This window comes from Macrobrachium rosenbergii, chromosome 2 (assembly GCF_040412425.1).
Source record: "Macrobrachium rosenbergii isolate ZJJX-2024 chromosome 2, ASM4041242v1, whole genome shotgun sequence".
In the NCBI taxonomy this organism is placed as follows: domain Eukaryota; kingdom Metazoa; phylum Arthropoda; class Malacostraca; order Decapoda; family Palaemonidae; genus Macrobrachium; species Macrobrachium rosenbergii.
Window position 1 is genome coordinate 38648433 of NC_089742.1, and position 108801 is coordinate 38757233.

Here is a 108801-nt window from a genome sequence, read left to right on the forward strand (position 1 = left end):
TTTTAGCTGGTTGGTCATTTCCAACATGACAAGCTCTTTTACAAGAGGAACCTTCATCAAAGGACACATCATTCTAGAAGCTGAAGAGCCAGGTTTCAAGAATCACCAGAAGATAGGTTTATGGGAGAGTAGATTCTAGATGTTCAGTTGTTTGCCTACACAACAAATATATTTTACAAGAGGAATCTATCAAGGGATACTGGATAATGTCTTCTAGATTATTCCAGCTGAATTACTAGAAGGAGGTATCTGAAAGAATAGATCTAGATATCGGGCTATATTCCTGCATGAAAAAGATCTTGGATCTTTCCGAGATAGTGAACCTCTGGTATGTATCCACCTTTCCGGCGTGTTTGGTACAAGCCCGCTGGGGATTACCGTCAAAACATAAACAAAAGACTAAATATAAAGATAATGACAGAAATACTACTCGTAGATGATGACTTCCGAAAACCCTTGGGGGTCACCATCTAGGAAAGATCTAAGTTCTCGTATAAGGAAATCCTCATCAAGGGACAAAGCATACTAGACGAAGCCAAGCTTCTTTCTTCTGCAGAATACTTAAAGGTAGCATCTTATTATCAATAGTTCAGTTGCGTCTCTCAGGTACTGATGGTACTCTATAGTTTTTTCTAAGCTTGAGCTTTTCCATTAATTTCAGTTCATAATTCTTTAGAATATCTCAGATGCTGGTTATTCTTTTACAGAGATTTTCCATTATATCTTCTATCACATCAAATTGGAGATTTTTTTCTTTTTTTGCCACTCGGTTACTGTGCCTCCTTTTTGTGCTCTAGTTTTTTTTTTTTTCCTTTCCGGATTCCGTTTCTCCAAGGGTTATTTTTCTCGTTTCACCAGATGATACTCTCAGATCTGCTAAGTCCAAATTATCTTTGACTTTTTTCCATGTTAAAGGCCAATCTTTCCGCATAGACTTCTTTTTCTTGAGAATGTGGCGCTCGGTCCTCATTGAAGGCATTTATTTCCTTACAGAAGTTTTCTCCTTCATTTTAGAGGACTTCTGTTTACCTATAAAACAATTCTCTTATTATTAAAATGCTCCTCGCATCCTCAGTGAGATCCTCTCGTGTTTTTAGAAGTCTTTGATTAAGACTTCCCAATTTTTACTAAATTCTTCCTTATCACTATTAAAGGCATCAATTTCTTTATTAAAATTCCTCCTTTATAGAGGGCTTGGTATCCTTACGACAATCCTCTTTGCCTTTAGAAATGACTCCAGGCCCTGTTTTTCTTCGGCAACTGTTTCCTCTCTTGTTACTGAAATGTACTACATCGTTAAAGAGAACCTCTCTCTCATCTGAGGAGCCCTGTATTTGACTAAATTATCATTTCATCTAATTCGTTCGTCTTCTTTATTGAAAGCCTCTCTTTTCTTTGTAAATAATTCTGTCACTACCGAAGGCACCCTTATCTAGACTGAATTTCTCTTTTGTCCTGTAATAAGGCATCTATTTCAATTTTGAGGTTCTTCGTTGTTTTACTTTTTCTTGGCCATATACTATTATACATCATGTTATTTCTGTGATTATATATATATATATATATATATATATATATATATAAATTATATATATATATATATATATATATATATATATATATATATATATATATATATATATATATATAAAAACAAAATTCGAAGGAAAGAGAAAGAATGGAGTGCTGTAAGGTTTCTTCGACTTATAGTCCCTCTGCTTGGATTAGTAAAGGACTATAAGTTGAAAGGCCTTGCAGCACTCCATTGTTTCTCTTCCTTCGTGGATTGTGTCTTTTGTATATTCATCATGTTCCATATTTTCGTGATTCAGTTATACACACATTGACACACACACACACACACACACACACACATATATATATATATATATATATATATATATATATATATATATATATATATATATATATATATATATATATATATATATATATATATATTTATATATATATGTGTGTGTGTGTGTAAAGTGTATAACCGAGTCACAATATCACGGAAATAACGCTGAGATATATACAGTATAATATAAATAGATTACATAGCCAAGAAGAAAGTAAAACAACATTGAGCAAGATCTTTCACCTTTACTCATAGGCATTTTCAACCAGACTACATAAAATGGAACACAGTAGTACAAAGAATTGGTTTTACAAACAACAAAGATTAGAAGGGGATATAAACATTATGCATACGGCGGTCACTGGATTTGAAGTAACTCTTAAAGACTGGAAAAGATAGCAAGGACTTGTCGGAAGGGTTTTGGAAGGCAGAAATTGTAAATGAAAACCCCCTTGAATCTTCTCATTGAAAAATGCAGCCGCGCTAGACCTACCGCCAGATAACTATCGATAAACAAAGGCACAAAGCGCGGGTCAGTCCGAAAAATCATCTATCAAGGAGAGCAAGCATTAAATCTGGAAGAAAACAAATCTAGATGAAATACCTCGCTAAACCCAAACCGGTTCAATGTAAGCAAGCTTTTACCCCCATAAACATTTTTCCTGTGTTACACCTCTCTTTATTTAATGTGATGATAACTGCATCTGCCCTGGCCAGGATTCAAATGCATTTAAAGTTTTATGCAGAGGAACGGAATCTTATCCATTTGGCCATCAAGAGTGATGTGTAATGATTTCGGGTTCTGTATTCTCTCACTCGCCATCCAGGATGTATAGTGAGACACACACTTGATACTTCGCTCTGAAACCTGAAGTCAAGGATAAAATCACCGTCAATGCCGATAACCACCCCCCCCCCCAAAAAAAAAAAAACCCATATTCACTGCCAAAAAAAAAAAGGTCGATATACGGCAAACACACGGGCGATTTTTATACCCACAATTACCCCTTGATATCGAATTCACTTAGGATTCGTACCTATGCCGTTTTGGTTTGATAAAAAGAGAAGACAAGATCTTGTCCATTTGGGCTTCATGAGAGGATTAAGTTATTTTTGACTCTGGGTTAAAAACACACACACACACACACACACACACACATATATATATGTATATATATGATTGTATGTTGATATTTATATATATATATATATATATATATATATATATATATATATATATATATATATATATATATATATATATATATTGTATGTGTATGTATGTGTATATATATATATAAGAAATTTTTATCATGTAATTTATATATATATATATATATATATATATATATATATATATATATATATATATATATGTGTATATATATATGTAAATTATATTATATATATATATATGTAGGTATATATATATATATATATATATATATATATATATATATATATATATATATATATATATATATATATATATATATATTGACTGGCCACCGCCGGATGGACAATTGAGGCTCGAGAAGAGGGACTTCAGAAATAAACAAGAATGATGGAAGCAACCAAAGACTCACGCTGAATAAAACGGGGGATCCCTTGCATTTCGTTTCTGTTAGTTGACCATTAGACTAGATTAATCTAAACCAAACACCGCCAGTGCACCTGAATCAGGTGAATTCCCAATAATGAATCTTAATTATTTTGGATATTCCAAAGACTAAGAAACTGAGTTGCAAATTTTGCCAAAAACCTTGTTTGATTTTGCCCCAATTTTAAATATCTCTCAATACGGAATCTTGCTCGTGAAGCAGTCCTTAAAGTAAAATAAGAAAAAAGTGTGAAGTTATCATATACTGAAAACCTACGCTTTCAAGTTAAAATAACTCCAGGTCCAGATGACCAGTGATAAGGCCAAGCTTTTTGTTTCCAAACATTCAAGACATATATAAGTAGAATAACAGGCAACATGTTGATATCAACATTTTTTTTTATTCAGCAGCTTATAGACAGACACAAGTAGTTTTGCCTAGGACAGAAGAATGGAACAGCAAGAATAAACGCAACAAAATTGCTATAGGGCGACAGAAAAAAAAAAATAGATCATCCGTCTATAAGAAACCTATAAAAACAGGTATTCCTGAATGACATGAAACAAAAACATGGGGAGAAACTTTGGAAGAAGCAAAAAAGTGAAATAATCATCCTTCTATCATGCGAAACGTCTAAAACTACGTCCTGTACTGCAACAGATGCGTGCCCTGAAATCTTTAGTACTTTTTGGAGGCGAACGAAGAAGAACCATCGTCCAGGATTTGTTTACAACTTCTGGAGTCGTCTATCTCATGTTTATAAATAGATAATGGCATCTCAGTCTAATAATAGAGGTGGTATTAATTTATGTTTAGTTGTATAAGAATTAAAACATAAACACTGAGTAAAGCTCACAACAATTGTAGCCTAGTTGTCCTGGATTAGGTTAGCTTAGGCTAAGGTATTGGAAGTCAGACAAAGTTCGAAGTGAATTAGTTCTAGGTTAAACCAGGCTTAGGGCTAGATTGTACAGCCTAGCAGTTTGTGGGCCAGCTAGGATAGAAATTATCTTATGCAGGGTTAGTGCTGTATTTTTAGTTCAAGGCTCTGGCCTAACCATAGATAAATTGTATATTTAGGGGAGCTGAATGTTCCCATTGATGAAATTTTGCTTGTGGCCTAGAATAGGGCAACGATAGAGACAATTAGGCTATACCTATTACTTTACTATCACTGCTTCTCCCAACCTTGGCTAGGGGTAGTTTGCTGAACGACAGGAGAAGGCCCTAACACTAATTCTGAGTGGAAGCTTTATCCATGTTTCGGTGTTTAGTGTTAGGCTGCTCGGGGTGGTCTATGGGGTGAAGTCCCCCTGGCCAGGTAAGGGTACAGCACCCTAAGTTAGGTTAAGAATCTAAGGCCTGGTTAGGTCAGGACATGGCATTCTAGGAAAGGTTAGGTTTGTTTTTGTCGGCTTAACCTGTGTCTGTCATTTTTAATGTGGTATGGGTATATATAATGTTACATCATAACCTAACCTAGCCACGTTTTACATGGCTGTGCATGGAGGCACGTCCAAAGTTGCCTCCATTCACCTTGGCTAAGATGTGAGAAAGTGGTACTTGTAATGATACATCCTAACCAAACCTAAGGGCTTTTTCAAACCTGTCATTGGGGCTTTCCCTTCCTGGTCCTCCCACCTAAGCTACTACATGTGTACTGATAACCATAATTTTCATAGAAATCCTGTGTACTTGGAAACTTGTGCAACTAATTGCAGGTTTTTTTTTTTTATAAATATCAAGGTGAGTAAAGGAGGGTGATTCATCACCATTACTTGGCCATTTAAAAAAAAAATGTGTGCTGGAAAGTTATTTCATGGCAATAATTGTAAAAATAACACTGTTTTTTCACATCCAGTGAAGGTTATTAATGATAAGTGCTTGAGTTATGTTCATTTCCACAACTGACCCATCTGGAATAACAATTTAGGGAAGATGAAGTGGGAGAAGTCTGAACATATGTGGAAACCTGAGAATGAGAAAAATTAAAGGTTTTATTGGCTAAAAAGGTGATAAATTTATTGTGTAAGATGTATTTAAAAGTTTGCAGAAATTTCTGCTCCAGAAAGAGATTTGCTCATACAGTATACTGTATTTGCCCAAGGTTTCAGCAGTGCCCTTACATGTAGCTGAGAACATGCAAAATAAGAAAAATGGAAACTAATAGAATTTATTTATTTTAAAGTACTTTTGGATTAAAGTACTTCATATTTTGACATGTAAATATCTTGCTAATGAATTTCGAGGGGAAAAAGAGGCTGCAGTCATCATCATCTAACCACTGTCCCTATTGAATTTGATTTTTGACAAGTAAATTTGTTCCATTACTGTACCCTATTTTTGTGGTGTATGTGGTGTAAAGTGGTTCTCTAACATACCTTTGGCTAATTCTTGTTTTCTGTGAAAAACCAGTTTAGTTTTCTTTACGGAGATTAGCGTACATCTATTTTTATTTGTTTAGAGTAACAGATCATTATATATCATTTTTCATAGTGCTTAAAGTTAGGGGAATAGCTTAGGATACTCAGGCTCTTGCTTTGCCTGTCTCTATATAAAAGCTGTATTTTTTCTTGATATGTGTGTGCTATATTGACTATATTTATTGGCTTAAGCTATCAAATTCAAGCTAGAAAAATAGTTAGGGTAGTAGTGTTTGTGAAGGTAATAAGAAAAGAAGACATATGCTTGATGACTAACACAAAAATAATATATTCCATACCACTAATATTGTACAATTCTAGAATCCAGTAGCTTTGACCTAGGCATTGTATCCATGTACCTAATAATGATTATGCCCTTAGCTGATTTACATACTGAATATCTAACCTACTGCAATGTGTGTCAGAATACTTTGAAGTATTCAATTTATGCCTCAACAGTTTTGAGGGCTTGTTGGTGACCTTTGCCTGCTTATACTGTAGCAGTTAATATCCCTACTTTTCATGCTGAGTTTATTTCCTGGTTTTGAAAGGTCTTTTAGTTTTACAAATTTAATGTTGGACCAGGTTTTTGTATTGGATTAAAATTTTTTTACTTTTTTAAAGTGTAGTTTAAATTGTATATGTGTAATCCTTATATCACATTGATATATACTTTACAGATAACAACCCACAGAGAAAAATATTAGAAGAATTACAGTTAAAAAAACAATTGATTTTGAAACAAGGAGCATCTCAACCTCTGAATACTCCGGCAACATCAGCTCAGCCTACGGTAAGAGATGCACTCACACACAAACAGAGTGTAAATCTTGACTGTGTAATAGGTAACATACAGTAATGCCAAAATATCAATTCATTTTATAGATAAATTAGCCATTTATGATTTTGTGTCATTTTTACTGTTGGCATAAGAAAATAATTTTCTCTTGAAAGGGTTAATCACTTTGCAAGAGAAAATATGTCTAGTATATAATTTTTTATGTCATTTGAACCATTGCAAATAGTTTCTTTCTTTTTAACATAGGGGTGGTCCTCTGGAACTGACGGACATATTGCAGGAAACAGCCAGAGGTCTAGCCTCATTCAGGCAACGTCTTCCAGCTTTGGTTACTTTATTCATCAAGATTCATCATTTGGAAATTTCATTTTGCCTGTATTGCCACGGCTAGAGCCAAAGTGATCTTGTTTGCATAAGCAGCTTTTTCTTGAACAGGTTTTTTGTCACTTTTATACTGGATTTTTTTCTATAAGCCAAAATGATCAAACTCAAGGAGTTAGAGGGATGGTTACAGGAAGTAGAAGGATTTGAACAACCTAAGGTTCAGTTGGAACAGTATGAAACTCCAGCTCATATTGCCGCAAGAATGATACATACTATTGAAGCTTCATTTGGAGATCTGGAAGGGAAAGTTGTTGCAGACCTGGGTTGTGGCTGTGGAATGTTGACAGTCGGTGCTGCTATGGTGGGAGCTGGCTTAACATTTGGGTAGGTTTCATTAATTGAATTTTCCATGTGATTTGGCTTAAGTGTTTTTATCCAGTTTTGGAAAGCTTTTTAAAAACCATCATGGTCCCTTTGTTTATGTTCCTACACAAATACGAACCTTTTATATTTCACTGGCGAAGCAAAGCATACAAAATTAGCATGAATTACTAGCAGTAATTGTTCAGTATGGCTAAGCTGTTATCATTCTGAGTTCACACTTTAATCCCAATTAAAGCAGGTCAGTTAGGACTCAGGTCAATTAGCCCAGAAGCCCTCTCTTTGCCTGAAACATTTTATTAAGTAATATTTTTGGATCCTAACAATGTTTCATGGTACATTATTTGTCTTCGTGTCATGTTTACAAACTATCATTGGTTGGTCTTTATCACATAGTCTGTGAGCCTGGAAATGCTGTTCAATGGTCTTGTTAAAGTACTGTACAGTAATGATGATAATAATAATGATAATCCATAGGAATGTATCGTGATGTGAAATAATGATCACATTATTACAGTAATAATGAGGACAGACAGATTTTATTACATAGAACTGTAGTAAACCCTACTCTTTTGAGGGATTCAGTTGTATAATGTTTTTGATTGCTGAAGGGTGTATACATAATTTTTTTGTGAATACTGTACTACCAATCTGTTTGAAGCTGCACTTAATGCATAGTCGAAGGAGTTCTTAGTTATTGTGACCTCTAAGTACTAGAGTAATATGTTCAAATAAGGCAGTGGTTTGTTTCTACAAGGCATGAAATTTACTGTAAAATTTTGATTTTGCATATTGTACTAGGTACTGTTGATACATCTGAAACATGTATTCTTTCATTCATTTCAGTTTTGATATTGATGAAGATGCTATTGAGATCTGCCAGGGTAATGTTGAGAGAATCCTGTCTGACACAGCAGTGGAGTTACTACAGGTTGATGTAAAAGCAATAGGAACTTCTGAATGTCGGTTTCACAAGTTTTTTGACACGGTCATCCTTAATCCCCCATTTGGCACAAAACGCAACCAAGGGACTGACATGGAATTTTTAAAGGTTGCTCTTTCTCTCTCCAGAAAATCTGTATATAGTCTTCATAAATCCGTTACTCGTGCACACATTGCTAAGAAAGCTGAAGACTGGGGTGTTAAAATGCAGGTTATAGCTCAGCTCCGATATAACTTGGATAGTTCTTATAAATTTCACAAGAAAAGATCGGTTGACATAGAGGTAGATTTTATTAGGTTTTATCATAAATAGCCTTTTGAAAAAGAGCTGTACTTTTATATCAAATACTTAATAGTGACTCAGAAAATTTGGAGACTTTTAAGTAATTATTGGAAGGGAATAATTACAAAGAAAATGTTGGTAATTGTGGAAATGCATATTGAAATATTTTTAGCTCTTTGTACTGTTGTAATCATTCCACTGTGAGCTGCTGTGTTCCATAGCCAAATTTCGAGGCCTTGTGAGGAAGGTTTTATTATTTGATAAAGATCAGATAACCATTTTGCCTTTGTTAAGGAAAATAAGCATTTTCATTCCACACAGCAATATGTTATGTGGATTCTGGAAACCAAATACATTGTGGAAGTCAAAAGATTAAAGTACTGTATTTTGTTATTACTCTCATTTTTCTCCATAAAACTGAATAATTTTTGGCCAAAAAGAGATGGAAAAAATGGTATGTTCATGGATACAGCATCTTTATATTGCAGACCAAAGTTTTTGGCTTTTATATGACTTGAAATGGGAAACAATTTTATGAGAACAATCTGTTATAGTTTCATCAGATTATAGCTGGGCAGGGTCAAAGTACAAACAAAGTAAGTCCTCTCTTTCTGTCATAATGCTATTTCTAACAGAGAATACTGTTATTGTTTTCAGTATACTGTACTTTACAGAAAAAAGTTTTGAAACTTAGTTGTTTTGTATATGAAAATTATGATTAAAGGAAATATTCTGGTAAATTCTAGACTTACATTTCACCAGAGACATTACTAATTTGAACATCTTTCCATGTTTTGAAGCACGAATATCATTAATCAATTTACTGTGAACAGTATTAATGTCAGTATACTGTAATATGAATAATGGTGACTGGATTTACTATAAAGTGTGGAATTAAATTTTTTGTTGTTGGGAGTTCAGTTTTATACTAATAAATGCAAGGATTAGAAACAAGTTTGATGGTAAGTATATATTTCTTTGACCAAGTAAATTTACATAAAGTTATATGGAAAATTGTTTTCCAGAAAGGTAAGTCCAATGATTTATAAGCTGCTGCTTTATAAATGTATGTTTCAGAATTCATTTAACACTTTTTTTTATTTTGTTTTTAAGTAATGGGGTGAAGCAAGGTGGTATTATCACTCCAAGTATGTTTTGTTTTTTATAGATGATTTGCTTCTAGTTGTAAAACTTTGTTGGTAATATTTTTACAGGAACTTGCACATATGCTGATAACATCACTCTGCTTGCACCAATTGTTACTGCTTTAAAAGCATACCTGAAATATATAAAAGCTAGGTATAAGAAAATGATATTCAGTTTAATTCCTAGAAAAGTCAGCTGATTATATTTACATATTGTAGGAGTCCAGTACCTGACCGTAGAACTAGGTCACTGATGAAGTTGTACAAGTTTAATAATGTACTTCATTTAGGGCTTATAATAAATGAAAATATTTATAAATGTGACATCAGCAGAGTTACTGGCAATTTCAGTGAATAGCTTAAGCTTTTTTAACTTGACAGTAAGTTTGTTAGTGCATACTACACTACAGTACTTATGATTTTTGTATGTAATGCGTTGCCTTTTATAGTTGGCATCTTTTACCTTTGTATGAATTGAGTTGTGATGATCTTATTAGAGTTCAGGGAATGGCAGTTCATCAGGTGTGGTGTGTCCCCCGAAGACCCCGGTGCTCTCTTTTATTGCACTTAGCTGGTGCCATGAGCCTGGAATTATGGTTTGGTAAACGGGCACAGACCCTTGTAAAAATGAGATAAAAAATAGTGATGAAAATATAAAAGTAGTTTTATGAATGGGAGCGTGGTTTTTATTCCATGTTTAGTTTGAATGTTAAATGTCTAAAATATAAGAACTATTGTCTGTGTGTTAGCAGTATTACAGACTGAAAGACCCCTGTTTTATTGTAAGACAGAGATGAATGTACAGATGTGGATACCGTGATTGTTTCTTATGTTTATTGATCTCACTCTGCTTCTGTTTTAAATCTTGTATAATGCTTTATCAGAGGCTGATAAAGAATGTAGGTTAAATTAAATAAGGTCTTAAAGATGGGCATTTAATATTACTAACAGAAAACTGAAAAAAGTTATTTTGCAATGAATCCACCAATTTCGCTTAATTTCTCCTTGTTCTTAATTGAAAAATGATCATTTAAATGCATCATAACACTTTTTATTCAGTTTGGTAATATGTGTTCAGTTACTCAGTGCAATGGTGGACAATAGTTTCAGTTAAATGCATTTGAAAGTTCAGCCCACAGTTGCATGGTATTGTAGTGTACTGGATAATTTGCTTTAATTGCCAAGCAAAGTAAGATACCAATTTCAACTATGCCGTCCAGATACCATGCTATTTTGCAGTTGCCAGCTTAAGTTCTATTGTCACATGTTTACAGAGGTAACAATCTGAACGAGGAAGTAGGAGAAATTGATTGTAAGGTTACAGTGTTTATATACTTTTACGAGAAGAAGCATTCCAAACTCAATAACGGCAAACCGTAGGAATCTTTCATAGGCATTACTTGAGGTTTTTTGCAGCGTCACTTCAGCCCCTAGCTGTAACCCCTTTCATTCCTTGTACTGTACCTCCATTCTCAATCTCTTTCTTCCATCTTGCTTTCCACCCTCTCCTAACAATTGATTCATAGTGCAACTGCGAGGTTTTCCTTCTGTTACACCTTTCAGACCTTTTTACTGTCATTTTCCGTTTCAGTGCTGAATAACCTCATAGGTCCCAGCATCTTGGCCTTTGGCCAAAGTTTTACATTCTGTGCTTTATATTCCATAAGATTACAGGACCATAAAATACTACATATGAAAAGGTCAGACTTATTGGTTGTAAATTCACAACTAAAGGTTTGCTGATGCTTTAAAATATACAGAACCCTTGTGGAGATGAACAGCAAAACACTACGTATAGGATCATAAGAAATAAGTAATTTGCTAAAAGCAGTTGGAGAACAAGTCACAACTGAATTAAAAGGATTAAATGAAAACATGAGATTGGATCAGAATTGGTATAGAGTATTACAGGAAAAGTATGCAATCAAAGTGGTGCACAAGCTCGTGAAAAAGTTGTAGAGCATACTTTGCACGGGAAAAAGGTTCTGAATTAAAGGATGAAAAAATGTTCAGAACTTAGGATTGTTGCTTTTGTTTCATGCCAGAAACAACAGGCATAGGTAATAACATGGGGAAAAACGAGTGGCTGAAGGTAAAGCTGATTATCATTTGGTTGAACTAAAAGTTGAGAGAAATTAAGTTAGACATAAGTATCAAGTATCAGCTGGAGAGGAAGGGGTGGAAATGAGTGGTGTATGCAATTAAACGAATTTGATGAAGTGAGAAGAGGATATAAGAACAAAATTAGTAAATTACGGGCTAAAGTTAAGGCACGAGGTTGAAGGAGTAAGTGAGCAATTTATAAAATTCCGTGGTAAGGTTGAATGGAGAGTGATGTGTTTTTGGAAGTAGAGTTGTAGGAAGAGGGAATAGAAACAGTGTAGAAATGAAGAAACGGGTTTACGGAAGGAAAATAACGAGATTGCTTTAGGTGCCGTTACATGACAAAAGGAAACGGTCCAGGGTTACAGGAGGACAGATTGGGGTAATCGTAAGAAAAATGAGCAAACAGAAGAAAATCAGAATTTTAGGAAGATTATGTTCTACAGTGGAATAAACACAGAGAAATGTTAATGAACAAGCTGAGCTCAGAATAAAGATGCAAAAGAAAGTTATCTGAAGTGAATGTAGTTGTGTCGATGTAATGAGTACTCATAGAATATTCTTTACACATGAGGGAGATAGTAGAGAAGTAAGGACGAATGATGCAGGGGTGGAAAAGTTTTTTTTTTTATTATTCGTTATTTTGAGAAAACGTGTTAAAATGACTTTGAAAGGAACAAGGATATAAATTTAAAGAGGCTGAATGGAAATATGAGTAGTTCATGAGATTACAAGACAGTGCGTGCAAGTTGCTGCCTAGGATTTATAAGGTATGACTTCCACCGTATAAAGGTAAAGTTAATTTTAATAGAAAAAGTAAAACGCCTAACCTGAGATTGATAGAGGAAGGTCAACAGGGGTTAAGAAAGGAATGTAAGGTTGAAAAATGAATACGGTTAGTGGATTAAATGTCAGTTGCGGAACAGTTGCATGAGAAGTTTTAATGCAAGCTGAAACTAGCATGTGGCGTACATGAACGTAGACACATGATAGAATTAACAGTGGCACTGTGAAGGGTGTTAAGAATGTGTGATATAGATGATGACCTACTTAGTGATTGAAAATTTTATATGACAAGCGAAGTGTGTGCTACACTACATACAGTAGATGGGTCTGAGACAGCAGTCTCATATCTATAGCTGTTCAGTATTTTTATTGTTACTAGTCATGCCACAAGTTAGGGGGGGAGGTTGTGAAGTTGAAGGTATAATAAAGTTTTGGGATAAGAAAATTAATGGGTGATGTTTGCAGTTGATACGACATTCTTTGAGCATACTGATGAAAAAGTGCAGAAATTAGTAAAGGAATTTGAAATTATGTGCAAGAGGAGAAAGTTAGAGTACGTGTGAGAAAGGGTAAGTTTATGAGAGTGATTGGAAACCCGGAAGATGGAGCAACGGGGTTAAGATTAATAGTGGAAGAATGGAAGTCAGTGATTTGTAAAAGTATTTGAGAGTCAATATAACCGTTGATGGTAGGACATGAGAAAAGGTCAGGCACAGAATATAACTAGGGTTTACGAGGGAAGCCAAGGTGGGGATGCACAAGGGATTACTGAAGTAGTTCTTTAGAATTTTCAGTCAGTCAGTCTACATTAAGTTGGCCATATGCCAGCACGGATTTATGCTCCTGGCTTCATTGTTAGCACTGCATAAACACTGTAGTTGCTCAACCTCCAAGAATCCGGAAGTGTACTGCATAATTAACAGTTCCTTCAAAGCATTCTCTTTAACTCAGCCCAGTGTTCCACTGTTAGCAAGTCATGTTAGAACCATTTGTCTTATTGAGATTTTACAGCTATATTTAAACTTTGAAATGTCACATTTCGTATCCTCCGGAAGAAAGCATTCTGTATTTTGACGCTGTTTAATTATATTGATATCTTTAGTCTTTTTGTTGCACAACAGGTTTTGGAAATCGACTTTTAACAATATTCTTCAAAATATTCACATTTCCCCTCGTGGCTCATTTGAATGTCGTAAATAAGCATCTTTTGTAATAGTGTTATGTTCTGCCTTGGATAGCATTAAGCAAAGCTTATAAAGAACAACAATTTACGTTGCACACTGTAAAAGAATTGCTGCAAATTTTACTGTAATTATAAGAAAATTACCACATTTTTGGGTACAAAAGGCTTTGTATTGTAATTAATGCTTGTTCTGTTGTTTTATATTGATGGTGGGCGTCTGCAAGAAAAGTGAAATTCGTGGACGCTATTTTGATTATTATTTTGCATATTTACCGTTGATATTTAGTTGCTGCAGCGGAGAAGGATATTATATATCAAGGTATGTGTACCTGGTTACCTAAATATTTCAGAAAAAATTGTTTTCAAGTAGAATATATTATAGTGTCACCGGGGGCAAATTTCCAGGAACTGCTAACACAGGTATTGACAGACAATCTTTGGAGCGAGACTGATCGCCACTTTCGCCGATAACATTGATATTAATCCTCGTTTCCCATTGGTTGGTGATTACCGTTGAATGTTAATAGGCTTCTATATATCCCGTGCAATTAGATAGAGACGTAACCTCAGTATTAAGGGGTTAGGATTAGTGAAAGCTTGGGTTCGCTGAATCACTGAAGCCTAGCCCAGGTTAACGTGAGATTTCAGGCTCGAATACTTAGAGCCAAAGCTACGTTTTTCAGCTTTGGTTAACTATCATGGCCCTTTATTCCAGTTCAGAATGTATCACAAAGAATAGTCTGTGCATGGATAGCCTAATTAGGGTCTAGCCTAACTTAGGGCAAGGTGTAAAACCACGACCAGCACTAGCATTACCTAAGTAGACTATCCTACTAAAAGTGGAACCAGTTTTAACATGGGTAGGTCGATGTCCATACCAGTAAGTCTCATGGTTGAATTTATGGTAAAATGGCACACTACTAGCCTGCTGTGGCCCTCTAGCTCGCCAACCACCAGGTAATGTGTGAAGTGGGCACTATGTTTAATACCATCCCCTTGGAGCTGAATGTGAAACTATAAAAATTAAGATGGTGAATATCTTGAATAAAAACAAAATATATAACTTAAAGAAAACAAACAAAAGATGGGCAACTGGCAGGAAACAGGCTGCAGCAATAGTTTGCAGTTCAATTATAGAGTAGTTGCACAGGCAGCATTTTGTAATGCACAACGTCACATTGGAGAGGTTGAAGGGAGACGAACCTCCTTTGCTTAGGTTAGGCATGGCATCCAAGGATAGGTTAGGTTAGGATGCAGTTCAGTTGTACTGTGTCTTTGATCTGCTTTTAATCAGGTTGAACCCCAGTGGAAATTACACATAAATCTTCATCACTTTTACTGAAATTAACCATTCGGTAGTTATCATATTGTTTAAAAAACTCCAGTAATATGGATTAATTTCTTGCCAAAAGTGTGAGCCATATTTTTCCGACAGTGAAGCCTATTTTATAATTTATGCATTTTTTACTATTAGGCTTATAGCTAGTGCAAACCCCCTGTATTTCTGTTTCCCCATAGGCTTACTTCAAACATTTGCCAAACAGTTTAGAAGGCCACAATGGGAAATCAGGGTATTGGGATGGGAAATTGTGGAAAATGATTTTGAGTAAATTTCACCTGAGGGAATGGTAAGATATGTAAAAAACCATATGTATCCCAAACTAACACAACCTAACTTAGGATACTGGTTCCTATCCAACTGGGGTGCTTTTCTCCACACTCTGTCCCTTCCTAACCTTAGTCAGATAGTGTGGCAATGGTGTTTAAAGGCTTGCATTGTAAGCTGACCTGCCCTGGGTTGCATAGTTCTACTTGAATTTGGGTTTGAAGTTCTACCCTCTGTGGACCATGGACCCCCCGCCCTTTGGCGAAAGTGTATGCTGTGGTATTTATGGCATTGCCTTCCAACATACAGTAATCTGACCTAGGAAGGTTAGGATGCCCTGGGAGAAAGAGGGCCAACTGGTTTGATCCTCCCTCCTCAGTGTTGTGTACACTTAGTGTATTGCTTAAGGATAATGCTGCTGCAAATTTCTATACTGTGTTTTAGTTTTTAGGAATTAAAAGAAAAATATACGTACTTTAATGTGCTTGATGGGTGATGCCAACATGCTCCATGAACCAAAGGAGGAAGAGGAGGAGACTATTTTGATGTTGATGAGTGAATTTTTTCTCGTTTAGGATTTTTAGGTTGCTGGAAGAACTGGTTGACAAACCAATGAACTCTGTTGCTCTTCCTTTCATCCAAAAGCATCCTGTAAGCAACTACTGAGTTGTGCATTGCCCCCCACAATCTTGGCAAAATTTTCAGTAGAGTATTGGAATTCATCTCCTTGAAAAGCACTGGGCCTTTCTCATTGTACACAAAGACCGGCTGAATTTTGTTGATAGTGAGGGGCTATGGTTCTGTTTATGATTTCTGCTTCTCTGTGTGGCATTGCTGCTTGTGAAGCATCATTTGTCACTGACTGCATGTCTGCCTGAAATAATGAGATGAAAACCTTCTTCACATTCACTTCCAGCACATTGCTCAATGTCATTCTTGTTGAAATCCTTGGAATTGTGAACTAATTTATGGCACAGCTTTCTCAAAACGCCATACATGCTCGTGGTAGAAATCTCATTACAAATGACAATTTATATTCAGGACTCTTTTGTAGATTTTGTATTCCTTCCATAATTCACAGATTACGAGTTCGTTATTCAGATCCATTCCCCATACAGCCTAATCTGAGCATTTGCCTAAGGTAATAGTTCTTGAAGATGGCAGTGATCCCATAGATCCTTGGTTTCAAGAATGATCTGTTACGAGGGAGGTGAACAGTAGTGACGTTAGAATGAATATTGAAGAAGTTCTGTGGGTGGTTAGGAGCATTGGCAAAAATAAGAAGAATTTTGAAGGGAATGCCCTTATCCTTAAAATACTTCACTGCTGGGGTGAATTGGTTAAAGAACCAATTCTCAAAAATAAGTAACCAAAACCTTGGGATTTTACACATGAAGTGTCACTGTTTGAACTACATAAATCATCATGACTGTCCCTTAAATTCCGTCTTTCATATTGGGTAACTTTATGAGGTTTTCAGACAAAGACAGTGCTTCCTCCTTAATCAATAGCTGGCTTGTTCTGTCAGTCAGATCAGAGAGAAAGATGGTTCACTTATTATAGATCTTGCATTTTGTCTTGTTGGTGACAGTGTTCCTTGTCCCTGTAGCATTGTCTTTGATGTCAGCTAAAATCCAGGCTTATCATGGTGTTTTATTGTGGCCACCTTATTTTTCAACAGTATAGCTTAACTGATAGTAGCTCTGGTACTAGGAAATTTCTTCATGCCCTGAGGGACAGAAATTAAAGGCACAGTTGTACGTGGAGAGACTGCAACAACATGATATGCAAATAATATTACTGAATATAAACCAAGAACCAAGGCTGCCTAGCCTAGCTAGAACTATTACATGTGAATGTCAGGTATAAAACTAGATTTTTAAGCTTTTAAATTATTTTATACATACATACATCATATCATTGCATATTACAATATTTTATACTCTACATTACATTACTGTGCATTTTACACTTTGTTACATCACTGTATATATTTTAACTTTTGTTTTATGTGTTTTTACACATTTTTATTGATTTTTATAGTTTAATGGCCAAGTGCTGCATTGAATTACATGCTGTACAGCCAAACGTCATGTGTAAGGCAATATTTTTGTAATATTTTAAAGTTTTAAGTGATTTTATGTTGTACATTATTTTTTATATTTTAACATTTTTTTTTTTGCTTTGATTTTCCACATTTTAATCCTTTTTTGTTATTTTGTCAGATTTAGCATTTGTTTTGCTTTGATTTTCAACTTTTTACTTCATTTTTTGTAGTTTTCTAGCTTTTAACATTTATTGCTGATCAATAAGTTGCATAAACCAATGTTTGTGGATTTTTGTTTTCTCCTACAGCAAGGCAGCTCAGGTAAGCAAGTGTGGTCTATGGTCCTCTTGTTATGATTTTAAGCAGCCTTTAGTATTTTAGATGATTTTTTTGAAAACAAGGAAATTTTATGAGATGTAAAGGTTGTAGACCTTGACGTATAATAATGGCATGGTGTTGTCCATCTCATAAAGGCTGTTTTAAATAAATTTTGAGTTATCAGTACACGTAGTTTAGTGGTGTTGATGAAGCAGTTAAAGGGGAATGAGAGACATAATGCTCTTGCACCTTCTGTGGAATGGTTTCTCTCATCATCTAAGCAGAGTTGTTGTCATTTCTTCTCTGGATAGACTGTAGGGTTGACACTTCAAACTGAATGTAAGGCTAATGTAGTGGATTGATGGTTATGAAGACATAAAAGGCATTTTGTAAGTTCTTGGCTTTTTACAATACAAAGTGTACTCATTATGATGTAACATAGGCATATGGATGAATGTGTTTACCTGTATATATCTTTACTTAGAGGCAGCTCCCAGTTAAAAAATGGAGGATCTGAGAAGTGAATGGGATTCTGCTACAAGCTTTGCTCCTGGTGCTGTGAGCGATCGTTGGTGGGCTGCCATTAGTCGACAGTACACAGAGGAAGGACGTGTATATCATGGCCACGCTTATCTTTCGCAGTTATTCAGCCTTTATCATCAGTATCAGGAAAAACTTAATGATCCCCAAGCTGTAGCATTAGCCATATTCTTCCATAAGTAAGTAGATTTTGAACATAACAGTGCTAACCATGATTGAATTATATTGTAAAAGATTCTTTGTTCCATTTTAAAAGGAATATTTTATATAGTTGACTTACCAAGCAATTACATAGCCTATAGTTTCCTTGCACGGCAGCTTAAATGAAAAAATTTGTGGGTAACACCTCAAAGTATAGTGCATGAGACTGGTCTTGCCCCTAACAGGAATACCAGGAACTACTAGCAGACAACCTCATTCTGTTTCTGCCAGTGCTCGAGTCAACACTGAGTGTTGATGTCAGCTTTGTTCTTAAATTTGTCAGTCGGAGACAGGATTTCAGTGATGTATTATTGCTGATTTTGAGTAACCTTCAAGCCTACATAGGCTTTCAGGATCAGTATTTTATTGTAAGTTTTTAAGATCTGATTCAAATTTATCATTTTCGCTACAGTAGTGAATTTGCACTCAAATTGGTTAACTACCAGCAGTGTAGCACGCAACCACCTTTACCGGTTAATGTAATAAAACATAAACGTGTTCGTTGCCAAACCAATATTTATGTTAATGAAATGCTTATCTGCAAGTGTCAGTTGATGTTTGTTAGGGTATGATGATACTTTGTGTACTTCAACTATTGTCGGTAAAGGTTAACTTTCTTTTTCCCAAATAGTGCAGTAACATAGATATTGTGTTCACTACTGGGCCAACATTTTTTGGTAGTGTACAGGTAGACATATCAGAAAGTCCCAAATAATGTTTGATAGGATTTGAGATATGTCTGTATGATGGTACTCAGTGTACTTCAAACTATGTCGGTAAAGGTTAACTTTCGTATTCCAAGTAGCGTAAAAACTTAAATATCGCGTTCGCTACCTCGTTTACCAATTAGCGTAATAAAACGTAAATATTGCGTTCTCTACCGAACCAATTTTTTTGGTATTGAAATGCATATCGACAAGTCTCTCATAAAGTTTGATAATTGAGATATGTCTGTAACTTTGGTTAGTAAAGGTTAACTTTCTTTTTCCGATTAGCATAATAAGACGTAATCATTGTGTTTCTCTACCAAACCGATTTTGGCAATGAAATGCATATCTGCAAGCCCCAAATAATGTTTGTTAGGAGTCTAGATATGTCTGTGTGATAGTGCTCTGTGTACTTCAAGCATTTGTCGGTAAAGAATTAATTGAATATATAATTACTACACTTTCCTTTGCAGAACTGAAAAAGTGTAAGGGCAGAACATAGTAATGAGAGATTTTGTGCTTATTATGGTGGCATTGGGCTTTGGAGTATTGACAGCGAGGAATCGGCTCCGGTGCCCAATGGCGCTCTGGCTTCAGTCTTGGCTCAGGCTGCTACCTCGCCCTGGCGCCCGGCTACCCTGGGTACCAGCTACACCATCCTAGGAGCACCCAGTGCCCGGCCTTGATTCCCCAATCGTCTGAGTACCAGCTTTCTTCTGCCTTCGGCTCTCTTATTTTGTATCCACTTGCTCCTGGCTCCTACGCCTTCCCCGTACGTTGCCATTCTTGTGTCCGAGTTAACAAGTTAACACCTTAATAGTGAAATGTTGTGCAGTGGAGGAGGTGTCTACTCATCCCCCGATGCTCCTAGACAAAGGTCCCTGTCCCGCTTCCCTGCACCAGGGAGAAGACATACCGGAGGTCCAAGAGAGGTCGGGGGGATTACTCATGGGTAGTCTCCCCCTCAGTGGAGCCCGTTGTCCAGCCCCAGGTATCGACAGACAGCCAATGGAAAGGCATCTTACTGGATATGTGATGTTGGAGGTGGCTATCCGACCCCTTGGATCTCTTTAACCCAGTCCCTGTTCCACTCCCCTGCACCGGGGAGAAGACATACTGAAGTCCATGGGAGTCCGAAGAGGTTTGCCCCTGGGTAGTTGCCTCCTTGGTCGAGCCTGTTGTCCACAGGTGTCGACGGACAGCCATTGGAAAGGCATCCATAAAGATGTGCTTTCTTTGTAGAAGCACTGATGGCGTGTTTTGTGTGATTCTTGGCCACTGAAAGGACTCGTTTTGGCTGCTGATTGTCTGAGCATTCAGTGGGATGTAAGCTCCCAGTGTCTAGGCGTCCAGTGTCCGAGTTTCCACCTGTGCCAGCACATCCACCTGCAATTTGGCACCAGCTGTCAGGCATCCGGTGCCACCTCTTCAGTACTAGACTGTACAACTTACTCACAAGCGTTTTGTCTCTCTTCAGTCTCTTTTCCACCTTTGCCTGATAGCTCAAGACAAGCTGACACTACTTCCTTTTTGGGTCAATTAGTGGCTCAGTGTCCCGTCTTTTGTGGACAGGGACTGTTGTGTCCAGAAGTTTTGAGCTTGTTGTAGGAAGCTCCCTTCTCTGGTGTTTTTCTTCATTCTCCTATGAGTCTCAGGGAGTTGGAGGTTTGTTTTTCTATGTTGAGGGAGCAAGTAGTGCCTTTTGTCTTTCCTCCCTCTGTTACTTTGACAAACTAAAGCCTGCTCGTCGAAGATCACACCAAGATTTCGAAGTAAGGTCTTTCATGTCTGACAACAGGAGCGCTGGCTAGAAGATAAAGGACTCTCTAGTGTTTTCTCGAGAGGTATAGCCTCGGAGTGTCTCTTAGTTCTGTCTGATTTGGACAATGACAGTCGAGATAGCTTTTAATGTTTTCCGCTATCGTATTTGGGTCTGTAGAAGAGAGAACTTTAGTGCATAGTCATACCCAGCAAACCTTAAGAGTCTCCGTCACGGAGTCAGCTTTTGGGATGTCAGTCTCAATCTTGGAACATTAGTGGATGAGTCTACAGGGATTCTGTCTTCCTCTTAGTTGTTTTTTCAAATTTGTCAGACTTCATAGGAGGGTTTTGCTTTTCTATCCTTTGGATCAGCGCTTCCTATCAGCACCCGTTCCCAAATGCCTGGAATCAACTTCCAAGCTCCAGACACCATCTTTCTACAAGAATCCTTCCACTATTCTTTTCTTCTCGAATAACCTCTCTTCAAGAGACACCACCAAGGGTGGTACACTTTCATGCGGACAGGTTTTTGGCTGCCCGGGTTCTGGTCAGGGAGGAGGGGATTTTTCAGAGGTACTACTAGAAACATTTGAAAGATGTAGACGTCATCTTCTAGCTTAGTCTACCACCAAAGTGAACGATGTTCCAAATCGGGTGTCTCAGACTTTTAAGTTTCATCTTCTGAGACACTCACGACTCTAGGATCTCTCATATTCCTCCTTTTTAGGAGTATCGAGCTATGTCTGTCTCAGTAACGCAGTTTGCTAGTTTACCTTGGAATTTTTTAACCGAGAATGAGTATCATTCCATGATCTGGAACTGCTATTTCTCCCAAGAGCTTTATGGAAGAGAAGAAGATCATAACAGCCAGGGACAGTGCTCAGGGCTCCCAGGAACACCCACCAGCCCGAACCTTTCCCTTGCTTGACTTCCAGCTTGCCTGGCACCAGCGCTGCCCCGAGCTCCTAGGAGTGCCCACCAGCTCTCGACCAAAATAATTATCTGGCGACCAGTTCAGTTGGCACCACCAACAGCTTGGCGCCAGCTCAGTACACCCAGCCTGGCGCCAGCTGCTGATTGTCTGGCGCTCAATCTCCCCACATCCTTGGCTCTGGGGAGGAATAGAAAGCTCTCTATTCTGTTGGAGTTTTCAGGTGTTACCTGAGCAGGATTGGAAACAGGCATTTCATAACCTTTTTTTGTTCTGCCAAGGATGCTTTATCGCCCTCGGTCTAAGAATGCATTGTTCTTCGTCATGTATTGACTTGATCTTGGAGACCATTCTTAGTTCAGGGAAGCATTGTGCCTGCTTTTTAGTGAAGGCTAAAGATGCCAGAACAACTTCTTCCTCTTTAGCCTTTGTGCATGTACAATGAACCCCCCGTATTCGTGGGCGATGCGTCCCACACACCCCCGCGAATAGGTCAAATCCGCAAATGCTTAAAACCCATCTAAAAACACTTAGAACTGCCCATTTTGATATCTTAAACCAAGAAAAACCCTGTAAAAATGCTTATACCTGAGTATGTTAATAGTTTTATCACAAAAAGCGCATGTATTCATAAAAGTTATTTGAAAATACAGTAATTAGTGAATATTTCTCAGTGAAAAATACCGCGAATGGGCGAATTTTCCGCGAATGATGTTCCACAGAGAAACCCGCGAATGCGTGAGTCCGCGAACCATGAGAACGCGAATACGGGGGGTTTACTGTACGCCCGTTAAGTACATCCTACAATCGACCTACTGGAAGTGTAATCGATTTTCGCTTCTCACTTCTTCAGAAAGTTTAAAACCTTTTATTGCAGTACCTTGCATTTATTAGTAACTGGCTCGGCATCGTGGAAGGAAGCAGAGGACTTTCTCCTCCTCTCTCTTCGCCTTGTAGTAAGGTAATGGGTGTTGTGAGAACCGGGGGTTACAATGTACCTGGAGCACCCACCACTTTCAGTGGAAGGGTCGTGGTCTTTTTTCCAGTGCAGGTGACAATGTTACCTGGTTGTTTTACATTGTGGTACTGTGCCCAGGGCAAGGGCACCTTTGAAGTTTATCAGGCACTTTCGAAGTGTTGCTAATCTTCGGTTAGCTCTTTCACTGCAAAAATCCAATTATGCTTTGCTAGCCAGCAGTGAACTTCACTGGCTACAAAGTTCCCACTAAAGTTATACTGCCACGCCCACTACAGGTTAAGGTGAGCACCGACCAGAGGCAATTTCTATTGCAGGCTCTCTTAACTAATAAGGAACTACTGTAAAAGCATTGTATTCTAATTCAAATTCATTATGTGACTTAATGTTTTGGAGTAGAATATGTCCATTTATCCCTCCTCCTTTCAATGTGGAGTCAGCTATGTAATTACTTGGTAGGTCACTTATATAAAAATGACATTTTTTTGATAAAATAAAGTTTTATATATGCTTACCAAGTAATTACATGATTGGAGCCCTCCTTCCTCCCCTCCGATGGATGTAAGGTATCAACAGAATGAGGTTGTCTGCTAGTAGATCCTGGTATTCCCATTGGTGGGTGGGACCAGTCACCTGCACTACTTTGAGGCGTTACCCGCAACGTTTTGAAATTAATCTGCCTTGCAAGGAAACTAAAGGCTATGTAATCACACCATCTAAGCAGGTTCATTATCATTTCTTCTGTGATGGAATGTACAGTTGATGCTTTAAACTGAATGTAAGGCAACATAGTGGGTTGTTTGGTAGGAATATATTAAAGTTATTTTAAAAGTTCTTGACTTTTAAATACACAGGATACTCAGTATGATGTAACTATAGGCAGATGGATAAATGTGTTGCTTTTGATATTATGCAATGGGATTTCTTTCAGGCTAGAGTATAACCCTCGTTCTGGTGATGCTGATACCAAAAATTTAGAGAAATTTGAAGAGTTCATATCTGAGGCAGGAGAGGGTCATCAGGTAATGTCTAGTTTATTTTTTGTTCTGGATGTCATCCTAGTGTGATATAATTTACCAACTTTTGGATTTGAGGTGGACCATATATATATTTCCAAAGATACAAGCTTCTCACATGTATTTCACCGTGATTTTGAATTGGCTAGTTTGTGTAACAGTAATATGGTTTAAATTTCAATGAAAATGCTATGAAACAGCTTATTGTAGGCAAGTTGTTTTATTATGAACCATTAAATTTTTTCTTGAAATTCACACACACACACACACACACACACTCACACACTCTATTGGTATAACAGGGATTTGTTTTTTCTTTTTCAAAGGATTCTCCCTTAGTGTCTGCTGTGCGATCCCTGCTGGAAGCTGCAGTTAGTAACTTGACTGATGCTCATATGACTGAAGGAGGATCAGGAGCTGAAGATGTTCATTATTTCTTGGACTTTACAATGGCTGTATTAGGAGGCCCTCCTGCTGAATATGAGCAGTATACCACTAAAATCCAAGCAGAATATATACATCTTCCTACAACAGCTTACAATCAGCTTAGACTCAAAGTTAGTACAATACTGTACTGTATTTGTTTAATTACCGTTTGTTTTGTCACAACTCTATCGGTCATATATACATATGCCTATATTTACAGCCTCAGGTGTCCTCAGGCTCACAGTTATTGTTTGATAGACAGAATGGAATGGTAGTCTTAATGATGCATGTGCCACATATACCCACAGATACCGGTAGGTATCAGTTAGTTACCTTAAACTTTGTATGTCTAATGCTCTCAACAGCTCTGTCATCTGCTCTTTTTCTGTTAGTAGGGATGCCGTTTTCCACATCATGCCAATACTCTTCTATTACTTATTCACTAATTTATTTCCCTGTTTCATTTCATCACCTTTGTTCTGTTTCTAAGTGTTAAGAGTAATTAAAACATCTTAGTGTTTACGTATTAATTGCTCACATACGTGTTTGGTTTGCTAGTTTTACAAGGTAGCTATCAGTGTGAATAGTTAAGTTACATATTTTTTATTTATTCTGCTGTCATTATTGCCATTCCAGTAATTTTTCCAAAGTTTATCAGGGACTTGTAACTATTTTTCTTATCTTCTTAAAATTTGTCATTGGTTTGTTAGTAACAGTACATGCTGTTAAATAGCTATTGAGTGATAACACTAACTAATGAATGGTTAGCTTTCAAAAATAGGATTTTGTTTGTACTAACTTCACATGCTTGTTGCTATACTGTTAAGTTAAAAGCAAGGTATTGTTCTTGTTTCTTGTCAGTATTTTTGAGTTATTTTTGGTTCTGGTAATTTTTGCATTGGGCAGTCCTTGATTGTGTTAATACAATCTTTTTCTTTATTACTCAGCATATTACTGTCTTGTAAACTATTTTAATTTTTCCTGTTAGTGTATCATATATGCAGTTTGCTACCTGTATTTGTTGCCAGATATATTGTATTTTCAACTGCTATTTCTTTTATATATTATCACTTGGTTGTTCTATATACTTGTATTAGTGCATGTTACATGCACTGTGTAAGTTGTGTATGCCGATGTCTTGCTCTTTGTATTATTTGTGTTTATGCACGGTGCTCTGCTTTTTTGTGTAGTGCTTTGTGTAATTGCTGTGCTTTCTTTGCTATACCGTAATGAATGTGCAAGGCCTGCTAGATAGGGCTTATCAAGCCTTATGTTGACCTTTGACAGTGGTTGCCATCACAGTTAAGTGTGTTTGCACAACCTTAACAGTGGTACTTGCTGTGAGTTGTCTCCTAAGCAGTTGTTGCACATTGCTAAGAAGAGGATTTACTATGGTAGACATTCAAGCTGGGCTGTAGTAGTTGTGTCCATGTCATCTGCTTCCAAGTCCTCTACCTCCAGCTCAGCTGTGGAGTTTGTGTCTTTGGTAGCAGTCAAGGATCACCAGTCTTCGGATTATGTGCCATCTGTGCTTGGTACCACTCTCCATCGTAGTTACTTTGCCTACTTTGCCTGCTCCCATGCAGTTTGCTGTTCTGCATGTCCCCTCCTCACCTGTTCTCTCTGCTCCCATACAACCTGCTGCTTGCTATGACCACTCCACGCCAGACTGCCCACATGTCTCTGCCTGCTGCCAATCTGGCCTCACTTCACCTGCCTTGCCTTCCAACCAGCCTGCTCACTCAGCTCCTTCTTTGTCTGTCTGGTATGGTAGTGCATGGGGATCATGCTTACCTGTCCTGACTGAAGGAGAATTTGAACTCTTCCTTAACAAACTTGATGGCAGCAGCAGTTCAGGCAGTTGAGGAATGGGAATCTTTGTTAAAGTGTTTAAAAATTGTAATTTGTTAGGGAGAATATAGTTACTGTATTGGAATCACTTTTGAGAGTTTAAATTTATTAATTGAAATGGTATACTGTATTGTAAACAGATCATAAAAATGTTTTCCCTCTCTTCTCTATTCATGGCTCTTTCTCTGTGAACTCCCAACAAATCTAGGTCTTTTTCTAGCCCCTCTCTCCATTCTTTCCTGGGTTTTATAAGTCTTCATTCTACTATTCCCTTATCAACTGCTTTCCTGAGCTGCTATTCCTTGTTGCTTCTTTTTATTTCTTCCAGTTTCTTGATACAGCATGTATCCTACAGTTCCTCATTTCTCATTTGTTATATGATTTTCCCCACTTACGCAGGCCATGAATCTTAATGTTCTATGGTCACATCTTTTGAAAATCCCCATTTTCCTTGTCAGTACTTATGTCTGCTTCATAAAGTTGTTGACCATATGTCCCCTTATAAGTCTTTGCCCACTCTAGTAATGTAAATAGTTGACTTTGATAAATTGCTGAATTTTTCTAGGAAGTCTTTGGGAGTTTTCTAACAGTTTGAGATTTTAGCTATCATTCCTTGCACCTTGAATTTGATACATGGATTAGGCATAATTTTTCTGTCGTTATATGTTTGGTTGTTATATGTTGTGGTTTCTGGCTCCATCCTATATGTAGATCTGTTCAAAGTGTACTTGTTTATAACATTATGGTTAATGTAAATTATTCTATATAATCACACAAATGCATATGATTTTGAGGTGATAAATTTAGAGTATGTTGTTTTTCTGTATTTTTGCAGATTCTGAAGAGCCTTCTGTTGATGCCAAATATTTATGCAACAAGGGAGTTTCAAGCTGATAGAGAAAAAACTGCTCGAGAAAATATACAGAAAGAGGTGGAAAATCTCACAGCTCAGGTCTAGAATGTTGTATTGCAGTAATAGGATTATTTTTTTGACAATTCTTAAATTAGTTTATTTCCAGATTTATGTATGCATACATTTGTTAACAGTATTTAGGATTTGTTCACAAATTTTTAATAGAAAGAATTATGATTACTCAAGTTAGTATTCAATATATAAAGTGCTACAGTAAGGCCTTAAATATTTAACTCGATACAAGACGCAATGCCAAAGCTTATTATTCCCATTTTTTGAAATACAGTACTTTAAAAGTTTGTTTTAAGGAAATGAAGGTAGCTCCAGTGGTTGTACTTCAGAGGGAAAAGAAAATTTTCTGGTTTACATTCCTTGATAATACTCCTTCTCATGTGTGTCTACAGAAAAGCCTTATGGAAAAGGCTGTCTTCTTCAAAATGTTGTACATGTCTATTTTAATGGTAAGGCAAAAGTATTTTTGAAGATGTCAAGTGGATTTTTTTGCTAGGGATAAATGTATACTTAATGGATATTTTGATATAAAGGAAGTTGTTCTTTGATCATTCTGAGTAGAGGCATGTAAGTGTACTTGAAGAGATTTTACAATGCACACTATTTTTGCCATTGTTTAGTTATTTATTTAATTGGAATAAAAAAAAACAATTGCCCAAGCTCTTGATAGGAAAATATTGCAAGTTTTACAAAATGAGGAGGGGTTATATTCTTTATTTATATATGTACTAATATATTTGTTTATATATTTATATATCTTTTCTACTTAAGAAGTTGTATCTTGCTGCACTTTAAGTTTAGATGATAAGTTGTGGGTGGATGGATGTCTTACCATTCACCAATATTATAAGTAACTTATAAATACTTTTTTAAATAACTTTTTAATGCCAAAGTTTGCACCAAAGAAATTGAAATGAGTGATTGTGTATTGGGTGTGTTAAGATGTTCACAAGTTCTATTTTGAGAATGCAGTACTATATAGTATGATATTTTAACCACCAGTCCAAGAACTGTGATAAAAGATTTCACCCATATTTACATCTGATAAGAAACGTGTTGTATGTGCTTGGTCGTTTTATTTTATGTTGCCATGAATTGCTGAATGTAAGCTTGTTCTGTCATTGTATTTTTGTGAAATATTGTGTATTCTGGCTTTATGTTCAGTTGAAGGGATATTCAGGAACTCCATTATGGCTCATGTTTTTATTAATTTAAAATTCTTAAGATCCTTCTGGCTTTATTATATCGTGAATAGCTAGATTATCATAACTAATGTATACAAATTCAGATAACTTTTGTAATTTTGTGCTGGGTATGTTTCAGCTCTTGATACAAAAGCAAATTGCAGTAGATTTGGAACTTTCTTCTTATTGATTCTCTTGCATTGCTTTTAATGCCCAAGGTAACCAGAGTTGATATTAGGTTTTCATAATGTATCTTATACCAGTGAATTGTACGTGAAGTCATTTGATAAGTAGATATTTTGTAAATTGAAACAGGGTGAAATATCCTGCACCAACCCTTGGATATTTAATGGTTACCCCTCAAAATCCAACTCCTGAATGTAGTGAATGCAGTATGATATTAGCTGTAAAATGTATTTAACTGTTCTAAATTCTGATTAAAAAATTTTTGAACAGGTCTGTTAATGAAGTTTTGTGAGAATCTGCAAAATTTTTATTTTATCCACTTCTTACAAAAGACTTTTCCTCATTTGAAAACAGTGTTAAGAGTTTGGCCCATTGGTCTTGTTCAAGTGGTGGACAATAAAAAGGAGAATCAAGAGCATCTATGATTTTGCAATTTGCATGATGTTCTTCAAATGTCAAGTTGATCCTACAATAAGCAGACATTTATTGAAAATGATTATTTGTGGCATTGAATATGAATATGCCAGTGAAAATTTTTTATGCTATTTTCATCTTGCAGTATGCAGTGGGACCAATTCTTCATCTGCTAAAGGAATTGTTGCTATACTTCTAATGAAAAAATCAGTTTGCTTTAGTTAATAGAATTGTCTGCAATATGGACAGTAATTAAAATTTTTAAAATGCCACTAATGAAATTGGTAATCTTCAGTGACTAAAAGTGCTTTAGAAGCACATAAAAAAGTTATTTAGTTCTAAAATCTTTGTGTGCAACAAAGTATGTTTTCATTCTACATATTATATAAAACCAGTTTAAATGTTAGAATATATTTGACCCTTGCTGCACATGTAGGAATTAAAGGAAATGAGAAGCTGATAAAGCAGACAAAACTAAATGAAATGTGCCTGTTCTTGTACATAATTTTCTGCTAAAACTAAAACCAATCATATTAGGTAGTTCTCAGGCATTCTGAACAAAGAATTGGGTAATCACAAATTAAAACATGAAACCAGTTAGATTAAAATTCTTCTATCCAGAAAGAATGCCACCCTGAAGTAATATCCCATTTTTGGATAGGTCACACTCATTTGACATATTAATATTTTATGAATCGACCACATACCCCAGTCCTGCAATGCAAAACAGTCACATATTGTCATTTGTTTGTTATTTTCAACTCGCAATGTTTGTCAAGTAACGTAAACACACTTGAAAGATGTTCTTTCTGAATCTTCAACGTTGACGTATTCATTAAATTTTTAAGAAGTTACATTCTATGAAATATCTTTTGTGAAATATATATTAAGAAAAAATCCTTTGGCCCAGTCCTGTGAGAATTAAGAATGTTAACTCTGTGGGATGGTTAAATCATTTATTGATAAACGGGTGAAAAAGAAAGAAAGATCAGAATGTGGTTATTACCCCAAACCTTTTTTCTATGGTGTATTTCAAGTTTTTTCTTACATGAGCAGTTTTTGAGCCTTGAGAATTCTGGCTTTTGGGCTACCATGTAATAATATTACTGATAGAAGTAGGTTGCTGTCAAAGTGTTTGTGACAAAGAATCTTAGTATTTGAATCAAAGTATTTGAAAATGTTGTAAAATAGATCACTTAGAGTTTAGTAAGCTTACCATAAATATATCTTGTTTTAAAATATATCACAGAGTTAATTACTGGAGAGGAATGAGTTAGCATTATTGAGTATACCCTGTCTATGGAAATAAGGTATTACGATGTGATTAACAGGGTACTTAAAGGTATATGAGGAATTTGTGATGCTTTTATTTATTTTATGAAAAATGTTAAATATTTGTTATTTTTCATAGGGCATTTATCGTACATGATACAGAAGTGGTTGAGAATGCAGTACTGATACAGATGAAAGTAACAAACAAATGGAAAAAGTATTGATATGTATATCCAAAAATAAACGCATTTGAGGAATAAGTAAACAAAAAAAGAAAGGAACGAGTCGCTTTGAAGCAACTAGCTTCTTAAAAGTATTATCACCTATAACTGTCGGGGGGATAGTTCAGCAGCTTTAGAGATAAGAGAATTTAAGATCTCTGGTGGTGTTTGTTACGTTGATAGCATCTCGACTGAATGTGGAGGTTCATGATCTGCAAACCTAATGGGCTGTTGGCAGGTACAGTGCCTTACATGGCACACTGCACTTCGCACTCTGGGTTCTTTGCAGCACCCTTATGGCCTGGACTGCAGTGGCTTCTATCTTTTACTCTTCATTAGTACCCTTTAGACTATCCAAATTTTATAAATTTACCTTGTTCTTGCATTTAAGAATAATTCCTTTGGGGAAGACCTCCAATCCTAGAAATGGGGTGCCATGGTCTCAATGAACTAACTTTAAGTAACTAACTAATATGCTATGCTAAACAATAGCACAAACTGTAATTATCAAAACATCAAAGAATAAAGCGCTGAATATAAAGAACCCGGGTTGCAGCAGTTCAAATTTCTGGTCAGAACAGTACTTTAACAATTAAAACTACAATATTTTCATCTTTATAGAAACAGAAAGCTTTTCTTTTGAAAAATAAAGGAAAAACAAAAAGAAAATGTTTAAACATTTTTGCTATTAATTACAAAAGAGGTTTTTACGTTATAGACTTGTAATTGAATTGAACAGATTATAATAACAAGGAACAAAGAATGAAGTAATAATGTGAATTGTTTTGAATTAAACTTTCAGAGAATTATGAACATAAACTTGTCAAGGAGTTACGGTGTGTTAGATAAGATATCATTTATTAAGTATACAGTAATCCCTTACTACTAACGTGAAAAAGTGGCATGGTTAAACTACGGTTCAAGATTAATTTCCTACATTCCATGCAAACATTTCATCCTTCGCATGATTTAAGGATATACTTGAGAGTACACTCATCTGGTGTGGTATTTTGTTATAATCCTTAACTACAGAACAACTCATGCGATTAACCTAACTTAATCAACAGCATATGTCATATTCTGACAGAAAATTGTGTAAAAACTAATGTTTGCAGTTTGTATTCTAAGATTTTCAGGGCTTGGAAAGATTTAAGTTTCATGTTACGTGATTTAATTAAAAATCTTGCAGCATGAAATTAACACCGGTTGTGTGCTCTTGTGAATTACATAATGATAATGTATTATTTAATACCATACCTTATATATACAATAGTTTCTCATGACTGAATACCTTTCAAATTAACTTGAGATAACGATGACGTCAAATGTCATGCAAATTCCTTTAAATAAGATTTTGATGACGTCATCTATATTTTTTTTATTAATCTTTGATACTGTATTTTGATTACAGGTAGCATCGGAAGATTGTCTGGAGAGTGTTGGGGAAAGGTTTAACTCCTTCTCCTCCACACATATAGGGACAGTTCAAAGGGAGCCCAATAGTTTTTTGTCAAGTTTTCCATATATTTTATATGCAGCAACAGATGTAAGTATCAAATTTATAAATATCCTTGGCAAGAAAGTTTTGTAATGTTTATTGTGAAGTTATCACAATCCATCACAATCATTCAGCTTCAAAATGAGACCAGAATCAACGTCATGAAAAATTTTGGCAGTGTAATAAAAAAATAGATTAGCTCTAAAATGTGGTCTCCCCTCGTCTGGGCTTCCGATTGAACGCCCTTTAGGTGTAGTTTCATCTGTTCTACTCTTTCCTCGATTTCATTTTTCTGTATTCATATCTACTACTTTTCTGACCATCTCATCTCATCTCTAAAATATGTCTTTAGAACTCTGTTTATAATTCAGATTCTGGACACCACCCGTGTTTCTCCTGCAAAAAGCTGAACAGACCTGTATCAGTTGTGAGTCCTGTCTTTCTCTCTCTGTTAATGGGATATTTTATTTGCCTGTAGTCTAGCAGTCTCCATTTTATCTGTGTTGCATCTGCTCTTTTTCTTACTGCCTTCTCAACTCTTGCTTCAAAGTTCATTGCGTTCCCATCCTGACTGAAATACCCTGCCCATCTATCATAACACTTTTTCACTCTTCCACGGGTTCCTTGGAAAACGCTCCATTAGGTTAGATAAATAATAAAAAACTTTATTCCCAAGTCATGGGCACAGCAGAAAATACTGTCTACAGTGGAGATGGGTACAGTTACGCCGTTTATAAGTAATTTACGAAGAATCCAGTCGTGGAAACAATGTGCCTCGTGTATAACACTTGTCACTCCCAAATCTTTTTCAGAAATCGACACAATAATTGTAGTTTCTCGGATGATTAGGCTGGAAACGTTCCTCATCCTCCTAGATCACACGTTTACCTGAGTCAAGCATTCGGAATTCTTCATTTTCACGCGTTTCATATCTATATAACCATGTTTTATTTTCAACCAACCATGGTCATCACTTTTCTGACCCTGTCTCCTCCAATGTCGTATGTCATTCATTCACTGCACACTCGCATCAAGCATATGCAATTTCACGTAATTCATTCATTTTTTTATCAATAGATTTACAATCCCCTGTTCTGCGTTTCACTGTATTTTGTGGCAGCGTGGATCATCATCTCTTTCATTACCAGGGCATTTCTGTTCTACTGTATATGACCACACCTGTGGCAATAAAATCCCTCTTATTTCATGTCTACCACTCTGTTTTTTTTTTTTTATCTTACCATGATTGTTATGAATTAAATCACAACTGGGTCATATTTCAATATGAAATGCTTAGTGTTCCGAGCAGCTGACCTATCAGAAACACTTAGAATGTTGCCCTTTCACATTTTCTTAATGGATTACGAATCTTACGCCCAGAATCTCTCTCTCTCTCTCTCTCTCTCTCTCTCTCTCTCTCTCTCTCTCTCTTTCAAAATTCATAAGTATTTTTCTTCTACGAAAATCTGATGCTAGCAACCTGAATTAAAATTCCAATAACGAGATTACGTCTTCCATTTTCTTTGTTGCTATAACTGCTCGTTATATTCTGAGATTCTTTTTCGCATTTCCCTGTTTCCTAACCGAGTCAGCATACCAAAGAAACAGGTTTTAACTTTTAAAATAAACATCCTGATAATAGTTCTTTTTCTAATTACAGCTTTGAATTTGTCCTAATTATGGACCTAGAGACAAAGAGAAACAATATTATTAATTTGAATATCCATTAAACAAGCGTTGCGATGTTCTGGGCATGAAGCAAAAGATGAAGTACCATAATTTTTAAGTAGAGTGTTGCAACGGCAATGATCATCAGAATATAGAATATAAGGTCCAAAGAACCTTCATTGGGGGTTGGATAGTTCTACATATGGTGAAATTTAGGGGCTCACATGATAGTACAGAAGAATAAAACAATCATCTGGAAACAATGGACATGCTGAATAAGATCTGAAAATTAAATAGACTGCAACTGCATAGGAAATCACTTTATAATTAGTTTAGCACGCTCCATATTATACGTACGCGAACCATAGCGTGACAATGGCATTATGTGCAGGCGATAAGATGTTATCGAGTTAAGAATAAAGGATTAAGAAGGATGGTAAGAAAAAGTAAGAAGTTATGCCATTAAGGAGATTACGGAAATTTCTTAGGTAGGGAAGATACGGTAAATGGAATAATGATGAAGTGGAGATGGCTTTCACACCACCTTCCTAACCCCTGGGAGAACAATACTTGATGGACATTATTGACAGTGTTGGCTGGGTTCCTTCGGTCGCCTGAATAGTTGGAAGACCTAGGCCTTTTTAGACGATAGCTGTGAAACGGGAAAGCAGAAATGAATGGAAAATAAAGAACACGAAAAGAATGAATACTGGAATTTCATAGAGGCCCTTTTTACTTGCAACGGGTATTGGGTCGATGGTGAAGGTAGCAGCTAGGCCTATTCGGGGAATCTGGGTTATCAGAGTATGAGTACGCTGGACACTTTTTGATCTCGAGATGCATTTTTATTTTACTTTTAACAAACGAGAAGTCTGAGAACTGTTCTTTTGTTCAAAGAACTACTGTTAAATTATAAAATAACTTAAATAATCCCTTTGTACATTTTTACGTCAAAGAAACATAAAGACGCCGTTTTAATCGATTGACACTTGGCAGTTTATGAATGGCCAAGAGTTTATTTGAGTATTTATTTGTAAAGTTTTCATTTCTTATCTAATTGCACCATTACCAGTGTTCTCGTCTTTTCTTGGCAAGCCACTTGAGAATGCTACCGTATGGTGTACTTTGTAGCGTAACTTGAACGAATTCTACCGGAAGAGCAACGAGAGATTATAGGGTACAGTGAGTGTATGGTTATTCTTCTAGGTTGTAACGCCACCAAATGTCTCTTTGCTTTTCACATACATTGCAGCCTAAGACAACACAGTATTCTTAAATGAAGCTAAAAGCATGAATGATTTGAGAGAATATGAGGAAATTATAAATATAAACAATGAACTTGATGGTGTTTACTACCGTACATTACTCACATTTGTTCGAACATTCAGGGAACAAACTGAATTTGTTTTTACTTTAATCAAGGTAAAGAACACATATTTCTTAATAAATATAATAAAAAACTAGATTCAGTACTCTTTATTATGGAAAATTTTGCTTGGAAATAACAAATCTTTCGCAAAATGTAATTGAGTAAAGGTTAAGCCATTGCAGTACATTCGGATATATAGCTAGACACAATAACGGATAAGTTTTGAAAACTTGTTAGGTGAAGGGGAAAAATAGTATACTTACGAATTACGAAGGTAATAACACAAAATAAAAACTCATTAGATAAGTTATTATTCATTTTTAGACTTCCAATCCTTCAAATACTTTAAATAAGCTATTTTGTTCTTCCGTTTTCCTTCATTCATACAACTTCAAACTGTGACGATAAACATGGCGCAGATTTGTTCTACCGATTTGCAGTGAATGGTTAAATTGATTGTTATTTGCCGTTGCAGTGATATTTTAAGAGCAGTGTTTGAGGTTCTATCGGTGAGTGACAATTTTGGAAGGAAAGGTTTCAGCAGTTAAGGGATATGTGGTGTCGTATAGGTCAACTCAAGTGTCGACATTTGTTTGGCGGGTAAACAACGGTTGCATCGTCGTGTTATTCCCAGATTCGGGTCGCGGAAACTGATCAGCCATATATTATTGCAGAAATGACGGCATTAAAATGATTACCGATGTTGATGTGCAACCGTCCCGGAGCTTGAATTAGCTTTGTCAACTGTGTAGGCGTCACCCAATACATTACCGTATCCCGCAGTCCGAATGTTGCATCATAGGCCTAGGCTGATCTAACGCTCCTCAAGAAATACCCGGACTACGTAGGCCTAGATTTATTCCTGTGTTTAGTGTCAGCAGGCTAATTTGGGTTTACATGAGTGTTCCGTCGATGACCTATTGTCCTTCAAGGGTCTTGGCTTATCCCAGAGTGTATGGTAAGGTGTCACTAGGTTAAGTAGGCCCATCGTAGTTCCAGGTAGCCTAGGCTCTTTAGTGAATAACAACCAAACCATTTTTTTTTTTTGTCACATCACCGTATGACATCTGCGACATCATCTCGATAATGTCCTGTGCAAGTGTACGTGGTAGGCTGTAGCCTAAGACTGATATGGAGCATTAGGCTGTGCCGTTCATCCCCAAGGGACTGGTACTAAACACGTCGGCGTCCATTTTGCATGTAAACTTGAAGTTGCTGAATCTTGAAGTGTGTGTAGGCCATGATAGGCTAGTAGTTTCAAGTTTTACTCTTAAGTTGTAAGTGTGTATAGGTGTTATGTATTTTGTAAGGTAAAAGTGAAGACTAGGCCTAATACTGAAAAACAGAAACACAATTCTGTAAATATCATAAACAAACAAGGCATAACCGTGATCAAAGGCACAAATAAAAGGGGGTAAATATTCAGACTGGCGAGTGGTGGGAACCAGGCTGTGGTAGTAGTCTTCAGTTTTAACTTTTTTTGTTCTTATTTATATAAGGTTAGTCATTGTGACATTACTATTTACTCTAGTGAAGGACAAGGTATCCCCCCCCCCAGCATGATGCAGGAACTTAGATTAAGTTACTGAGGGTAATGTTAAAATGTGTTTAGCTAGTTCATAGACGTTTCTTCAATTTGCTTCAGTTGGCATTTAAATGCAAGCCTTTTTTAAATTGAGTCCTTAGAGTCGTTGGGTGGTTTATGAGTCTGTTTTCAATCTTGGATTGCTTTATTACAACAGAAATTATGTGATTTACATTTGTTTTATAACAAGATTTTTGCTCTTGGTGAGCTCAAGTTTAATAACAAACTGAACAGCGAGAAGACTGGAAATCATTTCTTCTTTTTATTTACATCAATGTTTCAGGAATCCTTTCCCATCTTCAGGGCTATAAATAGAATTAATTTTTACAGTATTAAAAAGTATGCTAAAATAAGCTAACAAGTATAAGAAATCTAGTTTTGTAATATAACATTCGTTAAGCTAAAGGTAAAAAAAAAAATACAAAGCGACTTTAAGCCAAAGGTAAATTAAAACTATACATAATTCACTGAAATAACAGATAAAAATGCAAAAAAAAAAATAAAAAGGAAAGGGTTTTGTCGGACTTACTGTTAAGAGGTTTGGTTGTTAACTGATGGAGAGCAGAATAGTCAAAGACAATGTCAGAAAAAATAAAAGAGGGAGAGGGAGAGAGATGTGAGTAATAGGCAGTTAGGCAGTATGTAATGGTGTGGAAGTCGTTTGGTGGTTTAAAGAAGGCGACAGTTTCTTGATGTAAAGACATTCTAAAAGAAAGAGTGAAAGACAATTGGTAGTTTGACAGAGTATTTTGAAATTATTGTACGTAATGTCAGTTTTACGTGAGTTTGAAATGGTTCCTTATGGCCGAAAATTCTTTTGATTTTAAAATGCAGCCAGTGCGATAACTGACACCTTTGTGGGAATCGATGCAGACTTTCAGTAAGTGTTGGGTAGATCCGACGTAATTTCCAAAATTACATTTTGGACAAGTATATTCATAAACAACAAAAGAACGCATCAACTCTGGAAGGGCGTCTTTGAATTTAAAAAGTCTGCCTATTGTTAACGGGTTATTAAACACAAAAACTTGAAATTAACACGTGGGTACATTTGTTTTATAATCAGTTGGAAACATTAATTTGATGAAAGTACTATTGAATTGTCATTCTGTAATTATGAAAAGGTAGATATGCATGACATTCTATTCAATCAAAATGAATGTTAGCATGGATGGTTTAATGTAACAAGGTGTTTTTATTGCCTGGCCATAATGTTGATTTGCTTTTTTTTTTTTTATCAGCAGTTGTGGTGAGTGCATGCCTTTCCTGCTGTTGCCAAAATGCCACGAGGCCCACAGTCGTCCCCCACCCAGGACCTTGAAGCACGGTTCTCCGTCTTTCTCAATCCAATTCGTGACCTGACCAAAAACTGGGAAGTGGACATAGCCAAAGTAAGTCTTTGTTTCATTCTGTGTTGGGTACTTTAGTGCTATTGAGTACCTTAATGCTATTTATTAAATTAAATTAATAGTCTCATTATCCACGATGAACTTAGTTTAGCTGCAATATTTATAAAAAGTACAGTTTTTTCACACGGAGATGGTTTCAAGGTGTATAATCATGACCAAAATTTCCAACTCTTAATCTAATTAGGAAAGAGGTACAGTAGTTTTATTTGAAGTACCTCAGTTCTTCCACACATCTGTTCATACTTTGCTTGCATGTAAAATTAATAATGTATTTACTGATGTGCATCTATTGTCAGGTGTTCATAGTTAAGAACCTACTATGCTGTTTGTTTCTTATTTTTATATATATATATATATATATATATATATATATTATATATATATTATATTATATATTTTTTTTTTTATTTTTTTTTTTGCTTCCTTGGATAGTTCTAAGACCTCGGTTTGATGGGAGTTTAGGTAGACAGTGCCCAGGACAGAGGGGAAAAATTAACATAAAAATTGTTTAAGATAATGGTGATGCATAGATGGTTAGCATTAATAGTAAAAATGATTTAATGTTCATTTATTATTCTTACAGTATCTTGAAGAATACTTGGAAGAGTTAGCAGAGGTTCAAATTACCTTTGATGGAGGGGAAACCATGATGAATTTTGCTGAAGCAGCCATGCTTATTCAGGGCTCAGCCACAGTGTATAGTAAAAAGGTATGTCATGAAGGTGAATGTTTTTAAATAGCACTCTAGTCTTCACTCTTATGTACAGAAAATATGTTTTTATATACCATAAGTGACTTACCAAGCAATTACATAGCTAACAGCTTCCCTACCATGACAGACCAAAGATTCAAATTTTGCGGCGGCGCTACCATCGCTAGTGTAGGTGGCTTCATTTTCTGCCGGCTCCCGATCAACATGGGTGGTTTTTGGGCAGTACCTTCCCAAGGCCCTGTCTTGTTATAATCCTCAAATGAATTGAAGCAGATGCCTTTACAGAGTCCATTATCTGTGTCTTGTCCATATTGATGCTTGGGTACCATTGACTGTGACAGATGCTTGTCATGTGTGGTGGCCGTGACTGCCTTTCCTGTGGCATGCTGGTTGATAATTTTCATTTTGTGCCGTGAAATGATGGAATTCCTCTTCGTCACACCACCAGTAGGAGACTCACTTGGGTGTTTGGAAGACATGCTGATCTTACATAAATTTGTTTTAAACATTAAATGGAGAAAAATCACATACAGGTACTGTATTCCTACTTATGATGGGGTTAGGTTCCAAAAAACCCATCATTTGTTGGAAAAATCATATTCCTAAGATAGTCTAGCCTACACTAGGGTAATCTGTACCATCTATACATATATGGTAGTCTAGCCTACATTACACAGTATGCTCTGTATAGTAATTATTAATATCAGCTAATTCTGCAGGTTCAATGTAGATTGACTTATGATAATTCAGTACAAAGAGAAATTGAATAACACTAGCAAGGAGAGCCTAGCGTACACTATGGTATATCGTATACATGAACGGTAGCCTAGCTTACAGTATACTCTATACTTACATATACGGTATAGGAGTAATCATTAATATTAGCTAATTCTGCGGGCTCAGTGCAGATTGACTTATTATAATTCAGTACAAAAAGAAATTGAACAACAAGAACAAGAATCAGACTGTACTGTAAGGGGTACTCACCAAGATTCGGTCTGTTGTTGACACACGTGAATGGTGTCGGGCTGTTTTCTGCTAGGTATAACTGAAAATCGGAAGAGGAGGAGGATGACAAAGCTGCAGGACCATCATCTCGCTCCTCTTCAGATAGTATTTCTTCTTCTGTTTGTTCAGGTGTTTCAAGGAAATAGTTGTTATGAGATGTAGAGGATCGAGGCTTAAATGTGGGGGAAGGGGTGGCGGATGGTGATGGCACTGGACTGCGATAGATGGTTGTCACGTGCGATGGCTGTGACTGCCTTTCCCGTGGCATGCTGTTTGATAATTTTCATTTTCTGCTGTAAAATGATGGAATTCCTCTTCTTCATCACACCAACAGCAGGAGACTCATGTGGGTGTTTGGTGGACATGCTGACCTTACACAAATTTGCATTTTAAACAGTTTAAAATGGACAAAAATCAGATACAGGTATTGCCCTACTTATGATGGGGTTAGCTTCCAAAAAACCCATCGTGTGTTGGAAAAATCGTATCCCGAATATAGCCTAGCCTACACTAAGGTAATCTGTACCATCTATATATATGGTAGTCTAGCCTACATTACACAGTATACTCTATACATATATGTGTATTAATTATTAATACAGCTAATTCTGCAGGTTCAATGTAGGTTGACTTATGATAATTCTGTACAAAGAGAAATTGAATAACACTAACAAGAGTTAGCTTAGCGTACATTATGGTACGGTATATTGTGTACATAAACGGTAGCCTATCCTACAGTATACTCTATATGTACATATACGATATTATAATAGTAATTATTAATGTCAGCTAATTATGTAGGTTCCATTGTAGATTGACTTATGATAATTCAGTACAAAAAGAAATTGAATAACAAGAACAAGAATCAGACTGTAATGTAAGGGGTAATCACCAAGATTTGGTCCTTTGGCATACGTGAACAGTGTCAGGCTGTTCATGGCTACGTATAACTAAAAATCGGAAGAGGAGGAGGATGACAAAGCCACAGGAACATTAACTCACTCCTCTTCAGATAGTATTTCTTCTTCTGTTTGTTCAGGTGTTTCAAGGAAACAGTTGTTATGAGATGGAGAGGATCGAGGCCTAAAGTTGGGGAAGGGTTGGCGGAAGGCGATGGCACTGGAGTCGTCCTCTTGAAGTACTCCATTGTCGGTTGCATAGTGCGTTTTTTTAATTCATAAATGACTTTGTAACATGCAACAGCGTCTTGATGTGCACTCTCAACTTTAGTAAACCGTTCCAGGTTCCCATCCATTTTACTTGAAAGTTTCAGTCCATGTTCAAATGAGGCAAATACCTCTGCCAATGCTTTTTCATAAACTTTTGCTCTGGCTCTTCTTCAGTTTCTTCTTCCTCCTTTGCTCTTTTTCTCTCTTCAGCAAGTGTAATTAAATCATCTGCCGTTAGCTCTACATCTTGCACATCTATAAGTTCTTGGATATCTTCCTCGTCCAAGTGTCAAGATATTTTTATTAATTTCCACAACTTCTTCATCCTTGTCAAAACCTTTAAAAGACTTCACATGCACTTGTAGCAGAATTTTCCAAATCCCATTCGTACATTCTTTCTTTACCTCCTTCCACACCTTTTCAATATTCATAATGGAGTTCGGAACATTGAATTTCTTCCAGAAAGTTGTGAGGTCTTTCTCCTCATTATCCGTAGCCTGAACAGCCTGAGCAAACGTGTTCCGAAGATAATAGGCCTTAAACATAGCCAGAAAGACAACTTTAATCATCTCATTAATATTTGAAGTTCTGAGGATGGCCGGGAGCATTGTCTAGAATCAGCAGAATTTTGAAGGGGATGTTGTTTTCCCTACAATAATCTTTCACTTCTGGAATAAAGCAGCGAACAAACCAAGTCTTCGAACAGCATTGCAGTCATCCATGCTTTCTTATTATGACGGTAATGCATAGGAAGTGTATGCTTGTCAATTCTCTGTAGTGCCTCGGATTTTCGGAGTGGTAAATCATGAGTGGCTTAAGTTTATACCCAGCCACATTTCCCCCAAGCAGAAGAGTCAGTTGATCTTTGTATGCCTTCAGCCCAGGCATTGTTGTTGCTTCTTTATGGATGTAGGACTGTTGAGACATTGAGACATATGCTTCCAGTACAGTCCTGTTTCGTCAGCATCAAAGATTTGCTCCAGCAAGTACCCTTCATCATTGACAATATTGTGTAAAGCATCCTTAAATTTAGTGGCTCCTTCGGCATCAGTGCTAGCTGCTTCATTGCTAATTTTCACACTGAAAATTATGGAGGTTTTTGAAACAATAAAACCATCCAGCACTTGCTACAAGGCTTTTGTTGTGGTTATCATCATAGTTTTTCTTTAGTTCATCTAAAAGCATGCGAACCTTTGTTTGAATGGTTAAGAGGGTGAGTGGCATACGCTTCTGTATTTGGCCATCCATCCACGTGACCGGTAACTGCTCCATTTCTTTCAAAGGCCCTATCTCTTTTTTGATATAACCGTCAAATGAACTGAAGCAGATGCCTTTATAGCATCCATTATCTGTTTCTCGTTTTTAAGGATGGTGGATACCGTTGACTGCGATTGATGCTTGTCACGTGCAATTACCATGACTGGCTTTCCAGCGGCACACTTGTTGATAATTTTCATTTTCTGATCCAAAGTGATGGACTGCCTCTTCTTTTTTGCACTGCCAGCTGGAGACACTTGGGTGTTTGGCAGACATATTGATACAAATTAAAGTTCTAGAGTTTACTTACAAATGCGCAAAAATCGCAAACAAACACTGACCTAATTTTACTTCCTATACAGCGAGAGCAAGTGAGGTTGGCTCATTGAATGAATGTACCTACAGTATTCCAGCCTCTCGGGCCAATGTATCATACACCTTACGTTGCTTGATTGTACGCTGTTGCCTGTACCAGTCGGTGCGAAATTTAAAGATACTTATTTTGAAAATAGTGTCATATTGATATTAATTGCTAACCCCATCAAAATTGAATTATCGTCAGATGGATTATCGTAACTTGAACACTACTTGTACTAAGTACACCGACACATCTTTACTCTGAAGACAGCGAGCACAAGTGAGGGATCAGTCAGGGTGAGTGATTCACACGTCCCAACCTCTCTTGTCAACATATTGTACCGTACGCTGTTGCCTGAGCCCATCATGCGAGATTTGCAGTATTTGTTCTATCGGTATCACCTTTGTAACTATGGTAACTTGTATTGCCATTGTAACTTCAAAATATTGCAACTCGAAACATCGTAACTCAAGGACTACCTGTGTAAACAAGATGTTTTATATGTGCATGAACAATAGTGCTGTATTTCAGAAAAGTAAAGGCCTTTGTATATAGTACCTCATTTCATTGAAATAGAAAGAGGCATTATCAGCATATTTGAACTGGCATGAAAACTTTTGTTTGTTATGTCTTTTTTGAATAAGTTTAAGAGGTAATGGTATAACTTGGGTAATTAATCGTAACAATGCTAAAAAAAGTTTGCATGTCCAAATGTATCACGTTGGCCCCCCAGTACAGTACACAGTACAGAGAAGCACTTCATTGTCAAACTATTTTTTATAGTTAAAATGCTTTCATACAGTATATTAAAATTTTTTACTGTACTTATATGAGATTAATGAGGTTACTATATTTGACTTTACTATGTTTTTGTGACAGGTGGAATTCTTGTGGCAAATGGTTCTCCAAATGCTGGATCTCTTATCCAGTAGACGCTCTGTAGAGGCATCGGAAGGTGCTCCTGGGGCAAAGGAAGGTGGTGGAGGAAGGGCAAACTTGGATTGCTACGCGGGATTTTACTTCTGTTGATGAAATTACTGAAGGAAGAAATATTGATATGAAAGATGACGATGACGAGGAGGAAGAGGATGGTCGAAAAAAAGGTTTTAAGTAAGTGTACACTTTAACACATTACATGAATTCGTTAAAAGCACTTGAAAAGTAGTGGTTTCATATCTCTAGAATGGTTCAAAATTCACTGGTTTCTTTTGGAGGTTGATATGTAACTTTGATCTCCCATAACTGTATAATTTGTATGTTATTTTCTTGCCTTTTACCGTGATATGTAACTTTGATCTCTTATAATTGTATAATTTGTATGTTATTTTCTTGCCCTTTACAGGTTTTTACCAGCTACACCTCTCCATCTGGTAGAAAAAGAAGGAGAGAAGTCCCAACATCGTATAAATCTTTTTATGAAGAACAATGAAATGTTTGGTGCCAAAGATGACTTTAGAATTAATCGCTCATATATGACTTTAAAGGGAATGTTGTGCTTAGAACTTCCATCAGAACTCTTACAGGACAACGCTAATCTGCTAGCAAATATTTTAGAGGTAAGATATATAAGTAATTATGGTATATAATTCATTTAATTGAAGGTAGATTAGAGGTAAAAATGTAAGTTAAGCTTTAAACCCACCACTTGGTTTAATGTCCAGGTCAGCCTCCATTCATTATTTCTTTTACTATTTTACATATTTTGTGCACTGCAGGATGTATGTAAGGTATTTTGATAAATAGTAATTGTTTTTTCTTTCTTTCTGTTTCTATTTTAACATATTAATCAATGCCAGTTTGAGAAAGGTTTCCTGAATATTTTTTATTTAGCTCACCTAAGCAGAAAGTGTGTTTTTTTTTTTATTTAGGGTTTGTTAGGTATTTGTATGTATGTTTGGCATAAACATTTTGCAATTTTTACTTCTCCGGAACCAGTGGCTCATGGTTATCTTTTATAAAAGGATTCTTGTTTGTTCAAAATATGAGCCTCTCCCTTTCCAAGGGGAAATAATAATAAAACAGTGAATGGATTTGGGTTATTGAAATATCTTGCCTCAAACTATTGGGCCAGAAATAGCAACACTTACATGAAAGCTATCTTTTGTAGTGTATATTGAAGTTCGCTCAAACATGGAGCCTGGGGGCCAGTGTTGGGCAGCAGTAGAGGGGACCAAAGTTTTGCGTAAGATGATGTCAGAACAAATCTTTAAAAAGCCTTTTCAAGAACAGCATGGCTGAAGTTTGTCAAATTAATTGCAATCATCCTCATGTAGTGTAGATTCAATTTTGTCCAAATCAGGTTCCAGGGGCTGGATCGCCAAAGTGGGCACACTCCTTCACTCAACAGAGCCTCTACGCACTTGTGTAGGATATAGTTGCTATATACTGCATGTAGATATTCTTCTTTGATAGCTAAATTGAAATTACTACCGATATACTGAAGTTATCATTACATTATACGAAAAATGTAATTTTCTCAGTGATAGTAGGGTTATGGATTTGGCTTATAACTCCAAAACTGTGGCAAATTTTTTAATAAAATTATCTGAGAATACAGTCAAGACGTGTAAGAGTCCGTATGTGAAATATCAGGAAAAATTTGGATTCTTTGAATTTTTTGTCAAACGCTCCCCTAACCTGACAGAGGAGTGCTTCTCAGCACTGGATGGTGAGAGACTTGAACAGGAAAATGTTTTAAAAGGGAAACATACCTATGCCATTTCTTTGGGGTTTAGGCAGGTGTGGGTGACTTGAATCCCAAGATATCATAGAAGGCACTACTGCTTGCACTGAGTGGTTGGTAAGATAAGGGTGACTTGAATGAGCTTGCAGGTCCTGCTACCCTGCTAAAGGAGAATGCTGAGGCATGATTAAGAGAGCATTCTTCCCTGAAGGTCTTCACAAGGAGGAGTGATACACAACAGTAACAATGAAAAATGCTCATTCACATAGTAAAATATATAAATATAAAGTTGGAAGTGGAGAATAAGGTAACTGTATTGTGAACCAAGCGGAAACATTGTTTATTCTTAATTATTGAAGATGAAAAATTCACTGTGAACTTGAACACAAAAAATATATATATTTTTTTCTTTTTATTTCCCTTTACCTCCTCCTACTTCTTCCTAATGGACACCATATTCATTGGAAACTTGAGTATTAAGTCAATGGCCCTTGTGGGGTTGTTTCATATGAATAGGTTTCATCTTCTGAATGATAATAACAATGGAGAAGCAAATCCACAGTTATGTACAATATATATATATTTAAAGATAAATCTGTACAGATAGCTTTTGGGAATCTGTTCGGTTCCCCTTTTCAATAATAATAATAATAGTGCTTTGAATTTGGTAACATGAACTAGTGATGGGTGCTTTTAAGTCTTTAACCTTTAAAATGGAATATACCAAACACTACTGAAATTAGTGGGGAAGTAATAAAAATCTCCAAAAGATGATTTAACAGGGGCAAAAATTGCTTGACAACATACAGCCACACCAAAAGAAGCAATCTAAGCAAGGTTACAAAATCAATTAATCAAGAAAACTTATGGAAACCAAAGAAAAAGCAAATACTCACAGTAATATGTCAGCAACAAGAAGGACATTGGATTGTGAGCTGGGCATTTGCAGTAGAACTTTCTTTTTTTTTTTAGCTTTTCAAGCTGGTGTGAATGGGTCCATTTTTAAATAAGGTTACTTATGAGTAATGAGTTTTTTATTTATAAGAAATTGTATTGCAGTATACTGTTTACTTGATCTTTTCAGGAGGAATCTGAGGATGATGGTGATTTACCTGACGCTCCTGTAGATGATGCACCACCATCACCAATGGAATGTGCAGAACCTGAGATTGCACCTCAAGAAGGTAATGCTATTTTTCATTTAATACCTGTGTGATCTTCAGAACTTTTTGGGGTTTGTTGATTTTCATAACATGATATTCGAGAGTGACTAGATTCATTTTTGATTTAGACTTCCTATTGAGAACAATGTGATATATTCAAAATGCTATGTTCCACAATTTGTAATGGTATTCTAAGTTTTATGTCTTTGACATGAATTGATACAAATATTTCTTACTACAATGTTTTGATAGAGAGCCCTGATGCAGCTAATGAAAATGAAGAGGCAGATAAATCGCCAGATATGTGTGAGCCCCAGAATGAGAACCCACAACCAATGGAATTAGGTGGTGAAGAAAAGGGTAACAAGGATAATGAAGAGAAAGAAAACAATAATATTGATGTAATTGATCTTCCAAATGGACGGTAAGTACAGCATTCACAGTTGCTCGCCATGAAAGTCTCTCTAGACAAGTTTCAGAAATTCAATGTACCTAAAGTGTTTTTAACATATTGCACTGTAGTTTTGGTGTATTCAGGTCAGTATGATATTTTTGATAAGGTATAATGTAGGATACACATGTTTACATTGTTAATGTTTTTAATTTAACAAGCTTTGGAATTGGGCTGGCAAGACATTTGTTTTTGAATGAGGGCCACAGTGGAGCAAGACTAAATTAAGAAGTTGGACAGGAAAGCATTATAAGACCAAAGGTAACTGATGAAGGTTTAACACAAAAGGCAGCTATGGTCAAAAGAACCAACTTATTAGGAGACACTAGGATTGTCTTTTAGATAATTTTACTTGAAATTTCATGCTGTTGCTATTTGCTGCCAGCCAGGATGATCATGGTATACTAGAGCTCTCCTCAGTCAGCCTGAATGGTGCTCGGAATATTTGTTAAACCCACATAAAAAAAAGGGATTCTTCCTTTAAGGGAAAAGTGTTAATTGTGAAAGCAATTCAGAATTGTTTATAATTTTATATATATATGTGTATGTGTGTGTGTGTATGTATATTGTCACGAAGTGTACCAAGTACCTGTTTACTACACAACTAGTCACCAAAATCTAAGAATTTACCTCACTTCAGCTAGATACCTGAACCCTCATAAAAATGAAATTACGACTGAACACTAAAGGTAACAGTGATCCTTTTAAAACTTACTTATCACTTGAAAAATCAAACTAAGTTTATCAAGTTATGGATGAGGTACTAAAATATACTAGATAAAAAAGGGCATCACTCCATCAAACAACTATAATTGTTTCCCTGCTCTTTATTCACTTCAATTAATTAGAGGAGAACAAAACATGTCTATCACTTTGCCTTATGCACACACAAATAACCCTATTCACTGGTGGTCAAAAAATGAAACTGTTTTTAAGTATGTAACTTACCCAGTAGTTACATTGCTATTGTTTCGAACCGAACTGCAGCTAGAATTCAAAATTTACGCCAGCAAAACAAAAAACAATATGGCGGCTAGGAGATAGATACCCCCTCTGCCCACTGATGGAGGAGTGAGGAACTACTTTAACACAAAACTTCAGTCGTTTCTGCTGGCTTATGCTGTTCACACTTGTTTGCAGCAGCTGCTAGAATTCAGGATTATTCTGTTATTGGAATCTGGTGATGCACTTAGTGTTTTGTCTTCAAGAATTAGGTAGGACAAGCAGTTACATCTTTTCCAGCTTGTGTTATTTTAGCTCCCATCTTTTCTTTGCAGTATGTCAGACTCGAGCTCAGGTAAGAACAGGGCAATTAGAGTTTGCAGCAAAGGGTGCAAAAGTAGGTTAGCTAAGTAAATTTATGATGCACATACCGTTTGCATGCTACTTGTAGGGGTCAGGACTGTAACCCAGATTTAACGTGATAAATGTAGAGATTGGGATGAAGGGAAGTGGAAGATGTATTCTACTAGGATGAAAAAATTAGATTCTGATAGGAAGCGGACAGCTGCAGTTAGAGCTTCCTCTAAGGAAGTAGATAATCAGGATCATGAACTTTCCGTTTCTCCGATTAACACCCCTCCTGCTAATCAACCTGTTCCTTCACCTGATTTCCTTTCACCCAAAACTGATCCCATAACCAGCCTCGAAGCCCGTATGAACTTGAAATTCTCGTTAATGCTTTAAGCTGTTGAGAAGTTGGGAACCTCTGTAAAATCCTTGGAGGATAAAGTGACGAATGTTAGTGTTTGTGAAGTGGAGGAGGTGGCTACTCGGCCCGCTCGTGCTCCTAGGCAAAGGTCCCTGCTAAACTCCCCATCTCCCAGGAGGAAGCATACTGGAGGCCCAAGGGAGGCGAGCGGGGTCTGCTTCTGGGTAGTCGCCCTCTCAGGCGGATCTGATGTTGAATCCCAGACTGCAAAGGAGCGCCATTGCTATAGACGCCCCCTGGCTCCCTCGTCATGTCTAGGAAAGGCGTCTCCAGGGAGGAATTTGCGAACCTTTCAAGTTCGGGAGAGTCTTCGCCCAGGTGCCAATGGTCTCCTTCGGGTAAGTCTCACCCGCTTAAAAGGTCTCGCGGTGGCTCGCCTGAGGCAGTACCTAAGAAATGAACGCTTGTTCATGCTTCTCTTTCCCCTGGTTGTAGTTGGTGGGAGGCTTCGGAGGTTTTTTCGCCTTCCTGAGACGGTGAAGGAGCACCTGAGTTGGCCCCAAGGCGCCGATTAACATCTGCTAAGAAGAATAAGAGGATTTCGCTTGATGTGGAGACGCAAAAGCAGTTGTTTCGACTGGATGATGAAGAGGAGGTAGCGCGTGAGCGCCAGTAGCAGGAGTAGCGCATTCTTGCGCCTGAAACTTTGACTTGTTCGTTGGCACCAACTCGCCTCTCGTCAGCCAGACACTAGGGTTCTCCAACATGTATTTCGAGCAGGAAGTTCAGGACCTTTTGGCGATTTCAATTCAAGATTTTGGGTTTTGTGCAACCCACTCAGAACAACTCATTCTCTGGTAGTCTTTTCCTCTACACATTTGGATGGGGAAGCAGATGAAGAAGGTGATGAGGAAATAGAACAGGAGAGGCACAATTCCACCGCTTACAAGAAGCTTTTGAAATCTTCTTTCTTGAGGGATTGGATGAAGAGTGCTTCGCACTTACGAAGATTGTTTTGTCTATTTCGGCACTGAAAGCACAAAAACGGATCGATGCTTGGCTCCTTAAGAAGAGGGAGCAGGGCAAGACTATCATCTATTTTCCTTCTTCCAGATTGACGTCTCGGAGACAACTCTGCTACGAGACCGGAGAAGCCTTCTCTTTGGGAGTTTCTGCTTCCTCCCAGAGAGACTTCTCGGGGCTTATCGACACTTCGAGACATTCAGCTCTTAATTTGGCAAAGGTTATGTTTTCTACGCTCGAACTGGACACCTGTTGAAGCACATCTTTCCTATTTTTGAGGTGGTCAGGTTTTTTGGACTGGTCCATTGGAGCTTTGGGCCGCAAGATTTCTGCATGTTCTTCTTTGAATGAGGAGTCGTTTACGGGTGTATCGGAAGTCCTTAACGTTTTAGATCAAGGAGTTATCGACGCTGCTTCGGGACTGACTGCTATGTTTTCTTTAGGCGTCCTTAAAAAGAGAGAATTATGGTGTTCTTTCCTTACGAAGAGAGTGTCAAGAATTCAGAGGTCAGCCTTGTTGTTTGCACCTCGTAATAAGAAGAACCTGTTTCCAGAGAAACTGTTAGTGCAGATTTCTTGGGCTCTTCAGAAGAAATCTACGCAGGATTTTCTGTCTCAATCCTCCAAGAGACCAAGAGAGACTTCGGTTGCTTCGCCAGTTGTACGTCCGACTTCGTCGTCTTCTTCTTCTATCTTTAGCGCAAGTGGCCGATCTTTTCTTTTACTTGAAAATGAAGCTATTATCTACAGTCAACCCTTGTTAAGATGGACTAATAGGGGGGCTAGGGTGTCCGCCTTAGCCGATAGTCCAGGTTAACCGGTGATTATATATACTATATTTCATTATTCTTTATAAAGAGTATGCATAATAAACCAATGTAGAAATGTTTGAATTAAAACTCATGGTAAAAGATAAAAAATGAAGAATAAAACATGATAAAAATGATAGAATGCAGCCGAATATGTAGATGCCTAGGCCGAGACAAACGCATAATTGTTAATTTTTTTTTTTTATTCATTCATTATAGTTTATTATTATCTATATTAGTATGCTGTGAAATAAATGTGAGATGACAAATATTATCAGTAATAAAATAGTGGGACAGTTAAGACCATAAGTTCACTAATATTTTGTTTTCAAAAACATTCGTAAAATGCTAAAATATTCATGATCACAATGATTGTAATTCAACTTGTGAATTTTAACGGTAACTAAGACTATAAAATACATTTCATTATTTCTCTTGGAGAGGGTTGTTTTTTTATTGTTACCAACCAATGTTGTCATCAGTTTGCAGTCGTAAATCTGAGGACGCTCTGGAATAGGATTCGCAAGTGGTGACGCAACACTACAACAGGCTGTTGTGGGATTTTTCATACCACTATATTAACGTTAAAATTATTGTTGAATTCATGTTTTCATGAAATAAGTATATAAGGCAAATTATTAAGTAATTTTTTGCCATCAGCAGTCAAATAATCCAGATCATGGCATTGTTCAAAATTAGTGCTGCCACAACATATTTCTATAAATAGAACACGTAGAGGGCTGTCATTGGCTAGCAGATCTCCATGGCAACCAGCCAGCCAATCTGGTTGTAGCTGTAGTCTGTCTGAGAAAGAACTTTTGCTCAGAGAAGCTGATGACATAGGTGCGTATGTTTTGAATATAAAACGTAGTTTTTAATAGTGTATTTTACTGGTTGCATGAAGAATAGAATGAATTCCTTCTTATTCTTCTTTTAACGTGCTCCCCGATTTTGTATGGGGTGTAAACGATGCCTTCTTTTGAAGGACTTTGATTTGCTTGATTAGAGATCTTCAGCACCAAAACATATTTTCTTTTTTGGCTTCAGAAGATATTTTACAAAGCTGCATTGACATAGCTTTAAAAACAAAATTCTTCTCTTAATCTCCCAAAGATAGAACTACGCTGGTTAGAGGGAACTGGCAATTCTCTCTCTCTCTCTCTCTCTCTCTCTCTCTCCCTCTCTCTCTCTCTCTCTCTCTCTCTCTCTCTCTCTCTCTCTCTCTCTCTCTCTCTCTCTCTCTCTCTCGTCATTTACACGTAAACACAGATAGAATTACTCTCTCTCTCTCTCTCTCTCTCTCTCTCTCTCTCTCTCTCTCTCTCTCTCTCTCTCTCTCTCTCTCTCTCTCTCTCAAGTATTGTTCAGTAACTCAGATTTTGTCTTCGTAAAGTTTGTCTTTTGTCAAGGTCTTTCTTTTCCTAAAAAAACAAACAAACCATCGTACTGTAGCTACTGTACTAGTCGGACAGTAGATAGGTAAAACTATTAACGCTCAGTGATTGGCTACGATACTTCAAATGACGATACGCACCATACGAGAGTTAAATCTGTTACAACTTAAAACATTTCAATTCAGTACAGTATAAATACAGAACAGTATGTATAAAATAAAATATAATGAAAAGTTTTTTATTTACCTTTGGTAAATAAAAAGGAAAATGGTACGTGACGAGCAGAGGAACAGTATCTAAAATTGTGGTTGAACATTATGTATTTTAAATTGGCTGACCCTCCTTGATGTCAGTCTTATCCGATTAGCCGGGTTAATGAGGTCTGGCTCATTGATGGTCTACTGTACCTCTACCGTTAAGGTTGACTCTCCAAGCGGCCAATGAAGAATTAGAGGAATTTATTTCTGGTGATAGAAATTAATTTCTCATCATAATATGGTTCGGATTCCACAATTAGCTGTAGGTCCCGTTGCTAGGTAACCAGTTAGTTCTTAGCCACGTAAAATAAATCTAATCCTTCCGGCCAGCCCTAGGAGAGCTGTTAACCAGCTCAGTGGTCTGTTAAACTAAAAATATACTTAATTTCTACCATTAAGGGTACAGGGATGTTAAAACAAGTGTTTTGATACCATGGTCTAGATTGGTCTGGTGACAAAGACTTGTCAGATTTAATTAAGTCCTTGATAAGGAGAGAACGGAAGGACCAAGATTAATAGGTTGGAACTTGGACGTGGTTCTGAAGTGGCTTAGGAATGATAGATTCGATCCTGTCAGTACAGCATCTTTGAGAGAGGTGACGAGAAAGACAATATTTTTAGTAGCGAAAAGGAAAAGTGAAGTGCATGCCTTAATTGAAAAAAAGTAGGTTTTGCAAATGGAAACGCTATCTGTTCCTTTAATATGGGTTTTATGGCCAAGGATGAAACCCCATCCAGGCCTTGGCCACGGTCGTTCGAGATTCATAATCTGATAGATCTAGTTGACAGAGAAGAGGAGAGACTCGGCGCTGAGTAATCCCGATGGGTTCCGCCGTTTGGTTTTCCAGACCTAAATTTCGTAATCAAATCAAATAAAATCAAAATGAGAGATACTTGTGCCCCGTTAGAGCTCTCAGGTTCTATATTCAAGCGACCAAGTCTATTAGAGGTAACTCGGGCCATCTCTGGTGCTCTGTTAAGAATCCTTCTCGACCCATCTCAGAAAACGTTGGCTTTCTTTATTCGGAAATGTAATAGTGTGAGGCTCATGACAATTTGGATGATCGGAGTGCAGTGTTTTGAAAGTTAAAACGCATGAAGTATGAGAGGTTGCACCTCTCTGGCCTTCAGACACAATTTGTCTCTTTCTTCATTGTACTGGCGACCTTTGGAGGAGTAGGTCAGTGTTCATTTTTCGCATTATCTACTGAGATATGGAGACAACATATGATATTGCAGTACCCAGGTCCTTTCGTAGTGGCTGTACGGTATTGGGTGAAGGTGATATGAAGTACATCCTTCCTTAGTGTCCCCCTCTCCTTGATGCAGGTTGATCGATTCTGCTGGGGGCAATGGTGCTGACGTTTAGAGTACCTCTCAGTCACTAGTTCTTTTTTTAAGGGGGTTTAATTTTTGGTGTAGGCTAGTGGTGATACCCATCGATTGGTTTATATTTTTGGTTGGTATTGCACCTTGAGCAGGGGCATTTGTTTGGTCATCCTTTGTGTCCTATGAACCCTTCTAGGTCACAAGGATAATTCACTTGCTATAGACGTCCCATGGCTCCCTCGCCACGTCTAGCAGTTAAAAAGAGCTCCATATTTAAGAGGCAGAATCAGTATGGATTGCTCACTTAACAGGTGAACTTACAACACTTCTTTTACCCACAAATTTAATATAGTTCTGTCAATTCATGGCCCCACCTCCTTTAGTGTGGGAATCAGCAGTGTAACTACTGGGTAAGTTACATACTCAAAAATGACATTTTCATAATAAAATAAAGTTTTAAGTATACATGATCAAAGCCCTCCCGCCTCCCCTGTCATGAATGTAGGGCATAAATGACTGAGGTTTTGTGTTAAAGTAGTTCCTCACTCCTCCACCAGTGGGCAGAGGGGTTATCTCCTAGCCGCCACATTGTTTTTTGTTTTGCTGGCGCAAATTTTGAATTCTAGCTGCCGTTTGGTTTGAAACAATAACAATGTAACTACTGGGTAAGTATACTTAAAACTTTATTTTATTATGAAAATGTCATGTTTTTAAAACTTTAAATACAAAAATTTATTTATAACTTCAAAAGTTATAATTAGAATTCACAATCTTAAAAATTTACTACTTGAAAACAACACAAGATTTAATTAATTCTTAAACAAGGTTAATTCACAAAACTTTAATTTATCAAGAAATTATGTTAACTAAGCAAAATTTAAACTATTAAGAATTACTCAAGATTTGAAAAAGAAATCTTAACAAATGAAAATCAAATCAAGTATGCAGTGTTAAAGTATAAAAAAATGTGTAAAATGCTAAGTACAGGCAGTCCCCGGTTATCGGCAGCCTCGGTTACTGGCGATCTGGTTTTACGGCGCTTGTCTAGCGACGACAATAACCAGATTTTCGTCGCTGATAACTGGTTATCGGCGCTGATCACCTCTTATCGGGCGGTGCTGATCACTGGTTATTGGCGCTGCTAACCGTTATCGGCGCCGCTCAACCAGGATCAGTGCTATTATCCCGATTTTCGTTAGCGGTGATTTTCGGTTGTCGTCACGCCGTTGAGGAACGGAACGCCGATAACCGACTGCCTGTAATAATGTTAAATCACCAACACAAAGTGTGGTAAAACTATGAAATTGCAAACACAAGAATTAGAAATGCAAGAACAAGAACATACAAAAAATGCACTAAAGGTTTATCAACAATAATTCACTAAGGCAAAATCTCTTTAAGCTTCTATTTTTTTACCATGGTAAAATAAGTAAAACCACTTTATCTTATACAAGTTTCTGAACACTTTTACAAAACTCTTGCTGCAACAGAAACACACTTTTATGTACGGTGCCGTTACACTTCTATTACACTTTCTTGTACTAAGACCTCAGAAAGATATACACTTTACTACTGACCACACAAATCTATTATATTATAAATTTTATTCTCTTCTGAAGGAAGAGAGGGATAAGAGAGAGAGAGAGAGACAGACAGACAGACAGACAGACAGACAGACAAAACCTAACCAAACTCTACAGAGTCTCTGTCTGGACTGACAGTCTCCCAAACCTCTACTATGAAAATAAACCTATGTTGCCAGTTAGGCATTTTTTTTGGAAATGGGTCACTCTGGGAACCTTCCCTGGAAAAAAAGGAATAAACTGTATTTTTTCCCCTGGAGGAGGGAAAATAAACAATGGAATTTTTCTCTGGCCCAGAAGAGCTATCTAGGCCTGTCAACATACATTCTTTTAAATTGAGAGGGGATTTCCTGTATGCACACTTGTTCAAACACAAAAAGGCTTCTGGACCAACCAGCTTATATAAACCTGTCATCCCATATCTATTTTTAATGACAGCTTAAGTAGATACAGAAACAAATCTTCGCTTACCTTCGCCCTGTTCAACAAATATTATCTCAACCTGTCATCGTATCTCTATTTTAAAGGATAACTTAAGTGGTTTGGGGGCTTTTATCACATAAAGGGACAAATACCGTGGTCACACACCTGACACCTGAATAAACATTCAGCTGTGCAACACAAGTCACTTACCAACTGGGTAAACATTAACCTCACAAAGAGCTGTATTTTATCACACAGCCAACTAACCCTTGTAAGATCTGAGACCTGATATCTCAACACACAACACACGACAAATACAAGAGAGAATATATCAAAATTACAGAAAACATTAATTTTATAGAAAACATACATATTATAAGACATTATCTATATATATATATATATATATATATATATATATATATATATATATATATATATATATATATATATATATATATATATATATATATATCTTCTTCTTCTTCTTTTTTAACGTGCTTTTCCCATTTTTGTATGGGGTAAGCACGATGCCTTCTTTTGAAGGATTTTTTGATTTGGCTTTAGGGTAGACCCTGTGGTCTCACGGCTGCCCTGCCTGACATCGCTAGACCCGGTAGCGTATGTTTCATGTATCATACCCGAATTATATATATATATATATATATATATATATATATATATATATATATATATATATATACATATATATATTTTTTAAAATATATTTCAAAGCAGTATACTCCTCATCCATGTAGATCTCATCCATGTAGATAGACAATATTAAAAGAAAATTGATGATGAAAATTTTATAGTAAAAAGAGAATAAGAATATTATAAAACAGGCCTCATCAGCTCTAGAGATTCTTTGCTAACAGTTGCAAACTAACTCAGCAGGTTGGTTAAACTATCTTGGTAGTAATGTTGCAAGTTGAAAATGCTAGAATAACTAAGGAAAGGAAGACAGATGTCAATCTTAAAGAGAAAAATAAAAGAAATTTGTACCTTGATATTTTCATTGTAAAATACTTCTTTGTTGCCATAGTTTATGGGTAAATTTTGATTTTTTTGCTTCTCTTATAGTTATAGGTTAAGAAAAAGAGGAGAGAAAGAGGCTGTAGTTACATTGAAATTGAGTGAGCCCTGGAAACCAATAGATCCGCATGCTGAGGCTCCAGCTAAACGCCCCATAAGAGCAGGACGTCTCCGCAAACCTTTACCATGTAATTGTCACCAGAGGGAGCAAAAAGTAAGTTTTATCTCTGTGCTGTAAATCTCTTTCTTTCTCTTGAGTGTTTTTACATCATATTTTTCCATGATTGGTTTAGACCTTAAGTGAGTTTGCTACTCTTTTCTCAAGTAGGTTTTAAATACATTTGAGTACCCTTGAAGATATGCAAATGCACATGGTGTAACAAAAAGAATTATACAAATTTTTCTGTACTGTCCACAGAAGTTGAAAGTGACTATTTACAATCCTTTTGTGGGCCTCTTTTACAAGACACTTGTAAAAGTATGCTAATTTTAGAAAGTTATACTGTACATGTTTTTTCTAATAATTTAATTTATTTTGTAAAATTATAATTTACAGCTCGCACATCATAACATAAGTACTAAAATCAGTAACAAATTTTGAGTAAATTTATTCTAAAATATTTACAAGATTTACTGAGATGGGGAGATGAAGTGCCTTTTTGTGAGGTGTACATGTTTTTTCTAATATTTCTTTGGACTTGACTTTGAAAATTACAACAATTGTATCTGAACTACTATCATAAAAGATAAAAACTAAAACCAACAGCAATCCCTCGGTAAATTTATAAGCAAATAAAAAAAGGATGTCCTAGAGTTATGGAGAGGCAGTACATGCCCCCATGAAATCTTAAGGCTGACTGATCTACCTCTCTCCGTACTGAGGTAATACAGTTGCCATAAGTCATTTATGACCCATTGAAGTGCTATGAAAATTTTTCCCACTAATTTCATCCAAACTGTATGGCAGGCAATATTAATCCTCATAAGAGTTAGCCCGGCAGTCACTCAAAACCTGTTATAATTCTTCATATGATCATGCCTGTCCAGTAAGGGTTAATACATGTTGTATTGAAGCAGTTCCTATATAATTGTAAACTTTAATTTTAGTCATATTAAGAGAACCTCTTGAATCACCACACAAGTGATTGTTAGTAGTGCTTTTTAGTCTTTGAAAGTTTTTTTTATTTTTATGTACTTGTACAGGATGTAGGGGCATTTTCTTGCACACAATTGTTGCAGGATGATGGGAAAAATTTAGAGGTTAACGAAAACTCATATCCACCTAACCTAATTTATTAACCTTAATACTACAACAACCATCAAAAGAACCTTAACCTAGTTTATTCCACACCTATCAAAAGAACCTTAACCTAGTTTATCAATCTTAATACCATAACAACCTTCAAAAAGAACCTTGACCTGATTCATTAATCTTAATCTACAATGACCATCAAAGAGAACCTTGACCTAATTCATTAATCTTAATCTACAACGACCACCAAAAAAGAACCTAATTCATAACTCTTAATACTACAGTGACCTGTGTTGGTTTTCAAAGAATCAATTAATCCCTGCTGTCAATAAATCAGGAAAGCCAATGTTATATTCCTTACTGTCTTAGTTTTTCACTGTCAGCATCAACTTCTTCAGTAACCTTTTCACTTCCTTGATTCACCTCAAACTTCTCTGTCTTACTCTTTTTATCTTCCTCTTTGAAGTGATTTCTCCTTTTCCACAAACTATACTTGAGGCTTCCAACTGAGCCTAGAGCCCATCTGTTTATAACCAACTCAGCAGTGGCCGGACAAGCGTTTTTGTTTCTGCAGTCTGGCAGTTTTGCGTTCTGTCCCTATGTCCTCACTCTCTGCCTTATCCCTTCCTCTATTTGCAACTGCTCTTCTAATTGTCTCTTTGTTTGAAGTAATTTTACGATTTTTTAGATTTCTTGCTCTCTGTATCAGGTGAAGGAGAATCCAGTTACTCTACCCTGACACACTCAAGCAAACTGCAAGTAAAAAAGAAAAATACAATATATTTACATCAGACATTTACAACAAAAACACATAAAATAAACGTAAGAGAAAAACATCACAACGGAAAAAACAAAAATTCAGTCACACAAACCTACTTTTCAAACGCCATCACAAGGATACATTTCTTTGTCAGAAGGATATAGGGAGGCACAAACTGCTTTCTCTTAAGTGCATTTTCTATTGCCAAATTGAAATTTTTGTTTTATCAGCAGTAACTATAAGTTTAGCAAGAAGTGAGTCGACACATAATGGGAAAAAAACATACACTGCATGTTTTTGGTTTATGCTGACTTCCTTTGACCAGTGTTGTTACCTTAAATTTTATTTTTGTCATATTTTTACATATTTGGGATGGATCTTACCTGCTGCTAAAGATAGCTTACATCTGTGCTGATAGGCATGGAGATATAAGCTATCTTTAACAATAAGTATCCTAATGATAAAATTTATATTTTATATAATTAACTTACCCAGCAAGTGCTTAGCTAAGAGTTTCTAACTTGATGGCAGCTTCAGTTTTGAAATTTGCGGTAGCGATAGTCTTGTTTTTTTAGGTGACTAACCCCGCCCAGTTTTGGGAGAGAGAGGAATAACTTAGCCAAGAGCTTCACTTTTTTTTTTTTTCTGCCGGCTTAACAGCAACAGTGTTAAGAAAGCAGCTCAGTTTTGGTTTTCAGCTTGAGATTCTTACCTTTTGGTGATGTATTTTTGCCTGGTAGCCTTCGGATTTGTATTGCTTAACTGACAGTATATTTTTTTTGCTGATTTTGACTTATCGTTCTCTTAGGAGATTTACTTATTTTAGCTCTGTTAGCTAGTAACTATGTCAGACTCCAGGGCATCAAGTATTAGGTATCGCAGTAGAGGCTGCAAGAGGACATATTTGTTCAATTGACGTGACTTGTGAGGAATTCTGTGAATGGGACACAAGAAAATGAAAGACTAGCTTCTGACCTATCCAAGTTAGAAAGGAACCGTAAGAGAAAAGCAGCTGCTAGAGCTGAGATTAAATTAACAACTCAAGACATGACTCAGGATTCTAATGAGGTTATTATTCTTTCTCTCCCTTCTCCTGCTAAAGTGATTCCTCCTATTTCCAGCCCTCATCCTGTACCATTGATCTGCTCCTCGTTCCCTCGCTCCTGACCCAGATAGCTACGCCAGTTTCAAATCAAAATTTGATAAGAAGTTTGATGCTCTTGCTAATACAGTGGCTCAATCAGGTGATTCGATGTGTGTCCTCGTGGACAAATTCAGTGCAAAGTGTTCAGATGGTGTGTTTGTGGAGAAGGTGGCTACCCGTCCCACCAACGCTCCTAGGTAAAGGTCACTACCATACTCCCCCAGCCCCGGGAGGAAGCATACTGGAGGCCCAATGGAGGTCGGTGGGGTCTTCCCATGGGTAGTCGTCCCCTCAGTCGCACCTGTGACATCCCAGGTGTCGACAAAAGGCAGCTGCTGGAAAGGCGTGCCTAGTGTGCATCAACTCTCGTCCAGTTCGGAGAATTTTAGCCCTTGTCATGGGTGCCAGTGGAGATTCTGGGACGAGTCTCATCTGTTGAAAAGGTGCGCACCTCTCAGGAACCAGTCTCTTCAGTCATACAGCAAGAGGTTCAGGGAACAGTCTGGTAGTCCACAGCCGTCGTGCAGCAAATGGGACAGTTCTGAACGTTTTTCTCAACCAGTAGCTTCTAGACCATCATCGGTGTCCAGCAAATTATCTAGTTCCTCGGCCAGTTAGGAACCTTCTTGTGATCGTTCATGCTCCTCTTTCAAGTGCCTATTAGGGATTGAGGAGTGCCCATTGGCAGGCGAGCACCCATTGACAGCCAAGCGCCCAGTAGCGACTGAGAGTTCACTAGTAGCTGAGCAATCAGAAGAGAAGAAGTGTCCAGTAGCGCTCACACCGCTTGGTGCCCGAGAACCCTTTGGCGCCAACTCACTCCCCCACGGTTGAGCGCCTGGGTTGTTTGGCGCCTGCTCCTTTATTGATGACTTCTTCATTGAAGCGCCCGTTTTCTTCACATCCTCATTCGACTTTTGCATTGCAACTCCCAGGTCGGACCCTTCCTTGGCACTGCTGCAGAAGCATTTAGATATTATTTTAAGTATTCTTAAGAAATCGATTTCTTTCACAGTAGTGTCTGAAGATCCCTCACTGCCCCGGTTTCATCAGAAGAGGAAGATTAAGGACAGGACTCTACCCTGTCAGCATATGCTGCCTTTCTGAATTATTTTACTGATAAATTTCAGATTCTCTTGCCCAGCTTCTTCTTTTCCGGCTCCTCACGATGATGAGTAACCCACCTGGGATTTGTCTAGACTTCCTAAAGTGGTTTTATCTTCTTTGTCTAAGAAGGCTATGGGAGAAGTGGCTAACTGGCTTTCAGAGAAAAGATGCCAGGGCAAGGCATGCTTTAGAATTCCGCCTTCCAGTCTTTCGGCCAGGAGATATAGGTCATATGCTACTGGAGAGACTCTCTCCTTGGGAGTGGCTGCCTCCTCCAAGGGGAACTTCTCTGGTCTCGTTGATTCAACCCATAGGTTGGCTTTTGCTTCGGCAAAGAGTGTGTTCTCTGTATTGGAGATTGACCATTTACTCAAGAACATGTTCAAAATGTATGAAGTTTTTAGTTTCCCAGATTGGTCCATAGGGGCTTTGGCAAAGAAGATCAGAGATTCGGATCTTTCTCAGGAGTGTTCTCTCCTATGCCAATAAAGCGGCCAGAGATGGTTTTTTGGAGACATCTTCCCTTTATGCCATGGGGATTCTAAAAAAGAGGGAACTCTGGATTTTGTTTGTATCTAAGGGCATTACTGCTTTGCATAAATCAGTTCTTCTCTTCTCGTCCTTGGATAGTACGCATCTTTTCCTGCAAGCAACAGTAGAAGAAGTGGCTTCTCACCTTCATAAGAAGTTAACCCAGGACCTTCCTCTCAATCTATGAGGCACCTGAGAGAGTGGAACGCTGCCCCTACCAAGTCTTCATCTCTTCAGCCGCAGCCCTTTCGAGGCACTAGGCAGAGATTGCAGTCAATACCTTGAGCATCTGTACGCTTCGCCCTGCGTGCGGTCAAGAGACCCTCCACCAAACCTACAGCCTGCAAGTGAGATTTCAGTCCTTCATGTGCCCATGGGGGCCAGACTCTAGCTTTTTTTGGGAAAGTTGGAGAATGAAAAGGGCAGATCAGTGGGTGGAGAATGAAAAGGGCAGATCAGTGGGTGATCAAAGTATAAGGGAAGGGTATTCCATCCCCTTCAAGGGGAAGCCTCCCTTATCCAGCTCTCACATCAAATTTGTGGCTTATTCTGTAGGATCAACGAAGTATTTAGCTCTCTTGAAAGAAGTATCGTCTCTCCTCGAGAAAAAGGTGATAGAAGCGGTGGAAAATATCGAGTCCAAGGTCTTTTACAACAGGCTTTTTGTAGTACCAAAAGCCATGGGAGGATGGAGACCAGTACTTGAAGTGAGTGCGCTGAACTTTTATGTAATGAAAACTAAATTTCATATGGAAACAGTTCAGTCTATCTTATCATTCATTCATCGAGAGGACTGGATGATATCTCTCGATATGAGAGATGCCTACTTCCACACTCCCAGTCTAATCCTTCGGGCCAGCCCTAGGAGAGCTGTTAATCAGCTCAGTGGTCTGGTAAAACTAAGGTATACTTTTTTTTTTAATTCAGCAAGACTCAAGAAAGTATCTGAGATTCATTTTTGGGAATCAAGTATTCCAGTTTTGAGTGTTATGTTTCGGCCTGTCAACATCACCACAGGTGTTCACACAAGTTCTTGCCCCATTAGCCAACTGGCTTCATCTGCTGGGAGTGAATATTTCTCTATACCTGGATGATTGGTTGATTCTTTCGCCCACGAGAGAGGCATGAGAACCTTCGAAGGACTTTGCTATTGACACAGGATCTAGGGTTTGCTGTTGAACCCTTCAAAATCCCAACTGACTCTCAACACATCTTTTTTATGGATGAAGATCGACTCTGTGGAATTTTCGGGCTTCTCCATCCCTGCAAAAGAATAGAAGACTGTCTGAAAGAAAGTAAACCTCCCTTCTCCCTGCCACAAGTCTTCAGCACTCAATGGACGAGTCTCCTGACACCTGTGTTGTCAGTCGAACAGTTTGTGAGGTTGGGAAGGTTGCATATGAGGCCTCTGCAATTCTTTTTAAGAGTCAGTTGGGATCAAAAGATAAATCAAGACTTGTGCATTTTCCCAATAATGCAGGAGATAAAGGAGGACCTGCGTTGGTGGAACTCCGCAAGCAGAATATTGAAGGGAAAGTCTCTTTCCATATAGAACCCCTACCTAGACTTCTTCTCCGACGCGTCGGATCTAGGTTGGGGAGCTCTCCTGGAGGGAAAAGAAGTTTCAGGAGTTTGGTCCCAACTGGAGAAAAATCTTCACATCAACATCAGGGGACTAAAGCGATCGTTTTGGGACTGCAACACTTTGCAAGAGAAGTCCCCAACAAAGTAGTTATGGTTCATGCAGACAACACAACAGCTTTAGCTTATATAAGACTCGAGGGGTGGGGAGACTCACTTATTCTCCCTTTTGCGAGACAGCCAGGAGTCCCCTACTTTGGGCAGATCAGAACCTGACCCAGCTGTTAACGTGGTTCATTCAGGGGAAGTGCAATGTCTTGGCAGATGAACTCAGTTGTTGCAAGCAAATTCTCCCAACAGAATGGACTCTGGACTGTTGGGTATGTTCCGACCTGTGGAAGTTGTGGGGAGAATCGATGGTGGATTTGTTTGCAACTCCCAGGAACCACCGTCTTTCCCTATTCTGCTCACCTTTTCCGGATCCTCAAGCCTGGTGACCGATGCAATGATGCAGAATTGGTCAGGCCTGAACGTGTTTGCCTTCCCTTTGTTTGGGATGGTGAGAGAGGTACTGAAGAAGCTCCAATTGCATCAAAGCACCAAGATGACATTGATAGCTCCCTTCTGGCTGAGGAAAGAATGGTTCCTGGAGCTGCTCGAGCTTCTAGTAGACTTCCCATGCCTTCTTCCAGCAATCTCAAGTCTACTCAGACAACCCCACTACGGGAACTTTTATCAGGACACGTCCACTCTGGCCCTGACAGGGTTTCAACTGTCCAGAGACTTTTGCAAGCGAAAGGCTTTTCAAGAGCTGTGGTAGATGCTGTTTCTAAATGCAGATGACATTCTACTAACAAAGTCTACCAGGCAAAGTGGGCAGTGTTTAGACTTTGTTGTAAGAAGAATAACATTTTTTCTGAAACTACTATAGCTCAAGAAGTGGACTTTCTTCTCTACTTGAGAGCTACCAGGGGTCTTTCATTGTCTACGATAAAAGGATATAGAGTTATGCTTAGCTCTGTCTTTAGACACAGAGGATTAGAGATTTCTTCCAACCAGGATCTCTCAGATATTAGGTCTTTCGACACAACCAAGGTTAACAAGGAGGAAGTATGCCCCTGGTTCTTAGACGTAGTCCTTAACCCTCAAGGGACGGCATAATTTATCAATGTGCACCAGACCGGGAAATTTTGAGGTCGGCAAAATAAAAAAATCACATCAATGGAAAGAGAATGACACGTATGACATTCGCGCTGTATAAATAAAAAAAAATTATAAATTTTTCCCTACCTTCCACGAAGTTGAAAATGACTATTTACAACCCCTTGTGGGGCCCTATTTACAAGACAATCGTAAATTTTACCAACTTATATATGTTTTTTCTAATAAGTTTTTTGGATTTTGTAAAATTATTACTGCTCACACAATATCAAAAAAGATAAGAAATAAAAACATTAACAAATTTTTTGCATATTTGTTGTAAAATATTAGCTTAAATTTACAAGAATATTTTTCTAATATTTCCTTTCAATTTTCTTTGTAAAATTACATTTACACCCGATACTATCGTAAAAGACAAAAACAAAAAACAACAGCACCCCCTTCGTATATTTACAAGCAAATTTACAAAAAGACTCATGTGAGAGAGAGATGCAGTACCTTTTGCCTGAAGTCACAAGCATTACTGATACTTGGCCTAACTCTTACGCCTGTATAAAAGTTGCCATTAGTGAATTTATAGCATATAGAAGTATTGGCACTTTGTTTGAATCATTATTACCATAACAGTGATGCGTAATTCTGCTTCACATCAGCTCAATCCGCCCATCTCCCCAAACCTGTTTTACTTCACACTGAAGCTCAATCCGTCCACTAAGGGTTAAGTGGCTGTCTGACTCACGATTCGAACCCACGCATTCATCGTCATTGAGGAATCTTACTAAGAAGACTGTTTTTCTGGTTGCTCTAGCCACTGCAAGAAGAGTGATTGAGCTCCACGCAATAGACAGAAGGATAGGTTTTTCCCAGGGTGATGCTGTCTGTTCCCTTAGAAGGATAGGTTTTTCTCAGGGTGATGCTGTCTGTTCCCTTACTCATGGCTTTTTAGCCAAAAACAAGAATTCTTCACAACCATTAAAGGTTTACTGAAAATCCTAGGTCCAGAGGAAAAGGAGAGAAGTCTTTGTCCAGTGAGACATGGAGAAGACTTAGGATGACTGCAGTACACTAGGACCATTGTCCGTGGCTGGTGCAGTGTTTGGGAAGGGAAGGTAGGAGGCAACACTTGCATTTTTTTCTATCTCTTCGCCTTGGCAAGGTGTTGAGTTCATGGGAAACCAGGAAGGTACCAGGTACCTAGAGTGCCCATCAGTTTTTTCTGTGTAGGGTGGTGGTTTATTTATATGTTTTTTTATGTTTGGTGTTGGTGACTCTCTGGTTTTGTTTTGTATTGTACTGCGCCCTGGGTAGGGCCATGTAATTGTTGGCTTTGTTAATGATCGGATGTCTCCTTTTTTGCAAAGTTTACTTCATACTTTGTTAGCGATCAGAGTACTCCTCTGCTACGAAGTCACTCACTTCAGTAGAGGTGATCCTGGTTATACCGCCACACCGTTACCTGGTTGAGATGAGTGCCAATGAGAGGCAGTATCGACCTGTGCAGCTCTCTCACCAGGTAAGGAATAACAAGCAATGTTTCAGTGCTAAGCCTATTTATTCTGTTCTCATTTCATTATCACTATTAAAGTTTGGAGTACTAGATGTCCATGAATCCCCCCTCCTTCAGTGTGGATTTAGCTAAGTAATTACTGGGTTACTTGTGTAAAAATGACATTTTTATAATAGAATAAAGTTTTATATATACTTACCCAGTAATTACGAATGGAGTCCTCCCTTCTCCCCTTGCATGGACTTTAGTACATAAACAAAAGTGAAAATACATAAACAAAAGTGAAGCTCTTGGCTAAGTTCCTCTCTCACCCCGAGAGTGGGCGGTGTTAGTAACCTACATAAACAAAAGACTATCGCTACTGCGAATTTCAAAATTAAAGCTGCCGTTGAGTTAGAAACTCTTACCTAGGTAATTCCAAGGTAAGTATATATAAAACTATTTTATTACAAAAATGTCATTTTTACTGTTGCTTGTCCCCATCAGGATGATTTATTAATATTACTTAGGATTTCATTGCTTTTTACTCAGGATATAATTTTATTTTTTATGGTGTACCAAATTAATAGTATCCTGTTCATGGGAGCAGGTCTAGAGATGAGTTTCTAACCCCTTTTCCATGTAGACTATTATTTTTCATACAGTATATGTGTAGGGGTTAGAGCTTATACTTGTATGGGTGGTGGTTCAGTGAGTTTGCTTTTAAGGGGTTGTTAAGGGTAGTAACTCTTATGATAGTATACAATGTCCCATTGGCATAAAAGATAAAGAGGTTATTTGTCCTCTTGTGTTTCTAATGGTCTTGGCCTTTTCATTCAGATACTTGTAACAGACACCTCAGATCTTCATGATATGCCTTCCAAGGCTCTTTTACAGGATCAGATTGAGACAAGTGTTACTGAATGAGTGGATGATGGAAAGTATTTCTTGTTCTTTTCCTCTGTTAGGAAGAGCATAGTGAAGAAAGGGTTTAAAAAATTTTTTAAACTCCCTATAGTTTGGCTTTGTGTCAGGGTGTTTAACCAAAATATATTTACATAGTAATGAGGCAGCCTCAGAAGTACCATGTAATAAGGAATTGGGTATATCAAAAAGAATAAGACAGGTATAATGGAAAGAAAAGGGGTACCAGAAAGGATCAGCAAGTTGAATTATTACATCTTAGACCAAGCTTGAGTGGAAACTTCAGCATGTTAAAAAAAAATGTGGTAAACATTGATGGCCATCAGGGATCAGAGCTGAGTCCTGTATTGTTCATCTAAGTGTGGTGAAAGCTACAAAAGAGTGTTTGAACAAAGGGCCCAAGAAGCTCCATTGGCCCTTTGTTTCAACATTCCTTTGTAGCTTCCACCATTACTAAGATAAACAATACAGGACTCAGCTTTGATCCCTAAGGGACACAGTAGTAGATTTATTTTGTTTTTGCTAATATCTAAGTAATTTAATTAGACCAGTAAGCCCTATTTCTTGACATTCATGGGACTTGCTCAATATTGTTCTTACATGAGAATGAAAAATAATCAGATAAAATTTGTGAAGGTTGATGGTCAAGTTGGAAGAGACAAAAGGTAATGGATGAAAAATAAAAAAGCAGGATGCATTGCACCTTGGACTGAATGAATGTTTGTTGCAAGGAACTCTAATTTTATATAAGTGATTACTAAGTAATTACATAGCTAATAGTTTCAACTCGCGCGGCAGCTTAAATTTTTAAATTCATGGTAGCGCTTCTATTGTTTTAGTGTAGGTGACTAGCCACGCCCATCTTTTGGGAAGAATAGGTATGGCACAATTTGTTTCTGCCAGGGAATGACTGAACTTCAGTTTTATGCATTATTTTGGAATTCCTATCGCCATATGATTGTATTGTTCTCCATATTGGTGAAGTATTCTTGCTTTTGGTAGCCTTCGCATCTGTTATTCGTTTTTGCAGCGAAGGCTGCAAGACAAGACGCGACAAAAGTCTCGTACAATGCTCATACTATCTGTTGAGTGTAGGGGGCAAGTGTGCACGATTGATTTAACTTTTATCGAATGCAGGGACTGGGATGAGAGGCAGGGAACCATTAACCTAAACGCCTGTTGGACGTTTTAAACGCCGTCCAAAAATTGCCTGCTCGAATGCCGAGCGGACGCTGCAAACGTCGACTGAAAATGCTTTTTTAAATATTCGCTGAGAAGTAATTGTAGGCCTAGTTTTGCGGAAGATTTCAAATCCCGCGCCTCAGCGGATGCTGGGAGTTCACGGATCCAGCTGTTGTTTTGTTTCTGAGCGTCACCCAGACGCCGCGATCGCCGAATTTCCCATCTCGCATCAGAGCAGCACACCTTGGCGGAGCGATATTTTTGCGCAGGCGTGTTTTGTTGAACTTTTGAAGTGTTAGCGTATTCAGAAAGGCAACAGAACGTTTGCCAGAGATGTCACAAAGGCGTCAGGACCGTGAAAGGCGCATACCGCCTGTTGGAAGTGAGCGTGTGAGGCGGTTTTAGACTGGGATGCTGGAGAAGGACCCAGCATCCAAAGTGAATTTTAACATTGGTCCAATTTGATTTCGACTTAAATGATTGAACAACGCATCCGTGGCCATAATTATTACATTGAGTAACAATCAATCATTTACCAACTGTTTTGCAACAAATGGAAAGTCTCTAGCACAATATTTAGAATTTTGGTGAATTTTTGAAAAAAAAATTTCCTCCGCCTCTCGACGTTAACCCGCTTGGAAAAATCCTGTCATTTCTTGCATCAGCTGCGTATTTTTAAGCCATTTCATTATTCGTTACATAAAGTATTTATACATCAAAATGGCAATTTCATATAGATACAACAAAAATATATCATTCCTTTAACTCTTCACAGTGTTTTAATATTTACATCGAAATCACAATAACTGACAAAATTTTGTATTCGGTCAAATTTGACTCGACCAAATGATCAGAAAACGCATCCGTAGTCATAATTGTACATTCGGTAACAATCAATCATTTACCTTCATTTTGCAAACAAGCGAAAAGTCTAGCACAATATTGGGAATTTTGGTGAATTTTTGAAAAAATTTTCTTCCTCAAACGTCTGTTTGGCTAATCCATTTCTTGCGTCAGCTTGCCATAATGTTTTAAATCGTTTCCATATTATTAGTTACATAAAGTGTTATACATCAAAATGTGCGCAATTTCATGTAGAATACAACAAAAATATATATCATTCCTTTAGCTCTTCACAGTTTTTAATATTTACATCGAAATCAAACGATAACTGACAAAATTTTAACATTCGGTCAACTTTGATTAGGCCGAAATTATCGAAAAAACGCATTCGTAAGCCATAATTATTACATTCATGTAATCAATCATTTACCTTCATTTGCAACAAACAGAAAGTCTCTAGCACATTATTTAGATTTTTGGCAATTTTTGAAAAAAAAAAAAATTTTCCTATCGCTCCGGCTCATACTTCACTAAAACTTAGCATTTCTTGCGTCAGCTTGCCGTAATTTTTAACGTTCCTTATTATTCGTTACATAAAGTGTTATACACATGAAAAAATGTGCGCAATTTCATGTAGAATACAATAAAAAATATGTCATTCCTTTAATCTTCAAGTTTTTAATATTTTTGAAATCACGATAACTGACAAAATTTTAACATTTGGTTAACGATGATTAAAACCAGGAAATGATCGGGTAAAAACGCATCTAAAAACCATAATTGTACATTCAGTAACAATCAATCATTACCTTCATTTGCAGCAAATGGAAAGTCTATAGCACGCTTGATTTTGGTGAATTTTGAAAAAAATTTTTCCTTCCCTCACGCACATGGTATCGCTGAAAATCCTAGCATTTCTTCGTCAGCTTGTCGTAATTTTTCGGGCCGTTTCATATTATTCATTACATAAAGTGTTATACATCAAAATGTCACGAAAATTTCATGAGAATACAACAAAAAACATGTCATTCCTTTAGCTCTTCAGTTTTTTAATATTTTTCTAACATTAATCACGATAACTACAAATTTTAACATTTGGTCAACTTTATTTCGGCTAAAAAATGGCAAACGCATCCGTAAACCATAATTGTTACATTCGAGTAACAATTAATCATTTACGTTCATTTTGCAACAAACGGAAAAAGTCTCTAGCACAATATGTAGATTTTGGTGAATTTTTGAAAAAAAAAAATTTTCCTTCGCTCCCAGACCATGACTCCGCTGAAAATCCTGTCATTTCTAGCGCCAGCTTGCTGTAATTTTTTCACCGTTTCATGCTTATTGAATTACATAAAGTGTTATTTATCAAATGTGCGTAATTTCATGTAGAATACAATAAAAAATATATCATTCCTTTAGTTTTTTTTATATTTACATTGAAATAACGATAAATAGAAAAAATCAACCTTCGTCAACTTTTAACTCGATCGAAATGGTTCAAAAATGCAATTATAAGCTAAAAACTTACAGCCTAAATAATATTCAATCAATTTCCTTCATTTTGGCACAATTGAAAGTCTCTAGCACAATATTTCCGATATTTGGTGAATTTTTGAAAAACTTTTTTACGTCTGCCGGTAACTCGGCGAACATTACAAATTCATGCATCACTTTGTGATAATATCCGTCTTGCTTTAGTCGTTTTACATAATCTTTATGTACCAAAATGTATCGCAATTTAGTGTACAATACAACAAAAATTAACTCATTAGCTTCAAACGCTTTTCCAGTTTGAAATATTTTCATATACAATTATATACCAAAGTTTTTTTTTGGTCATATGTTCCAATATTATATATGATAATGATATTTTTTTATTTCTGATAACATTCTACTAAACTTCAGGCAATGAGAAAAAACAGAACAAAAATGAACTCTTAATCTTGAAAACGATTTAGCCAGATGATTTTTGAAAAAAACTTTTCCGCTCCAGCGCTACCTCTGAGGCCGAACATCTCAAGAATTTTTTTCAAAAATAGGGTTGCACCGTTTTTAAGGGTTAAAAACCCATTTGAAAAGTTGAGAGGACAGGAAAAGAAAGGTGGCTGCAAGAGCTGAAGCTTTTATCTTTAGTTAGTGTAAAGACTTCACCAAGTCGGTGTAGCTGAATTGCCGGTTATTTCGACCTCCTGTAACTGCCTGTTCTCCCAAATACCAGCCCTCTGACTTGTGCCCACCTACTCCTTTAGGGTTGATTCAATCACTATAGGTCTGGTCACTTTTGCGCTCTCGAAGTCCTGGCTGCTAGCACAATGTCCGATCTCCTCTCGCTGTTTCTCAGTCCATCATTTCCTCTCCCCTCAACACCAGTGGAAGTCTCACCACTGGTTGCATAGGATGTCAATTTTTCTGCCGACGGCACAATCGCATTGCATTTGATGATGATGAAACAAAGCAAAAAAAAAGTAAGAGATTGTGCTTTATCCGTTTATGTTTGCAAGGTGGGAAGAGTGTATAGAATTTATATCTGAATCCTCATTTTTGATGATGAGAGTAAATTACACAGGTATTTCAGAATGAATCTTTTGCATGATCCCATTGTGGTGTTTTATTTTGATTATCCATATATTCATAGGGCAAAGGCAACACTACTTGCTTATGAAAACTAAAGCGTGCTGTGATGGGCAGGAGTTGCAGGACTTTGGCAACTGTGTTCACACTGGTGCTCACTGTCCGCTCTCGCCTAGTCAGAATATCGTTTTGAAGGGACCTGACTTTTAAATAAAAGAGCGTTACTGTCATTTCAGTGTAAAGTTGCTTCTCCATTGAAAAAAATGTAAATTATTGACCATAAAAATTGGAGTTGGAAGAGAATTTGTCTCTCTCCCTGAATCGACCAACCTGGCTTTCAAGTATTCTCAACCTCTTTTTAATCTTGAAGTTTATTCTGACCAGAATTTCTCTTGTTAAGAAATGGCCCACTTAGGGCAAACTGTGAGAGTTCTAATGGACAAAAGTGAGTGAGAAATGTGACAGTGCATGTTAGGAGAAGGTTACTTGTCTCGCCGACGCATTTAGACGTAAGGTCCCTGTCAGACTCTCTCAACCTGGGACTAGCATACAGGTAAGTCCAAGGAAATGGTGGGCTTTGCCCACAGGTAGCACCTCCTCAGTCGAGCTTGTTGTCCGGTCCCAGGCTTTTGCTAACAGCCATAAAGGTTGTCCTTGTGTGAAATTGGAATGTGCACCGCTATTATGGCGCGGCCGAATAACAGTCTGAAAGAGAGGCGAGAGACGCTTCCTGATGAGAGAGCCTTTGAAGGGTGCATTAACCTTATTTGAAATATCAGTTCTTCTGCTTTTATAAATTGTTAGGAACCTGAGCATAATCATTTCAGCCCATGTAGCTACTGGGAGAGAGAGAGAGTGGTTATTCTTGATATTTAGAAGGCCAAGATTCCAAATTCAGTACAAAAACTAACTTTTAAATGAAACTAAAGTTACTGTAATTTCATTTAAGCTAGCTGTTTGTAATACATTGCCTTTATTTCTCCCAAATGGTTGACCTCCAGAATTCAGCAGAGATAAAAGATTAATAGCACTATTTCTCAGGCCCCAATTCCACCGATCTATTTTTACGGGGAGTGTTCTCAACCTCGTTTTTATAAACTTCTTTATTTTGTCTCTTTCTTTTGTTCTGAAATTTCTATGTCTCTGTTTTAGAACAAGTCCCATTTACAGTTTGTAGACAGTACAAAGTTTATTAGATCAATTTAAAACTTATCTACTGTACAGGTAAGAGACATACAGAGAAAATTTACGTGGTAGACAGGTATTATATGAACAAAGTAAAAGTTGTCCCTTAGAATTTGAAATTTTTATGAATTTTTATGGACAGAAATATTGAGAGAGAGCTGGAAAATTACAAAATATTTTGGGATCCACTGATAAAAAAACTATAGTTCTTGTCAGTTCCAAGTGACGTCTTAGCTTTGTGTTGCTTTTCTCATTGAGATGTAGGAAGAATTTTTGTTTAAAATGTATCACATTTGAATTTTATGATTACAATTTTATTATTTATTAGGTAAATTTTTTATACAAAACAAATAAACATATGTTTGTCCTTAAAATTTCTCTCATCTCAGTACTTTGAGGTTTTTAGAGAGAATTTGATATGAGAGAGATTACATTGGTGAAATTATTACTCTTATTAGTTTTTTATTCGTTTACACATTAAAACTTATATTTTATAAATTTAAAAATTGGTCCTCTTTGGATGGTTTCTCAGTATGACATCGCTGTTCTTCGTTTCTGTTATGGAATGTAGACAATTGTTTAAATTTTTCTTGTTCGCTTGTCTGTTTCTTCTGCTCAGATCATGTAAGTTCAAGAGGAAATACAAAAATTGACTCGAAAATCGTAATATAACCTTACTTTTAATGAAAAGGTGTCTTGAAAACAATGCAGGATATTGTTTTCAAAGCAGCACGTCTCTTGAACATGACAAGAGAGTGTTGCTGATCATTGGATTGCCAAAAAGGGTTTCTTGTAATTCTCTCACCTCTCAGAGCTCTCTCTCTCTCTCTCTCTCTAGTCTGTCCATAATAATTCATTTAAATTTCACTCTCTTGATACAAATTCTCTTCTCTAATATCATTAGTTAACATTACATTATACTGTAAAAATGTAATTTTCTGTACAGTAGATAATTTTAAATTGATCTAATTTTACCTGTACCGTCTAAAACTATTCGTCGCTCTTTCAACAAAAATTTTGTTAGAATTTGACCATTTGCCATTCTAAGTCTGTATGTGAAATATCAGGATCAAAATTTGGATGTTTGAAACCTGGAACATACATTCTTAACATAGGAAATAATTTTTGATGAATAAGAACATTCATTATTGAAAAGAATAATAAATAAATGAACATTCTTAAGCTTGTCGTCTTAACCTTTTAGACTCAATCGATACTTGGCCAAGTTACCTATCTCATTACTTACGTGAAGTGGAAACTCCATGGGCTGGTGAAGGCTCCTCACGCTCTGGTCTGTTAAACCTCCCGACACTGGTAAGAGCCTTGGAGTGCACAGCATGCAAGTGTTGCTTCATCCTGCCAGTGCTCACCCGCTTGACGTGGTGAGTCCCCATGAGTGCAGCCAGGGGTACCATGCCTGACTGAACAAGTTCCCATACAGTCTTCTTTGTGAATGGGTAGAGGCCACAGTGCAGAAGAAGACTGGTTGTCTCGTTATTTTTAGCCTGAGGTACTGCACTCAGGAGTCGCTATTGATACTCTCCTCTGTCGGAACCCACGTTCACGTGAGTGGGTTAGCTCTCCTAGGCCCATGAGTCATCATCTTGGCGATGGCTCCACGACTTTCCTCCCAGGTTGATGGGCCACTAACCAGAGGTCCAGGAAAGATGCAGTAGCTCTCAATGAGGTAGAGGGCCTGGGGTATCATGCTAGGTCTCTTTCTTGCCGAGAGAGTAGGCCAAGGTATCTTGACCAGTTGGGAACAGAATGTTTCCTCAGGACACTTACACCCTGATTTACAGAGGACCTACTCCGGGCTGTGAAATGTCTCTCACAGTGATCTGGGGAAGAGACCATGGCTGCTTACAGATTATAAGTCTGCCCTCCCCAAAGTTTTTTCTCACATGGACATAAGAGACACAACCCAATTGAGCTCAGCTTTGGTCTTCTTCGTTTGCAGAGCATAGCTACCTACAAGAAAACTAAATAAACGTCGTCCAGGTTTCTAAAATTTACACATCCGTGTGTGAGTTGAAACTCTTCAATGGGATAGCCCTTGTTAAGCTTTTATGAAACTTAACCGGCTCATTTAGGGATAGCTCCATTAAATGTCATGTTGCGTAGAATATGTTTGCTTCTGAGAACTGCTGTCCTCAACATGAATTGATTATAAAACAGAGAAACTCACCTTCAAGGGCCTTGCTTCCTAAAGGTATGGAAGATGAGCACTAGACGCTCTGTTCTCTTACCCAAAGAGTTTTAGTGTAATGGGTATCAGACACAGTTTTGTGTTCGAGAAAAGATATTCATGCTTCATTCTTTCCCCAACCATGGAAGCATATCTCCGAGAATTTGTCCTGAAGGAAAACCAGTTATGCTCAAATGGTAAAGATATCCTTTGTGACTGGAAATTTTCCGGTGTTGTCCATGTGATTCATTGATAGCTGTTATGATAAAATGAACTTTCTTCCAGTGAATGGTTCGTCGGTCATCGAGTTTTTAGGAACCCCTGAAGAGAGCCATGTTGATGGACTTGTCCTTTGTTCAGCTTTCCAAAGGAGTTGACCTGGGTCTCGAGGCTAACTGAAGGAAAATATGAAGGTAGTACTGTTATAATCATTAGGACAATTTCATCAATACATATCATCTTTAAGAAGACCTGGGGAAATGGCTTCTCCAATTTACTGTAAATTTGGATCTCATGCATAAGTTTGGCATAGCCCGTTTTCACCACTGGAGGTTAACAGCCTCCAGTGTGGCCCGAAGGCTGGTGTTATGGTCTCGTGGCTAGAACCAGCAGGTTACGGAACAAGAGGACAGTTGTTCTTGTCTCTAAAGTGAACAACCAGCTGTCAGTGACAGAAATAAAATCCAATTTTCACCTGTCGCTCTTGGGAAGCCAGGCCAACAGCAGAAGTGGCAGTCCCTTTTACTCCCTTCAATGAAAGAATGCAGGGGTTCTACTAAGCCGATAAGTGACTCCTATTCCTAAAAATGGGTTCCTCATGTTATAGGAAAATCAGTAAAATGTCTGCAGGAAGATGAGGAAAACCTCACTTGTGTGTCTCTTCACACTCATGCAGATCATACCCCTGTTCTCAGGTGCTAATCGACAAAGGAGGAGCGCACACCTGGAAGAGTTGCTGCTTTCAGGTGAGTGGAACTGCTAGGGAAAAGCAAACACCTAACTCTGGTAATAAACTGTAACTCAAGACCCAGCTTCGGTGAGTTCTTTGAAATTCAGGATGAAATGGAAAGCTACTCTGTGGTGCTGTATAGGCAAGTGTCAGTACCCCATCATCAGTGAGACAGTAACTTTTGTCAACAAAGAGATGGGATGACTGGTTTTCCTTTTCTAGAAAATCTGACACTGAAAGTCCATATGAGTAGAAACAAAGATTGCATTCAAGCTAAAGCCAGATATTTATCTTCAGGCTTAACCAGATCTAGATGAAATAAGCTCAGTGGCCAGTGTCAGGTGAAAGGTTAGACTTCACACATTAAAAGATTCCCAATCTTTGGGACCTCCCAATGAGCTGAACCACGTAAAAGCTATCAGTGAGCTGGTTGGTTTTCCATAGCTTGGTCATTGGTGAGGAACATCTACCAACATCCATGGAACAATCTTGAGCCTCAAAGAAGCAAGGGGCGTCTTTGTTGCTATCCCTGTCTATCAGACACAGGGACTGTTTCCTGGGGCTCTTCAAGACCCCCAGTGCCACGTGATGCAACAGGCACGTGTCTCTTATTAGTTCTGTTTCACACCAGTCCAAGAAAGTCACCTTCCTGGGCCAGTGAAGAAATCAGTGAAGGGAGACCCTGTATATCAAGCAACTGTTGAAAAAGGTTTCAAGAAACCCTGTGAGAGATAACAGATGCATGAGTTCCTTGGATACACATATTGAGGTGCCAACAACAAACTCCATGGACACCTTTGACACCATTGCTCTGTGTAATCTTAAGCCCCCATGCCATCAATTTTGGCTTAGATACAGGAAACCAGGCAGTGTATGGTTCTTCTGCCAAGGTCCATGACACTGTTGGGTTCCCCTATTCTCTGGGAACCAGGCTCCTATATCGATAAGAGCTTGTTGGCCCAGTACACAATGGGATTGACCCAGCTGCACGTTCTTGCAAACTTTGAACTGTATAGTGGACATCCTTTAATCCAGGTGATAGACCCACAGGTTAAAGCTCACCGGAGATTGAGCACACCTACTTAGTTGTCTTGTCTTTAAGGCCTCATTGTAAAAAAAAATGCAGCACCTGAGAAGATGAGGTTCCTGTCTTGCTCAAGTCTGAAAAAAACTCATTGCGAAGACTTTCAAGTACCGTTCAGTCCCATCTAGGAACTGGTTGGTAGTGATCTTTGGAAAAGTTATGAAACGTTTTTTCCAGTTAAGAGTGTTTGCTACCATCTTGAAAGGACTTGACATCTCAGGCCTCCAGTGTCGACTGCTCTTCATTAAAGTACTGGCTCTGAATATTTATTTAAAACATGATGTCTTTCTAGCCTTTTTATTTTTCAGACAAGCAGACTCTATGCTCAACATGCTGGCCAGTATTTCGGCACCTCACAAGAATAGGGACATTGGTCTGGCCCTCAGGCCTCCGAGTTTACTGTCGGTTTTACAGGTTTTAGGATAAAACAGTGAAAAGCAAGCTAATTATTACAGTAAATTACATTACTAATAATTAGATATTGAAACAGGCCAATTATCAGACTGTTTCCCAAATGTATGAAAATTATTTATGTTGGCAGTCAGCCCATAAGGAAACTTGCATCATCTCTAAAGGTGTTCAGTGGCAAAGCAGCCAACATGGTGTCTTACTGGCTCCTTTTTCTTTATCATTTTTTATTCTCTAGATAAAATAAAAAACATTTGTCACATACTAGTCAGCCGTGCCATGCAGTTGTGGATGTAAATAAAATCAGCGTACCCTGTTGGCGTGTCATGGTAACAGATAGATGCAAACCTCATAACTCTGCTGACCTGAGAGGGGAGGGGGATTTTGGGTACAGTTATAAACTAACTGTCATTTATTCATAGTGGGAATTTCATACAGTCTCCAAAGCCTGGGTAAAAACAAAAAGGCCTTTTAACATCGAAACTAGAGTCATACATTTTCCCTACAAAATCAATTAAAATCTTTGGAAGTCTGAGTGATGAAACATTGTTAAACTTTTTTTTCAAAAAACATATTCTTGTAAAATAGTCTCCTTCCTTTTCTTACATGACCAGGAAGGCCCAGGTGACAATGAAATGTCCTGGGTCAGTTCAGTGCTTACCCCAGACATCCTCCACCAACTGATCTCCTCTATCCTCTATGTACTTAACCAAAAGAGTTCAGAGGTGTAGGAAAAACAAATCATTTATAACTACTTAACTACTAGAGTTGTGTAAACTTACAAAGTCATTTAGAGGTCTTTACATTTATCTGAACTCTTTTTCCTGCTTAAAATTTCATCATACTGTCTGGTTAAGTTTGATCGATTGGGGACAACACCTGAAATTTCAAGCTTAAATTCTGGTCTCCATGACACTACGCTACAAAGCATCTTTAAACAATTACTATTGTAAGACATGGAGTAGAAAATGAGAAATTGACTGTAATAAAAAATTATCATAATTGTATATATTAGGATTGTGATTAATAGTAAAAAGAGTTGTGTAATCATAGGTTGGATAAGGAGAAAGAAAAGAAATGAGAAATCATTATTATTACAAGTTGGAAATGCAGAGTGCTGCAAGACCAAGATGAAAAGCAGCCCAGTACAGAAAAGGAAGTTGGAGATATTTATGTTAATTTAAAAGACTGTTGAAAAACAGCTAAGTAACTGCAAAGATAACAGTATAAAATAGTAAGACCATCAACAAACTATATGGTGACTAGTCTGTCATTTATTTGCTCAGCTCACATAACATTTGCAACAGGTTTGAACTTCATGAATTATAAAATAATTCTTTTCAGAATTAGGCTACAGTCCACAATTTTATGCCTTGGAATAGGTTTGAAACCATTTAGAATACTCATAATATTAAACTTCACAGAAGAAGGCGTGAATTTAAATTTTTGCTTTATATTATGATAACAGTGGATAGGTTAGTTGAAAATTAATAAATGCAAATGATAATTAGAGTTATGAATTATCTTTAGTTAATTAATGATGATAAGAGATTGATATCAAGATGTGTCATAAGACATTTGTTAGAAGAGTTCTACTGAGGTTAAAAAGATGTCCTCAGGAAATAATCTTATAAATCATAAAGCTACTTTCAATCTACCAATTATTTGTGTAATTGAAGAAGAGATAGACTGGAGGTGAGTTTGCAGTCAAGTTTTCATTTATAAAACAGTCTAGTAAAGTATCATAAATATTACTAAATAAAACTGGACATGTTTGTTCATGAATTATGTAAAGTTCTGTTTAAATATTAATAAATAAATTTTATCATAAATCTGAAACATTTTCAGACACAAACTTTGACATTTTACATAAGTAAGCTATACATTTACTAGTCTGTATATATTTACCAAATTCATACTTTTGTAGATTGTTTAATAATAACACCTATTGCAATACACTCCCTGAACACCTGAATTAGCTCTGGTCGCCTACCAGCCCGAACTACATCCCTTGGTGGGTAATTAACTGTAAGCATTACCAACGCTTACAGAAAAATCTTGTCAAATGAGTTACCTGAAGTACTGGGTGGCAACACTGCTGCAAGTCCCGAGCCAGTGAGGGGCCGAGATCCATAAGTACTTTTTTTTGCCATGCTGTGTGCTGTCACATCCGGACATCATTATTCCCCATTTAAACTTTTGGACATCAGGTTACGATCTGACCCCATTTCTTGGAAGAACTTTTTTTGATTGGATTTGGAACTTCTCTCCAATTTTGACTTTGGGATTGGTACTTTGGACTCGATTGGATAAGTCAAACAAGAAGACGTAAGCTGTTCTGCTAGCTCAATGCTTCCACCTCATATTTACATTTCTCCTGCAAGTTTTAGGAGGGTACCTCAACATGATCCTACACGTCCTGTTTTGTATTATATGTAGGAAGATGCAGTGTAGTATCCAGCAAGATAGGCGACTGGTCTTGGTCGTTAGATCGGATGGAAGAATTATTCAAAAAAGTTAAGAGGACAGGTTACCAGCTGAGTATGTCTAGTCTATTTTTTTCTAGCTTTATGACTAAATTAATGGAAACTAGAGATAAGGATAGTAGTAAGAGTGTTGTAGATACTAAACATTCTTTTTCAGCCCTGCCTGTTCCAGAACCAGCCTAATGGGTGCCGGGGGTCATGGAGAACCACAAACCTCGAAGGTAGGATCTGCTGTCCCCGGTGTATGGAGCAGACAGTGTTGGCAAATTCCCCCTTCCCTCTAAAAGCGTAAGTTCTAAGGTGGATTTAGAATTAGGAATCACTCAGAAGGTAGAATTCTAATTTGGGAGTATTCAGGAAGAGTAGTTGAATGTGCAGTCTTCTTTGTGTTCAGGTTTGGTTGGGCTTACTAATGTTTAGGTGTCTCATTTAGATCAATCATCGGTTTTATTTCCTGCTTCGTGCTCTGTGCAGCAAAGGTTTCAGATCTGTGGAGGGTTGTTCAGATTTGGTTTTCTGATGTATCTAGTTCTGAATTTTTGTTTTCTCTGAATACTCCTTCTTCGAAGGTTCCTTTCCTTCAGGGTTAAATTTCTTTCGTCTTACGATGGTGGATAATTCTGATGATCGAGTTTCAGTATTCATGATCATGTCTTATAGAATTTTCTGATTTTGATAATGTCTATCAAGATTATCACGGGGGTGGGGAACAGAATCAGTCTATTTTCTTTGAAATCTATGGCCTCTTTGGCTGCTACAGAATTTTCCGTTTTCCCCATTTTCTTCTAAACCTTCTTCCCATTGCCTTACTCAATCTTCTTTTTAGGTCTGCTCTTGGAGAGGCTCCCGCGGTCTTTCTTTGCTCACCTGTTTTCTTGGCTTTTTAACTCCAGAGCAAAGGCTTTCTTGGATTCAACCCTGTGATATTAGAGCTTCAGCGGCTCCTCTCTCTCTTTGGGGTTAATGGAAGGGAACTTTTAACAGATCCGTCATCTTTATCTCCTTTGCAGATCTTGTAGTTTCTCAGGCATCCGCTCTAGTTACAACTTCTCAGGTGTTTGCCGGAGGTGTCAGCAACTCCATTTCCATTCTTTACGGGTTCCTAACTGTAATGTATCCTCCATGATTCTTGTGGATGCTGGCAGTTGACGGTTCACCTCGCCAGCTTTCAGTGTATTAGCACTGATAGTTTCCTCAACCTTTCCATTCTCTAGGATAGCTGGTAATTTGCCTTCCTCTGTTACCTTGGGTCGGTACCTTGTAACTTCCTTAAACTCCTTTGAGTTCGGTCTGGTTGGGACATTCTCCATCTCCCCAGTGTCGTTAGGTGTTAGGCTTCTTCTTCTTCTTCCCTCCTTGACTTCTTCTTTCTCAACTTTCCCAGGTTTCTCTGTCCCTCCGTCTAAGGCATCCATATGTAGGGTTTTGATTGGGTTGACTTTACCCCTTCTTCTTCAGCAAGTCTTCGAGTTCAGATTCCCCATTCTCGCGCGGTTTTGATACATCTGGATTGGCGTGGTTCGGTGTTGCGACACTCTTCACCCTCAGGGTGGGCGTTTCCGCAGGTGTGGCCGACCCAGATTTGGTGTCATTGGGTGGTCAGGTTTGCGCCAACCTACTTTGGTGCCTCCAGTAGTTCGTGATTGATTTCAGGTGTCCGTCTTGTTAGGTGTGGCGAGTGCGGGTTTTCAACTGTCAGCGTTTGCTAGGGGATGGCCTGTCTCTTTTAAGTCGGCTCCAGTCCAGACCAGTCGACAAGTGTTGTTCATTTGAAGAAGAGGATCCAGTACGGATATTAGTTTTCCTTCAGCTAATGAGAACGAAAGTATAAGTGGAAGGTGGATTTCATCCATACTCTTTATCCTCAATCCAAGGTTCTGGAAGAACCTACACTACAATCAAGCGATGTTCAAAGGAAATTACGCTGTGGCAGAACTGGTAGTTGCTCAATCATAAAAAAATCTGGTCTGGTTTGGCGTGTTGGGGAGGCATTGAGGAGGCAGATGTAGGTTAGTGGTTTTGATAGGTCAGTAAGCAGGATTCAACCTTGCTTCCTATTCAGGAGGGTTTTAACAAGGCAGCGGGTAACCCTTCTGCCGGTGTCAGGGTTCCTCTCAACGTATCTGTTGAGGCTCTTCTCTTTCGGGTTCCTTCGTCAACTGTTTGGTCTCAGTTTTATCTAGGGAGACTTGTATCTTGGAGGACACCTTTTGCAGCCATTCGGAGGCCTTGTCCCACTCTATGTGGATGTGGTCCGGGTTGATAGGGTTTTCTCAAACAAGAGGGATATACTCCCTCCGGTCCGGTACTGCCTGACACCTCATCAATTAGGTGTCAGTGGAGCTAGCATACCAGGTTAACATTTCACCTGACTGTACAACATTCTTTGGCAGAAGAGGAGGGACTTCTTTTAAGCTTCCGTCTCACTATCTGGACATTCAGAGAGGGTTCTGTTGAGGGCACCTTTTGCGCTCTGCAACAGTCTCTTAGGGAGGAGGATATCTCCTCCATGGTCAGTTTCGGTGTAGCCTGTCTTCCAGCAGTAGTGTCACAGCAGGCTATGATTAGTGTGGTTGCTCTGGGTTCAGGGATGTGGCCAGTGTCATAACGTAACTTGTTGCTTCCAACCAACAGGTATAGTCTGGAGAATGTCCCCTCTCTCTCTCTCTCTCTCTCTCTCTCTCTCATTCTTGCTTGTCGGATCTTCTGTGATAGTCCTAAGAAGTGCATCTGACATCTGAAGTGGAAAGTGTCTGACATAGTCTATTGTCTCCCCTCTTCCGACGTTCATCTGTACTCAGATGCCTCATAATCAGATTGGGAGCAACTTGAGAACCCAGGCTTAGGGCCCCTGGAGGACCAGAGCAGAGGAGTCATAATCTTCGGGGAACTCAGGGCTGTAAAGGAAGCCCTCAGGTGTTTTTCAGTCGTAGTGCGCAACACAGTAGTGGGTCTGCTTTGCGACATTGTAACTGCCGTGTCATATCTGAGAACTCGGGGGGAACAAGATCATTAGAACTTAGAGGTGTATGCTTTCTGCCATTTGCTCTCATTCATCAGGTAATCAGGAATTGTGGGAGTGTCAAGACGTCTGTGACTCTAGCTCCTTGCTGGCCCTAACACCCTTGGTTTCCGGAATTCATAATGCTCCTTGCGGAAGTTCCGATGTTCTTTCTCATGTGGAAGATCTTTTAGACAACCGCATTTTCACCATTATCATCCAAGCTCTTGCGTGATGAACTAGTTGCAGGCAACTGCCGAGTGAACAGCTAGACAGTCCAGACACTAAAGCTATGTCTAGACAGTGTTTCTTTCAGCTTGAGAAAGTCAACCTGCAGCTACTCAGGTCAGCCATGGGGGAAGTCTGTGTCGTAAGGAAGGTCATTCCATCTTTAGGCCTGCCACATAACCAAAATAGCTGGTTTTCTTATTCCTTCTGAAGGTCAAAGATTCTTCCATTTTCGGCTGCTGATGGCTACATCAACACTTAGCAGCACATTTTTCCATCTTCCCAAAAATTGCTAGTAGTAAGATCTTCTTTGATTTTATTACGTTCTTTGTTTAATGTCCGTCTTGCTAAACTAAAATCTTTCGTGAGATTTGTTGGAAGTCCTAATGTTAAGATAACTGATTAGGTGTTTTCTTTTTTCTTTCGGCTTTAGCTGCAGATAAAAAGGTGGGCGAAGCTTCGAAGTTTTCTAGGCTGGTTTCTAGACGGAAATGATAAGTATTTCTCTTCTTCCAGAATCGTGGTGGAAGACAGTTGAGGCAAACTTTGCTTGTTCATTTAAGTTCTTTACAGTATTTGTAATTGTCTGTTCTGCATCAGCGGGATGTCTTTATGTCCGATGCGTATATTAAAGTCTATTCATCAAAGGGAGAGAAACTCTGTCCGCTTCTGTGTACACTTCTTGTCTCACCATGCTGAATCCTTCCTGTCCGCTGTCAAGGATGTGGTTAGTTACCAGAGAGAGGGTTCTGGTTTTCCTGTCTTCACAAGCGCCACTCCACAAACACAGTGCGGCACACTTCACGATTCTCATGTGGTGTGAGCTTTATGCCCTTGAACACAATGTATTTTGACGTTACATTATATTTAGCATTAAGTTTTTTTCATTACCACACAGTATACAGAGTATGTCCACTTCATCTTCCTTTCTAAGGAATGGTCTAGTGTCTTCTATTCTGAGGTAGTTTACTTCAAGTAGTCCGTCTGTGTTTTCTTCCCTTTACTTTAAGAGACGTTCAATTTGCCACACCACGTATAGCATGAATTCTCCTATCTAGGGTGTGTTCAACTAGCTGAGTTGGTATTCTCTTAGTGCGAAGACTCTGAAGGTTATCCTCTTAGTCCACATTAACGGCGAAGTCTATTATCTAGGATGCACTCATTTACCTAAGGTGGTATTCACGTAGTGCGGTGGTTATTAGGTTAACCAGACAGAGGAATCCCTTTTAGGCTTTAGAATCTTAAGCAACAGTGATAGTATAATCACATAAACTTAAGTTTAGTACGTTTTAAGTATCCTAGTCTTAGTACGTTTTAAGTATCCTAGTCTTTGATAGTTTCCCAAAGAGAGTCCAAAGAGGTGCTCTCGTAGGCTAGCCTAGGCTGTTTCATCGCCTCTGGGACACTTCTTTGCTCGTCGGCCTTTGCTTAACCTCCAGCATGCTGAGGGTCAACGGCTTGGCACACTACACTCATTCCCCTCCATACTGAATAGGGCTCTGAATTGGTCACTTGGGAGACCATTTGTTCTCTCTCTTACACAAGAGTTATTCTCTTAGTCCACATGTAGCGGCTAACCCTATTATCGTGGGTGAGTTCATTTAGCTAAGGGGATACTCTCTTAGTGCGGAGGTTCTTGGAGGTGGCCACTTGGAAATCGGTGTTGGTTTTCACAACCTTCTACCTCAGAGACATTCAGTTTTTCTTTGAAGATGACCAACTCGATCTTATAATACGTAGTAATGTTGGGTGGGGGGAACTCTAGGTAATGAATGTAGTCTGAGGAACTTTGGATTCTGTGTTGGCTAGGTCTAGTGAGAGCATCAAGTTTGACGTTAGTACTGTAGTTAGGCAGATCCATTGACAGGTTTGTTTCTTCCAGGGCGTAAGAATCAAGATCCTGCACATCAACTTATCCTCCATACATGAGAGGCTACTAATAGCCACATAGAGGTTATTTAAACCTCCATACATGAGAGAGCTTCTGATTAGCCACATGGGAGGTTCATCAGACTCTCCATACATGAGAGTGCTTTGATTACAGCATGGAGGCCCATCGCACCCCTCCATACATGAGAGTGCTTTGATTAGCCACATGGAAGGTCTGGTTGCTTCACCACTCATGGGAGGCTGTGATTAGCCACATGGTAGGTTGGTTTTTTTATTTTACTCTTCTATCCATGAGAAGGTTTGAATACCACATGAGGTAGCTCTGACTCAGACAGTACTCTAGACATGTGACTGACGCCGGGGGTACTTTCTCTTATAGCATTTCACCTGGCCGAGGGATAACCAGGTGAGGATACATTCATTTATACAGAGTAGGCAGATAATGAGTTACCTGCTTTCCTCATGGCAGGTGGCTGAATTAGATTGATCCCACCTCCAAAATTTTGTTAATCAGGCTAATCAGGTGTTCAGGGAGTGTATTGTAATATAGCATAATAAATTGTAATATTTACCTGAACACCTGAATGATTCCCACTCCTCCTCCCCACTTCAATTTGAATAGTGAATAAACAATTGGGGGATCTCGCCCCACTCATCCGGGAACCTGCAGCAGTGTTGCCAGTGGTACTTCAGGTAACTCATTTGACAAGATTTTTCCTCAGGCTGCTGATAACCCTGATAGTCAATTACCCACTTGGTGGGTAAAAGCTATGGGGATGTAGTTCGGGCTGGTAGGTGACCAGGGCTAATCTAGGTGTTCAGGTATTACAATATTAGGTTTACAGAAATCCCCATTTCTCTCTCTGCTTCACTCACTCGACTTAAAACAGTTATAATTCTTAGTTGTACTTTTTTATTATTATTTATCATGATGAGGGCAGTAAGATTTAGTCTCATTATTGTATGTTAATGAAGATCCCATAGTGCTATGTAAGACTAGCCTAGGGAAATTGAAATCAGTTACATGAACAAAAATTGCTGTTCGTACTCGGTTGGTACCTGTATGTATAGATTACCTTATGAATGAGAGGTAGAAAGGTTGGTGCTGTTTAAAAAAGCTTATTGCCCCCTTTAGAATAATGCAGTCTATGCAAACAGATCCAAATTCACTTGTGGTGCAATATCACTCAGTGAAACATGCTAGTTTTCATTACCTAATAAATGGGTCTTTTCACAGCAGAATTTTCTACAATATGGTCAGCAGTTAAGATTAAAAACATATTACCTGGTCAATTTTCATTGACTAGGTAATGCTTCGAAATTGACTAGTTGGTGCTTTCCAAGCCCTTTTAAATTAGTGTGTTGTCCAAAAAAGTCCTTGTATTCAAAAGAGTAAGTTTTCATTCCACAGTTATCAGAAGCTGGTATAAATGTTGAAACGTTTTGGGCCTTTGCTGATGTAGGTGTTGGAAATGAGGATGCTGACAAGGCAGCCAAAGCTGTGGTCATTAAAACTAAATCAAATATACCTGATACCTGTTCTTGTCAGTGATGTGTTATCTTAAACTTGTAGTTAATGGTAGGAATTGTGGAAAAATGAATATGATATTAACAAGTTATTGCTATTGTTATATAACATGTTAATTTGTGATGTTGTTTACTCTAAAAAGCAGGACACGCTGAGGTTAGATCTCTAAATTGGTCATATTCATGTGGCTCATAAGTATATGATGAATAACCCCATGACCCAATTCCTCATTGCAGAGATTGCAGATCAACACTTATAATCAAACATACAAAGTGATTGTTCAAGTTTGAGCCAATAACTGTGTCAGATAATTGAAACAAATCTGTAAAATAAATTTGATCAGTATTTTCATTTTGTCAAATCACAAAATTTTTAAGGAGTTGAAATGTCAACTTGGTTTTGTAGTTACATTGTTTATTGATGAAAATAACAGCCCTTATTTTAGAGCAGATCCTTTCGTGTATCCATGTGAATCTTTAGGTGTTGCTTGATCTGGTGAAGTAACTTCTTAGTAATTATTAATTAATCATTGCTTCTCGCTTTCTTGTCAGGTACCATCTGAGCTCAGTGAAGAGGCCAGCAAAGAATTGTCCAAAAGATTACACCTATCTAAACAAAAGAAAGTGAAAGAGCTGTTAAAAGATGGAGTTGCTCAAGATGCTGAGGAAGCGATACAGAAAGTGAATGAAGAGACTCATTTGCAACAAAGGTTAGATGAGCAATTGGAGGACCTGCCATATGATGATGCAGCAGTTGACTTGGGTAGGTTCTGTAATATTAATGTTTAATGTAGCTGACTGGGCTGTGACCAAGAAAACAGGCACCAATGTAAGTAGCAAGTAAAAAGATATACTGTTTGCTCAGATTTGTGTCCATCATTTGTGATTTTACTTTTAAATGAAATTTTTCCCCTTCTGGTTATATAAAGATGATAATTTGCCGTGAGCATGTTGGGTTGTGAAGGTGAGCTTGTAAAGGGCCTACAGCCACTACCAGGTCTTAAGTCCTAGTAGTTCTAAGTTCATAATATATTGTCGTCTTTGCCTATATCCTATGTATCTGTATTATATACTTCATAAGCTTTTGTTACTTAGTGTTTTACTTTACTTTGACATACAGTTATTCTTCAGGTGTTATGTAGATCATTGGTAGATATAGCATGTGTCCTATAAAGTTTAAGGATTGTAAGGGGCCATAGTAGCTGGACTTTATTGGCCATAGCTAGTGGGAAAGGCTTGAAAAATTTTAATCATAAGTAGTCTCCATTCTTGCTTTTAGGAAATTTTGTACATATGTTAAAGACTTGGAAGGGTAGAATGACTAAGAATTTTTCTAAGATGTCAAAATTGAAGGGTCTGTTGTCACCTCATTTGCAAAGGAATGAAACAGTAGCAGTGAATTGATGATCTTGAACACAGAAAACATCTTGCATCAGCAGTTTGTAGGATTTCTGAGGGGTCTGGGTGGGAGTGGGAGGGAAGCAGAACTCATGGGCAAAGGTGAAGCAAAGGTCAGTTGGAAGGTGGTGAGGGACCAGAAGAGTCATTCCGAGGTGTTGGTGGGTGAAACCCTGAGGAAGGGGACCTCTGATGTTGTAAGTTTTGTACTGGGGAAAAACACCATGGGAGTAGACACATCCAGTGAAGGCATACACTTCCTACTCCAGATGCTCTTTTCGTGAGTGGAAGGGAAAATGGGTAGATGAGGTAATGTCCTAGGAAGAATCCACTGGGTCCTGGGCACACACTGTTCGTAAACTTTGCTTTGGGCTTAAAGAATTAGCCAATCATTGAACCAGTTCATGCACACTAAGTGTGTATCGTGGGGAACACTTGCCTACATGAAGGGAACTTTAAGTGCAGATCATTACCTAAGGAGGACGTAGAGGAGTTGCAGGCACACCCTTCTGCAAGTGTGCTCTAACAAATGAAAAGACAGAAATTCCCTGTAAATTTTTTAACAATAGGAAGGAGAGTAGCTACAAAACAAAATAAGTAAAAGATATATAAGCTTACTAAACTGAAATGATTAAAAAATTCCCCCAAAATGTACTAGTAAAGGAGAATGTAAACAGGTTACAAGGTGATAAATTCTATAATGAACACCCATTGAGCAGAAATGAAATGATAACCTAGTGTTAAGATGAGCCTTGAAGACTAGAAGGTAGAACCACAGTAAATAAGGGGAGGGCAGAAAACATAGAACTGAAGGCAATCTCTCACTGTGGATGGCGAGTCAGAGCAACTTGGTTATGTTATGTTCAAAACACTCATTGAGATGACCCAAAGGATTTTATCTTAAATAAGAATTGAAAGTAGGGGGAAAATAAAATAAGTTGAAGTTGGATGGTTAGTCAGGAAGAAACCAAAGGGAATGAATGAAAATTATTAAAAGGCAGAAGGCAGTGCAGATAGGCCAGAGTCGGCAAAAAACCTTGATCACCATCTGGGGTGCTGCAGAAGGCACGGTGTTAGTGTTCCTCTCCTATGGGAATGCAGTATGTGCAATGGATTTTGATATTTATAAATACAGTAACTAATTATAATCCAGATTTAAAGGTTTTTGGTTTTAGAAGAATGAATATATAGGCTTCCATTGTTAATGAAGGCATATCTTCCTAACAGATGATGGTGATGATGTACCCCAGCCTCCCTTGATGTTCCCCAATCCTCATGATACAACGAATGATCCAAATCCTATAGAAACTAACAAAAGACTAACTGATAGCCAATTCGATGAGCCAGGGAGTGAATATGAGGCATTAGTACAGAAGTGGGTTTCAGAATATATTACTAATGCTCAGGTACAGTTTTGAATCATTAATCATTACTACTGTATTGTTATCTTGTAACATACTTTCTATGTATGCTGTTATTAAGCTATCTTGAATATTCTCGAAGATGGTGAGTCTAATTTCTATTATTTTCTGCAGGATCATGTTAATTCGTCAGATTTAACAAAAAGAGTAAATAAATGGAGAGAGGCTATTTTACCAAAATTAGAAGATGAAGAACGGAGACGGGAGTTTGATATCCACAGTTATGGCTCCCAGGTAATGTTATGCTCACTGTTTGTTCTGTTGTGTTTGAAGTTAATGAAAAATATTTTTCACAGTGCAATTTAAATCATAAATGTACCAGATACTCGCTCATTGAACTACTGGAGTTCATGGAAGAAATGAGGTGGATCTTGTGTCACAAACAATTCATATGGATTCAGATGTAAGAATGTTCAGAAAGATTGCACTGTATAATTATCAAATACAGGTTAATGTACCATATTTTGATAGTGAAATTTTTATTCAATAAATGAATAAGTTTTTGTGGATTTATACTGAAAGAGCATTAGAATTTGGTAGGTATTGTATATTTTGTAGGGAAGATAAATTTTGTCTTCCACTATAGTATAGTGACTTTGCAATTGCAATATAAAATTAAGAGATGAAATGTAAAGCCATGTCGTTACCAGTGCCAGCCATAGGAAGTGTCACTTGAATGCTAGTCTAAAATTTTTAATTATTCTGTTATATCTTGACAATATATAGTGGATCCTTTTTTTATCAGTTAGCATTATTTTTAAAGTTTGCCATTTCATAATAAAGGCTAAGAAGACATTGAAAGAGTGGTAGGAAGTTTAGGGTGCTTAAATGCTTTAGAAAGGAACACTTGGGTAAACTGCAAGAAGGAAAAGATTGGTATGCTCAAACCATTTATATCCTGTACAACTAATTGCATAACAGATCTGCTTTAAATGTCTTCTCTTCCTTGAAACAAGCCAAAAACTACACTATGGAACCAAACTAATAAGAGGAGAATGCCTTTTCTTGATTTATGGTTTGTAATGAATTTTCTAAGAATAAGATCAGAGCTTACTAGAAGGGAAAGGAAACACTAACTTTGGAAGCGCTGCCAGTCTTTCAGAAAAAGTGAGATAACCTCTAAAGGGTTTAATGATAATTGAATAATTTCCTGCTGAACTGTCATAACTAAAGTTTACAGAAGTAAGTAAATTTCATATTACCAGTAGGATTCCTGACAAGATTATTTTCACTGGTCTCCTCCAAATCATTTTCAGTCAGATGGAAATTAATATTCATTTGAATATTACTTTCCAGTTTCCTTGGTTTATTGTTAGTGGAACGATCTACATCGTGCAGTATTTATTCTTACAAGGATACAAACCTTCATCTTTTATTATGTGGGTAAACCTTACACAAAGCTGGTCTAGTCATTTAAACTTGGTAACACTGTAGTTCACTGTCAGCATTCCATTCTTTCTTTGGCTGCTCTACTAGATTTCTACCATGGCTGCTGCTATTCAAGCATTGTACCCTTGTGACATTCTGTTGACTCGTGGCTTTTATTTGGTAATTTTTATTATTATATTTTTATTGATTGTGCCTGATTCTTCTGTGATCAGGGAGTATGATCATTGAAGATGTTGAGGGCGTGACCAGTCGTGGGCATGTGGACATTTTTTGTTACCCCTGAATAATGAGTGTGTGTGTGTGTGTGTGTGTGTGTGTGTGGCGGCACACCTCAATTTTTCTTTTCTGGCCCTCAACAACAATCCCTGGTTATGACGTGTTTCCGCCACTAGGAAGGTGTTTGCCCTCCCTCCGCTTGATTGGGGCAGAGAATTCTTAGTTAGGACATTGAATGGTGCAATGGGGATGCCCATTACGTTCATCATCCCTTGTTCAGTGCCTGCTTATTTGAGGCATCCAGTTAGACAAAAAAAGATGCTGAAGGTGCAGTGGTTTTCTCTTTGGTTAATGGGGATCCACCTTTCATTACCCTTCTGGAACTCTGAGCTTTGACCAAGAACCCAACACCTGCTTCAGTCTTGCTGGACTCCGTTGCTTTGACATTAGTCTCTCCAGCTGAGACTACTGTTGATCCTGATATTGCAGTTGTTACTGCAGTTTCAGAAGCTCCCACTGCATCTCCTGTCTCTTCAGGGATGCCTGCCTCGACTCCATCCTTGGTGGGCCTGGGAAATGTGCGAGGAGCCTGTGTTTGTAAGAGGCCAAAGAAATGGAGATGCATTTTGTCCTCTTCTTCCTCATTGTCTCCTCTTCCTTGCTTTTCACATCTTCCTTTTTGTCATGACCTTGTGTGATTAAGGAAGGGGGAGATCAAGTTTCTTTGCTTGTAAGAGATCAAGTTCTTCACTTTGAATATACAATGATGGCCCTTGAGACTCGACAGTTTTCATCACTTCACTCATTTTTGGTCATATTGGTGATGGTTTCTGACTCCTGTGCTCGCTGTTGATGATTGTGATTTCTCCCTTCTTGAAAGAGACTTCTGGAGCAACTTCTTCCATTCTTTTTACAACCCTTCATGATCGATGCATCTTTGAATCCTTGTTATTGTACATGATCTGATAGGTGGCTGTCTTGGAGTTATGGCAGCAGCTGTTTTGTGGAAGTCAGGTCATGGCCATACTCTTGTCGGGATTGGTGATCAGTATGATGTACAGGTTCTCCTTTGCTGTGATCTTGAGTTCCTGTAATCCCTTAGGAATGTTGGTTGGCTCTTCCCTTTTTTCTGCCATAGCTCTACCCTCGTTCCAGTTTCCTCTAGAGGAACAGGTCCCTACAGTAACAGAACCTTTGATGCTAGTTTGTCCACAAGTTGCAGTTCCAAGGACTTCCTTGGGTCTTCAGCTAGCTTCTTGGTGGTAGCCTTCTCTGTCTCTTTTGTTGTTTCATGAGCTACTGCTGGACTCCATCTTCCTCACAACCATTATCCTGTTTGGTGTTTCACTTCCATGGGCTTCTTATCAATTCTGACTGAATTTTTCATCCCAGTTGCTGGCATCTGCAGGGGACGTCGGTTGGCCTAGACTTCTTGACTGAGTGAGGGTTCTCAAATATTGCCTCCTGTGATTTGTGACTTTCTGGCTCTCTTACTCTTGTCTCTGTTTCCAGTTGAGTCCAGAGTTAGACTCAGTGTTTCTCTTAATTTGATTCCATGGTTTTCTATTTGTGCAAGGAGCTTGCTCAGGAGCAGTGCCTTCAGTGTTTGAACAGTCTCTCTTTCTCTGCTGTTTAACATAAACTGGCATTTTTCTGGAAGCACTGGACTCAGATGTTTGGCATATATACTGTTCAGTGCTATATCTTGGCAGTAGCTACCTGGATTTCCAAGAACATAATTTCCTCAACTGTTTGCTGTTGACAATAATTGGACCGCATAGTCTGGGCTTTATTTTCTCTTCATATTTTCTCTTCAGAGACTTGTCATCTATGTCTACCAGCGGGTGAGTCAGGCTAATTTGTGTATGAGAAAATGTTAAAATGAATGTTTATACAAACCTGTTAATCTTAATCTTTAGTGCCTTTCTCCTTACCCCGCATTCTTCTGGAAGGGGATTGGCACAAAAGAATATGTAGGAGGGTAACAGTGGACTGTAGACGGGGCATGCGAGGTTGAATCTTTTCTTTTAGTGGACAGGCTGGTAGCTTGGTCTGTATTGCACGGAATAAGGCTAGTGATGGTTAATGGTACTGGTTAAAGAATTGTTTTGTTTTAAAAATGGTCTGTTCATTTTAGATTTCATTTTTTTTTATTCCAGGTCCTAAGTTTTTTTCCAGAAAATGGAAGAAAGCAAACAATTCCTTTTCAGAGTGTGGCAAAAAGCCAGGAGGCACCAGAAGTTTCTAGACTTTTTCTTTCATGTCTAATGCTTGTAAGTACTCGTACTGTGTTTTATTGTCATAAGTTATCTCTTATCATAAATTTCTAGTAAATACGTATTCAGTAAATAGTTTGAATTAAATATCTTTAATTTTAGCCTTGGCAATTTTTTACTTAGTTTGTGCATTGTCTTGCTGTGTAAGTCCTAGGATTAGGAGTTATCGCTCTATGCACTGCTGAAAATTATTTTAGAACAGGCAGTCCCCGGTTATCGGCAATCCAGTTTTACGGCGCTTGTCTAGTGATGATGATAACTGGATTTTCGGCACCGATATGTGCCGACCCCTAGTTATCGGCGCTTATCTCCACTTATCGGCAGCACCAATCGCTGGTTATCGGTGCCAATAACTGGATATTAGCCACAATAACCAGGGATCGGTACTATTACCGCTGATTTTTGGTTATCGTCACGCTGTTGGGAACGGAACCCCTGTCGATAACCAGGGACTGCCTGTACAGTATTGAGATTTGTGTAGAGTCTGTGCATTTTAGTCCAGTATTCAACATTAATTTGTTAAAAACTAGAATAATGGTTTCTTTTAATCAAGGAATTATGTATGTTTCATCATGTATTCTCATGTCAGTATATTTTCTGGTCTATGAATATGGTCTTTTGTTCTTTTCAGGCAAATACATATAATGTTCAATTAAACAATAGCATACCTGGTGACTTTACCATGGACTGCTTAGAGCTAACTCTACTGTCTCGTGTCAGACATCATGAAGAACTTGAGGAATATGCAGCACCATCACAGTCTTCCCCTACGAAGTATGTTTTTCTTTCATTAAAATTTTAATGTGTGTACACGGGAATCTTAACTTAACGGACCACAACTGATCAAATTTTGTTGCCTATTGATCTCAACTGATAGAATTTTGTCACTTATCCAAAACATCTTAGTCTGAAAAATGGAAATATTCATATTTGAATGAATACTCCAGTAAGTGAGCTAGACATAGCATATTGTGAAATGAACAAGACCAGTGCTTGCTTGACTAACAAATAATTGTGTCCTCTTTGATTCCAGAGTAATTTCCCCATCATGCTCTGCTCTATACCTTTCTTTCACTCAATTGAACAGTTATTGTGTTTGTGTGCCTCTTACAGATGCTGCATGTCATATCGAATGGTCTTTAGATGTTATTAGGACCATCCCATCACAGAAATTTGTGATTTTCAGTAACTAGGAGTGCTGTAGAAGCCAGTCAGAATTATCAGAAAATCCATTTGCTCATCAGGTTAAATTTTTTTTGGCAGATTACGTGAAATGTGTTACGTGCCGCAAGTAGGTATTAAAGGCTGATAAAGCAGCCAAAACTGCAATACCTATGACTAGATTAAATATACTTAGTCATAGTAATTTGTGATTTTAAGATTAATCATCTTGAGTAAATGGCAGGGATCATGGATTAATGAATATTTGAAATTAACTCTTAAACGCCTACTGACGATTACACGTTAGATTAAAATTGTCTCTTGGTGCCAAGTGGACGACTGTGATGTCAGCACTACAAAAATTTAATCTTCGGGTCAACTTTTGACTCACCGGAAATGGTCGAAAACAATTGTGTTAAACTCTGATTTAGTGAAGATTCAATCATGTAATTTCATTTTGCAACAAATGGAAGTCTCTAGCACAATATTTCGATTTATGGTGAATTTTGAAAACTTTTTTCTTACGCCCGTAGTAACGCTGGTAAAAATTTCAGAAATTTTTTTTCCATTTTGTCATAATTTAATTGTTCTATTACTGTTACATAAAGTTTTATATATGAAAAATGTGCACTTTCATGTACAATACAACAGAAAATAACTCATGGTTGTAGCTATCAAGTTTTGAAATATTTTCATATAAATCATCCATAACTCGCTAAAATTTCAACCTTCGTCAACTTGACTGACCAAATGGGTAAAAACGAATTGTAAGCTAAAACTCTTACATTTTAGTAATATTCAATCATTTACTTCATTTTGCAAAACCACCAAAGTCTCTAGCACAATATTTCAATTTATGGTGAATTTTCTAAAAACCTTTTCCTTACGCTCCTCCCATAGAAATCTTTCTCTTTCATTACATTGTCGAATGTTTGCACTGTTTTATATTAGTCGTTACATAAAAGTTTTATATATGGAAATGTGTACAATTTCATGTAGAATACAACCAAAATAACTCATGGTTGTAGCTTATCAGTTTCGAAATATTTTATATAAATCATTTATAATCAGCAAATTTCAAAGTCAGTCAACTTTAACTCGATCGAAATGGTAAAAACGAATTGTGTTTAAAACTCTACATTCTAGTAATATTCAATCATGTACCTTCATTCTGCAACAAACTGGAAGTCTCTAGCACAATATTTTGATTTATGGTGAATTCTGAAAAAACTTTTTCTTACGCTCATACAGCACTCAAAATAACATCTCAGAAATTCTTTCGCCATGTTGTCGTAATGTTTGAATTGTTTTACATTAGTCGTTACATAAACTTTTATATAAGGAAAATGCATTTACGTAGAATACAACAGAAGATAGCTCATGGTTGTAGCTTTTATCAGTTTTGAAATATTTTCACATAAACATGATAACTGCCAAATTTCAAGCTCGTCAACTTTAACTTGATTTAAATGGCTCAAAAACGAATTGTAAACTGTAAAACTCTACATTCTAGTAATATTCAATCATTACCTTCATTTTGCAATAAATCTGAAGCCTAGCACAATATTTCGATTTATGGTGAATTTCTGAAAAAAAAAAAAACATTTTCTTGCCTCATGCTGCACTGGCTGAACATCTCAGAAATCTTTTGTCTCTGTTAATATTTGCAATCGCTTTATATTAGTCGTTACATAAAGTTTTATATATGAAAATGTGCAGTTTCATGTACAATACAACAGAAAATAACTCATGGTTGTAGCTTATCAGTTTTGGAAATATTACTATAAATCACTTAGCAACAGAAAAATTCAACTTTGGTCAACTTTAACGCATCGTAAATGGTCGAAAACTGCAATTGTAAGCTAAAAACACTTACAGTCTAGCAATATTCAATCGTTAGCTTCATTTTTCAACAAACAGAAGTCTCAGCACAATATTTCGGGATTATAGAATTTTAAAAAAACATTTTTTTTACGTCCCAAAGCATTTAATTCATGCATCATTTTGTGATAATATTTTCTCTGTGTTGCTTTGATTGTTTTACAATTTGTTATATACCAAAATCATCGCACTTAGTGTACAATACAACTAAAAAAATTAACTCATTAGCTTTAACCACTGTGCTTACAGCGATTTGTATACAATTATATAAGTTTTTTCGCTGTCATATATTCCAATATTTATATATGATAATGATATTTTTTAATTATTTGATGGTTGTATTACTAAACTTCAGGCAATGACAAAAAAAAGGAGCCAAAATGAACTCTAATCTTAGAAACTAAGTTGCTGTGATTTTTTTGAAAACTTTTTTCTGCTTTGGCGCTAACTCCCCGAACGCCGCCGGCATACGGGAGACGTTTTTGTAAATAGAGGCTCGGCGTTTAAGGGTTAATTAACCAGTTGTTGGGTTGTGAGATTTTTAATTCCAGAATGAACTCCACATTGAAGTAATATCCTGATGTAATGATATTGATAGTGTTTAGATGATTACTGGAAATCATTAATGATATGTTTATTTGTAAGTGTTGTGTTGTCTAGTAGGTACTTTCATTAAATATCTATGGGTCAGATGAGTGTGACAAATTCAAAATTTGTCACACACATCTGACTCAGGTATTTAATGAAGTACCTACAGAACAACACGTACAAACAAACATATCATTAATGGTTTCCAGTAATCATCTACAAACCTTTATCAGTTATTAATAAGTCCTTCAACAACATCTGGTCTCTAGTAATGGAATTGCAGTATATTAAATAAGATCTAATACATTTATGAAGAGCAAACCCTGTAGGCCAATCCTATGAGAATTAAGAATGTAATTTCACCAGTCTAGTTAAACTATTGCCATAATGGCATAGTGATCATGTTTTTTTAAGTTTATGAAGCTTTATTTCTATTGCAGCGTATAATATAGTTTCTTTAAATTTCAGGCGAAAGGGCCGTGTCAAAAATGCTTCTCATAAGAATGCAGTGCTGGATGAACCGGTGATTACTGCCAATGAATCTCCAAATATCTGTGCAGATATTACTCAGATTACTATAGCTGATAATATTCAAGTTGATAATTGTGATAATGCTAAAAAGGGCAGATTTAAGAAAAGATGACTTGTATAAATTTTTATATATTTGTATTATACATAGTGAGGTATAGTGCCTTATTTTGTCATGCCAAATTTTATATTTCTTTCTGTGTGTACTTATTAATAGCAGAGTTTTGGTGGAAAATCTTCAAAACACTTGAAATCTTCTTACCCCCTTTTAGTATCCATACAAATATTTTTAAAGGGCAGTAAACTTTATATGCTCCATTTGCAAAGGGGTCCAGTATAAGTGGGAGAGTAAATGGGTCTTTACTTGTTATATAGCATTTAAAAGTTTTTGGGTGAAAGTGTAAAGTTATTAGCAGTGCTGGGACTTACTATATTCATTTTTTAGCGTAGTAATATTCTGATGTGTTTCAAGTTGCTCTCCTTTTAATTTGATATCTTGCTTCTAATTTGTTTAAGCTTTCACTTCATGTTGTGTTTGGTGATTGTGCATGAATGCTGCTAGTACATTTATTTATCTCATTTATCATGCATTAGCTTTTGGGATTTTATGGTTCACCATCCAACTTATGTTTGACTTTTGTCACTGCTTTTCATACATTTTTGCATCGCGTCAGTCTTGATTATTACAGTTCATGAAATATTTTTGCACTGTATTTTTTATTTAAGTTGAAAATCATTCATTAGTAACTATAAAATCATGTATCCATCCTTTGATTGGGTATATATTTTTACTCAAACTAACTGTTAATAGTATTTATGACATAAGTACCTTTCTTAATTGTTCTGTCCTCTTTTGTATGTATCATTTGTTTAAGAGATTTTACTTTTATTGCATGTGCATTTTATATTCATATGGATATATTTCTGATATTGCAAAAGAAAAGTTATTTAGGTAGTTGCAGAAATATCCTTTATTGCCATTCTCTTTAGATTCATTGAGTTTGTAAAACTTTTCATTTAGAATTACAAATATAAGATGAAGGAAGAAATGGCAAATTGTAGGGCACATCCTTAAATGCAATCAAATACTTTTTCTAATGTAGATATTTTTTATTTTGACCCAAGGTTTGTAACATTTGTATTTAAGTAGTATGGATAAGATTTTTTGGTGCAGCAATAGCATCCAATCCACTTCTCTTCAATAAGCAGTTTCTTGAAAATTTTCTGCTAGTTATCTGTTTCTCTTATATAAAAGATTCAGAGAAGAATGGGTCAGACTTTCTGTCCCAATTCATTCTTTATCTGCTGAAGGATGCTTGAACTATGCATAAAATGCTACCCTAGCATCACAGATACCATTAAAGTCTTCCTAATAGCATGTCATCCTTTTTACATAAAGGTATATAAACCACACTATTCACTTTTGCTCTACATGCATTCAGTGCTGCTTCTTTCGTCATTTATAGAAGACTGAAGAAAGCTGGTGTTTGTGTGTGTACTCTAGCCATGAATCTTAACATTCTATAGTCACTTTTTCAAAATTTTTCCTTTTGTCAGCGTCCACATTTCAGTATGTACAGGCCTTTGGAAGTCTTTGCTATCTATGCTGATATATTTTTATATGTAATTGAAAAACTCTGTTGCTCTCTATGCTGATATATTTTTATCTGTAATTGGAAAAATCTGGCAGAATACTGTAGTCAGTATTGTTTGCAAACTTCTAAAAAAACTTTTAAGAATGGGTCCCAGGCCAAAACCTTGTGAAAATCCATGCTAATGATTTTGAACTTTGCACCAGCCCCATGAGAGAATTTTTAGACTTTTAATCTGACTTTTGAGGCATTTGAGTAAATTTGGCAGATGTCCTTGGACAGCAGTTTTTAGAACCTTTAATCAGTTTACGTAATTTCCTTGTTTACAACAGAATATAGAAAAATTAAAATATTCAGAAAGAATGGAACTAATTTTATAACAAAAGTCAACAATAAATTAAATGTTTGTGTTTAAATAGTTATGATAAGAGATGAGTACAGTTTTGTTAGGAGTTTACATGTTATGCGCAGTGAACAGAATGTGGTATTGTAGCGAATGAATTATGGCATCAGAGGCTTTTCAGCTGAACTGTTCCTTATAAGTACCTGTTGAAGTTTTTCGTATTGCTGCTTGGTATTTTACATATGCTATGCAATCTTTTGGGAATAAATGTGAGAAATACTTTGTGATAAAATCATAATCCAACTTTAAGGAATTACTATCCACCAGTTTATATAATCAAACTATAAAACTTCATTTACCTGTTTGTACGTCTGCAGTTTTCTTCAAGTGTATTTTTAAATACCTACTTATTTTTTCATTTGAGAAAAGCATTATATGACCAAACAACTGAACATTATTATGTATACTCATCTACATTGAGTTACACTTGTTTTTGTAATTATTTCACTGATTACCTGTTATAATTCGTCATGCGGAATAGTCTCACAGCCACTGTTTGTCCAGTTTGTATCTTCCAAGTGTGATCAACGTCCGATGTTTACATGATCAAATATCCTGGGACTTACTGCAGATTGGTAAAAGTGAAATTCAGTTAATAAGTGGGTCTAACACATGCAAACTATAGTATGATTATACCACAAGAAGTCATTTAATTGATTTTGTCTTGTCCTGTGTTTGCTTTCTTTTGCCGTGTCACAGCCTTTGCATAAGTATTTAGTATAATTCACCATGTTAATATGGAATATAATGTAAAGTTGAATGTGTTAAGCCTACTTTGTATATTGTAACAAGCCTGGCTCAGTTTTTTTTTATACAAATTGTATACACAATGTTGTTCATAGTAATTTGAGCAATAGTTGTTGAGGGGAAGAAATTTTAACTATTTTGAATCCATCTGTCCTTGGGGTTGGAGTTTAACTAAATCAGTATTTTTGTTTTCATGTTAAACATTTCATCACATATTCATGGTAAGTCATTTGTATGTATGCTATATATCCATGCAAGTAGCCTTAAGCCCTGTATTTCACCAGTTTAATGAAAACTTTCAATATTTTATTTGTTGGCTAGATTTTGCCAGAATTAGCATCTGAGTTTTGATCTCATACAGTGATAAACTTGTTTTAGCTCAGATACTAGCAAAAATGAAATCAAGCCATGTGTTGTTGCTCTTTTACAATATTCTGTCTGATGCATTTTACTCTTTTGCTTTACAACAGTTCATTGTTGATTTTGTTCTAAGTTTTGTTGTCTAGAGGCTGTAGCAGGGTATATATTAGATAAAATCTGTATATTACCTTATATCACATATGGTTCTAATTCCACAAGCACTGGAAGTTTGCAGTATGGTTGTTTATATATTGTATTTTAGTGTGAAACTGTATGCCAGAGGTAACTTATTTATACCGTAGGGAGTAATTTTGTTTTAATTACAAGTGGATTTCTCTACTCACAGATTGACAAAAATCTAGGTGTAGTTCATTTATAATTGGTTTGTGTTTAAATGCCTTTCAACTTTGTTTCAAGAGTTTTTTAGTTTTATTACAAAAGAAATTGCTACCAATAGATTGCATTTATGTAGATGTATAGTTGGTTTATTAAGATGATATTTCTTAAGGATGAAATCAGACAATTTTCCTGGTATATTCCTGGTACATACCCTTTCTTGGTAGTGCATCACCAACTTACAGCGACAGCAACTTCTAGCAGATTCGATCTTATGGCACCTTTTTAACGTAGCGCTGTTAACGGCATTTTACAGTAACTTGATGTTGCATCAAGTTATGGCGCCATAAGCATGGTTGATGGCGTTAATGGCAAGAATAGGCATCAAGTTATCAGTGCTGTTACTTGATGCAGCATCAAGTTACGGCGCTGACAACCACAAAAAACCAACTTACGGCGTGGCGCTGGAATGGACCCCCTGCTGTAAGTTGGTGACACACTATGTATTGTTGAAAATACACTTAAAATTCATAAGCTTTACAAGAACTACTGTCCATGTCATCAGTGTTAATGAAATTAGACAAAAATTTCTGCATGAACAGATTATTTTTTATCAGGTTCTTGCTTGATCATCTGACTAGTTGACCATTCTGGTTATGATGATTATGCTGCCCATCTGACACCGAGTTGGGGCTGTTAATCCAGATTCTTCAAGGCCAAATACCTAAGATTTGTTACCCAAATCCACGATTAACAGCCCCCATTGAGCAGCAAGTGGACAGTATAACAAAACACCTGAATGATCAAGGAATCAGAAGATCAAGCAGGAATCTGATATCCTGTCCTGGCGGAAATTTTTAATCTAGTTTCAAGCTCTGTGATGACAAGGGCGACAGTAATCCTCATAAAGTTTAAGGATTTTTATTGTGTATTTTTAACAGTATATGAAGATTTACACACAAGAAAAGGGTCTTTTTATTATCCTAATATTCAAAGAACATTTTTGTTCTTTAGTCATCATAATTTTTATTGGTAGCCAGAGCCTGTTAGAACTGGTGTAAGGCAATTGAATTCTTTTTCTATTATGGTAAAGATCTTTAACTGATTCAGTCAATCCTTTATCTTGTTCATTCATAGAATGTGGGATTCTCTGCCTTCACCCTCCGTTACCTGGATCTTTCAACCTGCAGTTTCTCAAAACGTAGTCATGCCATGAAAAAAAGGTGTGAAATCCGTAATCACACTTTTTGCCTGGGACAAATGTTTAGAATATCTAATGCCTATCTATCTGTACACCCTAAAAACAATTTTTTCTTGACAGAAAAATGATCAAATAAGGAGTTGTACTATTTAAAACTTCAGTAATCAGAATCTGGAATGTGTAACATTTCTTTAATTAGGTTAGGTCCACTTAACATTTTGTTGCAAGTAATATACTCTTGTGTTAAGGGTGGTGTTTTCCATTTGTACTGTGTGGACATTTCTTCTGGTAGGTTTTAATGCAGTATTATGGCTGCTAATCAGATATGAATGCAAAAGTTCAATAAATTGAAATTTGCTTGCTCTGTGTAATTTTATTGACACAGTGTTTTCTTTTTCCATGGGTACTGTGGTACAACATTTTCAATTTTAATTTCCATTGAAAAGTGAAAATTTTAATATGTATGAAGCCTTTAGTAGGAAACCAGACAATTACAAACTTTGGTCCATGTGGTCTTGAACTGCTAGATTGGCAGATATGTGAAAATTTAGGTAATGAAAGTGAAAAGTTAGTTGCACCTGGTGTCAAGATTTTAATAATTTATCTGGCATGAATGATCTCATGGAGGAAGATATGATACTGTATGTCATTTTTGTCTAAATGTAATTAGGAAATACTCAAGGTGAAAACAGAAAAAAAAATTCAGGAGTACTTTCCTGCTGGGTTAAGAAAATTGGTTTTATAATGAAGCAAATAGTTCTGTCCTGGTACAACTTGAATTCTTGTTTTACTATATTTTGTTTGTCATACCAAACCATTTTCATTGATGCAAAAAATCTTGTATACTTATAAAATCTTTTTATACAGTATTTCAATTATAGTAGGGACTAAATACAGTTATGTTGGATGTCATATCTCCATACCTGTAGAATTCAAGTAACACATGATCAAGCAAGTTCTCCTAACAGGTTTTGCCATCATTGTTGTGCCTGATCACAGCAGAATAATGTTCCATGAAACACAGGGTGAAGTGCATGCTTAACCAGGTGGTTATCCTGGTCCAGCTTCGCAAGATATATTGGTATTCTCCCTTGTTGGTTCCCTCAGAATGTTAGGACCCCTTGATTCCTGTTTCATTTATTTTGTTTTGTGGGATATTGCTTTGTTAGTTAGCAACATTTTAGGCTTATACAAATTGTTGTTTTTGAAAATTATAACAATATACCCATTGTTGATGAACCATCAAAGATAGTGACTGTCGCAAGGGATATCCTCTCCCGACAAGCACAACGGGAAAGGTATAGCTCGGCTTGTAGTGTAATTAATAATGTCTGGATTTTGAGTCCAGTTATGCACTTCATGTGACTTTATGGACTAGATGATTTTCACTTCAGCTTATTCTTTGTAAATCTAGAAAGATGACAGTTTTTAAGGGAAGGCAGCTTAATATCTATCCACTGGCAGTAAGTTTATGCAGTTTTCCCTGTGGTTATGGTATAAACGTCAAATGATGATTGATTTTGTTTATGTGCAACCAGAAATTTGCTTTGCATTTGATGCAGTGCTGTATTGAATGATAGAACGAAAAATTTTTTTTGCATTTGTGAAAAATTATATTTAACTATTCAGTGTCTTTTTAATTGCAAATATTTTTTCTTTTAATAAGCTACTATGTCAGTTTTTAAGCTTAGTTATGCTTTCACTTGTTTTCATGCCTTCAGGGTTTTTTTGCTTGCTTTAATTTTTGCAATTTTTTACTAGTCTTTTCTGATAGAATTATACAATCTATGTGCAAATGTTCAGACTAAAAAAATAATATTTTTTCTGTTGTAAATTGTTAAACAGAGGTGCCCTACTATCTAGTGGTATGCATTCTATGCCTTGATCTAGGTGTAATTTTGGGCTTGGCAGCATAGGAAAGACTGGTGATGCATGAACCACAGGGAACTGTGTTGGTTGGAAAGCTGTCTCAGCTTTGTAAATATTTATTTACCTTTGTTTGAGGAGGAGCAATTTGTAATTCACACCTGACAGTCCCAAAGTATATTGTATATTTCTTTCTCCAAGTGAATTAGCAGATGGCATGGCATTTAGCTTCTCTGTACAAAATGTTAATATAAATTTTATATCTGGTATTTAGTGTGAAAAATCTTATTTTATTAAGTCCCAGAATGTACCTGAACTACCCATTTATAATAGTTTAATACAACATGAATTGCTGTATTTTTGTCCTTATAGGTTTATAATAATAATATTTTATTTGCAATTTATTAAAATTCATACAAGAACCTTACAAAATAATTTATGCTAATTAAACTTTGATCATATCTCAACAATGTGTCAATAGAATGCTAACATTCACAAGACACTTATTTAACCTACCACATTACTTACGGAAAACTAGTGTTCAATGCTATCTTGCTTCAAGCTGACATATTGGTTGAATTAAACATTTAAAATAATGCTTAAGTGAAAGATGCATTATTATAATGCTTCAAGTTTAATATTTAAGTACAGTATAGTCACCAGTGTCAAGGTAGACTCCTCTTGTGTAGTAAACTAAACACTCAAAACAATGGGGATAAAAATGATAAACAAGCATCCTAAAAATATTCTGGAAAAAAAAAGTCAGTAGCATTACTGTCTGGCATGTACCATGATTCGCTAAAAATTCCTACAATTTTCATTGTCTTAAACTTCATGGAGAATTCATGACTGGTTATACTCATTGAACGTAAGCTAGAGGCAGCAAAAATTTAAGATAATCTAAAGACACTAAATGTATGTTTTCAATATAAATATCACATTAATATCTGAAATGAAAAAAGATTTCAAGAACTGCCAACCTACTAGAATTGTTCCTAGAAAAAAAATATATTTTTAATTTGTATATTAATATACAAACCTGAGGTCTTACTTCCAGTGCAAGCTGAAACTGGCCATTAAATTTAAAACCATATGATTATTGGTAGTCTGTATGCATTCACTTTACCTCTTGACCCAGGTAGCAGAATGAGGGGTGGTAGAGGTGGGCCACTTATGTAAAGACCTCAGGATTGATGTTAGGAAAAATACAAATTCCTTGAAAAATTTGTCATCTGTTCCTACATGTATATAAACCATCAGTCTTTACATATGGGAGACTTACTTCTTGGTGGGAGGATTCTGGGCAAATCACTGAACTGACTGATAGTTCGCCTCACCTGGGGTCTCTCTTCCTGGTCATGTAAGAGCAAAGGAAGGAGACCCCCAGTTCTGGGCCTTTCGAATTAATGGGATGTGGCATCATCGATTCACAGAAAGGTTAGGATGAACCCCTATTGTCGGGGGCAACAAAGCTGAAGGTAACCAACAGGTTTGTTCATTGTCATTCCCTCTCCCCTTGCTAGAGAGAGGGTAGGACTTGCATCTATTAATCTGAATGAGCTAGATTATAGATAGGATACTCCGTCATCTAGAACACTTACATGCACGCCTTGTCCAGGACATGACAGCTTGCAAACCGTACCTCTGCCCACTGGGAGAGGAAGGGTATAAAAGAGAAAGGTAGGAGGCCAGCTGCCAGCACACCCTCTCCTTTGCAGCCGTACACCTTAGGCGAGATGCCACCCGTCCCCAACGGAGCTGGGTGAGCTACATGACTTGAGCAGTCACCACAGACCCCAAGGAAAAAGTCCAAGGATCTATGGGCAACATCCCAAAGGTGGAAAAAGGTGAATGTAGTCTGTCGTGACCACATTCCCGACCTTAGTACCTGTCCAACAGTTTTTTCCTGAATTTGAGGGCAGACCAATGCCCGACCTTATGAAATCTCGCCAGGAACATACTGTTGATCACCACATAAATCAATCGGTACTCACGAATCTCGAATGCTTGACAAAGCTACCAACAACTCCAGCTGATGTAACAACCGAGTCATCAGGAGAGGCTGAGGGAACCAGAGAGGGAGGCCTAGTGAACTTTCAAGCCAATCTGAAGACTGAAGACTCAACGGTAGATAAAGGCCGCATATGATCCGTGGAAAGACGAGATGACACCTGTACAGTCCCAGAGAACGGTTGTTTTCACCTGGTTGAGAAGTGTTACTAAGAGGGAAGCAGTCCTGGCTGCGCGAACGTGGCCAGGGGACATTTCTCATACGGAGGGCATGGTCCTGATCATGCAAGGTAGGTTGGAACTGCCCTTCAGACATGACATCTCCTCTAGGGCCAATGAACTGTCTCTTTCACGATTGTGGACTCGATCTTCATCCTGAGAAAAGCACCTGCTGAAGAAGACACTGCGACTGCATGCTCTCAAATAAAACTGGTGATCATGATCGCTGTCAACATGCCCAACACATGGTCAAGTTGACTTAAGAGCCGCGGTCTTAAGGTGGCCAGAAATTAAACTAGTCAATGCAGGATCTGAAACTGTGCTGTCGAACTGGAACTATCCAGGTATGGAAAGATAAAGTGCAAAGCTGAGGTTTGTACACGTAGGAACAACTGGAACTATTGAGTAGGAACAACTAAACAAATATTCCTATCCTACTTGCAGATGTTGAAGTCCCTGTGGATGAAAGCAGACATGAAGGTCTGGTAGAGTGATCCTGTTCATTGCATATAGTTGTTGCCTGAAAAGGATGTTGGCCGCTCCAGGAGACTGCTGCAAATTCACAAACGTGAGAGGGAGAGGAAGAGCAGATGTGCCCCCAAATCACATGAACATGGGAGGGAGCTGTGCCCAGACATCCACAGAAGTGTCATCGATGCCCCTCGCACGACCATGGAAGAAGAGACACCCGGAAGAGCGATCCAGTGGGGGAGCTGAGCAATTCCGTTTACCACGGAACTCTCCATGAAAACATTGGAGGTGCTGCTCCACAGTGCCTTGGAGATGTTGATGATCTTGTTAACAACAGTGTTGGGGGGAGGGGACTGTTACAGATGTCAGCCAACTGTCCACACAATTGTGGCGGCGGGAAATGTTCTGTGAAGAGTGATCCATCCAGTACGTGGTAACGTTCCCAATTGGGAATGTGCAGGAGTGAAGAAACCTCCACATGCTTGACACTCATTCAGGCTACTTATAAGAGACTCCAAGTCTATGGCCATAGACAGGGGAGAGCCTAAGGAGGTAGATGAAATCAAGGAAAACAACCAGGATAGTTGTTTCTCGGTAGTGTAATATTTGTAGAAAGGACACAGCCGTGCAACATCTGTGCGGCTGCACTTCTTCCTTGTCAAACGAAGCTTCAACTAAAGACTTTCGGTCACTATTAACCTCAGAATGTCACGGTCATGTGACAGTAGCAAAGGCAAGGCTTACTTCTGCCTACTCAGTTTTCTTCTCTTTCCTCCTCGGTCGTACAACATGAAGCAAAGACACGGGTGTGCAAAATTGCACAGCCACGTATCTTCGGCTAATATGTCCGGAAAAACTGCAGCAACATCACTGAAATTGGCAACCAGGAACTGTTCTCAAAAGGAAACTTGCAGGAAGAGAAGCACAAGTATGCCAAGAACTCCACAGAAGTGAAGAAACGCTCATCTGTGCCCTGAAGGACAAAGGAAGGAAGCGGGAAGATGATGATCCGGGCAGGAGTTGCACTGACAGCAGACATACGGACGGGGAGGAATGCCCGGGGAAGACACGGGTGTGATGTACAGCACAAGTTGAAGGTAAAGGCTCGACTTCTACTGCAAAACCAACAACGAGTGCCGGAGGGGGGTGAAGTAGCTCTTGAAGTTACGACACACAGCAAAGATGCACACACTCGAACTGAAGTCGACTGGCTGAACGTGGCTCGTAGGCTGTCTCTCCGAAGGAGTGTTGTCTTCCTTACAGATACTGTGTAACTTCCCAGGGAAGGAAGAAGCCGGCAAGACTGCAATATAGCATACAACAAAGAAAGTGAAGTGAAGGCAGCGATGAAAATCATCGAAAAACTATCTGACCCTCATGTCCCACTCCAAATCAGGGAATGAGAGGAGGAGGAGGCTTATAGGGGACAGAACTAAGGTTCTTGCACCATCCATTATTTTCACGCCTTCTGCTTTTATCAGTACACGATCTCTTCTCATAAGCTTCACACCTTGTTCTAATTTCACTTGGGTGAGCCCTGCAAGTCTAACAATGTGACTTGGTCTCATTAAATTGTACCACTGACAGTATGCCTTGTATAGCACATTGTGGATGTCACTAAAGGTTCTATGAGCCTTCCACTCAACTATACTGCTTACCACCGATTGCTACCCATTCCCATGTGCCCTTTGAGAGTCTTGAAAGGTGTCTTGTTGGTACTGTTACAATCCTGAAGAAAAAAATGTGAAATCTATCAAAATTATCCTAAGTTTATCATTACAGTAACATGTCAGCTTATCAGGCTTCTTTACTTATCAGCACATTATGTAATTTCCTCCTAAGGTAACCTTTTTAGACATGATGCATTTCCTAATGAATCTCTTGAACTGAGTGGTACAAGTATAGTTTAATTACGACTACAGGTTATGAGGGATTACTGTTAGCTGTGGGATAACTTAAAAATGTTCACCTTTACGCTAGAACCTTCTGTATCTGGGAAGTTGAGAGTTATAATTTATAATTTCAGTGACTAGGAGTGTTATGCCCTTCAAAATAATAAATATAAAAATAACCTTACACAACAAATTAAATGTTCACTTTAAAAATTAAGGTTTGGTAAAAACATTGATACTTATTAGATTCCTGCCAATGGAGCCATTTAAGGAAATTAAATGAAGCTGATAAATCAGCAACTACTATGAAAAGATCACAAGTAAAGTTCTACGTATTAGTAATTATGTGACATCTCTAAAACTCCTTATAATCAATAAATGTGAACTGTACCAATGATAATAGACAAAATCAAGGACGACACACAAGTGATTTACACTTACCCGACAACTGGTCACTTTCATCTGACACATGGATATTTGATGAATGGCCCTCATGACCCAATCCCTATTCAGTACATACAGAATGTAGAGTAAGGTACATCCACACTGACAATTTGTTTATGTCCGACTTATCACACCACATCACAAACAGTTTGAATATAAGTCAACAACAGTAGTTTCTAATCAATTAGCTTTATATGATTATCCATCATTTGCCCAAAATTTGTTCTCCATTTAAAGTTGCTGATTTCTTGTCAACAAGTCTGTAATGCATATTCAATAAATTTCCAAAGTGTGTTTATGTCACTTTTACTGTATGGTAGTATGGATGCACCCTAACACTAACAATTGTACATTTTTTGTGTGAATATCCAAAATATAATCAACAACAAACGTCAAGTTAGGTAAACAAATCAAAAGATATTTTGTAAGAAACTATCATTTTCAATTAATCCAACTATAAAACTTAAAAAGCTGTAATTAAATTTTTTTTTAAATCTAAACCTTATCATTAATAAGGAAAAATACTTCATGCCAGCTCAGTGAGAACCAAAATAATTAATTCAGTTATCCGGTCAAACTTCTTAATAATAATAGTAATAATAATAATAATAATAATAATAATAATAATAACAATAATAATAATAATAATAATAATGATAACCACATA

The 108801-nt window shown here is 37.4% G+C and overlaps 4 protein-coding genes across 7 annotated transcripts; all 4 read left to right on the plus strand.

The window, feature by feature from the left end:
• The first annotated feature begins 4099 nt into the window (after positions 1–4099).
• Positions 4100–7086, plus strand: LOC136845252 (SOSS complex subunit C homolog). The gene is made up of 3 exons (XM_067115369.1): positions 4100–4257; positions 6566–6678; positions 6931–7086. The coding sequence occupies exons 1-3, from the start codon at positions 4233–4235 to the stop codon at positions 7084–7086; spliced, it is 294 nt and encodes a 97-aa protein (XP_066971470.1). The 5' UTR covers positions 4100–4232.
• Positions 7087–7162: 76 nt separating this feature from the next.
• Positions 7163–9007, plus strand: Mettl5 (Methyltransferase like 5). The gene is made up of 2 exons (XM_067115354.1): positions 7163–7392; positions 8236–9007. The coding sequence occupies exons 1-2, from the start codon at positions 7163–7165 to the stop codon at positions 8642–8644; spliced, it is 639 nt and encodes a 212-aa protein (XP_066971455.1). The 3' UTR covers positions 8645–9007.
• Positions 9008–14011: 5004 nt separating this feature from the next.
• LOC136845229 (uncharacterized) lies at positions 14012–28803 on the plus strand. 4 transcript variants are annotated; one of them, XM_067115339.1, is made up of 5 exons: positions 14012–14150; positions 18289–18521; positions 23850–23940; positions 24261–24491; positions 27047–28803. In XM_067115339.1, exons 2-5 carry the CDS (start codon positions 18307–18309, stop codon positions 27167–27169), a joined length of 660 nt encoding a protein of 219 aa, XP_066971440.1. In that variant the 5' UTR covers positions 14012–14150; positions 18289–18306; the 3' UTR covers positions 27170–28803. The 4 variants fall into 4 exon arrangements, with proteins under 4 accessions (XP_066971440.1, XP_066971433.1, XP_066971418.1 ...); XM_067115332.1 differs by lacking the exon at positions 14012–14150 and adding an exon at positions 14195–14251 and having other exon boundaries at positions 18287–18521; XM_067115317.1 differs by lacking the exon at positions 14012–14150 and adding an exon at positions 14210–14330 and having other exon boundaries at positions 18287–18521.
• A 6530-nt stretch (positions 28804–35333) lies between these two features.
• Positions 35334–103381, plus strand: LOC136842846 (condensin-2 complex subunit H2-like). The gene is given in 19 exon segments (XM_067110720.1): positions 35334–35457; positions 37775–37924; positions 38526–38651; positions 43326–43441; positions 43443–43556; positions 43789–44002; positions 46214–46313; positions 46545–46716; positions 56296–56481; positions 62925–63438; positions 65165–65296; positions 85620–85712; positions 85973–86020; positions 86264–86498; positions 88361–88539; positions 88669–88788; positions 92319–92432; positions 93067–93209; positions 96534–103381. Coding segments are annotated over 18 exon segments (2892 nt in total). The 5' UTR covers positions 35334–35457; positions 37775–37813; the 3' UTR covers positions 96709–103381.
• The last annotated feature ends 5420 nt before the right edge of the window (positions 103382–108801 follow it).

Coding starts and splice junctions, on each gene's coding strand:
- LOC136845252 (XM_067115369.1), top strand. CDS start 4,233: ATGGCATCTCAGTCTAATAATAGAG. Junction 4,258..6,565: donor ATCTCAGTCTAATAATAGAG/GTGGTATTAATT, acceptor TATACTTTACAG/ATAACAACCCACAGAGAAAA. Junction 6,679..6,930: donor CAACATCAGCTCAGCCTACG/GTAAGAGATGCA, acceptor TTTTTAACATAG/GGGTGGTCCTCTGGAACTGA.
- Mettl5 (XM_067115354.1), top strand. CDS start 7,163: ATGATCAAACTCAAGGAGTTAGAGGGATGGTTACAGGAAGTAGAAGGA. Junction 7,393..8,235: donor GGAGCTGGCTTAACATTTGG/GTAGGTTTCATT, acceptor CATTCATTTCAG/TTTTGATATTGATGAAGATG.
- LOC136845229 (XM_067115339.1), top strand. CDS start 18,307: ATGGAGGATCTGAGAAGTGAATGGGATTCTGCTACAAGCTTTGCTCCT. Junction 18,522..23,849: donor TTAGCCATATTCTTCCATAA/GTAAGTAGATTT, acceptor GATTTCTTTCAG/GCTAGAGTATAACCCTCGTT. Junction 23,941..24,260: donor AGGCAGGAGAGGGTCATCAG/GTAATGTCTAGT, acceptor TCTTTTTCAAAG/GATTCTCCCTTAGTGTCTGC.